The sequence below is a fragment of the Nuphar pumila genome, chromosome 8 (genome assembly GCF_984573655.1).
Source record: "Nuphar pumila chromosome 8, dmNupPumi1.hap1.1, whole genome shotgun sequence".
Classification (NCBI taxonomy): Eukaryota; Viridiplantae; Streptophyta; class Magnoliopsida; order Nymphaeales; family Nymphaeaceae; genus Nuphar; species Nuphar pumila.
This window is the reverse complement of record NC_143256.1, coordinates 89,387,228-89,531,406: the sequence shown is the minus strand read 5'-3', so window position 1 is coordinate 89,531,406 and position 144,179 is coordinate 89,387,228.

Genomic DNA, 144,179 nt, shown 5'->3' with positions numbered 1-144,179 from the left:
GTAATAAGCCAGGTCACGTAAGACATGATTGTCCTCTTCTAAAAAGAAGATCCAAAGTTGAGGAACCAAAGAAAAGGTTCTTTAAGAAAAAGGCTCTCCATGCTCAATGGGATGATTCAGAACCATCCACTAGTGAAGAGTCAAGTGATGATGAAGACGAAACTGCAAACATGTGTTTCATGGCAGAAGAAAGCTCTGTAAGTGAAACTTCTGACTTCTCCTTTGAAGAACTTCTAGATGCTTTTCAAGAACTATTTGAAGAATCTAGAAAAATGAGTCTCAAAAATAAAGTTTTAAAGTCTGAGAATTTAGAGCCTTTCCAGAAAAATGAAAAACTCATTATTGAAAATTCTGAGTTGAAAAAGAAAAAATTCATGCTTACTTCTGAAATCTCGTCTACTAGCTCCAAGACTAAAAATCTTCAAGTAGAAATTTCAGGATTAAAAGGTAAAACTGAAAACCTTATGAAAATGGTTTTCAAGTTTACCAAAAGAAAAGAGAACCTGGACAAACTCCTATCCTCTCAAAAAGTCTCTTTTACAAGAATGGCATTGGGTATTCTCATTTTAGTAAACCTTCTTGCATAAATCAAAAGACCATTTTTGTCAAAGGTACTGCTGAACCTAAACAGAAGTATTATAATTTCAACTTCATGTACTTCTCTAAGATTATAGATAAACCCAAATCAAAATGGATATGGATTTCAAAATCTAACTTTCAAATCAAAAAATTTTGTGTCAAGTAAAAGACCTTTAGAGCTTCTCCACCTAGATCTTTTTGGTTCTTCTAGGGTAGCTAGTCTCAATCATAATAGATATGCTTTTGTAATTGTTGATGATTACTCAAGATTCACTTGGGTAATATTTTTGAAATATAAAAGTGGCACATTTTGTGAATTTGAAATTTTATGCAAAAAATTATAAAATGAAAAATCCTCTACAATTGTTAAAATTCGTAGTGACCATGGAGGAGAATTTGATAATGATATTTTTATAAATTTTTGTAACTATTGCATGGTATCTCACATAACTTTGCCTTTCCTAGAGCTTCACCTCAAAATGGTGTAGTAGAAAGAAAGAATAGAACCCTTCAAGAATCTGCCAGAACTATACTTCAACATAACAATCTTGCTAAATATTTTTGGGCTGAAGTTGTTAATACTGCATGCTATATTTCAAATAAAGTACTTATTAGGCCTTTGTTGAATAAAACTCCCTATGAATTATTCTATGACATAACTCCAAGAATAGACTATTTTAAAGTCTTTGAGTGTAAATGCTTTATCCTGAACACAAAAGATAGCCTTGATAAATTTGATGCTAAATCTGCTGAAGGCATATTCCTAGGATATTTAAGTCATAGTAAAGCATATAGAGTTTCCAATAAGAGTACTAATACTATTGAAGAATCTATGCATGTCAGTTTTAATGAATCTATTGGTCAATCTGTTCATAATAATACTAATGATGATGACCTTGAAAGTACAGATTTTCTTTTAGATAATACAGTTGAATCTAATGAAGATCATCAAAAAACATTTTCTGAAATCAGAGATCATCCTCAAAAGCAGATTTTGGGAGACCTAACCAAGGGGGTTCAAACAAGAGTTCAGTTGGAATGTATTGCAAATATGGCTTTCCTTTCTCAACTTGAACCTAAGAAGATTGATGAAGCCATCTTAGACGAGTTTTGGATGCTAGCAATAACTAAAGAAATTAACCAGTTTCAAAGAAATGATGTGTGGGACCTTGTACCAAAACCAAAAGATCATCAAATCATTGAGATAAGATGGATCTTGAGAAACAAGCTGGATGAATCAGGTAATGTTGTAAGAAACAAAGCAAGGCTAGTGGCACAAGGATACAATCAAGAGGAAGGTATTGACTTTGATAAAACATTTGCTCTTGTTTCTAGACTTGAATCCATTAGAATGTTTTTGGCATATGCAAGTTTTATGGACTTTAAATTATATCAAATGGATGTCAAAAGTGCTTTTCTAAATGATTTTATAAATGAAGAAGTATATGTAAAACAACCTCCAGTTTTTGTAAATGAACAATTTCTTGATCATGTCTTCAAACTAAAATGTGCTTTATATGGATTAAAACAAGCACCTCGTGCTTGGTACGATAGACTTAAAACTTTTTTATTAAAAACTGGATTTTCTATAGGCAAAGCAGACTCAACTTTATTTATAAAAATAGTGGATGCTCATACCTTAATCGTTCAAATATATGTGGATGATATCATCTTTAGATCTATTAATAATGGTCTTTGTCAAGATTTTTCTAAGTCTATGCAGAAAGAATTTGAAATGAGTATGATGGGAGAACTCACCTACTTTCTTGGACTGCATATTAAGCAAACCAAGGATGGAGTGTTCATCAATCAATCAAAATATGCACATGAACTTCTAAAGAGGTTCAACATGAACTCAACTACCTCAAAGAATACACCTATGAGTATAGCCACTGCATTGGACAAAGATGAAGATGGTAAGACTGTAGATACAAAATTATTCAGAGGTATGATAGAATCACTACTATATTTAACTGCTAGCCATCCAGATATTATGTTCAGTATTTGCTTGTGTGCTAGATTTCAATCAAATCCAAAAGAATCACATCTTAAAGCTGTAAAAAGAATAATGAGATATCTAAAAGAAACTGTTGATTTTGGGTTATTTTATTCAAAATCATTCATATTTGATTTAATCTCATACAGTAATGTTGATTTTGCTGGTAGTAAATCTGATAGAAAAAGCACAAGTGGAACATGTCATTTGCTAGGGCACTCATTAGTTTTATGGTTTAGTAAGAAGCAAAATTATATATCTTTATCAACTACTGAAGTTGAATATATTGCTGCAAGCCTGACATGTACTCAAGTAATCTTGATGAAACAAACTCTAAAAGATTTTGGTTTAACATTCGAAAATTCAACTATTTTATGTGATAATACCAGTGTAATTAATCTATCTAAAAACCCCATTCTTCACTCACGTACAAAGCACATACAAATTCAACACCACTTTTTAAGAGAACAAGCTTTAAACAACATAATTAAACTTGAATTTGTACCCACTAATCTGCAATTAGCAGACACTTTCACTAAAGCTTTAAAACATGAAGACTTTATACAAATTAGAAGAGAATTAGGAATCTGTATACTAAGTGATTTATAAGTTGTAATTAACTTGTTTAAATTCACTTAATCTAATATGTGTCTAACAAGAACATAGTAAAACCATCGTACACGAGTTCACATTTTTTATATTAAACTATAATTTTACTATTGACTTCTTTTTCTTCACGATTTTTTTGGAATTCTTATTTAACCATATTTTATACTCTTATGATTATTTTATTGTATTCTATCTTGTCACCCATGTCACTCACTTTGGTTCATTCATGCATTGTGTCCTTTTAAAACCAATTTTTTTTTTTGTTTTTCTCGCCACTTTTGGTATCCTCTCTCAAAATATTATTTTTGATTTATTCTATTTTATGTCTCATCATTTTTACACACCATTTTTTTTAACTCATTCTCTTCACACTATTCAATGACATAATGTATGTCTAGTACAATATGTCTCTTTATAATTCACGTATACTCATATAATCTATAAATATTAAATCACTTTAATCATGACAAACTCTTTATGTCATTCATCTTATGTCACTCTTTAATCACTTTTGTCTTCTTCTCAAAACATCTCTCACATGAACTTAGCCTATCGTCTTTATGTTGCCTCAAATCAAATATATTGACCCATGTCTTGTATTTTAAATTTCCAACTTGTTATTTGTTTTATTAGGCCATTATTGAACATCCTCTTTTACGCCCAAAATTGAATCCTTCTTTATGTCTCATATCTAACATGACATGATGACATGACTTCAAAAACCCTGATTTTAAAGGTATAACCTTAATATTATGGGTATTTTGGTCATTTTGACCATAATTCCAAATTTCAAACTATTTATTATCAGATTTTCATGCATTTGCATCATTCAAATATCAATAAAGTATGAAAATCGGGTTTATATCCAGCTAAATCCAATAATTTCATGATATTATTGGAAAATCTTGGAAAAACCCACATATTTGAGCTAACCCCATTTCAAGCTTGGCAGGGACATTCAAAAGAAGAAGCTGGAATCTGCAATTTTCTTTCTTTCATTTTATTTAGTGATGTAATAATGTAACTTTGGAACAATATATTTACTTTTTCGCTTAGATTAAAATGCATATTATATAGTTTGAATTTATGCAATATCTTGATTATGTGATGCATGCATTTCTTTTGAAAATCACTGTGGATGAACATGAATGACACGTGCACCAACTCTTAGGGAGTTGAAGAACTCTGTGGAGTCCATATTTACGGTCCTAGTCGAAATATGAACGAGACCCAGATTCAGCATCTTTCTACTAGTCACACCGAGCCTACACTCTTAGGCTATCTTCCAAAATTCACTGCATATCTTCAATTTTTACAAAATATTTTAGAATTAACTAAGTAAATTACAAGCATATTTACGGCCATAGTCAAAATATATGGTAATATTACCTTAGTTTAATTTTAAAATTGCATATTTTTCTGAAAAGATATTTTCACAAAAAGACATTCATTCATTCAGGATAGTTTGCATCATGAAATCATATGATTTTCCTTTTTATAAATTCACAAAATTTCCATTTCCAAAAAATCGATTTCTCAAAGATATCCTGAAATCACTTTAAAATATGTTTTCTCAAGATTTGAATATCCCATTCTTAAAAGGAGTTTTCTAAGAATTCTCAACTATTTTTTAAAGTCTAAAATCGATTTTCAAATCCTTAAGGCTATACTTCTTGGAATTTCAATTTTCTAAGGTGTCATTTCCTTTCTCAAAAGAGCTTTCCTACGAATCTTCAATCATTTTACAAAGAAAATTTTCAAAGTTGGAGTTTTCTCTGACAAATGGTTCCTCTTCAAGTGTTTTCTCAAAAATTCTTTCTACTTTCCCAGGATTTTCATCCATTCATGATTTTCTCAAAATCTCTAGAAACTTCCTTAAGATTTTAAATCTTTTCATCAAGATTTTCTTGAGAAAATGATTTTCATCATTTGCCTTATAAACATTTTCCAACTCCAAAACATTTTCTAAGCATATATCATGTTTTTCAAACTGCATTTTACAAAATTCCATAGCACATGCCTGAATTCTCAGTGCATTTAGGATAGAACACAATCTCGATAATTTAGCTAAGTCAAGCACACATTTGGTCCTTGGTTCGATTACCCCTGTTAAAGGTGGCAGGAATGGTCGAACCTCGTACCGACAGGTCGAGTCCCATTCCATGAAATATTTCCCACAATTTCAAAACAGAGGCGAGTATTTTAAAACAATTTTCAAATTCTGGTCAAGTTTGACTCACGAGAGCGTTTCCCCTCTCTCTCGCAGGGAAGGAAAAAATTTTGCGACGATAACACAAACCCCTCTCAGATTTATTGTGCAAAATTCGAAGGTTCCATCATGGTTTCTTCATTTGAAGATTCTGCTTCTCATCCTCTTCAGGTTAAGGGTCAAGCCCGAACCTCGTTCTTCCATGAGGTATTTTTCGTCCCCTTCAGGTTAAGGGTCAAATCTGAATCTTGTTCTTCCACGAGGTATTTTTCGTCCCATCTAGGTTAAGGGCTAAGCCTGACCCTCATTCTGACGAGGTGAAATTTTCTTCTCTATTCTCTATTCCATACCTACCATAATCATTAGAACCAACTCTTTCATACCCAGTCAGATTCTTCTAACTGGGGCATTTTATAGCCTAAATTTGGTATATTTTTCTTTGCCACTAAGCTCGACTTTCAACCGGCTTAGTAGCAAAGATGGGCATCTGTAAACACCCCAAATTTTTACCCTTATTCACAAACACCTCCCTCCTGCCACGGGAACCCACTCTCTAAAGCCTTCAGGGAACCAGCTGGTCGATATTTGAGCCAGGGTTGTTCATAGCCCAAATTTTACTATAAATTTCAATACTTCATCCTACAATGAAGATTCAATCCTCATTTTGGCTCAATCTCAATTATCAGTTCTCATCCTCAGATGAGAATTTCCAATCCTTTGTGTCTCCTAGGGGTTCAGGATTCCAAGTCCCTCATTCAGAGTTTACATTTTATGTGTTATTGCATATCAATGCATGTATTTGGCATACCATCTCATATCATTTCATGGCATTGCATGCCATTGCATCTCATTTTTGAGATCTAGCACTCTTATTTTTTAAAATCTTTCAATCCAGATTCAATTTTTAAACTTTTCTTTCAAGATCGATTTCACAAACCTGGGTTTTAAATCAATATTTTCCATTTGTTAACCCCCAGAACCTTATTTTCTTTAGAAAAACAATCTAGATTTGTTTTAAAATCAATTTTTAACTGATTTCGATTCTCAGATGAGACCCAACTAGGTGGTGTCGCTTCTGGATTCCTTCATTTATCAAATTTCTCAAAATTTCAGAGTCCTACTCAGACCAAGACTGTCTTTTCATCTTTTTAAACCTTTTGAAGACTCTATTTTGATTTTAAACCAGATGTAATCATATCTCTTATCCACTTCTGTCATTTTGGCCAAAATCTCAGAGTCCCGGTCAGATTAGGACTCTTTTTCAGAGTTTTGGTCAAATCATGACTCTACTTTTCACTTCTATTTTTATCTTTTATACAAAAAAACCTTTCAAAATCTTTCATTTTGACCCAAAGTTTCAGACTTTTCAGTCAGATTAGGAGTCTTTTTCAGAGTTTTAGTCAGATTAGGACTCTATCTTTCGTTGTTGTTTTCACCTATTTTTGAGGAAATCTTCTAAAATCTTTCAAAAGAAGTCAAAAACTCAGAGTTTTAGTTGAACCAGGACTCTATTCAAAGAGTCCTAGTTGAATCAGAACTCTGACCCTGACTTTGAATTCTCATAAAACCAAAAATTCTCAGAAAACCAAAAATTCTCAAAGTTCTAGTCGAATAAGGACTCTTCCCTAGAGTCCTAGTCGGATCAGGACTCTGAACCTGAATTCAATTTCTATCCTACTTTCACCTGTTTTCTAAAATTCTCTCATTTGTTTTCTAGAAAACCCTAAATTGTAAGAGTTTTATTCAAATTAGGACTCTGTCCCAGAGTCCCAGTTGGATCAGGAATCTAATTCTAATTTCAGTTTTCACTTTGTTTTCATCTATTTTTGTAAAAAAACTTCTAAAAACTCCTTATTTGTTTAAAATTCTGAGAGTTTTAGTCGAATTAGGACTCTATCCCATAATCCCAATTAAATCAGGACTCTAATTCTGATTTCAGTTTTCATCTTGTTCTCACCTGTTTTTGCAAAAAGTTCTCAAAAGTTTATTGTCTTTTTTCATAAAAATAAAAATTTCTAGAGTTCTAGTCGAATTAGAAATCAGTCTGAGTCCTAATCAGATCAGGACTTTGTTCTGACTTCTGTTTTAACCCCCATTTTCACTCATTTTTAAAACCTTTTTGCCTGTTTTTCGAAAAAGTCCAATTTTGTAGAGTTTTAGTCAACTTAAGACTCTATTTCAAGAGTTTCAGTTATACTAGGACTCTGACTCTAACTTCGTTTTTCAGCTCATTTTATCAAATTTTGAGAAAACCTTTTTAAAATTCTTTTATTTATCTTTCAAAAGTCCCAAAAATCTAGAGTTTCAGTCCGATCAACACTCTGTCCCAAAGTTCCAATCCAGTTAGGACTCTATTCTGAATTTTGTTTCTACTTCCATTTTTATTCTCTTTACCGGTTTTTCAAACATTAGTCCATTTTTACAGAATTCTAGTTGATTCAGGACTCTATTTCAGAGTTTCGATTAAGTTAGGACTCTAACCCTGACTGCTTTTTCTAACTTATTCTCACTTATTTTGAGAAAATCTTTCAAAAACCTCTTAATTTAGCTTTTAAAAACCTAAATTTTAGAATTTTAGTTGGTTTAGGACTCTAGTCTAGGGTTTCAGTTCGCTTAGGACTCCATTTTTAACACTTCTGATTTTCATTCAGTGATTTTTACTCTGTTTTGAAACCATTCTTAGTTTTTATTCTAACTTTTTCAAAACCCTGATGTGGGGCCCACACAGTTGGCGCCACCTCTGGAAGAGTCCCAATCCATTTAGGACACTATTTGGTTTAGAACCTCGATTTTATTTTCAAACTTTCCTTCAAAAACTTTCCTTTTTAAAAATCCTTTATTTCAAAAAACCTGATTTCTAAATCAGTTTTCAACCTTCTTCAAGCGGGACCCACCCTACAGGGATGCAAAACCATAGTTTTCAATCTCATATCATTCATATCTCAAAAATACAAAAAAATTACTTAGCTTAGATGTTCTTTTGAAGTTTCTAAAAAAAAAACATTTTTAATCCTTTATTTTCAAAAATTTCAAAATTGTTTTCTAAGAAATCAAGTAGGGCCCACACTGGATGGAGTCACACTTGAAAGTTTTGGTTAATTTAGGATTAGTCAGTGTCCTAGCTAGATTAGAAGTCAACAGTGATTTTAAAACTTCATCTTTGCTTTTTAACAATTTTTAAAGCTTTTAAATTCGAGTTTTAAAAAAACCAAATGTGGGCCCGCCTAGGTGGCACCACATTTGGAATTTCTTTTTACTAATTAAGTTAATTAATTCAATTAGGGTTAGATAGAGTCCCATCTAGGCTAGAATTTTCCAAAAAATTGCGCCCCCTCCCCCCCCCCCCCCCATGTGCTTATCCAAACCCAATTAGGAAACTTTTTTTTTTCTTTCTAAAATAGCTTTCTAAAAAAACTATAAAAAGGGGCAAATAGGGGAGTCGACCCCTAGGCTTTCTCTCATTCTTTCTTGCTCTCTCTCTCTTCTCCAGCAGCTCTCTTTCCTCTATTGAAGCTGCAGCCCCAAGGTAAACTTCTTCCACATTATTTCACTAGTTTTATTAAATTTTTAATGTTTATTTAGTATATCTCACCATTATCGCCCCATGTGTATTGGATTGAAGCTTGGATTTCGTTCAAGAACCATGAAATCGATTCAAGAAGATGATCTAACACTGTTTTAGGATGTTTTCCATGATTTCAAGCCATTAAAATTGTTTATATTAATGTTTTTTATGTTTAAGCCAATAAAAAGAGGAGATTCGCCTGTTTAATGGGTCAAATCCCTCTTTCGAAAACTAAATCAAGTTCTAACCATGCTTTTCATGATTTTTTTTTTTATTTTATTTCACTGTATTAATGTTTATTTTATTCACTCAAGCATCAAATCCAAATTCATGACATTGTTTGCATATTTTTCTTATTTTTTTTTTAATGTTTAGATTAGGGTTTTTCAAGCTTTATCGCCAATATGTGATTTTCAATCCGGAGCATGCGAGAACAACGTTATTTCATGTGCATTTTTCTGTCAGAAAAATCTATTTTTTTAGGTTTGGTTCACGGATTTGTCAGTGACTTCCCACAAAAAAATTGAATTATTTTGGATTCTAGAACTCTGCCAAAAAAATAGAAAACTGAACCATGATTTTTAAACTGTGAAATCGCTATTGGGATTCGAGAACAACTTGCAGAGGCAATATATCTCTCGTCAAAGATTCGATTAATGATACTTAAGTTGCAGTGGTTTTTTCTTTATGTATAGTATTTATTGTATGTTTTTCATATTTTTTTGTATCTGTTTGCTATTTTTCCTTTGTCAGAAGGTAGAGTCAGTTTCTTAGAGCTCGTTACACCTTGTTTAAACCCTAGATCGAATTGTGTCAATCGTATCTCCCTAACCGAAGATCTGATCGATGATCCATAAATAGAAAAATCTTCCTATGTTTCTTCTGTTCACTTCTAAAATTTTATAAATTTTGAATGTGATTTGTTGTATTTCCCTGTACCCAAAACCGGATGCATGTATTTCAACTCGTTATATATTTGTTATAATTGATCGTATATTATCGGAATGATATCTCCCTAATCGGAGATGATTTTTCCAACCTGTAATAAGGAAAATCTTTGTTTTTATGTCTAGTATCTGTCTGTAAATTTTTATGAATTTTTATGGTGATTTGATCCCTAAATTGGGTTTGACACTGTGACAGGTATGTGCCCACAGGCAAAATCATGTACTTTTAGTGTTTTATTTAATTTTTGTGTTAAAATAATGTCAAAAATATATTTTTTTAAATGAAATTTAATTTTAGGGTTATCATAACTATCCATGTCAATTTTTGTTATTTTTTAAGTTCATTGGATATGTTATTTGATTAAATCATGAAAATAGGGTGCCCGCAGAATCCCGATTCGAGTAAAACACTTAAAAATTACTCTTTTTATGATATTTCAAATTTTATGCATTTTTTTCATATTTTTAGGGTTTGATCATGTTTATAATCATGTTAGGGTACTTCATACCCTATTTGGCTTTGATTTGAATCCATTTTAGCCCTAAATCCAAAGTTTTACCAAAATATTTTCTGAAAACTCTGATTTTAAGGCCATAGTCTTGTTTTTAGGGGTATTTTTATCATTTTTCTCCAAAATCCAAATTTCAAAGTTATTTATTTTTATTATTTCTTCAATTTTATATCATCTTTTATTATTTTTATCTCAGGGAGACATGAAAAAAGGCTTATATCCAGATAAATTCAATAATTTCTAGATATTATTGGATAAATCCAGAAAAGCCAACATATTTTTACTAACAATCTTTCTAGTTTTGCAGGGATATTCAAGACTGTATTTTCTTTTATTTCAATTCAATTGATGTAAAAATATAATTGTAACTTTGGAATATGAATTTACTTTTCTGCTTAGCTTAGGCTGCATTGCATATAGTTTATTCTTTTATAATATGATTCATGTGATGGATGATGATTCATGCATATTCAAACTCACCATGGTCTACACGAATGACACATGCACTAGCTTCTAAGGAGTTGATAAACTCGGTGGGCTTCGTATTTGTGGCCATAGTCAGAATACGAACGAAACCCAGATTAATCATCTTTTTCTAAGCCACAATCAACCTATACTCTTAGTCTATCTTAAAAAACCATTGCATATTTCAAGGTTTGTTAAAACATTTTTCTCCTTTTAGAATCAAATGGGTTATATTCAATCCATATCTGTGGCCATAGTCAGGGATATGAGGCGAATCTATTTCATGGATATTCTATAAGGCACATAAACTTCCTTTTTCAAATGATTTTCTTAAATTCTTCAGAAAATATCTTTCTCAAGAATTACATTCATGCATCATCTAGGTTAGTTTACATCATGAAAAGTTTTCATAGAGCCACACGCCCATCCTTTTGATGTATTTTCCAATTCCATCTCATAAAATCGATTTCCTCAAAAATCATTTGAATTTCTCCAGAATTCGATTTTCTCAGAAAGCTCCCCTTTTCTTCAAAAATTAATTTTTCTTTCTTCAAATTACTTTTCAAATCCTGATTCACGATTTTTCAATCATCTTCTTTTCCAAGTATTTTTCAAATATTTGAAGCATACATCATGTTTTCAATCCGCATTTTTCAGAAATCCATAGCACATGCCTGATTCTTTGTGCATTTAGGAATAGAACATCGATTTAGACAAGTTGAGCAAAGCAAAACACATGGTTGATCCTTGGTTCGATTACCCCTGGTTATGGTGCCAAGAACAGTTGAACCTCATACCGACAGGCGAGTCCTATTCTTTGAAATTATCCTGCATTTTAAAATGGAAGTGAGTTATTTTCAAAAACTTTTTCAAAGGTCAGTTTGACTTGCAAAAGTAAAATTTTGCAATGATAACACTCCATTAGCATAAACATTATACTTAGGTAGATGCATATGCATTTCTTCATAAGCATAAGCATTGCACTTAGGCAAATGCATATGCATTCTTTCATTAGCATAATCATCACACTTAGGTAGATGCATATGCATTTCTCATTTAGCATAAGGATTGCATTTAGGCATATGCATGCGCATTTCTTCATTTAGCATAAACATTGCACTTAGGTATATGCATGTGCATTTCTTCATTAGCATAAGCATTTGCACTTAGGCAAATACATATGCATTTCATTCATGCATTAGGCATTGCATCTTCATTAACATATGCATTTCCATTATAGCTTAGGCATAACCATATGCATATTAGTTTTAACATGGTATTTTCAATTCATTTTCTATATTTTGCATTTCTTTTGCCTTGTGTTATCTTGTGTTTACAAGAAAGCCTGGAAGATGCTGATTTCTTTTCTTAGATTAGGAATTTCAATGTTCAACTTCAATTGTAATAATTTTGTATTAATAAAAATTTCTATTTTTCTGTTTAGATTAGAATGTATGATCATATAGTTGCATTTTAAATTCTCGTAATTACTTATGGCATTTCATTTTACTTTATTTTTCAAAAAGCACTATGGGATAACATGAATGACACATGCACCATTCTAATAAGAGGTAAATAACCCTAAGTAAATGATTCACATTTATGGCCATAGTCAAAATGTGAACAATACTTGAGATTTTTATCTTTTATGGAATAAAATTTGACCTACACTAGGTCCTTTCTGAAAAACATCATATTTTCAAAAATGCATTTTTCTCTTTTATCAGAATTAAAACTAAAGATTAAATCAAGATATATTTGTGGCCATAGTCATGAATATATTCAAATTTAATCTTGCCTTAAATTCTATAAAAACACAAAAAATAATTTTATTCTTTCTTGGAATTTAAATGAAGATAAAGTTAAAATATATTTATGACCATAGTCATGAATATATTAAAATTTAATCTCATTTCAATTCTATTAAAGAATAAAATTTGCTTTTAAAATTCTATTTTTAAACAAATTCTTTCAATGCATTCATCATTTTACATCATTATTTGCCATCTTTGCAAATTATCTCAAATCATTCTCAAAATTCTAAGTGATTCTGAAATGAATATTCAGAAATACAGTCTTTCTAAGATTCAAAATCATTTTTTTAACTCCCTTTTACAAATGCAGATTTACCTTTTATTTCTTAATTCCACTCAACTTTAAATCTTATTTCAAATTTCAATCCTATTTCTGAACTTCACATTTCTAAATTTCATATTTTAACTTCGAATTTCATTTCAAATTCAAATGCTAAATTCAAAATTATTTATTTCTCTTCAAAATTCCAAAATTTTGAATTCTCATTTTTAAATTCAATTTTAAATTCTGAAGTTTATTTCAATTCTCAATTCAATTCTAAATCAAATGTTTAAAATTTATTTCAAAATCCTATCTTAAATTCCAAGTTCAATTTCAAATTTCAAATTTCAAATTTCAAATTTCAAATTTCAAATTTCAAATTTCAAATTTCAAATTTCAAATTTCAAATTTCAAATTTCAAATTTCAAATTTCAAATTTCAAATTTCAAATTTCAAATTTCAAATTTCAAATTTCAAATTTCAAATTTCAAATTTCAAATTTCAAATTCAATACCAATTCTAATTTCAAGTTCAAATTTAAATTTCAAAGTTCAATTATGATTTCAAAACTTAGAATTGATTTCTAATATTGATTTTCAATTCAAAATCAATTCAAATTTTATTTTCAGTAAATTTTAGATTTCTAAATTCTCAAACTCTGAATCCAATTTCCAAAATCCTCAATTGCAAGTTTTCAAAGTAGATTCCCTTTCAAAATTCAACCTTTCAAAAACCATTTTCTGAACTTTAAAGGACATTTCTAAAAGGATATTCCCAGTCCAATTTTCAAAATCTAATCCAGTTTCAAGTTTATCTTTCTTCAAAACTCAATCTTTCAGAATTTGTAACTTCGTTCTCAATCTCAAATCTATTTTCAAACTTGGATTCAAAGTTTAAAACAAGTTCAAATTCTGAATCACTTCTTCAAGGATATTTTCAAACTTATTTCAAAATCACTTGAAAAATCCAAATTTTTGAAATATTTTCAAAAGCATACATTAAAACACAAGCATGACTCTATGTGCATTTAGGATTTCAGAATAATCACTTAGACAAATTTAGGCAAAGCAAAATGCATAAATTCGATCCTTGGTTCAATTACCCCTGGTAAAGGTGTCAGGAATGGTTGAACCTTGTACTGATGAGTGAATCCCATCTCTCCATTTTTCCTGTAAAATTTCAAAACAAAGGTGAGTAAATTTCAAAACATATTTTTCAGAAGGTCAAGTGAGACCTTGTAAAGTGTTTCTTCTTCTTCCTCTTAAAAAAGAGGAAGAAAGGAAGAGGAAAAATTTTGCAACGATCACATTCTCCTTGTCATGGGAGTCATTTATCTATTTAGATACAATTAATGTGGTTTAGTTTCTCGATATATATAGGAAAGTAAAACAAATTACTTGTATATATATGCATTGCATTACAAACAAGCACACATCGCCTTTAATTACAAGTGTCACGTCTCACTAGCAGACATAGGCAGTGAAAACCTCACACACAAGTCCACTGACTCAAAACATAACTAGTTCCTAAAGACTGGGTTTCTTTTTTGACATAAACAACCTCAGATAGGCATGTCGATTGCCACATTGCCTTGGCTTGGGTGCAGTTGGAGTGTACTCAGGTGGTACTTTTGCCTGTCTATTCTGAGGCATGGCAGCATGATGGCTTAGAGAGTTTTAGATCAAAATTGGTGAGTATAAGGAGTTATATCCTTCATTTGGGTCGTTCAGGCTAGGTGTAGGTGTTTTCGGATGATAGCTCAACAAGCGATAGAATACAGTAGAGAAAAGCTAATCATTTCCTCCCAGACTCAATGATTCTACTGAGGTCGATGGGGTACTGTTACTCCACACACTAGAGTGATGGGGTCCACTAATGCGTGAGGTCTCATCTTTAAGACCAAGCAATGCCTATCGACCCATATCGATAGTATATTTTCTTTGACATTTGTTGGTGGAATACCCCTCTTTGCCATAAAACTGTCACTCCTGAATTTCGAACAAACATAGCCATTCAGAGTGTATGATACGTCATCGATAACAGTACCCTCACGAGTCGTGGGTTGCCATCTATACTTAATTTTTTTTTTATATAATCATAACTTAGAAACAATACTTACAGTGTGATATTGAGGATATGACGAATCTAAAACCAGGTTTCTCAAACTTAGGATCTGATACCAATTCTGTAACATCCTAGATTTCTAAAACAAAATTTAGAAAAGGTTTTTAGCAGTGGAAATAGACGATAATGAGTCATCGGTTCTAGAAAATATTGAGCAAGTCATATGTATATGGCCAAGCACTCATTGACCACTAAAGTATTCTATTTATGAAAATGAGTTATTTATTATGGACATTACTACTTAGAAAAGCAGTATTCTATAAAATTGGTTTTTTAAATGAAATGTTCAACATTGTCTTGAGAAACCTAGAAACTCGATGCCGCCTTGATCTAGATATCACATCACAGGTTCAGTACTTGTACCCCCATAAAATAGGGTTAGAACCATCGCTGGTCTAGTAAGAAAGCATACAAGTTTAAAACAAGTAAAAAGCTTGAAAATACAAGTAGCCTCTTAGAGCCACAATTCAAAACAATATAGCTCAAGTCTCTACGACTTAGAGAATAACACGAAAGCCTATTTAGAGCCACGGTTGGAACATCATAGCTTAAGTCTCCATGACTTGGCATATCAGTATTCCATGAATCCAAGCAAGAGCTCATCGATCTTATCTTAGCCATGTGGATACAACTTGGGTCATTTGCCCTATCGGTCCATCAGTGTACCGATATCAACACCTTTTACAAGGTTATGCATGAGTCATAATAAAAACACATATTCATTCATTCATCGTTGAACCTATAACCAATGCAATATTTTGATATTAACCATTCATCTCCTGGTATGTGAGAGAAGCATGACTTCGGCATCAATGCGATGTTCTAGGGGTTTATTATGCTATGTATTTTATATATCCCAGAGGCTTTATGACCCTGTCAATGGTGGGGAGACAATCAAAGCTCATGCCAAAAGACCCCTACCAGGCCAGTTTGGATACATCCTTCTACTGCAGTAGCGGGGTTAAATCCCTAAATCTTAAAAATAACCTGACCTCCAAACCTCCTGAGTGACGGGAGGTCCCTTGAACTCTTTGGTTCATAAATAATACAGGTCACTCGCGGTTGTACCATCACTGTCATGCCATGGTGAGCGTAAGTCCTGAAGGGATTCGATGTTATAATCTTTCTTATTAGAATGTCGAGTACTACTTGGGCAATCCAATGCATTCTACACCAAGAGAAATATGTACCCCAACTCCACTCAATATTTTGAAGCACGGGGCACCCGTGTGGTCCATGGACTACTGTTATGTTTTATTCATATGCATATAGGACCCCGCTCTTGACATTTATGGCATTCACGAGTGCTTCACTTCTTTCGGGTGGACAACCAACTCTGACATAATGACCTTTACGAGTCTTGTTATATAACAGTGTTTCACATGGGGCATGCATAGACAACGATCACTTTGGATCGACTGTTCGGTGTATGTAGCCGTAATGAGCACTAGCCTAATCAAGGCACAACGACTACTTTGGCGCATCAGCCCTTACGAGTATGGTGCCCTTGCAGGCAGAAGTGGAACGAGCCATTCAGACAGGGTTCCAACAACAGGGGCATCATTGTGCCATTCATACTAGCTCATGCAAGTATTTTGGTAGAAATTTTGGTAGCACTTTCTCTGTTTAACGAAGGAACCGTGGCAATCCTTTTTACTATGAAAAGTATCTTGTCAAAATTTTGGCATCACCTCCTCTGTTTGATGGAGAAAGCGCTATGCTCTTTTAAGCTCAGTGAACATCTTTTCAAAAAATTTGGCAACACTTTCTCTCTTTGACGGAGAAAGTGTTATACTTATTTGGGGATAGATGTGCACTATTGTGCATACTTTGCATCTACCATGGTTTATTGGAAACCTAGGCCATACGCATGTGACTTAGATGTTTACGTAAAAGCAGTTTTGCGTAAATAGCAAAACCTTTCCAATAGAGGTTTCTTTGCCAAACAACGTCTTGAACGAGGATGGGTACTTGGAATCACATTTGGTGATAGGTAATAGATCTCCATTTGTACACTCACTTATGCATAACTATATGTAGTAAAAGCAGAAGCCTGCGCACTAAATAGTGCATTGACAAATATAAAAGCATATGTAAGGTTCGACAAGTGAAACCAGACTAAATAACTTGTAGAAAGTAAATACATATATATTACGAAAAGCAGGATCCTTGGCATTGTTCGGTGCATGTAAACACCCCAAATTTTCCAAATTCCAAAAATTATCCTTTTTGACATTGGGTCCCACCTTTTGAGTTACTTAGAAGGGCAATTGTGTCAATTTCCAATCATTTCTCACTTCTTTGTTGAAGATCTAAAATCCAATTTCATTTTCTATATTGGACCCAATTTTGAATCCTGATCAAATATCCAAATCCAGTTCTGAACTCGATTTCCTTATTTTCAATTCAAAATCTAAAAATACAAAATCAATTTTCTGAATGGCTCATTTCATCTAGATCCAATATCCATTTGGATTCACTATTCTCTTTTCTCCAATTTGAGATCCAAACTTGAATGTTTTCTCAAAATCTTGGATCCAGATCCATTTTGAAACTCAGTGTTTGAAATTTAACCATGTATTTTCATAAAACTTTATTTCAAAAAATCCTTAAATTTCAAAGCAAATATTTTATAAAAGTCCCTCAAAACTTCATCTGAATCCTCTCCCTCGGATTTGTAAGTTTTTTTTTTCAAAAACATAAAAGAAAGATTTTTCAGAAAGTAGTTTTACCCTCTTATTGAAAACCCTTGTAAACAAAACCCTCTTTTTGGAATTTCTTTAAATCTTGAGGGACTCATTGTGAAAATTTTCTAACGGCTTCCTGTTATATAAACAACCATTAGGGAAGGCATCCAGCATCGAGCATCCATCGAGAGAGCATCATTCGAGTTTTTGGCAAGAGGCTCTCCTCTTCTCCCTTCTCCCTCTTCTCTTCCCCCTTCCCTCTTCTTTCTTCTTCTTTTTCCCTCTGGTGAAGAAGCTTGATCCACCATTGGGAGCAAGCATTCCTACCCTCTCAACTAATATACGGTGAGTATCATCCTTTTCCCTCTTTGTTTTTCCACTTTATTTTATGTTTCTTCTTTCTTTCTGAATTTTCATATCATAGGTCTCTACTCCTTCTCCATTGAAGCATAATATGCAACATCAATCTGTCTATAGTAGTATCAATGTGCATTTTGCAATAGAATTTTGACCCTCTTTTGGGTTACATTTCTTTCATTGTTGGTTTATGCATTTTGATTTTCTGCACCTGATGGCCTTCACCCGTATCATTCATTCATGGCATTCTCATTTTTCATTCTCTGCTACTCACTATTTAGCATTTGTTCTTATTGTCATTTCTCACTTTGCATTTTGTTTCCAACATTTTATTACAATTTTATGCATTTTCTCTTTAGTGTTAAGTTTGATATGCATTTCATATGATTGGTTTTTGTTTATCTCTGCCTTGAAAGCACGAAAGCAATAGAGATCAATCTGCTTCATAGGTGAATGCAACATTTGATGATATGAAATCAGATCATACAAGTGGTTGTGGTTTCTTTTGTTCAGATCTGCATTAAATAATAAAAAAATGAATCTAATAGGTCGTGAAATCTGAAGGATTTCACCCTAAAATTCTGTTGTGGGCATTTGTTTCCGCATCTGTATCCATTCATGCCTCCTCTCATCTCATTAGCATCAATCGATCTCCTACTGTGAATTCCAGCAAATGCATTCGATCTATAATAAAAATATTGGTTGTTTGCTGTGAAAGGTACCCTCATTGAGTTGCATGTACTCTGCACAGGGTCATCTTGTATCATGTGCTTTATTTCATCAATTAGCTCATTTGTTTATCATCGTCGTTCTTGTATCTTCATCACACATTAGTTAATCACATGTTTTTTGTTGTCTTACATTATTACATATCATCTTATTCTGCATTTCATTTCATAATTTGTGCATTTAATCGACATTCACATTGGTTTTATTCTTGTAATCTCATTGGAGAACAATTATAATCCGTTATCATTTTTGTTTTGGGGCTTTTGCTTATTCCTCTACACTAAGAACAAGACAAGGGAGGAGAGAAAAAAGCTAGCCTACTAGGTCAAGTGGTTTTGACCAAACTGGGCTCAGACTAGGCTAGGCAGGTCTAAGCTCACTGGTGGGCTTGGTTTAGTCTAGAACCAAGAGAGAGGAGAGAGGTGTAAGTGGCTAGAGAGAGAAAGAGTAGAGAGAGAGGGGGAGATGTTTTCTAAGAGGGGGTCACCTCTTATTTATAGGAAAATTTTTAGGTCTTCGATCCCCATGGGGTCTGGATCTAATCCAGATGCCCACTTGATTCAAGATCCAAACTTGGTGATAAAGCAATAAAAAGACTTCTATGTCCCTATGGGGCCCATCTCATGATTCCATGAGATATTTATATGGGGCCCACAAGATATTTTTAATGAGATATTTTTGTGGGGTCAACCAAATATTTTTATGGGGCTCGAATATTTTTGGGGTTTCACTGATATTTTTCATAAAAAATATAAATACACCATTTTCTCTTAATTTTGTCCAAGGAGGGAGTTATGGATCCCTAACTGTTTAAGCATGTATCTCTGAGGATATATACGCCCTAAGTATAATTGGCTCGTTGAATTTTACTTGTTTCGCATTTAGGGTTTTGTGATCGTTGCAAAAATTTTCTCCTTCTTTCTTCCTCCTTTTTAAGGGAAAAAGGAAGAGGAAGAGAAACTCTTTGCAAGGTCTCACTTGACCTTTTGAAAAAGATTGTGAAATTTACTCGTCTCTGTTTTGAAATTTTGTGAGAAAAATGGAGAGACGGGATTCGCTCATCGGTACGAGGTTCAACCATTCCTGGAGCCTGTACCAGGGATAATCGAACTAAGGATCGAATTCATGCCTTTGCTTTGCCTAAATTTGTCTAAGTGATTATTTAAAATCCTAAATGCACAGAGAATCATGCTTGTGTTGTGATGCATGCTTTTGAAAATATTTCTGAAATTTGGGTTTTCCAAGTGATTCTGAAATAGATTTGAAAATATCTTTTAGAAAAATGACTCTGAAGTTCAGAAATTGATTCTGAATTAGAAGGTTTGAAATTTTGAAAATGGACTTGAATTGAGAGTTTGAAATTTGAAGATTTTGAAAATGGACTCAAAGTTAAGAACTTTGAAATCTGGAATTGATTGAAAATTGAATTTGAGTTGATTTTGAATTGAGAATCAAACTTAGAAGTCGATTTTGAGATTTGAGATCAGAATTGAAATTCGAACTTGAACTTAAGATTGAAATTGAAATTAAAGTTTGGATTTGAAATAGGAATTTGAATTTGAAATGGAAATTGAAATTTACTTTGGATTTTGAAAATGATTTTAAAAATACTTGGAATTTGCAAATGATTTTGAATTTGAAATTGAAATTCAATTTCAAAAATAGTTTTTGAATTTAATTCTTAAAAATGAAAAAGAAATTTCAAAAATCACTTGGAATTTTGAAAAATGACTTGAAATAATTTGAAAAGATGGCAAATAATGATGCAAAATGATGAATATAATGAAAGAATTTGTTTAAAATTGGAATTTTGAAAGCAAATTTTATTCTTTAATAGAATTGAAATGAGATTAAATTTTAATATATTCATGACTATGGTCACAAATATATTTTAATTTAATCTTCATTTAAATTCCAAGAAAGAATAAAATAAATTTTTTTGCTTTTATAGAATTAAAGCAAGATTAAATTTCTATATATTCATGACTATGGCCACAAATATATCTAGATTTGATCTTTACTTTGAATTTCGATAAAAGAAGGAAAATCAATTTTTTGAAAATATGATGATTTTCAGAAAGGACCTAAGGTGTAGGTCAAATTTTATTCCATAAAAGATAAAAATCCTAAGTATTGTTCGCATTTTGACTATATCCATAAATGTGAATCATTTACTTAGGGTTATTTACCTCTTATTAGAATGATGCATGTGTCATTCGTGTTATCCCATAGTGCTTTTTGAAAAATAAAGTAAAATGAAATGCCACCAACAATTACGAGAATTTAAAATGCAACTATATGCTCATACATTCTATTCTAAACAGAAAAGTAGAAATTCTCATTAATATGAAATTATTACAATCTTAAGTTGAAATTGAATATTGAAATTCCCTAATCTATGAAAAGAAATCAAAGTCTTCTAGGTTTCTTTCAAACATAAGATAGCACAAGGCAATAGAAATACAAAGTACAAAAAGGAATTGAAAATATTATGTTAAAACCAACATACATATGATTATACCTATGCTTTGATGAAAATGCATATACATATGTGAAGGTGCAATGCTTATGCTAAATGAAGAAATGCACATGTATTTGCCTAAGTGCAATACTTATGCTTATGAGGAACTATATATGTATCTACCTAAGTATGATGTTTATGCTAAATGACGGAATGCATATGCACCTACCTAAATATAATGCTTATGCAAATGAAGGAATGCATATGCATCTACCTAAGTATGATGCTTATGCTAAATGAAGAAATGTATATGCATCTACCTAAGTATAATGCTTATGCTAAGGAAGGAATGCATATGCATCTACCTAAGTATGATGCTTATGCTAAATAAAGAAAAGCATATGCATCTACCTAAGTATAATACTTATGCTAACGAAGAAAAGCATATGCATCTACCTAAGTATGATGCCTATGCTGGTGAAGAATGCATACATATGTGCAAAAAGGGAAAGTGCATATGGCTTGCTAAAGTGGGGTTGCATATGCATATGCACAATAGGGATGCATTTGCAATGCTTATGCTAATAAAGAAATGAATAAAATGAAGTGTACAACAGAACATGGGCATGCTGTGAGTGCATGTGAAGCTACAACAAACTCATAGAAATGTGATGTTGTGAACTAACTAGTGTGTGGGATGGATTAACTAATAATATGCTAATATGCTAACTAATATTAAATGGATTAACTGACTAATGCACAATTTTATATAATCAAGGTTGGCATGCCTGTGGGTGTTCAAGAGGAAACTGACTGGAAAAGGGATGCCCATAGCAGCTCTCAGCAGTAGGCTTGAGTTGATCACAACAACTCTCTTGCTGAAACATTGATCCTTTTTACAGTATTTATAAGGCCAAGTAATGATTGCTGGACAACCCACTTTTCAAAGCATATATGGCAATAATCTTTTCAGTTGCATTGCCAAGTGTAATTATAGAGCTGCTACATGCGAATGTGGAATTGTAAGACTAGCATGCTGCTTATTTCAGAGTTATCTGCAGGAACTGAGTACTTCATTCACATACTATATCCGCTTGTTGTACGATTAGACAGTGAGCTACAATTGCCACCAGCATACTCCATTGTGATTTGCATTGGATTTTTCAGTCTTTAAGTTATCCAAATTCCTAAGAATAGGTAAGCTCATTTTCTGCTGATGCTAACATAATTCTTCATTTGGCTCATATTTACTACAATCTTCAACATCCTTATCTTTTCCATATAAATGTTCCTCAGAGTGTAGTTTAGTAGATAGGGTAAATTGAGAACCAAGGTACTTCCCTGGCACATCAACTTATGATACATTGCAAGAGCTTGCAATAAGTGATCTATTTAAGCCAAAACTCTGAGAAAATTGGGAAACTGAAGAGCATGGAACATGACACAGTGATGCGTGGCCAGACAAAGAGTGTGGAACTGGAGATGCAACAATTTATTTTTCTTGATGCTTATCAATCTCCAGATTTCTTAAGAGCACTGTATTGCCATTTGTCTTGGTGTCCTGCTTTAACAGATGGCTATGTGTGTTTTCAACATGGCCACCACTGGAATCAATTCTGATCCATTTACGAAAAGACTTAATCTTATTTGCAGACAATTTACCAGAATCAAAGTTTGGTTTGGATGATCCAATACTCAACAATGACCAGGGAAAAGGTGGCAGGCAGGCAATCAACAATATGCAGATGGTAAGTTGTGTAGGTAATACACTGAGGTGATGTACAGGTGATGGTATGCAGGATGTAAAGGTACAACTAAGCCTATCAGACGCTAATGGAGGTGCAGCTAAACCTATTAAGCGTTGATGAAGATGTAGTGGATGAAGGCCAGAGTCCGATTCTCATTCAGCAAAAAGGAGCAGATCGAAATTCTGTTTCACCTTGGTAAAGCATGTGCTTTCAGAAATTTGATTTTTGATTGATAGAGCATTGCTAAATGCAAAAGGATTTGCATAGGAAAATTGATTTCACAAATTGATTACAACAAATCGGGGTGGTTAAGGAAACAGGAGATTATAATGCGTGTATATTACAGTGTGATGAACATAGTGAGTGTGCACGCAGTGAATGTGCACACAGTGAGGTGAACTTTATGAGGGTGCACACGGTGAAGGTGTACACAGTGAGGTAAACTCCTTGGGTGTGCACACAATGAAGGTGCACATAGTGAGGTGAACTATCTCATGTGTTGGGTATCTAGTCTTGAGCCTGAGAACATAAATGGCTCACCTATAACCATCTAAAACCCACCTCAACATTAATGGCATTCTAAACTTGATTAAAATTTTGAGAAAAGCAAAATTAATACCATAGCATATAAGTGTCATGGTTTCAAACATCTATTTGTACCATTCATAAAGTCGACCAGAATCACTTGGAATTGTAAAGGGGAGGCATGTTTTCTGATAAAGCACATCAATGTCAAACAACTATGCTATGAATAAACTATGATATAATGGTAAGTTCAGGCTAAGCATCAACCAACGAAGCAAAGGGAAGAGATCTTCGTCAACTGGTTTGGTCATTGTGCAACATACCCCTTGTGACTTATCGCAACAAATAACCATCTATCTTGTTTCTTCTCAGCCTCACACTTGGGCATTATATAAGGCTCCACAAAAATCCTTAATTATAAAAATTAAATGTTGAAACACAGAGAACTGCACAACACTTATTTAGGTTCAATGTTCTTGAGAGCGCATATTTGCTCCTCACTCATGACAGACATCACGGTCACCACGAGGCCCTTGCCTTCATCGAATCCATCTTTGGTCTAGGCAAGGAGGGTCTCATCAGTTGGGAGTCTAAGATCATCCTTAATGTTTCCATTTTCCATCAAAAGACTCACAAAACCATCTTCAGAGATATCAATCAACTGATAATCAGTATGATTAATATGAGGGGCATCATAGTTGTGTGGATGTTGTGAAAGATGGAATGAAGAACACAAAATAGAAGAAACTGTGAAATATAATGCAGAGTAAAATGAGATGCAGTGACACAATGCAGTAAAATGCAACTAATATGAATGGTATGCCGGCAAAAGATGAAATGCACAGGGGATTGATTTACAAGGTTGCTATGGAATGCGTCAGGGACTTGCCGCCAAGCTGCGATACTCAAACAAACTTTGAATGCAGGTGTTATGCAATTAAGCATAGATGCAATTCAATGCTGCATATGCCAATTGCAGGATCAACTTGCTATGGACTAGATGAGAATGACAATGCAGCGATGAGAATCCAGGTTAGATGAAAATGGGAGTGAAAAATGTAGTGTGAAATGATGATCTAGTGTAAATGAAAGGAAATTATACTAGTGGAATGGAATTTTGATACAGATCTGAAGCTAAAGAGCTTGCAAATCTGATGCTAATGAGATGTAGGGATCGAAGAGCGGATCAATAGATTAAGATGATGCAAGGATTATCATGAAACAAAAGGAATGTAAAATAATAAAATAAGATGAAAATGCACAGATGCAGATGCTCAAGAATGCGATGCAGAGTAATGCGGTGCAAAGCAAGGTTGCATCAGATGCAATCGAGATGCAAAAGACCTAATGGATTAATGGCTAGATGGAATACAGATGAGGCAAGATGCACACAGTGATGCGAATGCAAAACATAACGAATTCACCAACTGAAATACACAGGTAGATAATGAAAGAAAGAACAAAAATATGATGAGTGTAAGAAAGAAATGCTAATATGTAGTGAACAAATGTTGCAGAGGATGAAATATGATATGCATGATGAGTGAATAATGATGAATGCTATCAGATACAGAGAATCACAATACATGAACTAACAACGAAAGAGATATAACAAAGAAAAGATCAACATCTTGTTGCAAAAATGAAAATTGATGCTGCTTATAGGCAGATCGGTGTTGCATATTATGCTTCAATGGAGAAGAAACAAAAATTGATGCTATGAAAAATCAAAAAGAAAGAAAGAAGAAAAAGATAAATTCCAAAACAAAGAGGGAGAGAGGATGGTTCTTACCGTAGCCACTTGTTGCAGATTCGAACTTCTTCACTAGATAAGAAAGAAAATAGTGAAAAAAAGGAAAAAAGAAAAAGAGAGGGGGAAAGGGAAGAAGGAAGAGGGAAAACGAGAAGAAAAAGGGGCAAGGAGAGGAGAGAGCAAAGGGAAAAGGAAAGAGGGAGAAGAGGAGAAGGGAGGCTCTGTAAACACCCCAAATTTTCCTCATCCATTCTCAGACAACCTTCCTCATGTGGATGCCAACCCTGGTATGTCAATGTAGGAGTCCAACCCCGAGTCTGTTTTAGAAAACTACCATTTTACCTACTTTTATTAGGAAAATTACCATTTTACCCCTAGGTCATCCCAGACCCCTGGTCAGTCAGAGTCAACTAAGCTCATTTGTGAACTCAGAACAGTTAGAATGTCAGTCATTTCTAGCTCACCTGAGCTCACGATGAGCAGACCATGTTCATTTCTGACCATTCCTACCAAAATGGGATCATTTCTTCATAAATGAACTCATTTCTCACTCAAATCTAAGCCAATTGTCTCCAAGTCAGTCATTCCCAGTCAATCATAGTCCTCTGAGTCTAGCTTGAACTCACCAGGAGTTCAAGTGCTCCAGTTTTAGTTCAAATCCACTTCCAAGTGTCTAGGATCCCATTTTAGCTCATTTCAGCTCATTTAGCTGAAATTGAGTTGAGTCTAGTTAGTTGAGCTAGTGTTCGAGCTTCAGTTTTACTTCATCTCAGTATTACTAATCTTTGTTTCAGCTCAAACCCAGTTTTGGTTTGTAACTCACTTCACTCTAGTGACCATTTCTCTAAAAATAGCAGTTTTTCTTGAAAATTTAGTCTAGGAGTTTAGTTGAGTTAGCGTCTTGTCAGTTCATTTGAGTTTTAAAACCCTAAAACCTAGCTCAATCTAGTTCATTTCAGTTTAATCCAGTTCAAACCTAAATTTTCAGTGTCACTCTAGCCTGGCAGAGACAAAAATCACTTCTTGAACCATTTTGCCAATTTTTATCAATTTTATCACTTTCTGAACTAGTACGACTGTCAATCGGGGTCCAATATCCAAATTTTTTCATTCAGGGTTAGCATTTTGCATGACATTTCATATCATTTCTCATCATTTTTCATCATTTCATGACATTTCATTACATTTCATTACATTTCATTTCATTTTCGAGATCAAGAACTCCAGTTTTGAAATTTTCAATCCAGATTTGAGCTTTAAAGTTTTCAAAAAATCAATTTCAAACCCTAGGTTTCTAAAATTGATATTTTTACCCCCAGGATTCTAAATTTGGAAATATTTTTCTGAGAAAACAATTTGGATTCTTTTCAAACTTGGTTTTTCAAATTCTAAATTGGATTTGATTCACAACGGGGTATAGAACTTCAAATTCTAAGCTCATTTTAAAAACTGCCAAAAATAGCCCATGTCGTCCAAAAATTTTCTGAGAGATCATTCTACCCCTCTGGATTTCAAAATGAATTTCAAAAATGAATGTGGATCCATTTCCAAGGTGGTGCCACACTTTGACAATTAGGCGCGCTTTATTATATGGTACAAAATGCTGGGCGGCCAAGAGACATCATATTCAAAAAATGAATGTATCTGAGATGCGTATGCTTCGATGGATGTGTGGAAATACAATAAAAGATAAGATTCGAAATGAGGAGATACGTAAGAAGGTAGGCATTGCATCTATTAAAAATAAGATGAGAGAAAATCGTTTACGGTGGTTTGGATATATTCGGCGAAGGCCTAATGATGCTCCAGTTAGAAGGATGGACAAATGGAAAAGTATATTAGTCAAAAGAGGTCGAGGTAGGCTGAAAAAGACTTGGATGGAGATGATAGGAAAGGATATGAATGATTTGAACCTCACCGAGGACATGGCATTGGATAGAAATGATTGGAGGAGAAAGATTCATGTGGAGGACCGAGAATGATTTTCTTTTTTGGTTCATATCGCCGACCCCAATTGTTTTGGGATGAAGGCGTAGTTGTTGTTGTTGTGTTTTATTTTTTTATTTTTTATTATTTCCACCTAATGAGAGGTGGTGGGACCCACAAGGAGGTCGACCAACCCTCTCCTCTCTTTCCTTTTCTTCTACCCCATTTTCTTTCCTTTCTCCTTTTGCCTCATCTTTTTCCTTTCCTTTCTTCTTCCCTTTTCTTTCTTTTTCTTCCTTTTCTTCTTCTTTCTTTCTTTCCTTTTCTTTTTCTTCCTTCTCTTTCCTCCCTCTCCTTTTCATTCACGTACAGCCCTATCTCCCTCTTCTTTTCCTCTTTCTTTCTTCCCTCCTTCCTTCTTTCTTTCCTTTTCTCCCTTCTTCCTTCTTTCCTTTCTTTTTTTCCCTTTCTTTCCTTCTTCTTTTCCCTCCTTCCTTCCTTTCCCTCTTTGGTCCAGCCCACACCATAAGGTGTGGACATTTCCAAATCCCAAGGGAGAACACATTCACGCATAACCCATCTTTACACTCACATTCTCTCAGCCCTAACACCCTATCTCTCTCCCAAGAACCATATACGGCTGCTACCTTGAACTTGGCTAACTCTCTCTCTCCCAAGGCATTCACACCCTCTCATTCAACCTTCTTTCCTCCACTACCACACCTCCATGGCTCCAGCTTGCTGCCCTCCTTGAGTCTTCCTTCAACAAGTGCAACATATCAACCAAGGCAACACCATCCTTTGCTGCAACCTTTCCACCACAACAACTTCACCATCTCCAGCTTCAACCACACGCCAAGCAGCCCCTTAGGTCTTCAAGTGTCCAGCCTCCATCTCCAACACGGTAGCTCCCTGTTGACGCTCATCCAAAGCCTTCACCTTCAGCACTTGGTAGACGCCCATCACCTTGGCAACCTCCTCTACAATCGGTCTAGCCATTGCCCAGCCTCCATCTTCCATTGACAGCAGCCCCTTTCAAGTGGCCTCCACCTCCGACAACTTCAAGCTTTGCAGCCACCACAAGAGCAACACCTTCAGCCTCTCAAGCCTTCCTACAACCTTGACGCATTCCCTTTTCAATCTTGAAGGAGCCCTTCTTCAGCCGATCCAAGGTAAATCCATGGATTCCACCATCTCACCGATCCCCCTTGTTATTTTTATTATGTATAGAAAGATGATTTTAATGTGAAGCCAGTTTAAAACTGGATCCACCTGGGTGAAAGGCTTCATTTATGAAAGTAAATAAACAAAAAAAAGTCTTTTACAAGGAGGCAATCAGATATGGTGATTCCCCCTTCCGTGGGTGAAGCCATCTGATCCAACAGCCAACATCAAAGTAAGGTTATGTCCCTGATTTTTTTTTATTATGTTTTATTAGCATCCTCATATAGATTCTATGTACCTCTTTTATTTAGATCCATTTTCTAGTTTGCAGTCATGTTATTCATTTAGCTTAATGATATTAATATCCAATGTTTTAGTTCATAGCTTTCTTTCATTTTTGCACGTAGTACCATTGTTATTTTATGTGCAAATTTTAATTCATAAATCTCAAAATTTTTAGGTTAATTAGGTTTGCTTGTTACTGATCCCCTACGCAAAACCTAGATCCATTTGAGTATATAACCCTAGCAAACAAATCAAACTCCAGATCGGGTTTTTAACCCTCTGGAAATTCCAGATTTCCCTTTAGCAAGGTTGTCGGTTTGAGATCTCCATCATGGGAGATTTGATTCATTCCCAAAAAAAATGATGTAAATCCCTGATAGAACCTATTATTTTCCAGTATTTTTTTGGACTTTTCAAAAAAGATTTAGTCTCTTCCAAAAATCAGATTTTCCAGCCCCCTGTGAAAATCTGGTGATATCTTTGTTAGGGTCTAGACCGACCCTAATCCTCTGTGGTACTCCAATCCTTGGGTCCAATGCCAAAACTATAAAAAAAGGAGTTGTTACTCATAAACTCCTGTACCATGTTCCAGAATTTCAGAATTTTTAGGGTTCGGATTCATATTTTTCTAGATTTTACAAATTTAATGGCTAAATCTCTGTTAATTCGATTTTATCAGAATTAGAGGTCTGATAAACGTTTGTGTCCATCCAATCCGTAGGTACATTACAGAAACAATCAAAAAAGAAATTGTTTCTCTGTGTGTCAGGTCATTCTTCCAAAATTTCAGAGGTTTTGGCCTCTGTTTACTATTTTTCCACAAATTTTTATAAAAACTTGTCAGTCTGCCCTAAATTCCAGAGTCGTCGGATTCTGATCCAACTTGTCAGAGCTGTAAAGCTCCGACCATAGGCCAAAACCAAAACCTATAAAAAGAAAAAATCTTTGCCTAACTGTCCTTTGTCACCCCATAAAATTTGGTGAATTTTTATGGTAGGTTAGTACTTCAAATTCAATTTTCATTAGGGCAAATCTAGATTTTTAGGCAAAAATCATGTAATTTAGGGTTTTTATTTGAATTTCCATATTGAAAAATACCAAAAATATTAATTTTTGAATTTCATTTTGTTATTAGGGTTAGTTTAGGTGTCCATGCCAAATTTGAGCCAATTCCAAGCTCATTTTCCTTTTATGTTAGTTAATTTTTAAAATCAAAAGTGAAATTCAAGCGAAATTCGGTATTCTTATGATATTTTCATATTTTTTGGGTTTTAACATGCATACCATCATCTCATATCATGATATATTTGATTTTCATGTCATTTACATGCATTTGAATTTCAAAATTTGCATTTTTACAAAATTTATTTCAGAAAACCCTGATTTCAAGGTCATACTCTTGCTATCAGGCGCATTTTGGTCATTTTGATCTCAATTTCGAATTTCCAAATTTTGATTTTCATATTTTCATCATACCATATCATCTTGTGTTTGATTTATTTTCATTTGAATTTCAAAATTTTCATTTTTACAAAATATCTTTCTGAAAAACCCTGATTTTAAGGCCATAGTCTTGCTATTAGGGGCATTTTGGTCATTTTGACCCCAATTTCGATTTTCTAAAGCTCATTTTCATATTTTCAATCCAATTTTGTCATTTATGTTTATATCAGGTAGGTATGAATTGGGTTTACGTTTGGATAATATCCAATAATTTCCTAATATTTTCGAATGAATCAAGATAAACCTACATTTTTGTGCTAACTTGTTTTCTGGTTTTCAAGGATTATTCAAGAAGAAGACTTTTATTTATTTTTCTTTATTCAATTCAATGTAATATCAAGTTGTAATAATTTGGAATAAGAGTTACATTTTCTGCATAGAATAGGACTGCATTGCATATAGTTTAATTCTGCAAATTTCAATATCTGATGTATGATTCATGCACATTTATTTCAAATCCACTATGGTTGACACAAATGGCACGTGCACGAGCTCTTAGGGAGTCAACAAACTTGGTGGAATTCGTATTTATGGCCATAGTTAGAATACGAAGGAAACCCAGATTTGTGATCTTCGTATTAACCCCAGATTTGTGATCTTCGTATTAGCCACATTCGGCCTACACTCTTAGGCTAATTTCAAAAATGCACTACATTTCTCAAAAATACAAAAATGCACTACAGTTCAGATCATCTTTGTCCAATCCAGTTATGCCGATATACCCGAACCGAAATTCGAGGTACGTGGCATATAATTTCAACTCCGGTTCTAAGGTAAGGTTTTCCAACATCCTTGAGCGCCTACCGATATACTTCGGACTGTGGCCCGCGGTACGTGGTAGGGGGGCGTTAACCCAAATAATTGGCCCAGTTGTGAGGCTCTGTCCCGAACTAGGGTTCTGGAAGAGAGCCCAGCAACGTGAAGACCGGGTAATGATAGGTAATTGGGGTTTTGAAAAATGATCACATGCAAGAAATAGATGGCTCTAAATCCTAGAGAGATAGACTTTTGAAAATCTTTGAAGAAGCATACATTGTTTGCATTCAGATCCTAAATTAAGGAGAGTTGTGTTTAGACCTAAGTCTATGTGAACATGAAAATATCTCCTCAATATAGTCCTACCAAACCATGCCTAAGCTATATGCAGTCAATGTCAGTTAGGTCAGAATCTAGGCTCCTAGGTTCGCATGATATCAAAAGTAAAAGAGTTGACATTTTGTGAACACAATTTCGATAATTGAACTAAGTCAAGCACAAATTTTTTTGGTCAGACAAGGACAGGTCCCATCACGGTCGCCAAACCTGTTATCGTCGCAAAATTTTTCCCGTCTTCCCTTCCTTGCGGAAGAGAGAGGAAAAATGCTTTTGCGATTCAAACTTGACCGGATTTTGGAAATTGTTTTGAAATACTCGCCTCCGTTTTGAAAATTGCGAGAAAATCCATGGGATGGGGCTCGACCTGTCGGTACGAGGTTCGACCGTTCCTGCCGCCTTTAACAGGGGTAATCGAACCAAGGACCAAAATTGTGCTTGACTTAGTGAAATTACCGAAATCGTGTTCTATCCTAAATGCACAGAGAATTCATGCATGTGCTATGAGAATTTTGGAAAATGTAAATTGGAAAATATGATGTATGCTTAGAAAATATTTGAAGTTGAAAAGTATTTCTCAGGAAAAAGATGGAAATCAATCTCTCAGGAAACTCAGGCGAAGAAGGTTTGAAAATCTCAGGAAAGTTTATAAAGACTTAGAAATTCTTGAAGAGATGAGAATTTCAAGAAAATCTTGAGAAAGTTTAGATGAGAATCTCGGGAAAATCTTGAGAAAGTTTATAAAGACTTAGAAAATGAGAATCTCAGGAAAATTTTGAGAAAGCTTAGAAAGACTTGGAAAAATGAGAATCTCAGGAAAATTTTGAGAAAATTTATAAAGACTTGGAAAAATGAGAATCTGAGGAAAATTTTGAGAAAATTTATAAAGACTTGGAAAACTATGAAGAATTAAGAATCTCAGGAAAATTTTGAGAAAATTTATAAAGACTTGGAAAACTATGAAGAAATAAGAATCTCAGGAAAATTTTGAGAAAGTTATAAAACTTGGAAAACTACGAAGAAATGATAATCTCGGGAAAATTTTCAGAAAGTTATAAAAACTTGGAAAACTATGAAGAAATGATAATTTCGGGAAAATGGAAGGAATTCTTGAGAAAAGATGAACTTTTTGAAACGGAAAATACTTATCGGGAAAACTCAGACTTTGAGAATTTTCTTAGGAAAATGAGGGAAAATCTATAGGAAAAATCATTGGAGAAGGAAATTCAGAACTTAGAAAATTGAAATCTTGGGAATCTTATCTTTGAAATATTTGAAAATCAGCTTTGATTCTGGAGAAAGATGAAAATTTCCTTTTGAAAAGAATCTCAAGAAAAATAACATTTTCAGGGGAAATCATTGGAAAACTTTGATTTTGGGAAAATCCAACTTCGAATATCATCATAGTTTCTTGAGAAATCGATTCCATGAAGTGAAAATCTTTTGAGAAAATCATGAGAAAAATGAATGATGCAGATGATTTGAATGAATGAAGGCACTTTGAACAGCTTTCTGAAAAATTTGTTGGAAAAATGTGGATTAAGCCAAAGTAAATCCTTCACATATTCTGACTGTGGCCATGAATATATTCAGGGTTTATTTGAATTAATTCACAATATTTTGAAAACATTGAAAATATGAGGTGCATTTTCAAGATAGCCTAAGAGTGTAGGCTCAATGTGACTGGTAGAGAGATGATGGATCTGGGTCTCGTCCATATTCCGACTAGGGCCGTAAATATGGACTCCACCGAGTCCATCAACTCCCTAAGAGTTGGTGCACGTGCCATTCGTGTTCATCCACAGTGAATTTGGAAAATTGTGATATATGCATCATAGAATCAGGATATTATTGAAATCAAACTATATGAGATGCAACCTAATCAAAACAGTAAAAGTAAATCTTATTCCAAATTTGATTATTACATCTCTGACATAAGTCAAAATAAATAAAATAAAAATACATAATGAAAAAGAATCAGCCTCCTCCAGATCTTCCTGCAAAAATGAGCATTAGTACAAGGAAACCAAGGAAATGGATATATATATAATATATACAACGAAGATATATATATATATATATATATATATATATATATATATATATATATATATATATATATCAAAATGCTAAAATTGATGCTAAATGATATGTAACAATGGAGAGGTATTTATATGAAAAATTAGATATATGGATGCTCATATATGGAAATAAGTGCACATGAAGGGATATATATATATATATATATATATATATATATATATATATATATATATATATATATATATACATATATACATATATACATATATATATATATATATATACATATATACGTAAACATATAGATAGATATACAAATATATTGATATATATATATATACCTATAATAAGAAAATATATACATTTAAGGGAAATTCTATATAATGGGTAAAATCAGAAAATACAGGTATAGCCAGTTTCTGTAGGCAATTTCACACAACCATACTTCTCAAATTATAATGCAATTTCCAGTAAAAATAGGTATGGAGCTTCCCTATATATCCATAATGAAGCACGCCAAAGATGCTTGGGAGATCACGATTGGATATAGAGATATCAGTTCATGAATATGGCCAAATATCAAGACTGCACACTTGCAGCAGAAAAGATGGGTAGATGCATGACATACAAAATATGCTGAAAATATGCTGCAGAAGCATTGTGAACTGGTTTCAAGGGTGTTATGAGAGTGTAAGGAGGATGAAAGAAGATGTACAAAGTGAAAGAAAAAAATGACTGAAACGAGAAGAAGATAAAGCAGAGTACACAATGTAAATCTACGAATAGCATTAAGATCTAGAATATGATAAAACTATCTAAAGAACTTATACTGTAGGTAAACAACTAACCAAACAACTAATGTACTGAAATCTGTAAATGCTAAGTCAATGATAACCTAATGAAGGGAAAGACTCTAATGAAAACACCCGTTACTTGATGCTAACATACTGATGCTATATGCAAATAATAAAGCACAACATAATGCATTATTAGAACAATGAAAAGCAAGTGAAAATCATATGAAACAAAGCTTGCATGAACATAATCAGAGAAACTTGTATGAAAAACTAACAGATTTACTACATTCATGTGCTGGATCAAAAACAACTAAAATCAATACAATATGCAGAAATTAAAATCAACACTTAGTAAACACAGCACACTATCTATCAATGTCCAATCATACATCAATATCACACAGAAATTTATTTGACAGTAGTGACTGGACTTATTGAACCAGATTCTTTCAGAAATCTGTATCAACCAATATTGATATAGCAATGATACGCAGGTATATCAAGGATGCAGAATCCTCTTATTGCAGGTAACTGAAAACCAGTCACAATAATCAAGAGTTGCAAAACAGAGACTTAGAAACTACAACAAATCATAATTGATCATTATAGGAAGCAACAGGAAATATGAATCTGTAAAACAAGGATTGAAATTCTTAAGAAATCTGATTCAATTGCAATGTAAAACAATACTTGTTATGGTAGAAAACATTAGATATAACAATCCAAAGATTTCAAACACAATCAAGCAAACAACGATGAATCAACATTTGAAATCAAACAAAACAAAAATTGCAATGATTAACAGGAAAATCAAAGAACGAAAAGATATAAACAGAAATTACAGGAAATGGAAACAAATGAAACAGGTAATTCAGGATATGTAGACTAATTCAATGAATAACAAACCACATTGATAGATGAACAAAATAAAAGATCGGTTTTCTGTTACCTTGTAATTCCCTTGTTCCCAACGACCTGCGGAGATCAAATGAAGATCGGTTTCTGCTGGTGGGTTGACAGAAATGGGGAAAACGGTGGTTGGGTCTTCTGCTGCTGAACTGAAACGGATGAAGGATGGCGCTGGTGGTCTGAAGATGATGACTTGTAGGCTGCAGAAGAAAGGGCAGCAACCCGTGAAAACACTGGATGGAGTTCACGCTGGATGGAATTTCCTCTGCTGGGCTGAAGGCAAGGTGGCAACGTTGGCTGGGCTCCTGTAGATAGGGTTTGAGAAGAAGACCCCCCCTTTGCAGCTTGTGGTGATGAACTCCTTTGCCTGTAGATAATGGACTCCCTGCGGTTGGGCTTGGAGGCAGATGGGAAGCGGCAGTTAGCAGCAAGGGAAGGGCGGTGCTGGTGGTGGAAGACCTCTGCGGTTGGGGCTGAAGAATGTTGATGCTGCTCCCTCACGCTTGAGAGCCCCCTCCTGCAAAAAAAAACCCCAAAAAAAATGAGATTTCAATCCCTTCCCCCCCTTGGTGAATGCTCCCTTTAATCCAAAACCCACGAAAACCTTTTTTTTCTCCTCTCTTAATCGGCCATCCTTCCCCTTTTTAAAACTCTCTGTCTTTTGAAAAAAAAACCGCAGCCTTGAGCTTTCGTTAGAAATTTTGAAATTTTTTTCAAATTGAAACTTAATGCTGCCGTTTTCAAAAGGGCGCAACTTGTGAATTTTCATTTCATTTACCTAAGTTTTAGGTAAAATGAAATTTATTTAATTTTTTATTTTTTTAGAAGTTCGGCTGTGCCATTTAAGGCTGCCTCCTTCTAAAAAAAAAAATTTATTTAAACAAATCAATAAAATAAAAAAAATGGATATTGAAATAAATGAGAGTTTTTATGGAAATGCCACCTCAATCCACTTTTAAAATCCTTTTGAAAATAAAGCTTTTTTTTGTTTTGTAAAATCTTTTATTTTCAAATGGGGTGCCACATGTGTTTGGGCCCGCTAACTAAACAAAATAAATAAATAAATATTGAGAAAAATCCGCAAATTGGTATGAACTTCGGGTGGGTCCCGCTTGTGAATAAACAACTTACCTGAGAGTCTGAGTATGATGCTAGTTCAAAGGCGGGTCCCGCTCCATTTATTTGAAAATACGAGATAAAACATTATTTATTTTCAAGAATTTGGAAAAAATGGGTTTTCAATGCAAAAATATATGGATAAATGTAAAAAATTTTGTAAAGAGATTTAAAATCTTTTGCAAAAAGCTTTGAGATAAAATCTTTAAAATCAATATCCAAATATCCAAATTGTTTTCTTGAGAAAATTTTTGTAATTCAAAGTCCTGGGGGTAAAATGGGAAAATTTGGTATTTTTGAATACCCAGGGTTTTAAAAATCAATTTGAAAAAGTTTAAAAATCAAATCTGGATTGACAATTTTGAAAATCAAGAGTTTTGGATCTCAACTAACATGTTATGCAGTGAAATGATGCAATGCTATGCAAAGACATGTTCTATGAAATGTCACTCTGAGCTCGGACTTGAAAATTTTAGCTTTTTGTCCAGAAAAAAGATTTTGAAATTTTGCCATTTGAAGATGTCTCTGAACCTAAATATGGAAATTTTGAGGCTCAAGAATGAAATTTTGGACTTTCTGCAAGGTTCAATCTTGAAAAATGACCATTTTGCCCTTCATGGGTTCTGGAGAACCGAAATGGGGTGATTGAGGGCAATGTTAGGGAGGTGAGTGAAAATTTGGGGTGTTTACAGATGCCCCTCTTTGCTACTAAGCCGGCTTATGGTCGAGCTTAGTGGCAAAGAAAAACACACCAAATTTGGGCTATATAAAAATGCCCCAGTTAGAAGGATCTGACTAGGTATGTAGAAAATTAGCCCGAAGAAGATGGTAGATATGAAATGGAGAAATGAAGAGGAGAAACTCACTCTGTGAGAGCGAAGTTCAGGTTTATGCCTTTAACCTGGATGGGACAGGAAATGATCCGTATGGAACGAAGCTTAGGTTTTGACCCTTAACCTGATTGGGGATTGAAATATCTCATAGAAATGAGACTCAGGTTTGTACCCTTATCCTGATCGGGCGGAAAAATGAAATACCTCTTTGAAGGAGGCTCAGGTTTGTACCCTTATCTTGATCGGGCGAAAAATGGAATACCTCTTTGGATGAGGCTCAGGTTTGTACCCTTATCCTGATCGGGCGGAAGATGAAATACCTCTTTGGATGAGGCTCAGGTTTATACCCTTATCCTGATTGGGCGGAAGATGGAATACCTCTTTGAATGAGGCTCAGGTTTATACCCTTATCCTGATTGGGCGGAAGATGGAATTTTGGAAGGTGAATAAGACAACTTTTCTTGAAGGTGAACGAGGCGATGAGAATGGAATTGTAAGAGGCAATTTTGGAAAATGATCAAGACGATCCGGTGAATTTTTCATCATCGTGAAATATGAATAAGGTAAGGAGTAAGACGACTCTTTCGACAATGTGAAAGATGGATATGGCAATCTTTTGACGAGAATAAGGTAACTCTTTCGGCAACGCGAAAGACAGACAAGGCAAACTCTTTTTAGAGAAGAGTAAGGCAACTCTTTTGACAACACAAAAGATGAATAAAGCAATTTTTCCAACGAAGAATAAGGCAACTCTTTCGGCAATGCGAAAGATGAACGCTGACGATCCAAAGGAACAAGGTGATTCTTTTGATAACGCGAAAGATGACAAAAGGCAATCCAAAGGAATAAGGCAATTCTTTCGACAACGCGAAAGATGATAAAGATAATCTAAAGGAATAAGGCGAGTCTTTCGACACCGTGAAAGATGATAAGGCAATCCAAAGGAGTAAGGCGATTCTTTCGACAACGCGAAAGATGATAAAGGTAATCCTTTTAGAGAGAAGGCTAATCTTTCAACAACGTGAAAGATGACAAAGGAAACTCTCTCGAAGGGGTCAAGATGCATCAATATGGACATCAAGCTTTCACTTAACGTCAGGATAGCTAGAAAATATTGTCAAAATGTTGAAAATTTTGTTGATTCAAAGTAATTGAAAATGATGCACATTGTTGCAAAGATATTCCTTGTTTTCTACCTGAAGCATTAACTCCAAACGAGATTCACTTCGTAGAATCAAGATTTAACATCCAAATTGCTTGCGATTGACCTTCTTCAAGGAGGTTATCAATCTCCTTGATATGAACAAGAAAGAGAATTTGATATTATGAAAGCAACTGATGAAAGAATATTGATAATAGAATTGCACAAATTTAAAGAAATTCTTGGCAAATTTTGGCAGTTTGATATCCTGGGAGCTTCTCTCATGATAATCTTTCTGCACTCTTTTGGCTCTTTTGAGTTTTTTGCTGCATTCTCCTTCATTTTGGAGATGTTCTGACTTTTTCTCTCTTTCTTTTTCCTCTCTCTTTTTTTTTTTTGGAAGGGTACGTCGCAAACTCCTTCAACTTGGAGATGTTTCGATCCTTCTTTGACGATATTGGCTCAGGGGTTTAGATGATAGCTAAAATTAAATATCTTTTAGGGATTGTCGGGAGGCTCATCGCATCTGCCTTCATCTTGACAGTACTTTGGACTTTCCCTGGAAAGATCCGTCACAAACTCCGTCATCTTGGAGATGTTTCGAATCTTCTTTGGCCCCGGGGTGTACTCGCCTAATTCGCCTTCATCTTGACGACAGGTGAGAGATCCCTTTTGTGGATATTTAATTGCAGCTTGAGGAGACAGGGCTTGGGTAAATGCTCTCTTTTTCTAGCGCTCAGGATATTTCCACTGCCTCGTTTTACAAGAATAATTTTTAAAGATGTGCCATTTGACTGAGATCAATATCAATCATCTATGACTTTTCAATAACATTGAATCTTCTTTTCTGGCCATATCAAGGATTTATCCTTCATCCTTTTGGTTGGCCAATAGAAAGAATTTGAATTCTGAATCTCTTTTCGCAAAAGCTTCACTCTTTTGGAAATAATGTTGAAGGTAAACTGAGGTAAAATTTGCGCAATAACATTTTGAAATCAACAGGTAATTGCCTGACAAATTGACATGTTCTTGAAATCCTTGGTGAAAGAGAGTATTTGAGGTCCGACTCAACACATCCGTGACGAAAATTCTCATCTCCTTTCCAAAGTAGACGACTATCAGTTCACTAGGAACAATATCAGTTCAATTAAGAACGACCATCGGTGGGAATAATATCAGTTCAATTAAGAACGACCATCGGTGCACATAGTGAGGTGAACTATCTCATGTGTTGGGTATCTAGTCTTGAGCCTGAGAACATAAATGGCTCACCTATAACCATCTAAAACCCACCTCAACATTAATGGCATTCTAAACTTGATTAAAATTTTGAGAAAAGCAAAATTAATACCATAGCATATAAGTGTCATGGTTTCAAACATCTATTTGTACCATTCATAAAGTCGACCAGAATCACTTGGAATTGTAAAGGGGAGGCATGTTTTCTGATAAAGCACATCAATGTCAAACAACTATGCTATGAATAAACTATGATATAATGGTAAGTTCAGGCTAAGCATCAACCAACGAAGCAAAGGGAAGAGATCTTCGTCAACTGGTTTGGTCATTGTGCAACATACCCCTTGTGACTTATCGCAACAAATAACCATCTATCTTGTTTCTTCTCAGCCTCACACTTGGGCATTATATAAGGCTCCACAAAAATCCTTAATTATAAAAATTAAATGTTGAAACACAGAGAACTGCACAACACTTATTTAGGTTCAATGTTCTTGAGAGCGCATATTTGCTCCTCACTCATGACAGACATCACGGTCACCACGAGGCCCTTGCCTTCATCGAATCCATCTTTGGTCTGGGCAAGGAGGGTCTCATCAGTTGGGAGTCTAAGATCATCCTTAATGTTTCCATTTTCCATCAAAAGACTCACAAAACCATCTTCAGAGATATCAATCAACTGATAATCAGTATGATTAATATGAGGGGCATCATAGTTGTGTGGATGTTGTGAAAGATGGAATGAAGAACACAAAATAGAAGAAACTGTGAAATATAATGCAGAGTAAAATGAGATGCAGTGACACAATGCAGTAAAATGCAACTAATATGAATGGTATGCCGGCAGAAGATGAAATGCACAGGGGATTGATTTACAAGGTTGCTATGGAATGCGTCAGGGACTTGCCGCCAAGCTGCGATACTCAAACAAACTTTGAATGCAGGTGTTATGCAATTAAGCATAGATGCAATTCAATGCTGCATATGCCAATTGCAGGATCAACTTGCTATGGACTAGATGAGAATGAGAATGCAGCGATGAGAATCTAGGTTAGATGAAAATGGGAGTGAAAAATGTAGTGTGAAATGATGATCTAGTGTAAATGAAAGGAAATTATACTAGTGGAATGGAATTTTGATACAGATTTGAAGCTAAAGAGCTTGCAAATCTGATGCTAATGAGATGTAGGGATCGAAGAGCGGATCAATAGATTAAGATGATGCAAGGATTATCATGAAACAAAAGGAATGTAAAATAATAAAATAAGATGAAAATGCACAGATGCAGATGCTCAAGAATGCGATGCAGAGTAATGCGGTGCAAAGCAAGGTTGCATCAGATGCAATCGAGATGCAAAAGGCCTAATGGATTAATGGCTAGATGGAATACAGATGAGGCAAGATGCACACAGTGATGCGAATGCAAAACATAACGAATTCACCAACTGAAATACACAGGTAGATAATGAAAGAAAGAACAAAAATATGATGAGTGTAAGAAAGAAATGCTAATATGTAGTGAACAAATGTTGCAGAGGATGAAATATGATATGCATGATGAGTGAATAATGATGAATGCTATCAGATACAGAGAATCACAATACATGAACTAACAACGAAAGAGATATAACAAAGAAAAGATCAACATCTTGTTGCAAAAATGAAAATTGATGCTGCTTATAGGCAGATCGGTGTTGCATATTATGCTTCAATGGAGAAGAAACAAAAATTGATGCTATGAAAAATCAAAAAGAAAGAAAGAAGAAAAAGATAAATTCCAAAACAAAGAGGGAGAGAGGATGGTTCTTACCGTAGCCACTTGTTGCAGATTCGAACTTCTTCACTAGATAAGAAAGAAAATAGTGAAAAAAAAGGAAAAAAGAAAAAGAGAGGGGGAAAGGGAAGAAGAAAGAGGGAAAACGAGAAGAAAAAGGGGCAAGGAGAGGAGAGAGCAAAGGGAAAAGGAAAGAGGGAGAAGAGGAGAAGGGAGGCTCTGTAAACACCCCAAATTTTCCTCATCCATTCTCAGACAACCTTCCTCATGTGGATGCCAACCCTGGTATGTCAATGTAGGAGTCCAACCCCGAGTCTGTTTTAGAAAACTACCATTTTACCTACTTTTATTAGGAAAATTACCATTTTACCCCTAGGTCATCCCAGACCCCTGGTCAGTCAGAGTCAACCAAGCTCATTTGTGAACTCAGAACAGTTAGAATGTCAGTCATTTCTAGCTCACCTGAGCTCACGATGAGCAGACCATGTTCATTTCTGACCATTCCTGCCAAAATGGGATCATTTCTTCATAAATGAACTCATTTCTCACTCAAATCTAAGCCAATTGTCTCCAAGTCAGTCATTCCCAGTCAATCATAGTCCTCTGAGTCTAGCTTGAACTCACCAGGAGTTCAAGTGCTCCAGTTTTAGTTCAAATCCACTTCCAAGTGTCTAGGATCCCATTTTAGCTCATTTCAGCTCATTTAGCTGAAATTGAGTTGAGTCTAGTTAGTTGAGCTAGTGTTCGAGCTTCAGTTTTACTTCATCTCAGTATTACTAATCTTTGTTTCAGCTCAAACCCAGTTTTGGTTTGTAACTCACTTCACTCTAGTGACCATTTCTCTAAAAATAGCAGTTTTTCTTGAAAATTTAGTCTAGGAGTTTAGTTGAGTTAGCGTCTTGTCAGTTCATTTGAGTTTTAAAACCCTAAAACCTAGCTCAATCTAGTTCATTTCAGTTTAATCCAGTTCAAACCTAAATTTTCAGTGTCACTCTACCCTGGCAGAGACAAAAATCACTTCTTGAACCATTTTGCCAATTTTTATCAATTTTATCACTTTCTGAACTAGTACGACTGTCAATCGGGGTCCAATATCCAAATTTTTTCATTCAGGGTTAGCATTTTGCATGACATTTCATATCATTTCTCATCATTTTTCATCATTTCATGACATTTCATTACATTTCATTTCATTTTCGAGATCAAGAACTCCAGTTTTGAAATTTTCAATCCAGATTTGAGCTTTAAAGTTTTCAAAAAATCAATTTCAAACCCTAGGTTTCTAAAATTGATATTTTTACCCCCAGGATTCTAAATTTGGAAATATTTTTCTGAGAAAACAATTTGGATTCTTTTCAAACTTGGTTTTTCAAATTCTAAATTGGATTTGATTCGCAACGGGGTATAGAACTTCAAATTCTAAGCTCATTTTAAAAACTGCCAAAAATAGCCCATGTCGTCCAAAATTTTTCTGAGAGATCATTCTACCCCTCTGGATTTCAAAAATGAATGTGGATCCATTTCCAAGGTGGTGCCACACTTTGACAATTAGGCGCGCTTTATTATATGGTACAAAATGCTGGGCGGCCAAGAGACATCATATTCAAAAAATGAATGTATCTGAGATGCGTATGCTTCGATGGATGTGTGGAAATACAATAAAAGATAAGATTCGAAATGAGGAGATACGTAAGAAGGTAGGCATTGCATCTATTAAAAATAAGATGAGAGAAAATCGTTTACGGTGGTTTGGATATATTCGGCGAAGGCCTAATGATGCTCCAGTTAGAAGGATGGACAAATGGAAAAGTATATTAGTCAAAAGAGGTCGAGGTAGGCTGAAAAAGACTTGGATGGAGATGATAGGAAAGGATATGAATGATTTGAACCTCACCGAGGACATGGCATTGGATAGAAATGATTGGAGGAGAAAGATTCATGTGGAGGACCGAGAATGATTTTCTTTTTTGGTTCATATCGCCGACCCCAATTGTTTTGGGATGAAGGCGTAGTTGTTGTTGTTGTGTTTTATTTTTTTATTTTTTATTATTTCCACCTAATGAGAGGTGGTGGGACCCACAAGGAGGTCGACCAACCCTCTCCTCTCTTTCCTTTTCTTCTACCCCATTTTCTTTCCTTTCTCCTTTTGCCTCCTCTTTTTCCTTTCCTTTCTTCTTCCCTTTTCTTTCTTTTTCTTCCTTTTCTTCTTCTTTCTTTCTTTCCTTTTCTTTTTCTTCCTTCTCTTTCCTCCCTCTCCTTTTCATTCACGTACAGCCCTATCTCCCTCTTCTTTTCCTCTTTCTTTCTTCCCTCCTTCCTTCTTTCTTTCCTTTTCTCCCTTCTTCCTTCTTTCCTTTCTTTTTTTCCCTTTCTTTCCTTCTTATTTTCCCTCCTTCCTTCCTTTCCCTCTTTGGTCCAGCCCACACCATAAGGTGTGGACATTTCCAAATCCCAAGGGAGAACACATTCACGCATAACCCATCTTTACACTCACATTCTCTCAGCCCTAACACCCTATCTCTCTCCCAAGAACCATATACGGCTGCTACCTTGAACTTGGCTAACTCTCTCTCTCCCAAGGCATTCACACCCTCTCATTCAACCTTCTTTCCTCCACTACCACACCTCCATGGCTCCAGCTTGCTGCCCTCCTTGAGTCTTCCTTCAACAAGTGCAACATATCAACCAAGGCAACACCATCCTTTGCTGCAACCTTTCCACCACAACAACTTCACCATCTCCAGCTTCAACCACACGCCAAGCAGCCCCTTAGGTCTTCAAGTGTCCAGCCTCCATCTCCAACACGGTAGCTCCCTGTTGACGCTCATCCAAAGCCTTCACCTTCAGCACTTGGTAGACGCCCATCACCTTGGCAACCTCCTCTACAATCGGTCTAGCCATTGCCCAGCCTCCATCTTCCATTGACAGCAGCCCCTTTCAAGTGGCCTCCACCTCCGACAACTTCAAGCTTTGCAGCCACCACAAGAGCAACACCTTCAGCCTCTCAAGCCTTCCTACAACCTTGACGCATTCCCTTTTCAATCTTGAAGGAGCCCTTCTTCAGCCGATCCAAGGTAAATCCATGGATTCCACCATCTCACCGATCCCCCTTGTTATTTTTATTATGTATAGAAAGATGATTTTAATGTGAAGCCAGTTTAAAACTGGATCCACCTGGGTGAAAGGCTTCATTTATGAAAGTAAATAAACAAAAAAAAGTCTTTTACAAGGAGGCAATCAGATATGGTGATTCCCCCTTCCGTGGGTGAAGCCATCTGATCCAACAGCCAACATCAAAGTAAGGTTATGTCCCTGATTTTTTTTTATTATGTTTTATTAGCATCCTCATATAGATTCTATGTACCTCTTTTATTTAGATCCATTTTCTAGTTTGCAGTCATGTTATTCATTTAGCTTAATGATATTAATATCCAATGTTTTAGTTCATAGCTTTCTTTCATTTTTGCACGTAGTACCATTGTTATTTTATGTGCAAATTTTAATTCATAAATCTCAAAAATTTTAGGTTAATTAGGTTTGCTTGTTACTGATCCCCTACGCAAAACCTAGATCCATTTGAGTATATAACCCTAGCAAACAAATCAAACTCCAGATCGGGTTTTTAACCCTCTGGAAATTCCAGATTTCCCTTTAGCAGGGTTGTCGGTTTGAGATCTCCATCATGGGAGATTTGATTCATTCCCAAAAAAAATGATGTAAATCCCTGATAGAACCTATTATTTTCCAGTATTTTTTTGGACTTTTCAAAAAAGATTTAGTCTCTTCCAAAAATCAGATTTTCCAGCCCCCTGTGAAAATCTGGTGATATCTTTGTTAGGGTCTAGACCGACCCTAATCCTCTGTGGTACTCCAATCCTTGGGTCCAATGCCAAAACTATAAAAAAAGGAGTTGTTACTCATAAACTCCTGTACCATGTTCCAGAATTTCAGAATTTTTAGGGTTCGGATTCATATTTTTCTAGATTTTACAAATTTAATGGCTAAATCTCTGTTAATTCGATTTTATCAGAATTAGAGGTCTGATAAACGTTTGTGTCCATCCAATCCGTAGGTACATTACAGAAACAATCAAAAAAGAAATTGTTTCTCTGTGTGTCAGGTCATTCTTCCAAAATTTCAGAGGTTTTGGCCTCTGTTTACTATTTTTCCACAAATTTTTATAAAAACTTGTCAGTCTGCCCTAAATTCCAGAGTCGTCGGATTCTGATCCAACTTGTCAGAGCTGTAAAGCTCCGACCATAGGCCAAAACCAAAACCTATAAAAAGAAAAAATCTTTGCCTAACTGTCCTTTGTCACCCCATAAAATTTGGTGAATTTTTATGGTAGGTTAGTACTTCAAATTCAATTTTCATTAGGGCAAATCTAGATTTTTAGGCAAAAATCATGTAATTTAGGGTTTTTATTTGAATTTCCATATTGAAAAATACCAAAAATATTAATTTTTGAATTTCATTTTGTTATTAGGGTTAGTTTAGGTGTCCATGCCAAATTTGAGCCAATTCCAAGCTCATTTTCCTTTTATGTTAGTTAATTTTTAAAATCAAAAGTGAAATTCAAGCGAAATTCGGTATTCTTATGATATTTTCATATTTTTTGGGTTTTAACATGCATACCATCATCTCATATCATGATATATTTGATTTTCATGTCATTTACATGCATTTGAATTTCAAAATTTGCATTTTTACAAAATTTATTTCAGAAAACCCTGATTTCAAGGTCATACTCTTGCTATCAGGCGCATTTTGGTCATTTTGATCTCAATTTCGAATTTCCAAATTTTGATTTTCATATTTTCATCATACCATATCATCTTGTGTTTGATTTATTTTCATTTGAATTTCAAAATTTGCATTTTTACAAAATATCTTTCTGAAAAACCCTGATTTTAAGGCCATAGTCTTGCTATTAGGGGCATTTTGGTCATTTTGACCCCAATTTCGATTTTCTAAAGCTCATTTTAATATTTTCAATCCAATTTTGTCATTTATGTTTATATCAGGTAGGTATGAATTGGGTTTACGTTTGGATAATATCCAATAATTTCCTAATATTTTCGAATGAATCAAGATAAACCTACATTTTTGTGCTAACTTGTTTTCTGGTTTTCAAGGATTATTCAAGAAGAAGACTTTTATTTATTTTTCTTTATTCAATTCAATGTAATATCAAGTTGTAATAATTTGGAATAAGAGTTACATTTTCTGCATAGAATAGGACTGCATTGCATATAGTTTAATTCTACAAATTTCAATATCTGATGTATGATTCATGCACATTTATTTCAAATCCACTATGGTTGACACAAATGGCACGTGCACGAGCTCTTAGGGAGTCAACAAACTTGGTGGAATTCGTATTTATGGCCATAGTTAGAATACGAAGGAAACCCAGATTTGTGATCTTCGTATTAGCCCCAGATTTGTGATCTTCGTATTAGCCACATTCGGCCTACACTCTTAGGCTAATTTCAAAAATGCACTACATTTCTCAAAAATACAAAAATGCACTACAGTTCAGATCATCTTTGTCCAATCCAGTTATGTCGATATACCCGAACCGAAATTCGAGGTACGTGGCATATAATTTCAACTCCGGTTCTAAGGTAAGGTTTTCCAACATCCTTGAGCGCCTACCGATATACTTCGGACTGTGGCCCGCGGTACGTGGTAGGGGGGCGTTAACCCAAATAATTGGCCCAGTTGTGAGGCTCTGTCCCGAACTAGGGTTCTGGAAGAGAGCCCAGCAACGTGAAGACCGGGTAATGATAGGTAATTGGGGTTTTGAAAAATGATCACATGCAAGAAATAGATGGCTCTAAATCCTAGAGAGATAGACTTTTGAAAATCTTTGAAGAAGCATACATTGTTTGCATTCAGATCCTAAATTAAGGAGAGTTGTGTTTAGACCTAAGTCTATGTGAACATGAAAATATCTCCTCAATATAGTCCTGCCAAACCATGCCTAAGCTATATGCAGTCAATGTCAGTTAGGTCAGAATCTAGGCTCCTAGGTTCGCATGATATCAAAAGTAAAAGAGTTGACATTTTGTGAACACAATTTCGATAATTGAACTAAGTCAAGCACAAATTTTTTTGGTCAGACAAGGACAGGTCCCATCACGGTCGCCAAACCTGTTATCGTCGCAAATTTTTTCCCGTCTTCCCTTCCTTGCGGAAGAGAGAGGAAAAATGCTTTTGCGATTCAAACTTGACCGGATTTTGGAAATTGTTTTGAAATACTCGCCTCCATTTTGAAAATTGCGAGAAAATCCATGGGATGGGGCTCGACCTGTCGGTACGAGGTTCGACCGTTCCTGCCGCCTTTAACAGGGGTAATCGAACCAAGGACCAAAATTGTGCTTGACTTAGTGAAATTACCGAAATCGTGTTCTATCCTAAATGCACAGAGAATTCATGCATGTGCTATGAGAATTTTGGAAAATGTAAATTGGAAAATATGATGTATGCTTAGAAAATATTTGAAGTTGAAAAGTATTTCTCAGGAAAAAGATGGAAATCAATCTCTCAGGAAACTCAGGCGAAGAAGGTTTGAAAATCTCAGGAAAGTTTATAAAGACTTAGAAATTCTTGAAGAGATGAGAATTTCAAGAAAATCTTGAGAAAGTTTAGATGAGAATCTCGGGAAAATCTTGAGAAAGTTTATAAAGACTTAGAAAATGAGAATCTCAGGAAAATTTTGAGAAAGCTTGGAAAGACTTGGAAAAATGAGAATCTCAGGAAAATTTTGAGAAAATTTATAAAGACTTGGAAAAATGAGAATCTGAGGAAAATTTTGAGAAAATTTATAAAGACTTGGAAAACTATGAAGAATTAAGAATCTCGGGAAAATTTTGAGAAAATTTATAAAGACTTGGAAAACTATGAAGAAATAAGAATCTCAGGAAAATTTTGAGAAAGTTATAAAACTTGGAAAACTACGAAGAAATGATAATCTCGGGAAAATTTTCAGAAAGTTATAAAAACTTGGAAAACTATGAAGAAATGATAATTTCGGGAAAATGGAAGGAATTCTTGAGAAAAGATGAACTTTTTGAAACGGAAAATACTTATCGGGAAAACTCAGACTTTGAGAATTTTCTTAGGAAAATGAGGGAAAATCTATAGGAAAAATCATTGGAGAAGGAAATTCAGAACTTAGAAAATTGAAATCTTGGGAATCTTATCTTTGAAATATTTGAAAATCAGCTTTGATTCTGGAGAAAGATGAAAATTTCCTTTTGAAAAGAATCTCAAGAAAAATAACATTTTCAGGGGAAATCATTGGAAAACTTTGATTTTGGGAAAATCCAACTTCGAATATCATCATAGTTTCTTGAGAAATCGATTCCATGAAGTGAAAATATTTTGAGAAAATCATGAGAAAAACGAATGATGCAGATGATTTGAATGAATGAAGGCACTTAGAACAGCTTTCTGAAAAATTTGTTGGAAAAATGTGGATTAAGCCAAAGTAAATCCTTCACATATTCTGACTGTGGCCATGAATATATTCAGGGTTTATTTGAATTAATTCACAATATTTTGAAAACATTGAAAATATGAGGTGCATTTTCAAGATAGCCTAAGAGTGTAGGCTCAATGTGACTGGTAGAGAGATGATGGATCTGGGTCTCGTCCATATTCCGACTAGGGCCGTAAATATGGACTCCACCGAGTCCATCAACTCCCTAAGAGTTGGTGCACGTGCCATTCGTGTTCATCCACAGTGAATTTGGAAAATTGTGATATATGCATCATAGAATCAGGATATTATTGAAATCAAACTATATGAGATGCAACCTAATCAAAACAGTAAAAGTAAATCTTATTCCAAATTTGATTATTACATCTCTGACATAAGTCAAAATAAATAAAATAAAAATACATAATGAAAAAGAATCAGCCTCCTCCAGATCTTCCTGCAAAAATGAGCATTAGTACAAGGAAACCAAGGAAATGGATATATATATAATATATACAACGAAGATATATATATATATATATATATATATATATATCAAAATGCTAAAATTGATGCTAAATGATATGTAACAATGGAGAGGTATTTATATGAAAAATTAGATATATGGATGCTCATATATGGAAATAAGTGCACATGAAGGGATATATATATATATATATATATATATATATATATATATATATATATATATATATATATATATATATATATATATATATACATATATACATATATACATATATATATATATATATACATATATACGTAAACATATAGATAGATATACAAATATATTGATATATATATATATACCTATAATAAGAAAATATATACATTTAAGGGAAATTCTATATAATGGGTAAAATCAGAAAATACAGGTATAGCCAGTTTCTGTAGGCAATTTCACACAACCATACTTCTCAAATTATAATGCAATTTCCAGTAAAAATAGGTATGGAGCTTCCCTATATATCCATAATGAAGCACGCCAAAGATGCTTGGGAGATCACGATTGGATATAGAGATATCAGTTCATGAATATGGCCAAATATCAAGACTGCACACTTGCAGCAGAAAAGATGGGTAGATGCATGACATACAAAATATGCTGAAAATATGCTGCAGAAGCATTGTGAACTGGTTTCAAGGGTGTTATGAGAGTGTAAGGAGGATGAAAGAAGATGTACAAAGTGAAAGAAAAAAATGACTGAAACGAGAAGAAGATAAAGCAGAGTACACAATGTAAATCTACGAATAGCATTAAGATCTAGAATATGATAAAACTATCTAAAGAACTTATACTGTAGGTAAACAACTAACCAAACAACTAATGTACTGAAATCTGTAAATGCTAAGTCAATGATAACCTAATGAAGGGAAAGACTCTAATGAAAACACCCGTTACTTGATGCTAACATACTGATGCTATATGCAAATAATAAAGCACAACATAATGCATTATTAGAACAATGAAAAGCAAGTGAAAATCATATGAAACAAAGCTTGCATGAACATAATCAGAGAAACTTGTATGAAAAACTAACAGATTTACTACATTCATGTGCTGGATCAAAAACAACTAAAATCAATACAATATGCAGAAATTAAAATCAACACTTAGTAAACACAGCACACTATCTATCAATGTCCAATCATACATCAATATCACACAGAAATTTATTTGACAGTAGTGACTGGACTTATTGAACCAGATTCTTTCAGAAATCTGTATCAACCAATATTGATATAGCAATGATACGCAGGTATATCAAGGATGCAGAATCCTCTTATTGCAGGTAACTGAAAACCAGTCACAATAATCAAGAGTTGCAAAACAGAGACTTAGAAACTACAACAAATCATAATTGATCATTATAGGAAGCAACAGGAAATATGAATCTGTAAAACAAGGATTGAAATTCTTAAGAAATCTGATTCAATTGCAATGTAAAACAATACTTGTTATGGTAGAAAACATTAGATATAACAATCCAAAGATTTCAAACACAATCAAGCAAACAACGATGAATCAACATTTGAAATCAAACAAAACAAAAATTGCAATGATTAACAGGAAAATCAAAGAACGAAAAGATATAAACAGAAATTACAGGAAATGGAAACAAATGAAACAGGTAATTCAGGATATGTAGACTAATTCAATGAATAACAAACCACATTGATAGATGAACAAAATAAAAGATCGGTTTTCTGTTACCTTGTAATTCCCTTGTTCCCAACGACCTGCGGAGATCAAATGAAGATCGGTTTCTGCTGGTGGGTTGACAGAAATGGGGAAAACGGTGGTTGGGTCTTCTGCTGCTGAACTGAAACGGATGAAGGATGGCGCTGGTGGTCTGAAGATGATGACTTGTAGGCTGCAGAAGAAAGGGCAGCAACCCGTGAAAACACTGGATGGAGTTCACGCTGGATGGAATTTCCTCTGCTGGGCTGAAGGCAAGGTGGCAACGTTGGCTGGGCTCCTGTAGATAGGGTTTGAGAAGAAGACCCCCCCTTTGCAGCTTGTGGTGATGAACGCCTTTGCCTGTAGATAATGGACTCCCTGCGGTTGGGCTTGGAGGCAGATGGGAAGCGGCAGTTAGCAGCAAGGGAAGGGCGGTGCTGGTGGTGGAAGACCTCTGCGGTTGGGGCTGAAGAATGTTGATGCTGCTCCCTCACGCTTGAGAGCCCCCTCCTGCAAAAAAAAAACCCCAAAAAAAACGAGATTTCAATCCCTTCCCCCCCTTGGTGAATGCTCCCTTTAATCCAAAACCCACGAAAACCTTTTTTTTCTCCTCTCTTAATCGGCCATCCTTCCCCTTTTTAAAACTCTCTGTCTTTTGAAAAAAAAACCGCAGCCTTGAGCTTTCGTTAGAAATTTTGAATTTTTTTTCAAATTGAAACTTAATGCTGCCGTTTTCAAAAGGGCGCAACTTGTGAATTTTCATTTCATTTACCTAAGTTTTAGGTAAAATGAAATTTATTTAATTTTTTATTTTTTTAGAAGTTCGGCTGTGCCATTTAAGGCTGCCTCCTTCTAAAAAAAAAAATTTATTTAAACAAATCAATAAAAAAAAAAAATGGATATTGAAATAAATGAGAGTTTTTATGGAAATGCCACCTCAATCCACTTTTAAAATCCTTTTGAAAATAAAGCTTTTTTTTGTTTTGTAAAATCTTTTATTTTCAAATGGGGTGCCACATGTGTTTGGGCCCGCTAACTAAACAAAATAAATAAATAAATATTGAGAAAAATCCGCAAATTGGTATGAACTTCGGGTGGGTCCCGCTTGTGAATAAACAACTTACCTGAGAGTCTGAGTATGATGCTAGTTCAAAGGCGGGTCCCGCTCCATTTATTTGAAAATACGAGATAAAACATTATTTATTTTCAAGAATTTGGAAAAATTGGGTTTTCAATGCAAAAATATATGGATAAATGTAAAAAATTTTGTAAAGAGATTTAAAATCTTTTGCAAAAAGCTTTGAGATAAAATCTTTAAAATCAATATCCAAATATCCAGATTGTTTTCTTGAGAAAATTTTTGTAATTCAAAGTCCTGGGGGTAAAATGGGAAAATTTGGTATTTTTGAATACCCAGGGTTTTAAAAATCAATTTGAAAAAGTTTAAAAATCAAATCTGGATTGACAATTTTGAAAATCAAGAGTTTTGGATCTCAACTAACATGTTATGCAGTGAAATGATGCAATGCTATGCAAAGACATGTTCTATGAAATGTCACTCTCAGCTCGGACTTGGAAATTTTAGCTTTTTGTCCAGAAAAAGGATTTTGAAATTTTGCCATTTGAAGATGTCTCTGAACCTAAATATGGAAATTTTGAGGCTCAAGAATGAAATTTTGGACTTTCTGCAAGGTTCAATCTTGAAAAATGACCATTTTGCCCTTCATGGGTTCTGGAGAACCGAAATGGGGTGATTGAGGGCAATGTTAGGGAGGTGAGTGAAAATTTGGGGTGTTTACAGATGCCCCTCTTTGCTACTAAGCCGGCTTATGGTCGAGCTTAGTGGCAAAGAAAAACACACCAAATTTGGGCTATATAAAAATGCCCCAGTTAGAAGGATCTGACTAGGTATGTAGAAAATTAGCCCGAAGAAGATGGTAGATATGAAATGGAGAAATGAAGAGGAGAAACTCACTCTGTGAGAGCGAAGTTCAGGTTTATGCCCTTAACCTGGATGGGACAGGAAATGATCCGTATGGAACGAAGCTTAGGTTTTGACCCTTAACCTGATTGGGGATTGAAATATCTCATAGAAATGAGACTCAGGTTTGTACCCTTATCCTGATCGGGCGGAAAAATGAAATACCTCTTTGAAGGAGGCTCAGGTTTGTACCCTTATCCTGATCGGGCGAAAAATGAAATACCTCTTTGGATGAGGCTCAGGTTTGTACCCTTATCCTGATCGGGCGGAAGATGGAATACCTCTTTGGATGAGGCTCAGGTTTATACCCTTATCCTGATTGGGCGGAAGATGGAATACCTCTTTGAATGAGGCTCAGGTTTATACCCTTATCCTGATTGGGCGGAAGATGGAATTTTGGAAGGTGAATAAGACAACTTTTCTTGAAGGTGAACGAGGCGATGAGAATGGAATTGTAAGAGGCAATTTTGGAAAATGATCATCATCGTGAAATATGAATAAGGTAAGGAGTAAGACGACTCTTTCGACAATGTGAAAGATGGATATGGCAATCTTTTGACGAGAATAAGGTAACTCTTTCGGCAACGCGAAAGACAGACAAGGCAAACTCTTTTTAGAGAAGAGTAAGGCAACTCTTTTGACAACGCAAAAGATGAATAAAGCAATTTTTCCAACGAAGAATAAGGCAACTCTTTCGGCAATGCGAAAGATGAACGCTGACGATCCAAAGGAACAAGGTGATTCTTTTGATAACGCGAAAGATGACAAAAGGCAATCCAAAGGAATAAGGCAATTCTTTCGACAACGCGAAAGATGATAAAGATAATCTAAAGGAATAAGGCGAGTCTTTCGACACCGTGAAAGATGATAAGGCAATCCAAAGGAGTAAGGCGATTCTTTCGACAACGCGAAAGATGATAAAGGTAATCCTTTTAGAGAGAAGGCTAATCTTTCAACAACGTGAAAGATGACAAAGGAAACTCTCTCGAAGGGGTCAAGATGCATCAATATGGACATCAAGCTTTCACTTAACGTCAGGATAGCTAGAAAATATTGTCAAAATGTTGAAAATTTTGTTGATTCAAAGTAATTGAAAATGATGCACATTGTTGCAAAGATATTCCTTGTTTTCTACCTGAAGCATTACCTCCAAACGAGATTCACTTCGTAGAATCAAGATTTAACATCCAAATTGCTTGCGATTGACCTTCTTCAAGGAGGTTATCAATCTCCTTGATATGAACAAGAAAGAGAATTTGATATTATGAAAGCAACTGATGAAAGAATATTGATAATAGAATTGCACAAATTTAAAGAAATTCTTGGCAAATTTTGGCAGTTTGATATCCTGGGAGCTTCTCTCATGATAATCTTTCTGCACTCTTTTGGCTCTTTTGAGTTTTTTGCTGCATTCTCCTTCATTTTGGAGATGTTCTGACTTTTTCTCTCTTTCTTTTTCCTCTCTCTCTTTTTTTTTTGGAAGGGTACGTCGCAAACTCCTTCAACTTGGAGATGTTTCGATCCTTCTTTGACGATATTGGCTCAGGGGTTTAGATGATAGCTAAAATTAAATATCTTTTAGGGATTGTCGGGAGGCTCATCGCATCTGCCTTCATCTTGACAGTACTTTGGACTTTCCCTGGAAAGATCCGTCACAAACTCCGTCATCTTGGAGATGTTTCGAATCTTCTTTGGCCCCGGGGTGTACTCGCCTAATTCGCCTTCATCTTGACGACAGGTGAGAGATCCCTTTTGTGGATATTTAATTGCAGCTTGAGGAGACAGGGCTTGGGTAAATGCTCTCTTTTTCTAGCGCTCAGGATATTTCCACTGCCTCGTTTTACAAGAATAATTTTTAAAGATGTGCCATTTGACTGAGATCAATATCAATCATCTATGACTTTTCAATAACATTGAATCTTCTTTTCTGGCCATATCAAGGATTTATCCTTCATCCTTTTGGTTGGCCAATAGAAAGAATTTGAATTCTGAATCTCTTTTCGCAAAAGCTTCACTCTTTTGGAAATAATGTTGAAGGTAAACTGAGGTAAAATTTGCGCAATAACATTTTGAAATCAACAGGTAATTGCCTGACAAATTGACATGTTCTTGAAATCCTTGGTGAAAGAGAGTATTTGAGGTCCGACTCAACACATCCGTGACGAAAATTCTCATCTCCTTTCCAAAGTAGACGACTATCAGTTCACTAGGAACAATATCAGTTCAATTAAGAACGACCATCGGTGGGAATAATATCAGTTCAATTAAGAACGACCATCGGTGCACATAGTGAGGTGAACTATCTCATGTGTTGGGTATCTAGTCTTGAGCCTGAGAACATAAATGGCTCACCTATAACCATCTAAAACCCACCTCAACATTAATGGCATTCTAAACTTGATTAAAATTTTGAGAAAAGCAAAATTAATACCATAGCATATAAGTGTCATGGTTTCAAACATCTATTTGTACCATTCATAAAGTCGACCAGAATCACTTGGAATTGTAAAGGGGAGGCATGTTTTCTGATAAAGCACATCAATGTCAAACAACTATGCTATGAATAAACTATGATATAATGGTAAGTTCAGGCTAAGCATCAACCAACGAAGCAAAGGGAAGAGATCTTCGTCAACTGGTTTGGTCATTGTGCAACATACCCCTTGTGACTTATCGCAACAAATAACCATCTATCTTGTTTCTTCTCAGCCTCACACTTGGGCATTATATAAGGCTCCACAAAAATCCTTAATTATAAAAATTAAATGTTGAAACACAGAGAACTGCACAACACTTATTTAGGTTCAATGTTCTTGAGAGCGCATATTTGCTCCTCACTCATGACAGACATCACGGTCACCACGAGGCCCTTGCCTTCATCGAATCCATCTTTGGTCTGGGCAAGGAGGGTCTCATCAGTTGGGAGTCTAAGATCATCCTTAATGTTTCCATTTTCCATCAAAAGACTCACAAAACCATCTTCAGAGATATCAATCAACTGATAATCAGTATGATTAATATGAGGGGCATCATAGTTGTGTGGATGTTGTGAAAGATGGAATGAAGAACACAAAATAGAAGAAACTGTGAAATATAATGCAGAGTAAAATGAGATGCAGTGACACAATGCAGTAAAATGCAACTAATATGAATGGTATGCCGGCAGAAGATGAAATGCACAGGGGATTGATTTACAAGGTTGCTATGGAATGCGTCAGGGACTTGCCGCCAAGCTGCGATACTCAAACAAACTTTGAATGCAGGTGTTATGCAATTAAGCATAGATGCAATTCAATGCTGCATATGCCAATTGCAGGATCAACTTGCTATGGACTAGATGAGAATGAGAATGCAGCGATGAGAATCCAGGTTAGATGAAAATGGGAGTGAAAAATGTAGTGTGAAATGATGATCTAGTGTAAATGAAAGGAAATTATACTAGTGGAATGGAATTTTGATACAGATCTGAAGCTAAAGAGCTTGCAAATCTGATGCTAATGAGATGTAGGGATCGAAGAGCGGATCAATAGATTAAGATGATGCAAGGATTATCATGAAACAAAAGGAATGTAAAATAATAAAATAAGATGAAAATGCACAGATGCAGATGCTCAAGAATGCGATGCAGAGTAATGCGGTGCAAAGCAAGGTTGCATCAGATGCAATCGAGATGCAAAAGACCTAATGGATTAATGGCTATATGGAATACAGATGAGGCAAGATGCACACAGTGATGCGAATGCAAAACATAACGAATTCACCAACTGAAATACACAGGTAGATAATGAAAGAAAGAACAAAAATATGATGAGTGTAAGAAAGAAATGCTAATATGTAGTGAACAAATGTTGCAGAGGATGAAATATGATATGCATGATGAGTGAATAATGATGAATGCTATCAGATACAGAGAATCACAATACATGAACTAACAACGAACGAGATATAACAAAGAAAAGATCAACATCTTGTTGCAAAAATGAAAATTGATGCTGCTTATAGGCAGATCGGTGTTGCATATTATGCTTCAATGGAGAAGAAACAAAAATTGATGCTATGAAAAATCAAAAAGAAAGAAAGAAGAAAAAGATAAATTCCAAAACAAAGAGGGAGAGAGGATGGTTCTTACCGTAGCCACTTGTTGCAGATTCGAACTTCTTCACTAGATAAGAAAGAAAATAGTGAAAAAAAAGGAAAAAAGAAAAAGAGAGGGGGAAAGGGAAGAAGGAAGAGGGAAAACGAGAAGAAAAAGGGGCAAGGAGAGGAGAGAGCAAAGGGAAAAGGAAAGAGGGAGAAGAGGAGAAGGGAGGCTCTGTAAACACCCCAAATTTTCCTCATCCATTCTCAGACAACCTTCCTCATGTGGATGCCAACCCTGGTATGTCAATGTAGGAGTCCAACCCCGAGTCTGTTTTAGAAAACTACCATTTTACCCACTTTTATTAGGAAAATTACCATTTTACCCCTAGGTCATCCCAGACCCCTGGTCAGTCAGAGTCAACCAAGCTCATTTGTGAACTCAGAACAGTTAGAATGTCAGTCATTTCTAGCTCACCTGAGCTCACGATGAGCAGACCATGTTCATTTCTGACCATTCCTGCCAAAATGGGATCATTTCTTCATAAATGAACTCATTTCTCACTCAAATCTAAGCCAATTGTCTCCAAGTCAGTCATTCCCAGTCAATCATAGTCCTCTGAGTCTAGCTTAAACTCACCAGGAGTTCAAGTGCTCCAGTTTTAGTTCAAATCCACTTCCAAGTGTCTACGATCCCATTTTAGCTCATTTCAGCTCATTTAGCTGAAATTGAGTTGAGTCTAGTTAGTTGAGCTAGTGTTCGAGCTTCAGTTTTACTTCATCTCAGTATTACTAATCTTTGTTTCAGCTCAAACCCAGTTTTGGTTTGTAACTCACTTCACTCTAGTGACCATTTCTCTAAAAATAGCAGTTTTTCTTGAAAATTTAGTCTAGGAGTTTAGTTGAGTTAGCGTCTTGTCAGTTCATTTGAGTTTTAAAACCCTAAAACCTAGCTCAATCTAGTTCATTTCAGTTTAATCCAGTTCAAACCTAAATTTTCAGTGTCACTCTAGCCTGGCAGAGACAAAAATCACTTCTTGAACCATTTTGCCAATTTTTATCAATTTTATCACTTTCTGAACTAGTACGACTGTCAATCGGGGTCCAATATCCAAATTTTTTCATTCAGGGTTAGCATTTTGCATGACATTTCATATCATTTCTCATCATTTTTCATCATTTCATGACATTTCATTACATTTCATTTCATTTTCGAGATCAAGAACTCCAGTTTTGAAATTTTCAATCCAGATTTGAGCTTTAAAGTTTTCAAAAAATCAATTTCAAACCCTAGGTTTCTAAAATTGATATTTTTACCCCCAGGATTCTAAATTTGGAAATATTTTTCTGAGAAAACAATTTGGATTCTTTTCAAATTTGGTTTTTCAAATTCTAAATTGGATTTGATTCGCAACGGGGTATAGAACTTCAAATTCTAAGCTCATTTTAAAAACTGCCAAAAATAGCCATGTCGTCCAAAATTTTTCTGAGAGATCATTCTACCCCTCTGGATTTCAAAATGAATTTCAAAAATGAATGTGGATCCATTTCCAAGGTGGTGCCACACTTTGACAATTAGGCGCGCTTTATTATATGGTACAAAATGCTGGGCGGCCAAGAGACATCATATTCAAAAAATGAATGTATCTGAGATGCGTATGCTTCGATGGATGTGTGGAAATACAATAAAAGATAAGATTCGAAATGAGGAGATACGTAAGAAGGTAGGCATTGCATCTATTAAAAATAAGATGAGAGAAAATCGTTTACGGTGGTTTGGATATATTCGGCGAAGGCCTAATGATGCTCCAGTTAGAAGGATGGACAAATGGAAAAGTATATTAGTCAAAAGAGGTCGAGGTAGGCTGAAAAAGACTTGGATGGAGATGATAGGAAAGGATATGAATGATTTGAACCTCACCGAGGACATGGCATTGGATAGAAATGATTGGAGGAGAAAGATTCATGTGGAGGACCGAGAATGATTTTCTTTTTTGGTTCATATCGCCGACCCCAATTGTTTTGGGATGAAGGCGTAGTTGTTGTTGTTGTGTTTTATTTTTTTATTTTTTATTATTTCCACCTAATGAGAGGTGGTGGGACCCACAAGGAGGTCGACCAACCCTCTCCTCTCTTTCCTTTTCTTCTACCCCATTTTCTTTCCTTTCTCCTTTTGCCTCCTCTTTTTCCTTTCCTTTCTTCTTCCCTTTTCTTTCTTTTTCTTCCTTTTCTTCTTCTTTCTTTCTTTCCTTTTCTTTTTCTTCCTTCTCTTTCCTCCCTCTCCTTTTCATTCACGTACAGCCCTATCTCCCTCTTCTTTTCCTCTTTCTTTCTTCCCTCCTTCCTTCTTTCTTTCCTTTTCTCCCTTCTTCCTTCTTTCCTTTCTTTTTTTCCCTTTCTTTCCTTCTTCTTTTCCCTCCTTCCTTCCTTTCCCTCTTTGGTCCAGCCCACACCATAAGGTGTGGACATTTCCAAATCCCAAGGGAGAACACATTCACGCATAACCCATCTTTACACTCACATTCTCTCAGCCCTAACACCCTATCTCTCTCCCAAGAACCATATACGGCTGCTACCTTGAACTTGGCTAACTCTCTCTCTCCCAAGGCATTCACACCCTCTCATTCAACCTTCTTTCCTCCACTACCACACCTCCATGGCTCCAGCTTGCTGCCCTCCTTGAGTCTTCCTTCAACAAGTGCAACATATCAACCAAGGCAACACCATCCTTTGCTGCAACCTTTCCACCACAACAACTTCACCATCTCCAGCTTCAACCACACGCCAAGCAGCCCCTTAGGTCTTCAAGTGTCCAGCCTCCATCTCCAACACGGTAGCTCCCTGTTGACGCTCATCCAAAGCCTTCACCTTCAGCACTTGGTAGACGCCCATCACCTTGGCAACCTCCTCTACAATCGGTCTAGCCATTGCCCAGCCTCCATCTTCCATTGACAGCAGCCCCTTTCAAGTGGCCTCCACCTCCGACAACTTCAAGCTTTGCAGCCACCACAAGAGCAACACCTTCAGCCTCTCAAGCCTTCCTACAACCTTGACGCATTCCCTTTTCAATCTTGAAGGAGCCCTTCTTCAGCCGATCCAAGGTAAATCCATGGATTCCACCATCTCACCGATCCCCCTTGTTATTTTTATTATGTATAGAAAGATGATTTTAATGTGAAGCCAGTTTAAAACTGGATCCACCTGGGTGAAAGGCTTCATTTATGAAAGTAAATAAACAAAAAAAAGTCTTTTACAAGGAGGCAATCAGATATGGTGATTCCCCCTTCCGTGGGTGAAGCCATCTGATCCAACAGCCAACATCAAAGTAAGGTTATGTCCCTGATTTTTTTTTATTATGTTTTATTAGCATCCTCATATAGATTCTATGTACCTCTTTTATTTAGATCCATTTTCTAGTTTGCAGTCATGTTATTCATTTAGCTTAATGATATTAATATCCAATGTTTTAGTTCATAGCTTTCTTTCATTTTTGCACGTAGTACCATTGTTATTTTATGTGCAAATTTTAATTCATAAATCTCAAAAATTTTAGGTTAATTAGGTTTGCTTGTTACTGATCCCCTACGCAAAACCTAGATCCATTTGAGTATATAACCCTAGCAAACAAATCAAACTCCAGATCGGGTTTTTAACCCTCTGGAAATTCCAGATTTCCCTTTAGCAGGGTTGTCGGTTTGAGATCTCCATCATGGGAGATTTGATTCATTCCCAAAAAAAATGATGTAAATCCCTGATAGAACCTATTATTTTCCAGTATTTTTTTGGACTTTTCAAAAAAGATTTAGTCTCTTCCAAAAATCAGATTTTCCAGCCCCCTGTGAAAATCTGGTGATATCTTTGTTAGGGTCTAGACCGACCCTAATCCTCTGTGGTACTCCAATCCTTGGGTCCAATGCCAAAACTATAAAAAAAGGAGTTGTTACTCATAAACTCCTGTACCATGTTCCAGAATTTCAGAATTTTTAGGGTTCGGATTCATATTTTTCTAGATTTTACAAATTTAATGGCTAAATCTCTGTTAATTCGATTTTATCAGAATTAGAGGTCTGATAAACGTTTGTGTCCATCCAATCCGTAGGTACATTACAGAAACAATCAAAAAAGAAATTGTTTCTCTGTGTGTCAGGTCATTCTTCCAAAATTTCAGAGGTTTTGGCCTCTGTTTACTATTTTTCCACAAATTTTTATAAAAACTTGTCAGTCTGCCCTAAATTCCAGAGTCGTCGGATTCTGATCCAACTTGTCAGAGCTGTAAAGCTCCGACCATAGGCCAAAACCAAAACCTATAAAAAGAAAAAATCTTTGCCTAACTGTCCTTTGTCACCCCATAAAATTTGGTGAATTTTTATGGTAGGTTAGTACTTCAAATTCAATTTTCATTAGGGCAAATCTAGATTTTTAGGCAAAAATCATGTAATTTAGGGTTTTTATTTGAATTTCCATATTGAAAAATACCAAAAATATTAATTTTTGAATTTCATTTTGTTATTAGGGTTAGTTTAGGTGTCCATGCCAAATTTGAGCCAATTCCAAGCTCATTTTCCTTTTATGTTAGTTAATTTTTAAAATCAAAAGTGAAATTCAAGCGAAATTCGGTATTCTTATGATATTTTCATATTTTTTGGGTTTTAACATGCATACCATCATCTCATATCATGATATATTTGATTTTCATGTCATTTACATGCATTTGAATTTCAAAATTTGCATTTTTACAAAATTTATTTCAGAAAACCCTGATTTCAAGGTCATACTCTTGCTATCAGGCGCATTTTGGTCATTTTGATCTCAATTTCGAATTTCCAAATTTTGATTTTCATATTTTCATCATACCATATCATCTTGTGTTTGATTTATTTTCATTTGAATTTCAAAATTTGCATTTTTACAAAATATCTTTCTGAAAAACCCTGATTTTAAGGCCATAGTCTTGCTATTAGGGGCATTTTGGTCATTTTGACCCCAATTTCGATTTTCTAAAGCTCATTTTCATATTTTCAATCCAATTTTGTCATTTATGTTTATATCAGGTAGGTATGAATTGGGTTTACGTTTGGATAATATCCAATAATTTCCTAATATTTTCGAATGAATCAAGATAAACCTACATTTTTGTGCTAACTTGTTTTCTGGTTTTCAAGGATTATTCAAGAAGAAGACTTTTATTTATTTTTCTTTATTCAATTCAATGTAATATCAAGTTGTAATAATTTGGAATAAGAGTTACATTTTCTGCATAGAATAGGACTGCATTGCATATAGTTTAATTCTGCAAATTTCAATATCTGATGTATGATTCATGCACATTTATTTCAAATCCACTATGGTTGACACAAATGGCACGTGCACGAGCTCTTAGGGAGTCAACAAACTTGGTGGAATTCGTATTTATGGCCATAGTTAGAATACGAAGGAAACCCAGATTTGTGATCTTCGTATTAGCCCCAGATTTGTGATCTTCGTATTAGCCACATTCGGCCTACACTCTTAGGCTAATTTCAAAAATGCACTACATTTCTCAAAAATACAAAAATGCACTACAGTTCAGATCATCTTTGTCCAATCCAGTTATGCCGATATACCCGAACCGAAATTCGAGGTACGTGGCATATAATTTCAACTCCGGTTCTAAGGTAAGGTTTTCCAACATCCTTGAGCGCCTACCGATATACTTCGGACTGTGGCCCGCGGTACGTGGTAGGGGGGCGTTAACCCAAATAATTGGCCCAGTTGTGAGGCTCTGTCCCGAACTAGGGTTCTGGAAGAGAGCCCAGCAACGTGAAGACCGGGTAATGATAGGTAATTGGGGTTTTGAAAAATGATCACATGCAAGAAATAGATGGCTCTAAATCCTAGAGAGATAGACTTTTGAAAATCTTTGAAGAAGCATACATTGTTTGCATTCAGATACTAAATTAAGGAGAGTTGTGTTTAGACCTAAGTCTATGTGAACATGAAAATATCTCCTCAATATAGTCCTACCAAACCATGCCTAAGCTATATGCAGTCAATGTCAGTTAGGTCAGAATCTAGGCTCCTAGGTTCGCATGATATCAAAAGTAAAAGAGTTGACATTTTGTGAACACAATTTCGATAATTGAACTAAGTCAAGCACAAATTTTTTTGGTCAGACAAGGACAGGTCCCATCACGGTCGCCAAACCTGTTATCGTCGCAAAATTTTTCCCGTCTTCCCTTCCTTGCGGAAGAGAGAGGAAAAATGCTTTTGCGATTCAAACTTGACCGGATTTTGGAAATTGTTTTGAAATACTCGCCTCCGTTTTGAAAATTGCGAGAAAATCCATGGGATGGGGCTCGACCTGTCGGTACGAGGTTCGACCGTTCCTGTCGCCTTTAACAGGGGTAATCGAACCAAGGACCAAAATTGTGCTTGACTTAGTGAAATTACCGAAATCGTGTTCTATCCTAAATGCACAGAGAATTCATGCATGTGCTATGAGAATTTTGGAAAATGTAAATTGGAAAATATGATGTATGCTTAGAAAATATTTGAAGTTGAAAAGTATTTCTCAGGAAAAAGATGGAAATCAATCTCTCAGGAAACTCAGGCGAAGAAGGTTTGAAAATCTCAGGAAAGTTTATAAAGACTTAGAAATTCTTGAAGAGATGAGAATTTCAAGAAAATCTTAAGAAAGTTTAGATGAGAATCTCGGGAAAATCTTGAGAAAGTTTATAAAGACTTAGAAAATGAGAATCTCAGGAAAATTTTGAGAAAGCTTAGAAAGACTTGGAAAAATGAGAATCTCAGGAAAATTTTGAGAAAATTTATAAAGACTTGGAAAAATGAGAATCTGAGGAAAATTTTGAGAAAATTTATAAAGACTTGGAAAACTATGAAGAATTAAGAATCTCAGGAAAATTTTGAGAAAATTTATAAAGACTTGGAAAACTATGAAGAAATAAGAATCTCAGGAAAATTTTGAGAAAGTTATAAAACTTGGAAAACTACGAAGAAATGATAATCTCAGGAAAATTTTCAGAAAGTTATAAAAACTTGGAAAACTATGAAGAAATGATAATTTCGGGAAAATGGAAGGAATTCTTGAGAAAAGATGAACTTTTTGAAACGGAAAATACTTATCGGGAAAACTCAGACTTTGAGAATTTTCTTAGGAAAATGAGGGAAAATCTATAGGAAAAATCATTGGAGAAGGAAATTCAGAACTTAGAAAATTGAAATCTTGGGAATCTTATCTTTGAAATATTTGAAAATCAGCTTTGATTCTGGAGAAAGATGAAAATTTCCTTTTGAAAAGAATCTCAAGAAAAATAACATTTTCAGGGGAAATCATTGGAAAACTTTGATTTTGGGAAAATCCAACTTCGAATATCATCATAGTTTCTTGAGAAATCGATTCCATGAAGTGAAAATATTTTGAGAAAATCATGAGAAAAATGAATGATGCAGATGATTTGAATGAATGAAGGCACTTAGAACAGCTTTCTGAAAAATTTGTTGGAAAAATGTGGATTAAGCCAAAGTAAATCCTTCACATATTCTGACTGTGGCCATGAATATATTCAGGGTTTATTTGAATTAATTCACAATATTTTGAAAACATTGAAAATATGAGGTGCATTTTCAAGATAGCCTAAGAGTGTAGGCTCAATGTGACTGGTAGAGAGATGATGGATCTGGGTCTCGTCCATATTCCGACTAGGGCCGTAAATATGGACTCCACCGAGTCCATCAACTCCCTAAGAGTTGGTGCACGTGCCATTCGTGTTCATCCACAGTGAATTTGGAAAATTGTGATATATGCATCATAGAATCAGGATATTATTGAAATCAAACTATATGAGATGCAACCTAATCAAAACAGTAAAAGTAAATCTTATTCCAAATTTGATTATTACATCTCTGACATAAGTCAAAATAAATAAAATAAAAATACATAATGAAAAAGAATCAGCCTCCTCCAGATCTTCCTGCAAAAATGAGCATTAGTACAAGGAAACCAAGGAAATGGATATATATATAATATATACAACGAAGATATATATATATATATATATATATATATATATCAAAATGCTAAAATTGATGCTAAATGATATGTAACAATGGAGAGGTATTTATATGAAAAATTAGATATATGGATGCTCATATATGGAAATAAGTGCACATGAAGGGATATATATATATATATATATATATATATATATATATATATATATATATATATATATATATATATATATATACATATATACATATATACATATATATATATATATACATATATACGTAAACATATAGATAGATATACAAATATATTGATATATATATATATATATATATACCTATAATAAGAAAATATATACATTTAAGGGAAATTCTATATAATGGGTAAAATCAGAAAATACAGGTATAGCCAGTTTCTGTAGGCAATTTCACACAACCATACTTCTCAAATTATAATGCAATTTCCAGTAAAAATAGGTATGGAGCTTCCCTATATATCCATAATGAAGCACGCCAAAGATGCTTGGGAGATCACGATTGGATATAGAGATATCAGTTCATGAATATGGCCAAATATCAAGACTGCACACTTGCAGCAGAAAAGATGGGTAGATGCATGACATACAAAATATGCTGAAAATATGCTGCAGAAGCATTGTGAACTGGTTTCAAGGGTGTTATGAGAGTGTAAGGAGGATGAAAGAAGATGTACAAAGTGAAAGAAAAAAATGACTGAAACGAGAAGAAGATAAAGCAGAGTACACAATGTAAATCTACGAATAGCATTAAGATCTAGAATATGATAAAACTATCTAAAGAACTTATACTGTAGGTAAACAACTAACCAAACAACTAATGTACTGAAATCTGTAAATGCTAAGTCAATGATAACCTAATGAAGGGAAAGACTCTAATGAAAACACCCGTTACTTGATGCTAACATACTGATGCTATATGCAAATAATAAAGCACAACATAATGCATTATTAGAACAATGAAAAGCAAGTGAAAATCATATGAAACAAAGCTTGCATGAACATAATCAGAGAAACTTGTATGAAAAACTAACAGATTTACTACATTCATGTGCTGGATCAAAAACAACTAAAATCAATACAATATGCAGAAATTAAAATCAACACTTAGTAAACACAGCACACTATCTATCAATGTCCAATCATACATCAATATCACACAGAAATTTATTTGACAGTAGTGACTGGACTTATTGAACCAGATTCTTTCAGAAATCTGTATCAACCAATATTGATATAGCAATGATACGCAGGTATATCAAGGATGCAGAATCCTCTTATTGCAGGTAACTGAAAACCAGTCACAATAATCAAGAGTTGCAAAACAGAGACTTAGAAACTACAACAAATCATAATTGATCATTATAGGAAGCAACAGGAAATATGAATCTGTAAAACAAGGATTGAAATTCTTAAGAAATCTGATTCAATTGCAATGTAAAACAATACTTGTTATGGTAGAAAACATTAGATATAACAATCCAAAGATTTCAAACACAATCAAGCAAACAACGATGAATCAACATTTGAAATCAAACAAAACAAAAATTGCAATGATTAACAGGAAAATCAAAGAACGAAAAGATATAAACAGAAATTACAGGAAATGGAAACAAATGAAACAGGTAATTCAGGATATGTAGACTAATTCAATGAATAACAAACCACATTGATAGATGAACAAAATAAAAGATCGGTTTTCTGTTACCTTGTAATTCCCTTGTTCCCAACGACCTGCGGAGATCAAATGAAGATCGGTTTCTGCTGGTGGGTTGACAGAAATGGGGAAAACGGTGGTTGGGTCTCCTGCTGCTGAACTGAAACGGATGAAGGATGGCGCTGGTGGTCTGAAGATGATGACTTGTAGGCTGCAGAAGAAAGGGCAGCAACCCGTGAAAACACTGGATGGAGTTCACGCTGGATGGAATTTCCTCTGCTGGGCTGAAGGCAAGGTGGCAACGTTGGCTGGGCTCCTGTAGATAGGGTTTGAGAAGAAGACCCCCCCTTTGCAGCTTGTGGTGATGAACTCCTTTGCCTGTAGATAATGGACTCCCTGCGGTTGGGCTTGGAGGCAGATGGGAAGCGGCAGTTAGCAGCAAGGGAAGGGCGGTGCTGGTGGTGGAAGACCTCTGCGGTTGGGGCTGAAGAATGTTGATGCTACTCCCTCACGCTTGAGCGCCCCCTCCTGCAAAAAAAAAAAACCCAAAAAAAAATGAGATTTCAATCCCTTCCCCCCCTTGGTGAATGCTCCCTTTAATCCAAAACCCACGAAAACCTTTTTTTTCTCCTCTCTCAATTGGCCATCCTTCCCCTTTTTAAAACTCTCTGTCTTTTGAAAAAAAAAACGCAGCCTTGAGCTTCCGTTAGAAATTTTGAAATTTTTTTCAAATTGAAACTTAATGCTGCCGTTTTCAAAAGGGCGCAACTTGTGAATTTTCAAAATTTTCATTTCATTTACCTAAGTTTTAGGTAAAATGAAATTTATTTAATTTTTTATTTTTTTGGAAGTTCGGCTGTGCCATTTAAGGCTGCCTCTTTCTAAAAATTTTTTTTATTTAAACAAATCAATAAAATAAAAAAAATAGATATTGAAATAAATGAGAGCTTTTATGGAAATGCCACCTCAATCCACTTTTAAAATCCTTTTGAAAATAAAGCTTTTTTTTGTTTTGTAAAATCTTTTATTTTCAAATGGGGTGCCACATGTGTTTGGGCCCGCTAACTAAACAAAATAAATAAATAAATATTGAGAAAAATTCGCAAATTGGTATGAACTTCGGGTGGGTCCCGCTTGAGAATAAACAACTTACCTGAGAGTCTGAGTATGATGCTAGTTCAAAGGCGGGTCTCGCTCCATTTATTTGAAAATACGAGATAAAACATTATTTATTTTCAAGAATTTGGAAAAATTGGGTTTTCAATGCAAAAATATATGGATAAATGTAAAAAAATTTGTAAAGAGATTTAAAATCTTTTGCAAAAAGCTTTGAGATAAAATCTTTAAAATCAATATCCAAATATCCAGATTGTTTTCTTGAGAAAATTTTTGTAATTCAAAGTCCTGGGGGTAAAATGGGAAAATTTGGTAATTTTGAATACCCAGGGTTTTAAAAATCAAATTGAAAAAGTTTAAAAATCAAATCTGGATTGACAATTTTGAAAATCAAGAGTTCTGGATCTCAACTGACATGCTATGCAGTGAAATGATGCAATGCTATGCAAAGACATGTTCTATGAAATGTCACTCTGAGCTCGGACTTGGAAATTTTAGCTTTTTGTCCAGAAAAAGGATTTTGAAATTTTGCCATTTGAAGATGTCTCTGAACCTAAATATGGAAATTTTGAGGCTCAAGAATGAAATTTTGGACTTTCTGCAAGGTTCAATCTTGAAAAATGACCATTTTGCCCTTCATGGGTTCTGGAGAACCGAAATGGGGTGATTGAGGGCAATGTTAGGGAGGTGAGTGAAAATTTGGGGTGTTTACAAGGCTCGAGGGATGCTAATGAATCATAAAGCTTGGTGGTCGAGAGCCTTCTCCTGCGTTGTTTGTTATATAGGAGGAGACCGTTACAACAATTTTCAAAATGGTCCCTCAATTTTTCAAAAAAAATCGGAAAGAAGGTTTTATTTTCAAAGTTTTTCAAAAGCTCAAGGTTTATTTTCTGAAATTTTGCCCCCTTTGCATTTTTTTTGAAAGAAGGCCTAAAATATAAGAGAAATGTGGGGAAATTAAGAGATGAGATCCAGATGAGGGTTTTGAAAAATTTATGAAAATATTAAATGTGAAATTTTAAGGATTTTATGAAATAACATAGTTAAATTTTAAAAATCGAGTTTTAAAATGGATCTAGATACGAGGTCTTGAGCAAAATATCGAGTTTGTATCTCAAATTGAGGAAACAAGAAATGAGAGGAATAGATCCAAATGGAGATTGGATCTGGGTGAAATACCTGATCCCATACAGAAAATTGATTTTGGATTTTAGATTTGGATTGAAAATAGGAGATCTGGACTCATAATTGGATTTGGATATCTGATCTGGATCCAAGATTGGGTCAAATATAAAAAATAAAATTGGATTTTGGATCTTCAACAAGGAAGTGAATTCGAGAACTAACTAGAAATTGACTCAATTGCTCAAAAGATGGGGGCCAGGGGCAACAAGAAAATTTTGAAATTTTGAAAATTTTGGGTGTTCACATGTTCATATGATAGTTTTACATAAAATACCTCTTAGTTTTATTCAGAATTTTCTCTGAAAAATTATGGGTCTTACAATATAACTATGAAGATTTTAAATCCTACTGATACGTTAGCAACATAACTCCTTATATAACTATGCCTTATACATCACAACAAATATTGTAACAAAGAGAAAAAATATGACCCTATTGTATATGATTAGATTCATGTTGACCCATGCAAACCTTTCTACAAAATTTTGAGGAAAAGCTATAAGCATTGTCATGTATATTCTCAATAGGGTCTCATTTAAGTTATTAGAGCTAATACCATATGAGTTATAGACTAGCCGAAAGTCAGATCTTACTCATCTATAAAAGTGAGGTCACCAACACATTGTTAATTCCTATCAATTGAGGGATAAGCTAGATAATAAAACTATCAGATATATTTTTATGGGGTCCCAAAAGCATCAAAAGGTTATAGACTGTATTATTTTATAGAAGGTAAAGAAGTCAAATTTTTAGAAGAAAAATAATATGGTTTTAATCCTAAGGAAGATTATGTCCCTCTTGATATTTTGAGTGACTCAAGGTACCAATTTGAGAACCCAATTCATTTAGTGAACATCAAGATCCAGTTGTGAATGTCAAGCAATCTCCATAACCTGTAGTTGGTCAGAAAAGAACCAGAGTTTCTCTATCTTATTTAGATTATTGTTATTTGTATTTAAGTGAAGAATTATGTTATTCCATGGACATGATGAAATATTAGATAATTTGAGTTTTCATGATTTTATTGCCTTAAATGAATCCAAAGAATGAATAAAGGTAATAAAAGATAAGTTGGACTCTATAGAAAGAAATAGAGTCTGTAGATTATCTTCGGTTAGGGAGATATTGTTCCAACAATATGGGTTCAATTTCGACAATTATATAACGAATTGAAATAAGTACATTTGGTTTTGGGTACAAGAAAATATAACAAATTACATTAAAAAATTATGCACTTTTAGAAATAAACAAAAGATACATAGAGGAAGATTTTTCGTTTTACAAATCATCAATCGGATCTTTGATTAGGGAGATACGATCAACACAAGTTGATCTAGGGTTTAAACAAGGTGTAACGAGCTCTGAGAAACTGACTCTACCTTATGACAGAGAAAAAATAGCAGACAGATGCATAAAAATATGAAAAAATATAGTAAATACTAGACATCAATACAAAACCACTTCAACTTACGGATTGTCAATCGAATCTCTAACGAAAGAGATATTGCCTTTGCAAGTTGTTCTTGAATCCCAATAGCGATTTCAAGGTTTGAAAAATAAGGTTCCGTTTTCTTTTTTTTGACAGAGTTCCAAAACCCAAAATAATCCAATTTTGTTGCAAGAAATCACTGATAAACCAGTGAACCAACCCTAAAAAAACTAGATTTTTCTGACAGACAAACACACATAAAATAATGTTTTTCTCGCGTGCTTCGGATTGAAAATCACATATTAGCGATAAAGCTTGAAAAACCCTAATCTAAATATGGAAAAAAAAGAAAAATATGCAAATAATATCACAAATTGAGATTTGATGCTTGAGTGAAAAAAATAAACATTAATACCGTGAAATAAAATAAAAAAATCAGGGAAAGCATGGTTAGAACTTGATTTAGCCTTCGAAAGAGGGATTTGACCCATTAAACGGGCGAATCTCATATTTTATTTGGCAAAAACATAAAAAATAACAATTTAAATGATTTCAACAGGTTAGAATCATGAAAAACACCATTAAACAATATTGGATCACTTTTTGAATTGATTTTACGGTTCTTGAACAAAATCTAAGCTTGAATCCAACACACAAGGGGCGATAATGGTGATATCTATAAAATAAACATTAAAAATTAATAAAACTAGTGAAATAATATGGAAGAAGTTTACCTTGGGGATGCAGCTTCAATGGAGGAAGGAGAAGGTGCTGGGAGGAGAGAGAGGCAGCAAGAAAGGGAGAGAGAAAGCATAGGGGTCGACCTCACTATTTGCCCCTATTTATAGTTTTTTTTTTAAAAACCTAATTTAGAAAAAAATTTAGGTTAATTAAAACTTTCCTAAAATGACTACACGAGGGGGGAATTTTTTTGGAGAATTCTCGCCTAGGTGGGACTCTATCTAACCCTAATTGACTTAATTAACTTAATTAATAAAAAGAAATTCCAAATGTGGCACCACCTAGGAGGGCCCACATTTGGTTTTTAAAACTCGAATTTAAAAGCTTTAAAAATTGTTAAAAAGCAAAGATGAAGTTTTAAAATCACTTTTGACTCTTCTAACCTAGCTAGGACACTGACTAATCCTAAACTAACCAAAACTTTCAAGTGTGATGCCACCCAGTGTAGGCCCCACTTGATTTTTCAGAAAACGAATTTGAAAATTTGAAAATAAAGGGTTAAAAATGATTTTTTTCTCAGAAACTTCAAAAGAAAATCTAAACTAAGTAAATTTTTTTTTTGTATTTTTGAGATATAAATGATATGAGATTGAAAATTAGGGTTTTGCATCCCTGCAGGGTGGTCCCGCTTGAAGAAGGTTGAAAACTGATTTGGAAATTAGGTTTTTGAAATGAAGGATTTTAAAAAGGAAAATTTTGAAGGAAAGTTTGAAAATAAAATCGGGGTTCTAAACCAAATAGAGTCCTAAATGGATTGGGACTCTTTCAGAGGCGGCATCAACTGTGTGGGCCCCACATCAGGGTTTTGAAAAAGTGGAAATAAAGGCTGAAAATAGTTTTTAAGCAGAGTTGATCACCAGATAAGAATCAAAGGTTTTAAAATAGATTCCTGACCCGATTAGAACTCTGGGACAGAGTCCTAAAAATTTAAAACTCTTCATTTTTGAGGTTTTTGAAAGAAAACAAAGAGGTTTTGAAAGATCTTTTTAGAAATTGACACAAATGAACAAAATACAAGACTAGAGTTAGAGTCCTAATCCAATTGGAACTCTAGCATAGAGTACTAAATCAACTGGGACTCTGGGATAAAATCATAGAACTTTAAAATTTGGTTTCTAAAAAGATAAATGAAGATGTTTTTGAAAGATTTTCTCAAAAATGAAGTCAAGGTTAGAGTCCTAACTCAACCAAAACTCTGAAATAGAGTCATGAATCAATTGGGACTCTGCAAAATGGACTATGTTAAAAAAAAAAAAAGTTAAGAGAATGAAAATGGAAGTAGAAATAGAAATCAGAATGGAGTCCTAACCGGATTAGGACTCTGAGACAGAGTCTTGATTGGACTGAAACTCTAGATTTTTGGCATTTTTTAAGGATACATAAAAGAATTTTTAAAGTTTTTCTCAGAATTTGATAAAATGAGCTGAAAAACGAAGTTAGAATCAGAGTCCTAGTTTAACTGAAACTCTTGAAATAGAGTCTTAAGCTGACTAAAACTCTATAAAATTGAATTTTTTTCGAAAACAAGTGAAAAGGTTTTAAAAACAGGTAAGAATGGAAGTTAAAACAAAGATCAGAACAGAGTCCTGATCCGATCAGGACTCTAAGATAGAGTCCTAATTCGACTGAAACTCTAAAAATATTGATTTTTCTAAAAACAGATAAGAAGATTTTGAGAGCTTTTCGCGAAAGCAGGTGAAAACAAGATAAAAACTGAAATCAAAACTAGAGTCCTGATCCAATTGAGACTCTGGGACAGAGTCCAAATTCGACTAAAACTCCTAAAACTTTGAACAAACAAGAAGGTTTTAGAAACTTTTCATAAAAACTAATGAAAACAGGGTGAAAACTGAAATCAGAATTAGAGTCCTGATCCAACTAGGACTCTAGGGAAGAGTCCTAATTCAACTGAAACTCTTAAAATTTAGGGTTTTCTTTAAAAACCAATGAAAGGGTTTTTAGAAAATAGGTGAAAATAAGATAGAAATTGGAGTAAGGTTCAGAGTCCTGATCCGACTAGGACTCTAGGAAAGAGTCCTAATTTGACTAGAACTCCAAGATTTTTTGGTTTTCTGAGAAGCAAATGATGAGATTTTAAAAAAGGACTTTTGAAAACAAGTGAAAATGAAATAAAAAAATGAAATAAGGATAGAGTTTTGATTCGATTAGAACTCTAGGCAGAGTCCTAGTGTAACTAAAACTCTAAAATTTTGGCCAAAATGAAAGGTTTTGAAAGGTTTTCTCGAAAAGAGATAAAAATTAGAAGTGAAAAGTAGAGTCCTGATCTGACTGAAACTCTAGAAAAGAATCCTAATCCGACTGAGACTCTGAGATTTTGGCCAAAATGACAGAAATGGACAAGGGCTAAGACTACCTTTGATTTAAAACCAAAATAGAATTTTAAAAAAGGTTTAAAAAGTAAAAAGATAAAGTCTTGATCCAACTTGGACTCTGAAATTTTGAGAAATTTGATAAATGAAGGAATCCAGAAGTGACACCACCTAGCTGGGTCTCATCTGAGGATCAAAATCGGTTAAAAACAAATCTAAATTGTTTTATAAAGGAAATATTTTAAAATAAAAGAATATAAGATCCTGGGGGTTAACAAATAAAAAATATCGATTCAAAACCTAGGTTTGTGAAATCGATCTTAAAAAGAAGGTTTTAAAACTTGAATCTGGATTAGAAAATTTGGAAAATTAGAGTGTTGGATCTCGAAAATGACATGCAATGCCATATAATGCGATGAAATGCAATGAAATGCCATAAAATGATAAGAAATGGCATGCAATGATATGCAAATTGCAAATCCTGCATGAGGGATTTGAAGTTCCGGACCCCTGGCAGAGATACAGATTTGGACTTTTCTGTATGGAGGTAAGAATTGATGATTGAAATCGAGCCAAAATAGATATTAAATCTTGATTGCAAGATGAAGTGTTGGAATTTGGTGCAAAATTTGGGCTTTGAATAACCTTGGCTCGGGTGTCGACCCATTGGTTTCCTAAATGATTTAGAGAGTGAATGTCGGTGGCAGGAGGAAAGGTGTTTGTGAATGAAGATGGAAAATTTGGGGTGTTTACAGATGCCCCTCTTTGCTACTAAGCTAGTTGAAAGTTGAGCTTAGTGGCAAAGAAAAACACACCAAATTTAAAAAAAAATGCTCCAGTTAGAAGAATCTGACTGGGCTTGAAAGAATTTGCTCTGGTGATAATGATAAATATGACATGGAGAATGTAGAAGAAAATTCACCTCATCAAAATGAGGCTTAGCCCTTAACCTGGATGGGACGAAAAATACCTCATAGAAGAACGAGGTTCAGGCTTGACCCTTAACCTGAAGAGGACGAAAAATGCCTTGTGGAAGAACGAGGTTCAGGCTTGACCCTTAACCTGAAGGGGGCGAAAAATACCTTGTCGAAGAACGAGGTTCAGGCTTGACCCTTAACCTTAAGGGGACGAAAAACACCTCATGGAAGAATGAGGCTCAGGCTTGACCCTTAACCTGAAGGGGACGACGAAGTTCTTAAAAAGAGAAACCATGATGAAACCTTTGAATTTTGCACAATAAATCCGAGAGGGGTTTGTAAAAAGAAGAAAATGGGGTTCCCTAAAACTTGAAAAGAGATTGATCTTGGGCATCTCATTGCAGAGGCTAAATGACTTTTAAAACAGATGACCTTTTGCAGAAACAATTCAGGTTTAACCCTTACCCTGAACGGGAATGGTCTATAGTGGGACAGTTGGGAACATAGGGAAGTGTGCGAATCTGAGAGCCCAAAAGCTTAGATTAAAACAAGAAGGAAAGAATCTTGAAAACTCCTGTTATCAAGTCTTAAAAAGGGATAAAAACAACGCTAGAATATATCAAAATGGACATCAAGCTCTCACTTTATGTCAGGATAACTTGAAAATATTGTCAATATAATAAAAATTGTAGTTGATTGAAAATAATTGAAATGTAAGCACATTTGTTTGAAAGATATTCCCTCTTCTACCTAGAGTATTACCTCCAACTAGGTGTTAACTCCGTAGAATCCAGAATCAAAATCAAATTTATTGTTGTTGAGTTTCTTCAAGGAAGCTATCCATTTCTTTGATATGAAAAGAAACAAATTTGTTCTCAGTATCATAAAAGTGATTTATGTATGGATATTGATAAAAGAATTTCATATAAGTAAAAAAGATTCTCTGCAGTTTTGGCAGTTTGATATCTAGGGTTTACCCATGATGATCTTTTTGCACTCTTTTTGAGACATAGGAATTGAGATTTCTTGGGATTTTGCGAGAATTTCATCACATCAGCCTTCAATTTGGTGATATTCTAATTTTCCCTAGAAGGATGCGTCACAAGCTCCTTTAACTTAGAGATGATCCGAGTCTTCTTTGGTCCCAGGAAGTACATTGATAATGTTGTCTCTTTAATTGAAATCTCTTGATAATCTTTTGCGCTCTTTTGAGACATGAAAAGTGAGTTTCTTGGGATTGGGTGAGAATCGCATCACATCAACCTTCAACTTAACAGTGTTTTAATTTTCTCTAGAAGGACACATCACAAGCTCCTTCAACTTGGAGATGTTTCGCATCTTCTTCATTCCCGAGAATTAAATTGATAAAATGGTCGCTTTGGTTGAAAATCTCTTTATGATAACAACAATTAAATATCTTTTAGGGATTGTCGGGAGGTTCATCACACCGGCCTTCAACTTGACGATGATTTAAACTTTCCCTGGAATGACACATCACAAGCGCCTTAAACTTGAAGATGATCTGAGTCTTCTTTGGCCCCAGGGGTCTAGCTCATCCATCAGTCTTCAACTTGACAATGATTGAGAGGTCCCTTTTGCAGATAGTTGATTGTAGCTTGATTAATTGAAGAGATATAAAATTGAGAGGATTCTTTTCATCACCTAGGATATTTCCACTGCCTTATTGCCAGAAAAATAGTCTTTAAAAATATGTCATAGCTATGATCAATATCAATTGACTTATGGTTTTTCAACATCATTGAATTTTCCTTTGTAGGTCATATTGAGGATTTTTCTTCGTCCTTTTAGTTGACCAACAGAAAAAGCTTAAATTTTTTTCTTTATTCACAAAAGTCTTATCCTTTTGGAAGAAATACTGAAGGTAATATGAGGTATGATTTTGTGCAATAAAATTTTTGAGATTAATAACAGTTTTTTATGACAAATTGGCAAAATATTCTGAAATCCTTGGTGAAAGAAATCACTTGAGGTCTAAATGACACATCAGTGGCTAGATTCTCCCCTCCATTTCTCAAAGGAGAGCTTTGTCTTTTTGGAAGGAATGCTGAAGATATCTGAGGTAAAAATTTGTGCAATAAAGATTTTGAAATCAATAAGTATTTAATGACAAATTGACAAAATGTTCTTGAAATCCATAGTGAAAGAAATTGCTTGAGGTCCAATTGACAATATCAGTTCAATGAAGAACAACTATCAGTTCACTGAGAACACGATCGGTTCAATGAAGAACAACTATCAATTCACTGGGAACACTACCAGTTCAACGAAAAACAACTATCAGTTCACCGAGAACACTATCAGTTCAACGAAGAACAACTATCAGTTCACTGGGAACATTGCCAGTTCAACTAAGAACAACTATTAGTTCACTGGCAACACTATCAGTTCAACTAAGAACGATTATCAGTTCACTGAGAACACTATCAGTTCAACTAAGAACGACTATCAGTTCACTGAGAACACTATTAGTTCAACTAAGAACGACTGTCAGTTCAATTAAGAATGACTATCAGTTCATTAGGAACACTATCAGTTCAACTAAGAACGACTATCAGTTCACTGGAAACACTATCAGTTCAACTAGGAACGAGTATCAGTTCACTGTGAACACTATCAGTTCAACTAGGAACGACTATCAGTTCACTGGGAACACTATCAGTTCAACTAAGAACGACTATCAGTTCATTGGAAACACTATCAGTTCAATGAGGAATAACTATTCGAGAAGGAGATTGATTCAACTGGTTGGTTGAATGGACCATCATAGTTAGTTGTATGTGGTCTGATTTTCAGGATTAACCCCTTATCTTGAACGGGGAGTTCAGGTTTATCCCTTAACCTGAAGGGAGAATGAATAAAGATTTGAGGAGAATTTCGAGGAAGTTATGGAAAATGATTCAGGTTTATCCATTAACCTGAGCGGGAATAAGTTTGATGTAAATGCAAATTGATGCAGATGAATGCAATTGAATGCCAATGTATGCAAAATGATGTAAATGGGTGCACATGCGTGCAAAATGAGAGACTTGTTTGATTCTGCCTGCATATAGGACATTTTGAAGTAAAACAAATTTTCAAGAAAATGCCCCAATGTGACTAGGGAGTAAGATGTTGGATGAAACGATAAGTAGTTGATATTTGACGAAAGCTCTCTGAAGGTAACAAGGTGAAAACTGACAATGAGCTTCTTAATTGATTCGGGAAGCCTTTTGCAAAAAAGGAATATAAAAGATGGCGCTAAGCCATGAGAAAAAATGATAAATTTATTAATGCATTGAAGAGGGAAATAACAAATTGATAAGAGATCGGGGGCTGCATTGTCCCTTTAAAATGACAAAAAGGACAAAATGATTGATGTGACATAGCCTTGGCTTTAAAAATTTCTTAGAAAAACTTGATCAGGATTATCGACTGGTGTCTTCCTCATCTTGAATAAGGAGATTCTTGTTGATGCAATCTTGGATGATGTTCTTTAGGACGAAACAATTCTCGGTATCATACCCTGCTGCCGGATGAAAATTTCAGAACTTCTCTTTGAATCTGCCCATGATTGCTTGGGGATCAGCTGCTTTAGGAAAACATATCACATCTCTTGTGAGCATCTATTCCAGAATACTCTCGAGTGTCTGGTCTAGAGGGGTGAACTTTCGATTAATACTTCAATCCTTGTGCTTTGATTTTTCTTGATCTTTCTCTTTATGCTGAGGACTAGATTGAAGAGTCTTATCATTGTTGGACAACTTTCCTTTTTGGCCCCTGGATCCCTCTGAATTGTTATCATGATTTTTCTTGTTGCCTTTGCTATCATTGACAGAAAGTTTGAAGTGAGCCTTTTTCTTCTGCTCTTTCTGATTGTTGCTCTTGGTAAAGATGAAGCCCTCATAAACTCCATTTTCCATGCTTAGCTCGAGCCTTTCGGCTTGTTCTGTCAGTTCGATGAAAGTCCTTGGTGGTGCGGTGGAAATAAGACCTCTCAAGGGTTGCAAAAATTTGTTTAAAATCAGCGACAATGCATGTCCCTCTGATATTGGGTCTCTCATCTTATTGCAAGCTGACCTCCATCGGTGAATAAAGTCTCTAGCCTTCTCATTTTCTTTTTGCTTGAGGTCGCAAAGATGATGAAGAGTTGGAAGTGCCTTGGTATTGAACAGGAATCGTTCAATGAACAGATTCACCACCTTGTCAAACTATTTCAGATCGATGGGATTTATATGCTCTGAATACCATTTTGCAGCTTTTCCCTCTAGGCTGCAAGGGAAACAAAGGAAAAGAGCTGGATTGTCTCCCTTGAATCTTGCACACTCGACAAAAAAACATGATTAGATGTGCTTTCGAATCACTAGAACCATCGAACTTGATAAACTTTCTGGGGAGATTGTCAAGACTGTCATCTTCGTCCAAACCATCATAGAAGTCTTCGCTCGTGAAGACTTTCTTGCCCTTATCGTGGGCCTGCAGATCCTTGACATTGTGGTTGGTCAGAGTCATCGACAGATTGATCCTTGAACTTGTCGGCCGACCCCTGTCCCTGAGTTGATTTGTGAAATGCCTGTTGGGTCTCAAATTCTTCATTGGTATCACCCACCGATTCTGATTAATCAGATATATCCTCATGTTGGATACACTTCTAAGATATCTTCACTTGCTTTTTCAGTATCCGGCCCTTGACCTTCTTCTTGGTAGACATCTTTTCTGAGTTGGCTCTAGCCTGTTCGCTCATCATCTTTTTCATCATTTTTTGAAAGAGGGCGTACATCTTAGGATCGACATCATCATTGTCCTGTCGGCCCTGACCCTTGGAAGATCATTGAAATGACATCTCTTGCTCAGACTCGGAAGAGTGATTGCTATGCTAAATAGAGGCAGTCTTTTTACTAGACCTTGTCAGCACCATGAAGAATTGTAAATGCTCTCTGCAGGGCAAAACTGAGGGTTAGGTTCTGAGAGATGATTTTGAATAAGAAGAAAATATTTTTTGGGAATTTGGTAGATAATTGGAAAGATATCCCATTACATGGGATTGAGTCATCGCTGGAATTACGATAATTGCATTGCCATTCTTTGCAAAATAAACAATTGGAAATGTGCCTTGTTACCTAGGCGAGGTCGTCAAACCATGATGGTATGAAAATTGAAGGAATTTTAACAAAGAAAAACATGATTTTATCAATAAAAAACTTGACAAAGAGGAGGGGGACAAACAATTTTCCACCACTTCTGATAATCAGCAGACACTCGAGGACCTAAAAAAAGTGTAAGAGTAACAAAGGAATCCCAGCCATATCTGGCAGAATGGTATGCTCCAGATCATTGCGCTGTTGTGAGATCAAACTCTGGCATGATTCTTGATAGTAGTTGAGCTTCTACGCACTTCTGTCTCTGAGAAAATTGTCTGACACATCGCTCTGGATGGTAATAGGTGCAGAAGAATCGGCCAAGTAACTTGAACCGCTTGCCATATGCATAAGTGTATATGGGAGGTGATTCCTGACGATCAAAGTAATCCCATACGACTTCTTCCTCTTGGAGGTTATTGATCAAGACTCAATATCGTGCAATTGGAAGAAGCTCTTTGCCATTGTACTTGAATGAGCTGGCTCTGGTGGGCACATGCTGGAGGAATTAGGACTGTAATGCGTAGGTGCACTCTTCAACTAAAATTGATTCTCTAAGCGTAAAGCATGTCAACCCTCGATATAGAAAAGCAAGTGCGACCATAGCTATCGAGAGGCGGCTGGTCTGTCGACTTCCCTACCTTCGCAAAAGCTAAACTATCCTGATATTCACATAATTCTATCCGTCTGGAAAGAAGGTCAGTCCCACAATGCATAAAACCATTACATGCTGGATTCTTTCTCGAGCTGTTTTGGATAATGAGCTGACTTCTGCGAATGTCCCATACTGTCGGTAGATCTCGAGCAAATCTATATATACATTTTCATCTACCTCGATTAGTGGCCAAGAATTATGTCCTGTCATGCGGGGTAAGGCCTCTCGGGGATCCAGACCCTTGACATTGATTAGGAAATATTGCTCCAATGGATCTCCACGCTGACTGGCCGGCTTGGGTAATCCCATGATCTCTGAAAATTCATCCATCAGTAGGGTCATCTCTCCCCATGGGAACCAGACGGTACAAGTGTGCAAATTCCACCACTCTGCCTGTGCATGGATCAAGTTGCCATTGATTGTCTGCTTTCCCACTGCTGGTGTCAGTTCTAATCCGCAATCGCTCAGATGGTCCAGAAACGTATGAGAGAAGATTTTGAGACAAGAATAATACCACTGGAGAATGAAGGATCTAGTGCTAAGAGCTTGATGCTCAGGAAGACCTTGCCACACCTCGTAAGAGATGTGGCCCTCAGGAAAGACAGAATCAAGCTGACTGGATGCCATTGGACTGAAAAATGAAGGAAAAATCAGGACTAGACTTGGAAAAATACATAATTTTTGAAAATTGCAGGCAGGATAAAAATAAAGCTAGAAATTCAAGATTCAGAGGAACGAAAGAATGAAAAATCACGAGGAGTTTTGAGAAAAAGTAGATAATTTGAGAAAAATCTTCCCGGGTTTTGAGAAAAAAGAGATATTTCACAAAAGATGAAAAATCAGGTATTTTGTAAATCGTCTAATATTTTAGAAAAAATGGGGAAAATATGAGAAAGTAAAGGGAAAATTATTACAATACATTCAATCACATCTTGCACAAACAATTATGCACATACAACTTTCTCTAACAAGCTGACTCTAAATGCATCAATTTTGAAATAGCCGTAGGACCCTAATTCTGATTCTAGGCTAAGATCAGTTGTGTCCAATCATGCTATGCCGATATACTCAAGCCGAAACCCGAAGTACGTGGCATAAAAATTCATCCTCGGTTCTAGGTTTGTGTTTTTCCAACATCCTTGAGTGCCTGCCGATATACGTTGGACTATGACCCTTGGTACGTGGCAGGGGGGCGTCAGCACAAATAAGTGGCGCAGTTGTGAGGCTTTATCCCGAACTATGTTTCTGGAAGAAAGCCCAACAACGTGAAGACCGGGTTGAAATAGGTGAGGTGGTTTTTTGAAATATGAGCACATGCAAACAAACAGAGGGCTCTAAAACCTAAAGAGATAGAGATTTTTGAAAATTTCGAAGAAGCAAACATTGTTTACATACAAATCCCAGATTAAGGAGGGTTATATTAGACCTAAGTCTATATGAGCATGAAAATTTCCTCATCAATATTCTCCTACCAAACCATACCTAGTCTATATGCAATCCATGTCAGCTGAGTTCAAGTCTAGGCTCTTAGGTTCACATGATATCAGAAAGTAAAAGCTGACATTTTTTAGAACACGGTTTTGATAATTGAGCTAAGCCAAGGCATATGATTGATCAGACGAAGACAGGTCGCCAAACCTATTATCATCACAAAAATTTTCCCTCCCTGTGTGAGAGAGAGAAACGATTCTGCGAGTCAAACTTGACTAAAGTTTTGAAAAATGGTTTTTGAAAATTACTCACCTCCGTTTTTGAAATTTGTGGGAAAATTTCGTAGAATGGGACTCGCCTGTCAATACGAGGTTCAATCGGTCTTGATGCCTTTACCAGAGGTAATTAAACCAAGGATCAATGTGTGCTTTAACTAGGCTCAAGTATCCAAATTATGCTCTTTTTCCTAAATGCACAGAGAATCAGGCATGTGCTATGCAATTTTTGAAAAGATGCATATTTTGAGAAATATGATGTTTGCTTTTGATATTTGGGAAATACTTGGATAAGATATTCATTGGAAAATAACTTTTGAATAGAAAATGGATTCTCAGGACAATTGGAACCATGATAAAATCGATTTTTGAGATTTGGATTGCTTTTTGAAATAAAAATTGATTTCTAAAGAGGATTTGAGAATTCTGAGAAAACCAGTTGTAGAGATAATTCAAAGATTTTGAGAAAATCAATTTATGAAAACTTTGGATTTTGAAATTTGAGGATGTTAGAGCATTGGAAAAATCATGATTTGAACTAGGAAAATGCTTGAAATATCATTTGAAAAATTAAAGTTTTTGAGAAAATCAATTTCTGAGAAAGACTTAGAAAATTTTGAGAAAATCGATTTCTTTGAATTGAAATAAAAAGCATATGATTGTTTGAAATATTTTCATGATGCAAATTGAATGAAATGAATGAATGAATATGGATTTGAAAGTTATTTTTTGAGGAATTGGAGAAAATCCTTTTAAAACTTTGAGAAATGCAGTGCATTTTGAAGTTAGCCTAAGAGTGTAGGCTGAATGTGGCTAATACGAAGATGACAAATCTGGGTCTCATTTGTATTCTGACTATGGCCATAAATACGAATTCTACCGAGTTTGTCAACTCCTTAAGAGCTTGTGCATGTGCCATTCATGTCAACCATAGTGAATTTGGAAAAATGTGCATGAATCATACATCAGATATTGGAATTACGAAAGCAAACTATATGCAATGCAATCCTATTCTAAGCAGAAAATGTAAATCTTATTCCAAATATTACATCTGATATTTACATTGAATTGAAATAAAAGAAAAATAAATGAAATCTACTTCTTTAATATCCCTGCAAAACTATAAAATAAGTTAGCATAAAAATGTAGGTTTATCTGGATTTATTCGACAATATCGGGAAATTATCGGATTTTGCCCAGATATAAACCCTGATTCATACCTTTCTGATATAAATATAAGAAATAAATGATGAAAATGGATTCAAAACATGAAAATAAGATTTGAAAATTCAAAAACTGGGATAAAAATGACCAAAATGCCCCTGATAGCAAGACTATGGCCTTGAAATCAGGGTTTTCAGAAGGATATTTTATAAAAAATGAGATTTTGAAATTCAAATGAAAATAAAATCAAACACAAGATGATATGATATGATTGTATGTATAAAAATATAAAAAATATAAGTTTGGAAATTCAAAATTGAGGTAAAAATGACTAAAATGCTCTTGATAACAAGACTATGGCCTTGAAATTAGGGTTTTCAGAAAGGAATTTTATAAAAATGAGATTCTTGAAATTCCAATGAATAAAAATGAGATTGAAATCAAACATAATATGATATAAAATGATTATATGCATGCTAAAACCCTAAAAATGAAAAAATATCACAAAACATTGAATTTCGCATGATTTTTGCTTTTATTTTGGCAATTTAACTAACACACATGGTAAATGAATTCTAAATTTTACCAAATTTGGCATGGACACCTATGTTAACCCTAATAACATAATGGAATCCTAAAACTAAATTTTTTTGGCATTTTTTAATATGGAAATTTATTAAAAATCCTAGAAAATCATGATTTTTGCTTTTTAGTTTATATTTGCCCTAATTACAACCTAATTTCGAATAGTAACTTACCATGAAAATGCACCAAAATTTATGGGCGGATAGAGGACAGTTGGGCAAGGATTTTTTCCTTTTACAAATTTAGGATTTGACCTATGGTCGGAGAATTACAACTCCGACAAGTTGGATCAAAATCCGGTGAGTTTGAGATTGAAGGCAAACTGATAGGTTTTCACAAAAACTAAAGGACAAATAGCAAACCATAGCCAAAAGATCTGAAATTTTAGGAGGATCTCTCAGACAAAAATAGTAACAATTCGTCTTTTTACTATTTTGGCATCTAACTTATGGTTACAGAAGACACATCGAGCTAAGAGGCCCCTAATTCTGATGAAATTGAACTCACAAGTAATTGATAGGTAAACTTGTAAAATCTAGGAAAATTCAAAATCTAGATCCTAAAACCCTGAAATTCTGGTAAATAACAGAGTATGTTATGAGTAACAATTCCTATTTTGAAAGTTAAAGCATTCGACCTACGGATTGAGAAGCCACAATGTATTAAGGTCGGTCTAGACCCTGACAAGCCTGTAACAGGCATAACCTACTCTGAAATTCCACTAGAGGGGGGGTGAATAGTGAAATATGATAGAGATCGAGAAAATAAAATAATTAAGCAATAAGGCACAACACATAAAACACAGAATATATACTGGTTCGGTCAGTATCCAGACCTACATCCAGTCCCCAAGCAAACCACTTGAGCTTTCCACTATAACATCCGAGTCACCGGATAAATAGTACAACACCCTCTTCCTCAGAGGTCTTCTTCTCTCAACAGAGAAGGGGCACACCCTCTTCCACAGAGGTCTTCTTCTCACACCAGAGAAGGACAACACCCTCTTTCACAGAGGTCTTCTTCTCTCAACAGAGAAGGGCAACACCCTCTTTCTCAGAGGTCTACTTCTTTCAACAAAGAAGGAATACAGTGAATAACAGAGTTACAATACTTCCTATAGAACCTTCAGAATGATATGAATGCACGAATGAAGGATTCTCAGAATGTTCTGTTTGTCACTCAGAGGATACTCTTTGTCAAAGAGCTGGACTTGACTTTTTCTCTTTTCTTTCTTTTTTTTTCTCTTTCTTTTTCAAGGCTCTCTTTTCAAATATCGAATAGGAATTTTTCTCGTTGTAAGCTCACACGTCTATTCCATTCCATTGTTTGAATAGTTTATTTGAGTGTGTTTATATAGCTTTTAAAAAGTAGTCGTTACATTTTGGAATTGTAACTTTTTGAAATGTGAAATGTTATGTCATTTCAAAAACATCTTTTAGAGAAGTTCGAGAATGCCTTTTTCCATAAAAGTGAAATAGAGGGTACACTAGTCGTTGTAATATTTTAGGTAATACATATTTTATGTAAAAAGTCTATTTCTTACAATAGTACATTGAACGTTGGGTTGTAGTTTTGTCTTTATTCTAATTAATGATTTGAGGTACATTAGTACTTTTTTGCTTTAAATGAGTGTAAGTACTATGAGTGCTTTGAGATATTTATTTGTACATAGTCATGTCAAGTGTTTTCTTTATGTTGTGTTTTTTAAAGTCTCCAGAGAGAATGAGGACCAAAAGAAGGTTGACATTCTTTGAGAAGGATTTTAACAAGGATTTGTTACAGGAGGTATTTAATGCTTTGTAAAGAGAATGATGACTTCAAGTAAGTCGACATTCTATGGTTTTGTAAAAAAGGTAACTAGAGTCCTTTCAAAACATATTTTATTTGTTTTTCTTTTGTGTAGCCGATTTATGTTTTTGTCTTCTTCTTGTATTAGAAATATTTCTTTAAAGAAGGTAACTAGAGTCTTTTCAAAAACATATTATATTTGTTTTCTCCATGTAGCCGATTTTATGTTTTTGTCTTCTTCTTGTATTAGAAATATTTCTTTAAAGAAGGTAACTAGAGTCTTTTCAAAAACATATTATATTTGTTTTCTCCATGTAGCCGATTTTATGTTTTTGTCTTTTTCCTACATTCCTTTTTTTCATGTTGTCTTGTATATAGTATAAGGTACAATTATTACATGACAAAATGTCTTTTTCATAAAAGGTTGTAAGAAGGTACAATTATTACATGACAAAATATCTTTTTCATAAAGGGTTGTAAGAAGGTACAATTATTAGTTTTCAAAAATGAGCTTTTTGAAACTATCGTATACTTTGATGATATAGTGTTTATGAATGAGTATGTAATATGCAATATGCAAGTTCCTGAAGGTTCTGTTACATATGACTCTAAAGAAGAAAGAAGTCTTCTACTTGAGGTAGCCGATCTCTTCATTTGAACTTGAGGAATGCATGGCTCATCAAGCTTTTTCTTTAAGGAGTATGATTGCACCATATTTGTACTTGAACAGGAAGTCTCCATCCTTATTGGGTGAGATATCCTTGCATCAAATACTCGTTAGATTCATGGCAAAACATATTCAGTCATAATATAACATTTTTCAAGAGGACATATTATCATATCATATAAAATCAAATGAGACAGTGTATCATATTATGTGACATCAAAACAGAGTTTCTCAACATTCTCCCCCTTTTTGATGATGACAAAATATGCTCCCCTGTCAAAAAGACATTATGCATAGAAATAATAATATGATAAAAAATTTGAAAAATGTTTTAAAGAGAGTATTTCTCCAATAATGGAGACAGGTTTTCTCCCCTTTGTCATGGACAAAAAGGAAGGGATCAAAGTAAGAGAGTTATTACAGACCAAATATTACAGTCCAAAAGTAATTAAAAGTTATTACAGACAAAAAAAAATGAGTTTATCTCGAAGGTGGAGGAGGTGAATGTGTTCGGTCGGCACGATTCCGCTTGCGAGTCTGCTACAACAGGGCTTGATTACGAAGGATTCGATCCTGAGAGTGCTCGATATCCATCATAGCAGAAAAGTAATTGAAGGAGGATGTTGGATCTGCTTCATCAGAGCCGTGCATGTGCAGGGACCTTAGATTGAAGATGGTACCATCTTGGACTTGCGAGCGACGGAGGATGACTTCGTTGTGAAGTGGTACTTGGAAGTATTTGAGAATGGGAGTTATAAAACACTCATAAAGAAGAGGCTCGAATTTGTGATACCGAATAAAAAGGTCGAAAAGAATGGATGACCAATTTATCAGAAGAGAAGAAAAGATTGCGTAGATAAGAAGAGAGATTTTTCGAGGAACTAATCCCTGGCGGGGAAGCTTGGGATAGATGTTGTGGAGAAGAATCTGGGCAAGTAGCTGAGCATGAGGTTGGAGATTCCTCATGTGCCACGGAAGTTGGTAGAAGTTGGTGCAGAGAAGCATTTTTCGAAGTACCGATCGTTCGATTGGTACTATGGTGTTAAGGTCGGTACCGGTGGAAGGTAGGTTTAGAATTCTACCTAGGTCGGAAGCATCGAAAATCATCAGCTGTCCACGGACTTTGCTGGTGATTGAGGTCTGTTCATGATCAGTAGAGAAGTTGGTATAAAACAGTCGAACTAGTTCGGGATAATAGGCAGCTGTGGATGAAGATCCTAGTAGAGGTTTGAGTTCAGGGAGATAGGTGTCTAAGTCAAAGAGCATGAAGTCGTCAAAGTTAACCAATTTACCTTCATGAATGGGGCGAGTGCATAGTAAGTTGTAAGTGTGAAACAAGTCTGGATACCTTAGATCTGCTGCGGTAATCACATTGTTGGAGGAGGAAGAGGCCATTGCAAGAGTTTGTAAAAAAAAAGAACTAAGGAGAGCGAGTTTGAAGTGGGTAATAGTTTGTAGGAGAATTGATAGATACAAGTGAAATTGGTATGGGATGAACCAATCCATTAAATAGAAGGAAAATAATTTTGATAGGTTTTTGAATGACATTGGAAGTGAGTGATTTTTAGAATTTAGTCAAATAAGGAAATCCGTGAGAGGTAAGTTAAGAGGCTTGTGAATGACAAATCAAATCAAGTTTGGAGGATAGTGTATTATATTGGAGAAGAAGTCAAGGAGGACATGGTTTTGAATTATTCTTTTATATAAGAAAGAATTATCATGTGAGATTTTTATCGAATTGTGAGTTTGTGTCATGTATGGAGTGACTTGATGTGAGATAAAGTCAAAAGAGTGAATTTTTCTATGGTTTTTAAAGATTTTCGAGAGATGCGGTGAAATAATGGCCTAATAAAAACAAATATCTTTTTATAAGATGTTTCTGCTTTATGGAGAGTATTCGTGAAGAATGTGTTTGGAATAAGACAAATAAAGATGTGTGAGTGACATAAGATGAAGTTTTTTTGAGGACAAGTTTTTACTGAATCTTGATTGGAGAGAAAGATATACAATATAAAAAAGGTCATGATTGCTAAAGACGATAAATGATTGTACATAGCCTATGATATAGTAGATGATATAGTAAAAATTTACGTGAAATGTAGCAAATTTTTGATAGGTTTAGAGAAGTATATTAATAGGTCAAAGAAAGAGATATATCATTTGAATATGAGGAATATACTATTTTGTTGGAGATCGGCTAGCCTATCGTGAGAGAGAGGAGTGATAATAAAAAAAATTTCGATTAGACATAAAGTTGTTTTGAGAGAAACAAAGAGAAACTCGTGAAGAGAGAGAGAGAAAAAGTGAGAAATGATGGCCTACTAAAACAAGAAACAAGTGGGTGTTATAATGCATGGGTTGAAGTGTAGAAGATTGTTATTCGTATGAGGGGTTTTCACAAGAGGACAAAAGGTGATGAAAGGATGTTATGAGATGAGTGATATGAAAGAGTGTCATAATTACTTATATTTAAAGAAGGTAGTACTCATGGGTATGTGTGGAGGAGGATAGGACAAAGTGTGATTATTAATGTGTACTTGAAAGGTGACAAAATGAAAGACATAAAGAATGTGTTGTTATTCATAGAAGTTTTGGTTTGAGGAACAAGGTTTTTGGAGGAATTCGATTGAAGGAGTTCATAGTTTCTTTAGGAAAATAGTAAAGAAGTCAAAGTTATGAATGGAGATTCAAATCGTATGTGTGAGAGAGAGAAAAGTAACTAAAGTAACTATATAGTAAAGAGAAAGTCAAGTTATGAGAAACAATAATTATGAAAGTGATGTGAAAGATGTTGTGACAAGAGGTAGAATGTACTTTGACATGAAGTTTCAACTTTTAAGGCAATGTGTGGTATTCGAGACCCTTAGAGATGATTCTTTTGTAAAAATAAAATAAAAAATTGAAAAATGAAGACACGAAATTTTTTTAAAGTTCTTTTATTATCCTTATTAAGATGAATTTAGTAAATATTATGAACTCGAGTGAACTCAATATTTTAGTTTTATATATCATTCAATTTACATATACCTAGTTCTCTTCTTATTCTTATAAAATCTTCATTTTTTAAAGGTTTAGTAAAGATGTCTGCTAGTTGTTTATCTGTGGGTATAAATTCTAGTTTAATTATATTATTTAAGACTTGTTCTCTTAGAAAGTGATGTCTAATTTGAATGTGTTTAGTTCGTGAATGTAAAACAGGATTTTTGGAAAGGTTAATAGCACTTGTGTTATCACAAAAAATAGTTGTATTTTCGAATTTTAAACCAAAATCTTTCAAAGTTTGTTTTATCCAGATGACTTGTGTACAGGCTAGGCTAGCAGCAATGTATTCGGCTTCAGTAGTTGATAAGGATACACAATTTTGTTTCTTACTCAACCATGATACTAGTGAGTGCCCTAGCATGTGACATGTTCCACTTGTGCTTTTTCTGTCAGATTTACTTCCAGCAAAGTCAGCATCGCTGTATGAGATTAGATCAAATGTAGAGGATTTTGAATAGAATAATCCAAAATCAACTGTCTTTTAAATATCTCATTATTCTTTTTACAGCTTTAAGATGCGATTCTTTTGGATTTGACTGAAATCTAGCACACAAGCAAACACTAAACATAATATCTGGACGGCTAGCAGTTAAAATAAAGAAGTGATCCTATCATACCTCGGTATACCTTTGTATCAACAGACTTACCATCTTCATCTTTGTCCAATACAGTAGTAGTGCTCATAGGAGTAGATTTTGAAGCAGTTGAGTTCATGTTGAACCTCTTCAGAAGTTCACGAGCATACTTAGATTTATTGATGAAAACTCCATCCTTGGTTTGCTTAATATGCAGTCCAAGAAAGTAGGTGAGTTCTCCCATCATACTTATTTCGAATTCCTTCTGCATGGACTTAGAAAAATCTTCACAAAGAGTGCTGTTAGAAGATCCAAAGATGATGTCGTCGACATATATTTGAACAATAAGGGTATGATTATTCACTACTTTAACAAATAATGTAGAATCTACTTTGCCAACAGAAAAACCAGTTTTTAATAGAAAGGTTTTGAGTCTATCATACCAAGCACGAGGTGTTTGTTTTAAACCATATAAAGCACGTTTGAGTTTAAAAACATGATCTGGGTATTGTTCATTTTCAAATCCTGGAGGTTGTTTTACATAAACTTCTTCATTTATAAAACCATTTAAGAAAGCACTTTTCACATCCATTTGATATAATTTGAAATCCATATAGCTTGCATATGCTAAGAGCATTCTAATAGATTCAAGTCTAGCAACAGGAGCAAATGTTTCATCAAAATCAATACCTTCCTCATGGTTGTATCCTGGAGCTACTAGTCTGGCCTTGTTTCTTATAACATTACCTGTTTCGTCTAGCTTGTTTCTAAAGATCCATCTTGTCCCAATGATTGGATGATCCTTTGGTCTAGGTACAAGATCCCAAACATCATTTTTTTGGAATTGATTCAGTTCTTCAGTCATGGCTAGCATCCAGAACTCATCAATGATGGCTTCATCAATCTTCTTTGGTTCAAGTTGAGAAATGAATGCCATGTTTGCAATCCGTTCTAGCTGAGCTCTAGTTTGAACCCCTTTTGTTAGTTCTCCCAAAATCTGCTTTTGAGGATGATCTTTGATATCGACAAAGGTTCTTTGATGATCATCTTCATTAGACTTAGTTGTGTTATCTAAAAGTAAATCTGTACTTTCAACATCATCATCATTAGTTTGTATATGAACAGATTGATCAATAGATTCACAAAAACTAACATGCATAGATTCTTCAATAGTATTATGACTCTTATTGAAAACTCTGTATGCTTTACTATGACTTGAATATCCTAAGAATATGCCTTCAACGGATTTTGCATCAAATTTATCCAGGCTATCTTTTGTGTTTAGAATAAAGCATTTACATCCAAAGACTTTGAAATAGTCTATTCTTGGAGTTCTGTCATAGAATAGTTCATAGGGAGTTTTATTTAATAAGGGTCTAATGAGAACTCTATTTGTTATGTAGCATGCAGTATTAACAGCTTCTGCCCAAAAAGATTTTGCAAGATTATTGTGTTGGAACATAGTCCTGGCAGATTCCTGAAGGGTTCTATTCTTTCTTTCTACTACACCATTTTGAGGTGCAGCTCTAGGAAAGGCAAAGTTATGAGAAATACCATGCAAGTTACAAAATTTTTCAAAAAGATCATTTTCAAATTCTCCTCCATGGTCACTACGGATTTTAACAATAGAACAAGATTTTTCGTTTTGTAATTTTTTACATAAGATTTCAAATTGACAAAACGTGTCACTTTTGTTTTTCAAAAATATTACCCAAGTAAATCTTGAGTAGTCATCTACAATAACAAAAACGTATTTATTATGATTATGACTAGCTACTCTAGAAGGACCAAAAAGATCCAGGTGGAGAAGCTCTAAAGGTTTTTTACTTGAAATGATATTTTTTGATTTGAAAGATGATTTTGATAATTTTCCTAATTGACATGCATCACAAAAGTAATCCTTTTTAAAAGAAATTTTGGGTAACCTACGTACTAACTTATTTTTAGCTAATTTAGACATGTACTTAGAATTTACATGACCCATTCTCAAGTGTCATAAATGTTGAGAGTCATTATTAGCTATAAGACAATGTTCTGTGATGTTTTCTAGGTATAGTTCATATATATTATTCTTTCTTATACCTTTTAAGATGATGTTTTCATTGGTGTCTGCTATGAGGCATGCATCATGATTAAAGCTAACATTATAACCTGTGTCACACATTTGAGTGATACTTAGTAGGTTATGTTTTAATCCTTTAACAAGGAGAACATCTTTGATAAGAGGTTTATCTATGTTACCAATATTTCCAATACCAATTATCAAACCTTTGTTGTTATCACCAAAGGTGACGGTTCCTCCTTCTTTATGATGAAGAACAGCAAAAAGGTCTGGATGTCCTGTCATGTGCTTTGAACATCCACTATCTAGTATCCATCTGTTCTTCTTCTTTGGAGCCTGCAAAATATTAAGTAAATCTCCTTTTTGGTACCCAATCGGGTCCTTTTTTGTTAGACTTTGGAACCCATATCCATTTGGATTTGGGTTTGTCTATATCTTTAGAGGAGTTAAAAAGATTATCATTATAATACTCCTTATTTGGTTCATATGAAATTTTCATAAACGTGGTCTTTTGATTCATACAAGAAGGCTTTTTGAAATGAGAGTAGCCAATACCATTCTTGTAAAAAGAGACTTTCTGAGAGGATAAGAGTTTATCCAAGTTCTCTTTACCTTTAGTAAACTTGAAAACCATTTTCATGAGGTTCTCAGTTTTACTTTTTAGCTCTGAAATTTCTACTTGCAGATTTTTAGTTTTGGAGCTAGTAGAAGAAATTTCAGACATAAGCATAAGATTTTTCTTTTTCAACTCAGAATTTTTACTACTGAGTTTTTCATTCTCTTGGAAAAGCTTTAGATTTTCAGATTTTAAATCTTTATTTTTGAAACTCAATTTTCTAGATTCTTCAAATAGTTCTTGAAAAGCATCTAGAAGTTCTTCAAAGGAAAAATCAGAGATTTCACTTACCGAACTTTCGTTTGCCATGAAGCACATATTTGCAGTTTCAGCTTCATCATCACTTGACTCTTCACTAGTGGATGGTTCTGAATCATTCCATTGAGCATGCAGAGCCTTTTTCTTGAAGAACCTCTTCTTTGGTTCCTCAGTCTTGGACTTTCTTTTGAGAAGGGGACAATCACGTCTTAAGTGGCCTGGCTTATTACACTGAAAGCACATGGGATCTTCTTTAGGATCTTTTCTTTCCTTGTGCCTGTTTGGAAGCCGGTTCCTTCTCATGAAGCGCTGAAATTTTCTGGTAAGTAGCGCAATTTTTTATTCTTTATCTGAGTCTTCATTCTCAGATAGGGCTGGAAAAGCTATAGTTTTCTTTACTCATTGCTCTTCTTCCCTTCTTTCTTTCATGTGGACTTCATAGGTCATAAGATTGCCTATTAAGTCGTCCAAAGTAAGCTTAGATAAATCTTGAGCTTCTTCAATAGCAGTAGTCTTTTTCTCCCAATCAGTTGTGAGAGATCTCAAGATTTTCTTCACCTTTTCAGTCTGGGAATATGTTACACCCAGAGATTTCAGATCGTTGGTGAATCTGGTAAACATCTCTGTGATGGGTTCATCTTTGTTCAATTTGAACAACTCATATTTTCTAACAATAGATAAAATTTTGGCTTCTTTCACTTTGTTGGTTCCTTCATGAATCACTTCCAAAGAATGCCAAATATCATATGCAGATTCACATATAGATATTCTATTGAATTCGTTTTGATCAATGGCACAATATAAGGCATTCATAGCCTTTGCATTTAGGTTTGCCATTTTCTTTTCTTCATCAGACCATAAGCTATAGTCTGCGGATGGAGATGTGTATGGATGCTCAACAATTTTTCACACAACAAAATCTATGGATTTGAGAAATATAGCCATTCTGCACTTCCAGTATCCATAGTTGGAGCCATTGAAGAAAGGTGGACGAGATGCGTGTTGACCTTCAATATCATGAGCATAGGAGGTAGATGCCATTTGTGCTGGAAGACTTGTTACGTCGAAACCAGCAAACCTGCTCTGATACCAAATGAAATTCCACTAGAGGGGGGGTGAATAGTGAAATATGATAGAGATCGAGAAAATAAAATAATTAAGCAATAAGGCACAACACATAAAACACAAAATATATACTGGTTCGGTCAGTATCCAGACCTACATCCAGTCCCCAAGCAAACCACTTGAGCTTTCCACTATAACATCCGAGTCACCGGATAAATACTACAACACCCTCTTCCTCAGAGGTCTTCTTCTCTCAACAGAGAAGGGGCACACCCTCTTCCACAAAGGTCTTCTTCTCACACCAGAGAAGGACAACACCCTCTTTCACAGAGGTCTTCTTCTCTCAACAGAGAAGGGCAACACCCTCTTTCTCAGAGGTCTACTTCTTTCAACAAAGAAGGAATACAGTGAATAACAGAGTTACAATACTTCCTATAGAACCTTCAGAATGATATAAATGCACGAATGAAGGATTCTCAGAATGTTCTGTTTGTCACTCAGAGGATACTCTTTGTCAAAGAGCTAGACTTGACTTTTTCTCTTTTCTTTCTTTTCTTTTTCTCTTTCTTTTTCAAGGCACTCTTTTCAAATATCGAATAGGAATTTTTCTCGTTGTAAGCTCACACGTCTATTCCATTCCATTGTTTGAATAGTTTATTTGAGTGTGTTTATATAGCTTTTAAAAAGTAGTCGTTACATTTTGGAATTGTAACTTTTTGAAATGTGAAATGTTATGTCATTTCAAAAACATCTTTTAGAGAAGTTCGAGAATGCCTTTTTCCATAAAAGTGAAATAGAGGGTACACTAGTCGTTGTAATATTTTAGGTAATACATATTTTATGTAAAAAGTCTATTTCTTACAATAGTACATTGAACATTGGGTTGTAGTTTTGTCTTTATTCTAATTAATGATTTGAGGTACATTAGTACTTCTTTGCTTTAAATGAGTGTAAGTACTATGAGTGCTTTGAGATATTTATTTGTACATAGTCATGTCAAGTGTTTTCTTTATGTTGTGTTTTTTAAAGTCTCCAGAGAGAATGAGGACCAAAAGAAGGTCGACATTCTTTGAGAAGGATTTTAACAAGGATTTGTTACAGGAGGTATTTAATGCTTTGTAAAGAGAATGATGACTTCAAGTAAGTCGACATTCTATGGTTTTGTAAAAAAGGTAACTAGAGTCCTTTCAAAACATATTTTATTTGTTTTTCTTTTGTGTAGCCGATTTATGTTTTTGTCTTCTTCTTGTATTAGAAATATTTCTTTAAAGAAGGTAACTAGAGTCTTTTCAAAAACATATTATATTTGTTTTCTCCATGTAGTCGATTTTATGTTTTTGTCTTCTTCTTGTATTAGAAATATTTCTTTAAAGAAGGTAACTAGAGTCTTTTCAAAAACATATTATATTTGTTTTCTCCATGTAGCAAATTTTTAGTTTTTGTTTTTTTCCTACATTCCTTTTTTTCATGTTGTCTTGTATATAGTATAAGGTACAATTATTACATGACAAAATGTCTTTTTCATAAAAGGTTGTAAGAAGGTACAATTATTACACGACAAAATATCTTTTTCATAAAGGGTTGTAAGAAGGTACAATTATTAGTTTTCAAAAAGGAGCTTTTTGAAACTATCGTATACTTTGATGATATAGTGTTTATGAATGAGTATGTAATATGCAATATGCAAGTTCCTGAAGGTTCTGTTACATATGACTCTAAAGAAGAAGTCTTCTACTTGAGGTAGCCGATCTCTTCATTTGAACTTTAGGAATGCATGGCTCATCAAGCTTTTTCTTCAAGGAGTATGATTGCACCATATTTGTACTTGAACAGGAAGTCTCCATCCTTATTGGGTGAGATATCCTTGCATCAAATACTCGTTAGATTCATGGCAAAACATATTCAATCATAATATAACATTTTTCAAGAGGACATATTATCATATCATATAAAATCAAATGAGACAGTGTATCATATTATGTGACATCAAAACAGAGTTTCTCAACATACTCGACTGTAAAACCTGAATTTTGAGAGATAGTAACCCTTATCATAAAAATCCCATAAAATACAGTAAAATAGTAGATCTAATCATGAATCTACTTTATTTTTTAGAGGGTGAATTGAATCTCCCATGGGGGAGATCTCGAATTAACAAGTCTGCTACAGGGGGGATCTAGTGCTTCCATAGGGTTAAAAACCCAATTCAGTGTTTGATTTTTCAGATGGGGTCACAAAACCTGAATTGATTCAAATTTCTTGCAGGAAATTGATAACAAGCAACTCTAATTAGTCATAAAATTTTTGAAAATTACATATGAAAACTTGCACATGAAATAACGATGGTACTATGCTCATAAATCAAAAGCTAAACACAAGCTATATTACATGAACAAAATAATTAAGGAATGATAAAATGAGCCTAAGTGCAACTACAAAAATGTAAAACCTACATCAAATTGATAAAAAAAAAGAAGAAAAGAAATACCCATGGAGGCTTGACATTGGTTTGATGTTAGCTTTTAATGAGAGGAGATTCGATCCATCCATCGGATGGATCCCTTTTCGTACATAGCTTTAACATAAAAGATAGAATCTCTCTTTTTTTTTTTTGCAATGTAAACCCAGTTCTACACTGGTTTTTCATATTGGATTTATCAAGAGTAAAAGATGAAACAGGTTTTTACCTTGGGGAGCTTGGCTTGAACCGATCGAAGGAGGAGCGGAGACAGTTGCGCCAAGGGGAGTCTCCTTGTGTATGTTGGAGATTGAAGATGGAGGTTGTGGTGAAGTTGTTGCTACTTGGACTCGTCTTGAAGAAGCTAGAGGTGGGCTGAAGGTGATGAAGCAAGATGTTTGTGCCGGCCATGGTAGCACTACAGTGGTGGTCACCACAGTTGGAGGTGGCTAGAGGTAGGCACTGGCTGGAGGTGTGCTGCTGCCTTGGTGTGGAGATTGTAGCAGTAGCTGGAGAGGAGCTGGACCTGCTAGGCATCAAAAGGGAGTGAGAAACCTGAGGCAATGGAGGGCCGCAAGCTGGAACAATGGAGGGCTGCAAGGAGGAGCAAGAGAGGGAGAGAGAGAGAGAAGTAGAGAGGTGAAAGGAGAATGAGAGAGAGGTGGAGTTCTAGGCGTGAATGGGAATTGGAATTAGGGCTAAGAGGGAGTCCACCGTATGATAGATAGGGAATTGGAAAGAAGGAGAAACAATAAAAAGGGAGGAGGAAAGGAAAAAAGGAAAGAAAGAGGAAGAAAGAAAGAAAGAGAATGAGGAAAGGAAAAAGGAAAGAAGGAAGAAAGAAAAAAGGGGAGGAAGGAAAGAAAAAAAGAAGAGGAAGGAAGGGCTGGCGTCAAGGAGGAGAGAGGAAAGGGAGAAGGAAGAAAAGAAAAGAAAGGGAAGGAAGAAGAAATAGAAAGAAAAAAGGAGAAGAAAGGAAGGAAAAAGAGTAGGAAAAAGAAGAGAAAGGAAAGAAAAAGAGAGAAGAAGAATGGACAGAAAATGGAGAGGAAGAGGAGAGAGAGGGGGTCGACCACCTTGGTGGGCCCCACTCTCCTAGGCCAAAATAATAAAAATAAACAAAAAGAAAATAGAGAAAAGAAGACTATATTTTTTTATTTTTGAAAACTCAGAACGTGGCGCCATCTTGGGAATGGGCCCACGTATTATTTTGAATTTTATTTTGAAAACTAAAGGGGGTAGAATGGTTTCAAAGAAAAAATTTTGGATGAAATGAGCTATTTTTGGCAATTTTGAAATAAAGCTTAAAATATGAAATTCTATACCCCTTTGTAGAGTAAATCCAGTTTGAAAGTTTGAAAATTGAGTTTGAAAAAGAATCCAGATTATTTTCTCGAGAAAATATTTCCAAATTTAGAGTCTTGGGGGTAAAAATGTTCATTTTAAAAACCCAGGGCTTGAAATTGATTTTAAAAAGCTTTAAAACTCGAATCTAGATTGGAATTTTCAAAATTGGAGTTTTGGATCTCGAAAATGAAATGAAATGACATGAAATAATGAGAAATGATATGAAATGCCATGCGAAATGCTAACCCTAGATGAAGAATTTTATGTATTAGACCCCAATTGGCAGTTATACCAGTTTAAACAGTGATAATTTTGACATAAATGATCAAAATGGTTCAAGAAATGGTTTTTGTCCCTGCCAAGCCAAGAGTGACACTAAAAATTAAGGTTTTAGTTGTTTTAAACTGGAATGAACTGGATTGAGTTGGGTTTTAGAACTCAAATGGACTGACAAGACATTGACTCAACTAAACTCCTAGACTGAATTATCAAGAAATACTGCCATTCTTAGAGAAATGGTCACTGGAGTGAAGTGAGCTATAGACAAGAACTGGGTTTGAGCTGGGACAAAGGTTAGTAATACTGAGATGAACTAAAACTGGAGCTCAAATACTAGCTCAACTGATTGAATTTAGCTTAATTCCAGCTAAAATGAGCTGAAATAGGCTAAAGTGAACTCCTAGACACTGAGAAATGGATTTGAACTGAAATTGGAGCACTTGAACTTCTGGTGAGCTCAAGCTAGACTCAGAGAAATATGATTGACTAAGAATGGCTGACTCAGAGACAATTGGCTTGGATTGGACTAGAAATGAGCTCATTTCTTAAGAAATGATCCCATTTTGGCAGGAATGACCAGAAATGAACATGACCTGCTCACTGTGAGCTCAAGTGAGCTAGAAATGATTGACGTTCTAGCTGCTCTGAGCTTGAAAATGAGCTCGGTTGACTCTGACTGACAGGGTTCTAGGATGACCTAGGGGTAAAATGATAATTTTTCTATTAAAAGGGGGTAAAAGGGTAATTTTCTAAGATAGACTCGGGGTTGGGTTCCTATACTAACCTACCAGGGTTGACATTTGCATGAGGGGTGTGTCCGAGAATGGATGAGGAAAATTTGGGGCGTTTACAGATGCCCCTCTTTGCTACTAAGTCGGTTTAGGGCCGAGCTTAGTGGCAAAGAAAAACACACCAAATTTGGGATGTATAAAAAAACACACCAAATTTGGGGCGTTTACAGATGCCCCTCTTTGCTCCTAGAAGGATCTGACTGTTTTGAAGAAATTAGCCCTGATGAAAATGGTAGGTATGAAATGAAGAATGACGAAGAAGGATTCACTTCATAGAAGTGAGGTTCAGGTTTTTCCCTTAATTTGGATGGGACGAAAAATACCTCATGTAGAAACGAGGGGTCACAAAGAAGACAATGAATTTGGTTTTCCTTAAAAGCTTTAGAAAAGGGAGTGATTTTGGGCGTCCCATGACTGAGACTGAATAGCTTTTGAAAATGACATTTTGCAGAGAATGATTCAGGTTTAGCCCTTATCCTGAAAGGGAGATGAAATACCTCATCAGAATGAGGCTTACGTTTAACCCTTAACCTGATCGGGAAATGAAATATCTCATCAGAATAAGGCTCAAGTTTAAACCCTTAACCTGATCGGAAAATGAAATACCTCATCAGAATGAGGCTCAGGTTTAACCCTTAACCTGATCGGGAAATAAAAATGATGGGATCCTTGACTGAAGAAACCATGATGGAACCTTTAGATTTCTCACAATAAATCAGATAAGGGTTTTGCAAAAGGATGAAAATGGGGGTCCCTAAAGTTTGAAAAGGGATTGATTTTGGGCGTCTCATTGCTCAGATTGAATAACTTTTGAAATTGATGACCTTTTGCAAGAAAATGATTAGTGGCTCAACCTCGAATCGAAATGGAACTGTCTATGGCAGGATAGTGGGAACACAGGAAAGTGTGTGAATCTGAGAGCCCAGACGCTCAGATTATAACAAGAAGGGAAGGAATCTTGAAAACTCCTGTTATCAAGTCCTAATAAGGGATGACAAATGATGCTAGGATATGTCAAAGCGGACATCAAGCTCTCACTTCAAGCCAAGATAGCTAGAAAATATTATCAAAATATTGAAAATTGTTGTTGATTCAAAATAATTGAAAATGATGCACATTGGTGTGAAAATATTCTCTTATCTTACTTGAAGTCTTACCTCTAATTGGGCTTAGCTCTGTAGAATCAAGATTCAAATTCGAATTGCTTGCCATTGGCTTTCTTCGAGGGAGCTATCAATTTCCCTGATATGAACAGAAAAGAAAGTATTCTTAATATTGTGAAAGTAATTGGTGAAAGAATAATGATAATAGAATTTTACAAAATTAAAGAAGATTCTTTGCATATTTGGCAGTTTGATATCCTGAGATTTTTCTCATGATGATCTTTTTGCACTCTTTTTTGACTTTTGTAAGACATTGAGCTTTCTTGGGTTTTTGGCAAGAAGTTGATTACATCATCCTTCATTTTGGAGATGTCCTGACTTTTCTTTTTCTGGGAAGGGTACGTCACAAACTCCTTCAACTTGGAGAGGCTTCGATCCTTCTTCTTCTTTTTTTTAGAAGGGTACATCACAAACTCCTTCAACTTGGAGATGTTCCGAGCTTTCTTTGTCTCAGGAATTATACTGACGGTATTGTCTCATTGGTTGAAAGTCTTTTGATGATAGTGGAAATCAAATATCTTTTAGGGTTTGTCAGAAGATTCATCGCATTCACCTTTAACTTGACGATGCTTTGAACTTTCCCCGGAAGGATCCGTCACATACTCCTTCAACTTGGAGATGTTTCGAGTCTTGTTTGCCCCCAGGGATCTGACTCGTCCACCGTCTTCAACTTGACGATATTTGAGAGATCCATTTTGCAGATATGTAATTACAACTTTGATATTTATTGAAGAGATATTGAGATTGAGTGAATTTTTCTTTATCGCCCAGGATATTTTCACTGTCTTATTACCACAAGAATGGTCTTTAAAAATGTGCAATTGACTACGATCAATATCAATCACTTATGGCTTTGCAACAACATTGAATTTTCTTTGTCGGCCATATCAAGGATTTATTCTTCATCCTTTTGGTTGGCCAAGAGAAAGATTTTGAATTTTGAATCTCTCTTTGTAAAAGCTTTGTCCTTTTGGAAGGAATGCTGAAGGTATCTGAGGTAAAGATTTATGCAATAAAGATTTTGAAATCAACAAGTATTTGATGACAAATTGACAAAATGTTCTTGAAATCCTTGGAGAAAGAAATTGCTTGAGGTCAAATTGACAATATCAGTTCAAAAAAGAACAACTATCAATTCACTAGGAACACGATCGGTTCAATAAAGAACAACTATCAGTTCACAGGGAACACTATCAGTTCAACGAAGAACAACTATTAGTTCACCGAGAACACTATCAATTCAACTGGAAACAACTATCAGTTCATTGGGAACACTGCCAGTTCAACTAAGAACGGCTATTAGTTCACTGGGAACACTATCAGTTCAACTAAGAATGATTATCAGTTCATTGGGAACACTATAAGTTCAACTAGGAATGATTATCAGTTCATTGGGAACACTATCAGTTCAACTAAGAACGACTATCAGTTCACTGAAAACACTATCAGCTCAACTAAGAACGACTATCAGTTCACTGGGAACACTATCGGTTCAACTAAGAATGACTATTAGTTCAACTAAGAATGACTATCAGTTCACTGAGAACACTATGAGTTCAACTAAGAATGACTATCAGTTCACTGGGAACACTATCAGTTCAACTAGGAATGACTATCAGTTCACTGGGAACACTATCAGTTCAACTATCAGTTCACTGGAAACACTATCAGTTCAACTAGGAACGACTATCAGTTCACTGGAAACACTATCAGTTCGAACAACTATCAGTTCACTGGGAACACTATCAGTTCAATGAGGAATAACGGTTTGAGAAGGAGATTGATTCAACTGGTTGGTTGAATGGACCATCATAGTTAGTTGTATGTAATCAGATTTTCAGGATTAACCCCTTATCCTGAATGGGGAGTTCAGGTTTATCCCTTAACCTGAAGGGGGAATGAATAAAGATTTGAGGACAATTTTGAGGAAGTCATGAAAAATGATTGAGGTTTATCCCTTAACCTGAGCGGGAATAAGTTTGATGTAAATGCAAATTGATGCAAATGAATGCAGATGAATGTAATTGAATGCCAATGTATGCAAAATGATGTAAATGGGTTCACATGCGTGCAAAATGAGAGATTTGTTTGATCCTGTCTGCATACAGGACATTTTGAAGTAAAACAAATTTTCAAGAAAATGCCCCAGTGTGACTGGGGAGTAAGATGTTGGATGAAAGGATATGTAGTTGATATTTGACAAAAGCTCTCTGAAGGTAACAAGGTGAAAACTGACAATGAGCTTTTTAATTGATTCGGGAAGCCTTTGGAAAAAAGAGGAATATAAAAGATGGTGCCAAGCCATGAGAAAAATTGATAAATTTATTAATGCATTGAAGAGGGAAATAACAGATTGATAAGAGATCTGGGGCTGCATTGTACCTTCAAAATGACAAAAAGGACAAAATGATAGAAGTGACATAGCCTTGACATTAAAAATTTCTTAGAAAAACTTGATCAGGATGATCGACTGGTGTCTTCCTCATCTTCAATAAGGAGATTCTTGTTGATGCAATCTTGAATGATGTTCTTTAGGATGAAACAATTCTCGGTATCATACCCTGCTACCCGATGAAATTTTCAGAACTTCTCTTTGAATCTGCCCATGATTGCTTGGGGATCAGCTGCTTTAGGCAAACAGACCATATCTCTTGTGAGCATGTATTCCAGAATACTCTCGAGTGTCTGGTCTAGAGGGGTGAACTTTCGATCAGTACTCCAATCCTTGCGCTTTGATTTTTCTTGATATTTCTCTTTATGTTGAGGACTAGATTGAAGAGGCTTATCATTGTTGGACAACTTTCCTTTTTTTCCCTTGGATCCCTTTGAATTGTTATCACGATTTTTCTTGTTGCCTTTGCTATCATTGACAGAATGTGTGAAGTGAGCCTTTTTCTTCTGCTCATTCTGATTGTTGCTCCTCGTAAAGATGAAGCCCTCATAAACTCTATTTTTCTATGCTTAGCTCGAGCCATTTGGCTTGTCTTGTCGATTCGATGAAAGTCCTTCGCGGTGTGGTGGAAATAAGACCTCTGAGGGGTTGCAAATTTTTTTTTAAAATCAGTGACAATGCATGCCCCTCATCTTATTGCAAGCTGACCTCCATCGGTGAATAAAGTCTCTGGCCTTCTCATTTTCTTTTTGCTTGAGGTCGCAGAGATGATTAAGAGTTGGAAGTGCCTCAGTATTGAACAAGAATCGTTCGATGAACAGATTCACCACCTTGTCAAACTATTTCAGCTCGATGGGATTTATATGCTCTGAATACCATTTTGCAGTTTTTCCTTCCAAGCTGCAAGGGAAACAAAGGAAAAGAGCCCAATTGTCTCACTTGAATCTTGCACACTCGACAAAAAACATGGCCAGATGTGCCTTCGGATCACCAAAACCATCGAACTTGATAAACTTTCTGGGGAGATTGTCAAGTCTATCATCCCCGTCCAAACTATCATAGAAGTCTTCGCTCGTGAAGACTTTTTTTCCCTTGTCGTAGGCTTGCAGATCCTTGACCATTTTGACCATATCTCTGAGTTGTGGTTGGTCAGAGTCATCGACAGATTGATCCTTGAACTTGTGGGCTGACCCCTATCCCTGAGTTGATTTGTGAAATGCCTGCTGGGTCTCAAATTCTTCATCGGTATCACCCACCGATTTTGATTTATCAGATGTATCCTCATGTTGGATACGCTTCTTAGATATCTTCACTTGCTTTTTCAGTATCCGGCCCTTGATCTTCTTCTTGGTAGACATCTTTTCTAAACTGGCTCCAACCTGTTCGCTCATCATCTTTTTTATCATTTTTTGAAAGAGGGCGTACATCTTAGGATCAACATCATCATTGTCCTGTCAACCCTGACCCTTGGAAGATCGTTGAGATGACATCTCTTGCTCAGACTCGAAAGAGTGATTGCTATGCTAAATAGGGGCAGTCTTTTTACCGGACCTTGTCAGCACCATGAAGAATTGTAAATGCTCTCTGAAGGGCAAAACTGAAGGTTAGGTTTTGAGAGATGATTTGGAATGAGAAGAAAATATTTGTTGGGAATTTGGTAGATAATTGGAAAGATATCCCATTACTTGGGATTGAGTCATCGCTGAAATTACGATAATTGCGTTGCCATTTTTTGCAAAATAAACAACTGGAAATGTGCCTTGTTACCTGGGCGAGGTCGTCAAACCATGATAGTATGAAAATTAAAGGAATTTTAATGAAGAAAAACATGATTTTATCAATAAAAAACTTGACAAAGAGGAGGGGGACACATTTTTCCACCACTCCTGATAATCAGCAGACACTCGAGGACCTGAAAAAAGTGTAAGAGTAACAAAGGAATCCTAGCCATATCTGGCAGAATGGTATGCTTCAGAGCATTGCGTTGTTGTGAGATCGAACTCAGGCATGATTCTTGATAGTAGTCGAGCTTCTACGCACTTCTGCCTCTGAGAAAATTGTCTGACACATCGCTCTGGATGGTAATAGGTGTAGAAGAATCAGCCAAGTAGCTTGAACCGCTTGCCATATGTATAAGTGTATATCGGAGGTGATTCCTGACAATCAAAGTAATCCCATACGAGTTCTTCCTCTTGGAGGTTATTGATCAAGACTCAGTATCGTGCAACTGGAAGAAGTTCTTTGCCATTGTACTTGAATGAGCTGGCTCTGGTGGGCACATGCTGGAGGAACCAGGATTGTAATGCGTAGGTGCACTCTATGACTAAAATTGATTCTCTAAGCGTGAAGTGGGTCAACCCTCGGTATAGAAAAGCAAGCGCGACCATAGCTATTGAGAGGTGGCTGGTCTGTCGACTTCCCCACCTTTGCAGAAGCTGAACTATCCTGATATCCACATAATTCTATCCGTCTGGAAAGAAGGCCAGTCCCACAGTGCATAAAACCATTGCATGCTGAATTCTTTCTCGAGTTGTTCTGGATAATGAGCTGACTTCTGCGAATGTCTGATACTATCGATAGATCTCGAGCAAATCTACATATTCATTTCCATCTACCTCGATCAATGGCCAAGATTTATGTCCTGTCATGCGGGCTAAGGCATCTCGGGGATCTTGACCATTGACATTTGGTTGCACTTTTGTAATGATATTTTTAAACAACATTTTTCAATGAAATACATGGGAAAATCGTCAACCAAAGATATAAAACCGACTTTCCACCGAAGTGGCGAGTACGGGTCGAATCCACAGGGAACGAGAACATTCTGAATTAATTCCAAAATAACACTTTATTAATAAAAACAAAGTTTACAACTATGTCAATGTTTACAAGTTACATTAAATAACATTCTAACTATAAAAATAAACTACAATAGACGGCTAAGTCTTCAGCAGGTCTCCAGGGGCATTTCTGTCTTTTCACGTCAAGTGCAGTCGCACATCACAATTGAATTGCATCTGTTAACCTGTCCTAACTTAACAACCTACATAATAAAAACAAAAAGTCAGTAACTAAATCAAGAATTCATCTAGATTACATCTACACTATTTCTAAACTATTTCTAAATTAAACTACAGTTAATTTAAATATATAAAACTAAAATTATACTATCTAAGTGAACTAACTAAGCTAAGCAACTGTAGTTACTATAAATACTGTTAATATACTAACTACTATGTTAGAAAACAGTAAAACTACACGAAATCAGACAAATGGTTAAAAGACGGTTTTGTCCCTACAGAAGGCAAAAATGGATTCTGACAGCTTTTCGCAAAATGACTGTTTGAGGGGTCAAACAAATTCCAAATTTAGTCAAATCACTTCTATTCTGTAAAATACAGATCAAAGAAGCTGACTCATTTTACAGAAGTGAAAAATACGTTCTGGATCTCCAGAACGAAGCGTTTCAAAATCAGGATAAATTGAGAAATCGCAGGACCCGAAATTTGAAAATCAGAAAAAGCTGTTTTCATAATACGCTTAAAAACCAAACCAAATCAACTCGTATCGAGCTGAAATTTGGTCTGCAGACAGTTAACACACCAATGTGGAGAATAGAAAAATAATATCCAGAAAACTCACGAAAAATCCACATGAACTAGCTAGTGCACGATCGTGTAAAAATTAGGGTTTTAGTTCAGTGCACTATTCATCTCTTTGAATCCATAAATGACATTTGGACATTGAACCACGTACAAAAACAGTCCTAACTGACCCTAACCTACTGTTAAACTACAGCAAACAATAATAATTAAATTAAGTTATAAAATCTAAGAAAGACCCTTACCTAAACTCACTAATACTCTAAATAAGATACCAAAATAAATATAAACTCTAATTAAACCTAATATATAACATCTAATATCACTAACTAAATTAACTATCTATTCTAATATTAATTCTAACTTACGGTTAGGCTCACTAAGCTAATAACTAACTAGGTTAGTTATTTAGGGTTAACTAATTAACTACGGTTAGACACTAACTATTGTTAACCTAATAACTAGGGTTAGTCGATTAACTATAGTTAGTTAGGGCTAACTAAGGGAAATTAGGGTTACATAGGGTTTAGTTAAACTAACTACGGTTAGTACCTAAGGTTAGCTAAGGTCGACTAAGGGTAAACAATTAATTATGGTTAGATACCTATAGTTAATCTAACTAGGGTTAGTAGGGGCCGGTTAAGAATAACTAAGGGTTTGACTAAGCTAGGGGTGACTAGGGTATAGATTTAACTAAGGGGCGATTGGGATAAGTAGGGTTAACTAAGGTCAAATGAGGTTAAGTATGGTTGACTAGGGTTTAGCTAACTACGGTTATTAACTAACTAGGGTTAGATAAGGTCGGTTAGACTAGGGTCGGTTAGGTTTACTTAACTAGGGTTAGTCTAGGTGGCGGTTTACAAGGGTTGATTAGGGTTAACTAAGGGTATTACTATAATAATTAATGGTTAGTTCCTAAAAACACTAAATTTAATCTAAATTAATTACTACATTAAATATACACTACAATTAGAATCTACCTAATTAGACCTACACGAATTTACAAACCTAATTTAATTCAATAACTTACTCTAATTAAATACACACGATTTTCTAAAATCTAATTTTAATGCTACATGACTAATTTAAGTAACACCTAATTAAGACTAAGTCAATCTAAGCAATACTAAAGAGGGCTTTAAAAATAGCAATCCACGAATTTGGTATGAAATCTCTCCTCTCATTATTGCATTAATTGCATTAATTGCACTTAGGAAAGTGTTCAACTTCAAAAACCGTCCAGCCTCTTTTTCATTAAAATCATTAATTCCTCTTTGAAAACCTTTCCCAAAAACACTCTATACGATTTTGGCAAGATTTAAAAGAGCATATAGCATTAAATCCCTTTTTTATTGAAAATCTTTCTCAAAGCACCAAACACGTTTTTGGATTAGCTGTAAATGCTCATTTCAAATTTCCAATCTTTTCCAAAAACGTGTAGCCATATGTAGCATAACCTTTGGAATTCCAAACTTTGAAAAAGTAACTCATTTAGAGCTGGGTTAGGCAATAGAAATTTCCTTAAATGTAATCCATGAATTTGAATGAAGATTATCTCTCTTCTTAATTGCCTTAATTGCACATTGAGAAAGATCACCTTCCAAAATCGTCCAGCCTCTTTTGAAATCCGTTTTCCTTGGTTCACTCAAAACATTAACTCCCTTTTTAGAAATCCTTCCCAAAGCATCACTCACAATTTTTGTGGGTTGCTTTAAATGAGCATTTGGAGTTTCAAAACTTCCACAAAGTTCGTGTAAATGCTTTTGGAAGGAATTTTGGAATTCCAAAGAATTTCCAAAAGTCGTGAAACCTCTTTAAAAGAACCTTTGGAACCCCAAAGGGTTTCCTTGTTGGAAAAATACATCATTTAAAACTGGACTAGGAATTAGAGATTTCCTTAAATGCAATTCACGATTTTAGAGGGGTTGGTCTTCTACCAAAATCGTTTTCTAGTCTAAAATACCACTTTGCTCTTGACTAAAATACAAACTAAATAAACAACTAATCTATACTAAGGTTAATCTAGCTAAGTTACACTATATATGAATTACTACAAGGGTAGAAAAGACTTACTAAAAATCGAGAACATAGCTATCTAATTTAGGTTCTATACGAAAATTAAAAATACTATTTTAACCAAACGAAATTCAAGACAATAATCATGCTACTTATGCCTAAATCTAACACTAACTACAGCAAAGATTAGACTAACAACATATTATATCAATATATTGCACGAAATGAAAAATTAACAAGCTACTACATGCATATACAAACTAAGTAAACTGAAAATGAATTGCATCTATTTTACCATATACACAAAATCGACTTTACATGAATTACTAATAAAACCTAATGACAATACACCTAACTAATGGAATTTATTACCTTGCTGGACCTCTAATGGCCGCCCTACCTATGGGGAAGATGACTACACTAACGCAAAAACAAAATGTCTAATTGAACTACTAACACGATGATAAGCACAACTTTACAATCGACTAAACTATGAACAAAACCGAAATTCATAAAATAAACTTCTACATGATTAAAAATCTAATAAAAACCTAACAATAATTGACAAACTAAAATTAAAATAGCAAACAAAAACAAATTACAAACTGCTGGACGTCCTACCTAAAAACCGGAAAAACTACACTCGACTAGACAATTTTAGCAAAATCTAAAAATACACAAAACATGAAATCATCTAGACACTTGTCCTAAGGTACTAAACTCGAACAAAACAAGAACCATAAGACTTAGAACAACTGAAAAATGCAGACATATAGAAATCTCATTTCAAACACACGCACACACCCAAAACATGCCTAAAAACTCCCAACGTTGGATTATAAACATCATTTTCACTAACACAAAACCTAAACACACTACGTGCTGGCTTTTGCACGCACACAAGCTATACTATGGCTGACAAAAATACAGAAAAACACCCAACACATTACACACGCACATGATAGCTTTTAACTAGAAGCAATGGGTGAGAAGAAGACCTACCTCTTGGGCCGATCCGAAGAATGGGGGGATGAAGAGAAGAGCGGACTTTGCTTGACTCCATGCCACGAGGAACCTCATTGATGCTGTCTAACATCTCTTTGCTGTACTTTTACAGGGATCCACAGGTGCTGGTGTTCCGGGATGAGGAAGAAGAAGAAGAAGTGGTGAAGATGCGTAGAGGGCCGTACGGGGGTAGAGACGACCGGCCATTGAGAAGTAGACTATACCCCTACCATGGATAGAACACTCCAATGCTGCAAATACCTGCAAAAGACAACCTCAATGATTAGTTTCAGCAGGGGGAGAAGAAAGACAAGATGTGAAAAGAAAAGAATGGAAGAAGGGGGTGGCGTCTCCATTGAAGATGGCCTCCATGGATGAGGAACAAGGTGGATGAGAGGGGCGGCTTGGGAGAAGATGGAGTTGAGCTAGAATTGTGCCCCTAGGGAACGAAAATCAAGACAAAGACAGGTGGAATGGGCACCCCCTCTCCCTTTTGACGATTTGGCTACTTTTGGCTATTTTACAAAAACAGGATTAAAATAAAAATATTTGTTGGGCGCCTCTTTCTGCAGGGGGTTTTTAGAAAATGTTTTTACAAAACTTAAGTGGGCTGGAGCTGGGTTAAATCCATGTAATTTGGTCTAGATCCAAAGTCCAAATGGGCGTCTGGATCCAAATCTCTCAAATCGAATCCGATATTTGACCCGTTACACTGTAAATGCCATAATTCCTTCAAATTAACTCCGATTTTGATGAAATTTGAACCAGAGCTCCCTAACATCATTATGCACCTAAGTGTATGCTTTAAACCTATAGATGATGCATTTATGCAGTGCAAATATATTAATAAAATGTGATATTTATGCATCATCAAATACCCCCATGCTAGAATAATTGCTAGTCCCTAGCAATACACTCTACCATGCAATGAAAATATAGACTACCCATTTAACATGAACGCTCTTATTAAATAAAATAAAAAATACTAAATAAATAAAAAAACTAACTCACTTTCGTAGGAATCACGGTTGCATTTAGCACATGCAACAAGCCCTTTAAACCCCTGGGTTACCCCAGTGGACGAGTAAGGTCTCATGAGGGTTTGCAGAGATGCTACCCACAAACATCAAAATCATGCATGAATAATTTTTCAGAAATAATAGGCAATTAAGAATTTATTGCAAACAAATATTTCATGTATTCTACATTTTCAAAACAAATTCAGAAATTTCTATGCCACCATAGTAAAAATAATTTTTCTTTCACTTCTCTAAACTTGTAATTATTTATGAATCTTTTTCAGAAAATCAAGTATTATCATGTTTTACTCATTTATCCTCACCTGTATATTTTCTGCACAGTAATTCAATAATTATTCTAAGCAATGAAATTCTACTCATTTAGCTCATTCTTTTTCTTTTGATATTCTATTTTTCATTCTTTTTCAATCTTCTAAATTGAGCACTATTTCGAATATCAAGTCTCATGACCCGTGTAGCGAGCTTTGGGTCAGTGACTCCCAAGCCGGCCGGCCTTAGGGCACTAGATACAAAGTATCCCTCAGACTTAATTGCTCGAGTCACTAAACCTTCAATTCTAATAGTTACGTATAGTTTTCCTCTCATCACGTGCAATGTCTCTATCTCTTAGGCTTTCTATGCAGTCCATGTAACAAGCTTTCAAACCGGTGGCTCCTAAATCAGCTGGCTTTAGGGCACCAGGTGTAAAACACCCTTCAGATTCTACTTACTCGAACTACAAAGGCCACAGATATCGATTGGATAAGAGAATGATCTCCTTCGTTATCCATTTCGTAAGAGACTCAAACATTTCAACTCGTGTCTGAGTTCTACTACTTGGATTCACGAAGAAATCAACTAAAAGTAGCTCTATTCTATTAAGCTCATTTTTCAAAAACATAATTCAATTGCTCATTTTTCTCATAAAACACACTGTGCATACTTATACTTAAGTGAATCAAAACTTTCTAACATATCAAATAATATCTTTTCTTTAACTATTTCATAAGAAACTACTCTATTTAAATCAGATAAGAAAAAAAATTTCACATGGGGCTTACAATTTTCTAACTTGTCAGATCATGCAGATAAACAATCATAAATTCTACAACTTATTCTTAAAAGACCTACTTTTATGAGTTTCAAGAAAACAGACATAAAGAAAAAAATTTAAAATTTGTGCATCTAAACCATCCCCTCATGCTTGAATCACACTGTCCCTAGTGGCATACAGAATAGTGCAAATATGCAATGCAGATGCACACTATAGAACAATAAAATGAATAAGGAGGAAGGATTGATACAACCTGGCATACTCAAACTTCTGAAGTTGTCGATTGACTGGACTCTACACTACCACTATGCATGTACAAATGCATAGTTTTCTGCTCATTTGGTCAATGTTCTAATCTTGAAGGCTTCTTCATATTCGATTACTTGAACTCATACATTGATGGATCGAATGTTCATACATGTAAACAATGCAATTCAAATGAAATCAAAATAAAATTCAAAATAAAATACATGACTACTAATTACTTTATTTTAATTTACATATGATACATCATAAACTACAGTTAATAATTTAAGAACACTAATACATAAAACAACTAGACTATGTTAGACTTACTCTATCAATGCAATTAATAACCTAAATCTAGATCTAAATCAGTAAAACACTAAACAAAATAGCAGCTAACCTATGTTAAAATTAAACTATGAAGATTAAGTTAATCTAAATCAGCAAGTTAACAACTATTCTATTTTAAACTATGTTAAACTAATCTAATTAAACTATGCAACTATGTTAACAATGTTAAACTAAGTTAATTACTCTATGAAATAAGAGATAAGCTATTCTAAATCAGAAAATCAGCAAATATAGGAATTCACAACTATTTTATCTAAGACTCACATGTTTAATAAATCATTGAAGCATGAAATTCAGTGAATCTTTAAGAAAAACAGCAAATGAACCCTATATTTTTCTAACAATGTTAATTCTACAAACTAAAATGATTAAATAAACTAAGCTAAACTAAACACATATATTAATAAAATGATATCTCAGAAATATTCATAATATATCGCCGTTCCCCGGCAACGACGCCAAAATTTGGTTGCACTTTTGTAATGATATTTTTAAACAACATTTTTCAATGAAATACATGGGAAAATCGTCAACCAAAGATATAAAACCGACTCTCCACCGAAGTGGCGAGTACGGGTCGAATCCACAGGGAACGGGAACATTCTGAATTAATTCCAAAATAACACTTTATTAATAAAAACAAAGTTTACAACTATGTCAATGTTTACAAGTTACATTAAATAACATTCTAACTATGAAAATAAACTACAATAGACGGCTAAGTCTTCAGCAGGTCTCCAGGGGCATTTCTGTCTTTTCACGTCAAGTGCAGTCGCACATCACAATTGAATTGCATCTATTAAACTGTTCTAACTTAACAAGCTACATAATAAAAACAAAAAGTCAGTAACTAAATCAAGAATTCATCTAGATTACATCTACACTATTTCTAAACTATTTCTAAATTAAACTACAGTTAGTTTAAATATATAAAACTAAAATTATACTATCTAAGTGAACTAACTAAGCTAAGCAACTGTAGTTACTCTAAATACTGTTAATATACTAACTACTATGTTAGAAAACAGTAAAACTACACGAAATCAGACAAATGGTTAAAAGACGGTTTTGTCGCTACAAAAGGCAAAAATGGATTCTGATAGCTTTTCGCAAAACAACTGTTTGAGGGGTCAAACAAATTCCAAATTTAGTCAAATCACTTCTATTCTGTAAAATACAGATCGAAGAAGCTGACTCATTTTACAGAAGTGAAAAATACGTTCTGGATCTCCAGAACGAAGTGTTTCAAAATCAGGATAAATTGAGAAATCGCAGGACCCGAAATTTCAAAATCAGAAAAAGCTGTTTTCATAATACGCTTAAAAACCAGACCAAATCAACTCGGATCGAGCTGAAATTTGGTCTGCAGACATTTAACACACCAATGTGGAGAATAGAAAAATAATATCCAGAAAACTCACGAAAAATCCACATGAACTAGCTAGTGCACGATCGTGTAAAAATTAGGGTTTTAGTTCAGTGCACTATTCATCTCCTTGAATCCATAAATGACATTTGGACATTGAACCACGTACAAAAAAAGTCCTAACTGACCCTAACCTACTGTTAAACTACAGCAAACAATAATAATTAAATTAAGTTATAAAATCTAAGAAAGACCCTTACCTAAACTCACTAATACTCTAAATAAGATACCTAAATAAATATAAACTCTAATTAAACCTAATATATAACATCTAATATCACTAACTAAATTAACTATCTATTCTAATATTAATTCTAACTTACGGTTAGGCTCACTAAGCTAATAACTAACTAGGTTAGTTATTTAGGGTTAACTAATTAACTAGGGTTAGACACTAACTATTGTTAACCTAATAACTAGGGTTAGTCGATTAACTATAGTTAGTTAGGGCTAACTAAGGGAAATTAGGGTTACATAGGGTTTAGTTAAACTAACTACGGTTAGTACCTAAGGTTAGCTAAGGTCGACTAAGGGTAAACAATTAATTATGGTTAGATACCTATAGTTAATCTAACTAGGGTTAGTAGGGGCCGGTTAAGAATAACTAAGGGTTTGACTAAGCTAGGGGTGACTAGGGTATAGATTTAACTAAGGGGCGATTGGGATAAGTAGGGTTAACTAAGGTCAAATGAGGTTAAGTATGGTTGACTAGGGTTTAGCTAACTACGGTTATTAACTAACTAGGGTTAGATAAGGTCGGTTAGACTAGGGTCGGTTAGGTTTACTTAACTAGGGTTAGTCTAGGTGGCGGTTTACAAGGGTTGATTAGGGTTAACTAAGGGTATTACTATAATAATTAATGGTTAGTTCCTAAAAACACTAAATTTAATCTAAATTAATTACTACATTAAATATACACTACAATTAGAATCTACCTAATTAGACCTACACGAATTTACAAACCTAATTTAATTCAATAACTTACTCTAATTAAATACACACGATTTTCTAAAATCTAATTTTAATGCTACATGACTAATTTAAGTAACACCTAATTAAGACTAAGTCAATCTAAGCAATACTAAAGAGGGCTTTAAAAATAGCAATCCACGAATTTGGTATGAAACCTCTCCTCTCATTATTGCATTAATTGCACTTAGGAAAGTGTTCAACTTCAAAAACCGTCCAGCCTCTTTTTCATTAAAATCATTAATTCCTTTTTGAAAACCTTTCCCAAAAACACTCTATACGATTTTGGCAAGATTTAAAAGAGCATATAGCATTAAATCCCTTTTTTATTGAAAATCTTTCTCAAAGCACCAAACACGTTTTTGGATTAGCTGTAAATGCTCATTTCAAATTTCCAATCTTTTCCAAAAACGTGTAGCCATATGTAGCATAACCTTTGGAATTCCAAACTTTGAAAAAGTAACTCATTTAGAGCTGGGTTAGGCAATAGAAATTTCCTTAAATGTAATCCATGAATTTGAATGAAGATTATCTCTCTTCTTAATTGCACATTGAGAAAGATCACCTTCAAAAATCGTCCAGCCTCTTTTGAAATCTGTTTTCCTTGGTTCACTCAAAACATTAACTCCCTTTTTAGAAATCCTTCCCAAAGCATCACTCACGATTTTTGTGGGTTGCTTTAAATGAGCATTTGGAGTTTCAAAACTTCCACAAAATTCGTGTAAATGCTTTTGGAAGGAATTTTGGAATTCCAAAGAGTTTCCAAAAGTCGTGAAACCTCTTTAAAAGAACCTTTGGAATCCCAAAGGGTTTCCTTGTTGGAAAAATACATCATTTAAAACTGGACTAGGAATTAGAGATTTTCTTAAATGCAATTCACGATTTTAGAGGGGTTGGTCTTCTACCAAAATCGTTTTCTAGTCTAAAATACCACTTTGCCCTTGACTAAAATACAAACTAAATAAACAACTAATCTATACTAAGGTTAATCTAGCTAAGTTACACTATATATGAATTACTACAAGGGTAGAAAAGACTTACTAAAAATTGAGAACATAGCTATCTAATTTAGGTTCTATACGAAAATTAAAAATACTATTTTAACCAAACGAAATTCAAGACAATAATCATGCCACTTATGCCTAAATCTAACACTAACTACATCAAAGATTAGACTAACAACATATTATATCAATATATTGCACAAAATGAAAAATTAACAAGCTACTACATGCATATACAAACTAAGTAAACTGAAAATGAATTGCATCTATTTTACCATATACACAAAATCGACTTTACATGAATTACTAATAAAACCTAATGACAATACACCTAACTAATGGAATTTATTACCTTGCTGGACCTCTAATGGCCGCCCTACCTATGGGGAAGATGACTACACTAACGCAAAAACAAAATGTCTAATTGAACTACTAACACGATGATAAGCACAACTTTACAATCGACTAAACTATGAACAAAACCGAAATTCATAAAATAAACTTCTACACGATTAAAAATCTAATAAAAACCTAACAATAATTGACAAACTAAAATTAAAATAGCAAACAAAAACAAATTACAAACTGCTGGACGTCCTACCTAAAAACCGGAAAAACTACACTCGACTAGACAATTTTAGCAAAATCTAAAAATACACAAAACATGAAATCATCTAGACACTTGTCCTAAGGTACTAAACTCGAACAAAACAAGAACCATAAGACTTAGAACAACTGAAAAATGCAGACATATAGAAATCTCATTTCAAACACACGCACACACCCAAAACATGCCTAAAAACTCCCAACGTTGGATTATAAACATCATTTTCACTAACACAAAACCTAAACACACTACGTGCTGGCTTTTGCACGCACACAAGCTATACTATGGCTGACAAAAATACAGAAAAACACCCAACACATTACACACGCACATGATAGCTTTTAACTAGAAGCAATGGGTGAGAAGAAGACCTACCTCTTGGGCCGATCCGAAGAATGGGGGGATGAAGAGAAGAGCGGACTTTGCTTGACTCCATGCCACGAGGAACCTCATTAATGCTGTCTAACATCTCTTTGCTGTACTTTTGCAGGGATCCACAGGTGGTGGTGTTCCGGGATGAGGAAGAAGAAGAAGAAGTGGTGAAGATGCGTAGAGGGCCGTACGGGGGTAGAGACGACCGGCCATGGAGAAGTAGACTGCACCCCTACCATGGCTAGAACACTCCAATGCTGCAAATACCTACAAAAGACAACCTCAATGATTAGTTTCAGCAGGGGGAGAAGAAAGACAAGATGTGAAAAGAAAAGAATCGAAGAAGGGGGTGGCATCTCCATTGAAGATGGCCTCCATGGATGAGGAAGAAGGTGGATGAGAGGGGCGGCTTGGGAGAAGATGGAGTTGAGCTAGAATCGTGCCCCTAGGGCATGAAAATCAGGACAAAGACAGGTGGAATGGGCGCCCCCTCTCCCTTTTGACGATTTGGCTACTTTTGGCTATTTTACAAAAACAGGATTAAAATAAAAATATTTGCTGGGCGCCTCTTTCTGCAGGGGGTTTTTAGAAAATGTTTTTACAAAACTTAAGTGGGCTGGAGCTGGGTTAAATCCATGTAATTTGGTCCAGATCCAAAGTCCAAATGGGCGTCTGGATCCAAATCTCTCAAATCGGATCCGATATTTGAGCCGTTACACTGTAAATGCCATAATTCCTTCTAATTAACTCCGATTTTGATGAAATTTGAACCAGAGCTCCCTAACATCATTATGCACCTAAGTGTATGCTTTAAACCTATAGATGATGCATTTATGCAGTGAAAATGTATTAATAAAATGTGATATTTATGCATCATCAACATTGATTAGGAACTGCTGCTCCAATGGATCTCCAGGCTGACTGGCCTGGCCGGCTTGGGTAATCCCATGATCTCTGAAAATTCATCCATCAGTAGGGTCATCTCTCCCCATGGGAACCAGAAGGTACAAGTGCGCAAATTCCGCCACTCTGCCAGTGCATGGATCAAGTTGTCATTGATTGTCTGCTTTCCCACTGCTGATGTCAGTTCTAATCCGCAATCGCTCAAATGAAAGGGAAACGTATGAGAGAAGATTTTGAGCAAAGAATAATACCATTGGGGAATGAAGGATCTAGTGCTAAGAGTTTGATGCTCAAGAAGACCTTGCCGCACCTCGTAAGAGATGTGGACTTGAGGAAAGACAGAATCGTGCTGACTCGATGCCATTGGACTGGAAAATGAAGGAAAAATCAGGACTAGACTTGGAAAAATACATAATTTTTGAAAATTGCAGACAGGATAAAAATGAAGCTGGAAATTCAAGATTCAGAGGAACGAAAGAATGAAAATCACCAGAAGTTTTGGGAAAAAGTAGATAATTTGAGAAAAATCCTCCTGGGTTTTGAGAAAAAAGAGATATTTCACAAAAAGATGAAAAATGAGGTATTTTGGAAATCGTCCAATATTTTAGAAAAAATGGGAAAAATATGAGAAAGTAAAGGGAAAATTATTACAATACACTCAATCACATCTTGCACAAACAATTATGCACATACAACATTTCTTAAGAAGCTGACTCTAAATGCATCAATTTTGAAATAGTCGTAGGACCCTAATCCTGACTCTAGGCTTAGATCAGTTGTGTCCAATCATGCTATGCCGATATACTCGAGCCGAAACCCGAAGTACGTGGCATAAAAATTCATCCTCGGTTCTAGGTTTGCATTTTTCCAACATCCTTGAGTGCCTACCGATATACGTTGGACTATGGCCCTTGGTACGTGGCAGGGGGGCATCAGCACAAATAAGTGGCACAGTTGTGAGGCTTTCTCCCAAACTATGTTTCTGGAAGAAAGCCCAACAACGTGAAGACCGGGTAGAAATAGGTGAGGTAGTTTTTTGAAATATGAGCACATGCAAACAAACAAAGGGCTCTAAAACCTAAAGAGATAGATATTTTTGAAAATTTTGAAGAAGCAAACATTGTTTACATACAAATCCTAGATTGAGGAGGGTTATATTAGACCTAAGTCTATATGAGCATGAAAATTTCCTCCTCAATATGCTCCTACCAAACCATACCTAGTCTATATGCAATCCATGTCAGCTGAGTTCAAGTCTAGGCTCTTAGGTTCACATGATATCAGAAAGTAAAAGTTGGCATTTTGTAGAACACGATTTTGATAATTGAGCTAAGCCAAGGCATACGATTGATCACACGAAGACAGGTCCCATCACAGTCGCCAAACCTATTATCATCACAAAAATTTTTCCTCCCTGTGTGAGAGAGAGAAACGATTCTGCGAGTCAAACTCGACTAAAGTTTTGAAAATTGGTTTTTGAAAATTACTCACCTCCGTTTTTGAAATTTGTGGGAAAATTTCATAGAATGGGACTCGCCTGTCGGTACGAGGTTCAATCGGTCTTGATGCCTTTACCAGAGGTAATTAAACCAAGGATCAATGTGTGCTTTAACTAGGCTCAAGTATCCAAATCATGCTCTTTTTCCTAAATGCACAGAGAATCAAGCATGTGCTATGCAATTTTTGAAAAGATGCATATTTTGAGAAATATGATGTTTGCTTTTGATATTTGGGAAATACTTGGATAAGATATTCATTGGAAAATAACTTTTGAATAGAAAATGGATTCTCAGGACAATTGAAACCATGATAAAATTGATTTTTGAGATTTTGGATTGGTTTTTGAAATGAAAATTGATTTTTAAAGAGGATTTGAGAATTCTGGGAAAACCAGCTTTTAGAGATAATTCAAAGATTTTGAGAAAATTGATTTCTGAAAACTTTGGATTTTGAAATTTGAGGATGTTAGAACATTGGAAAAATCATGATTTGAACTGGGAAAATGCTTGAAATAGCATTTGAAAACTCAAAGTTTTTGAGAAAATCATTTTTTGAGAAAGACTTAGAAAATTTTGAGAAAATCGATTTCTCTGAATTGAAATAAAAAGCATATGATTGTTTGAAATATTTTCATGATGCAAATTGAATGAAATGAATGAATGAATATGTATTTGAAAGATATTTTCTGAGGAATTGGAGAAAATCCTTTTGTATTTTTGAGAAATGCAGTGCATTTTGAAGTTAGCCTCAGAGTGTAGGCTGAATGTGGCTAATATGAAGATGACAAATCTGGGTCTCGTTTGTATTTTGACTATGGTTATAAATATGAATTCCACCGAGTTTGTCAACTCCCTAAGAGCCTGTTGTGATCATCGCAAAATTTTTCCTCTTGTATCTTGTGGTTTTTCTCTCTCTTCCTTCTCTTTTTCCTTTCTGACCTCTATTTCTCCCTTTTGAGGGGAGAAATGAAAAGACAGAAAAAAAGAGAGAAGGTAAAAGAAAAGAAAGAGAGAAGAGGAACTCTTTTGCGGGGTCTCACTTGACCTTGATTTGAAAATATTTAGGAAAATTACTTGCCTCCGTTTTGAAATATTGCGGGAAAATGAAGAGACGGGATTCGCTTGTCAGTACAAGATTCGACCGTTCCTGGCGCCTTTACCAGGGGTAATCGAACCAAGGATCGAATTTATGCCTTTTTGCTTTGCCTAAATATTATCTAAGGATTTATCCTAAGTCTAAATGCATAAAGAATCATGCTTGTGCAATGCAAGGATGTATGCTATTTTAAAAGACGTTTTTGAAAATTCCCAAGTGTTCTGATATGAACTTGATAAATAAAGTGAAGAAATGGTTTCTCAAGGGTAAGATCCAACTTAGAACTTAAGATAGATCAGAGAAATTCTAAGTTTTTGGAATAATCAAAGTTGGAAAAATAAATTTTGATTTGAAAAGAATGATTGGAAGATGAGTGAAAAAAAAATGAAATTTCAAAGTCAGAAATGGGCTTTGAATTAGAATCGATTTTCAAGGATCGATTTTGAATCCAATATCAAAATAGAAACTTGAATTTAGACTTGAGAAATAATTTTGAAATTGGCTTTGAGAATAGGAGGTGAAATTAGATTTGAAATGAAATTTTAATCTAACATCTGAGATGGAACTGGATCTGAAATTTGAGATCCGAGATAGGGTTGGGTCCGGGTTCTGGAATTCTAAGTGGGATTGGATCCGAAGTCTAAGATCCGAGATAAATTTTAATTCTGAATCATAAGTGGAATTGGATCAGAAGTCTAAGATCTGAGATGAAGTTGGATCTGAAATCTGGATCCTAAAGGAGAGTTGGATTCTGGACCCTGAAATGGACTATGGATCTGAAGTCTGAGATCCAAGGTTGGATTGGTTTTTGGATCCTAAAATGGATTTTGGATCTGAAGATCTGAGATCCAAGGTGGCATTAGGATCTGGATCCTAGAATGGAGATTGGATCTGAAGTCTGAGATCCAAAAGTGGAGATTATACCTGGAAGTCTGGATCCAAGTTGGGATTAGGATCTAACTTTGGATTTTGGATTATGAAAGTCCAAATGGGGCTTTAGGAGATGGATCTGGGTTTTGAAAACCCAAATTGAATTTAAAATTTAGGAAGGGTTAAGTTTTGAGATTCAGAATCAATCTCAAACTTTTGTTTTGAATTTGAAAATGGGAAAAGTAAACTTGATTTTGAAATTGAACTTTTGAAGTTTTGGATTTTGATCCAGAAATTAGAATTTGAATATAAAATGATTTTTTTTTTTAAATTCCAAAGTTAAATTGGACTTTGAAATTGAATTTTTGAATCTCGGGAAATAGAGTTGAATTTGAATCCATAAATAAGGTTTGATCTGAGAAATAAAGGAAAAAGAATCACTTGGAATTTTTGAAAAGGGAATTATGAAAATATGATGCAATTCTATCCTAGATGATGAATGAAAAATAATTTTGAAATTGGATTTTGAAAATCATATTTCATTCTTCAAATGAATGTAAATAAGATTAATGATAAAATACACTCCTGACTATGGTCATTGAATGTATCATATAATAATCACATCTAAATTCAAATGAAGAATAAAATACATCCTTTTATGCTTTTATAGATTTTAAAATGAAATTAATTCTCAATATATCCTAACTATGGCCAATGATATATATGTATTGAATCAATTTTAGACTAAACTTTGATAAAAGAGGAAAATATTTAAAGAAGATATGATGAATTTTGAAAATGATCCAGTGGGGATCTAGTGCTATTTCATAAAAGATGAAAATTTTAAGTCTTGTTCACACCCTGACTATGGCCATTGATGTAAATCGTCAACTTAGGATTAATCACCTTTTACGAAACGGTGCACGTGCCATTCGTGTTTCACCATAGTGAGATTTTGAAAAATAAAGGTAAAAAGCATGAAAACAAGCAATTTATGACTTTTATAATGCTCATTCATTCTATCTAAAAGCTGGAAATGTAAATTCTCATTAAGATCTAACTATTACAACACACAAAGTTGAATTTACATTTCCAAGTAATGACCTTTTCCATATATTCCCCTGCAAAAATATTTGGTTAGTATGAAAAGGGAAGAGAATTTACATACATTGCAGGGATTTCACAGATGCCGATGAAAAGAAAAAAAATGCTCATATGCCAAGATATTTAAAATCTAAAAGTATGGAAAGACGAAGATGATGATATATATATCTATGTGCATATATACATGCGTGTATGTATATATATGTAGATCTGTATACATATGTATATATATATATATGAATATACATATATATAGGTATATAAAAGGGATAGTGAATGTGAAGGAAATGAACCTTAAATGGGATGGATATATAAAAGGTGATGACATATATGAGAGTATGTAATGCTTATGAATGACCACTGACCCATATTTGAAATATGTGGACAAACTGACTTCTCAATCTTGAATGTAAATCGACTTCAATGAATTGAAATCCCTTAGCAGTTCGGCTTCTCAAACTGATATGCCATAGCACAACAGCCTGGTAAGCCGTCTCCAGTAGCAACCGAACATTTTACGTCCATATTACTCAAATAAATTCAGGGATACTGCCTAGTTGTGTTTCCATTGCTGATTTGGTGAAATATAACAGTTTATCCAGCGAATCAAGGTGATCGCGCACAATGAAGCAAACTTTATGTAAAATCGAATCAGTGATCTTCCTTTCTTGATAGCAATGAATCACCAAACCTTTTTCTTGATAATATCAACTCAATTATAGTAAAACGACCTTCACCAAAGAGCCACTATGGTGACTGGAGGTTCAAACAGCAAATGATTATATACAGGCAGTGTGTAGGAAACACAGGAAACAAAACACCTAATCGCATAGCAGAATATATTGCAATTTGCTGGAAATAGAGATATACCTGGTGACAATGTGCAGGAAATGTAGATATTGTGCAGCAGTGCTGACAGTGAACCACACATAAGTGGAGACACAAAGACATTATATAGGGGATATTGCTGGTGAATGACATAGGGGTTGCCTGCTGGTAACAGCAGGATGCTGTCTTGAGACACCTACAGCAGGTAGTAGGATGCGGTGGCAGCAATGTTCGGTTAAGCGTAAATGCAAAGAAATCAGACAATAAAGTGTAAGGGGATGATGATGATATATTGAAGGTGAGAAAGTGGGTGAATAGTGATGATATAAGCTAGCAATTAAGTGTTCATGCTAAAAAAAAATGAAGTTATGAAGGTGGCTGGAGACGTGTATAGTGTCTATAGCAAGTGGGAGTTTTGCTGCCATATGATAACAACAGTAACCTATGTTAGGGTTGTCAAGGTGTTGACATAAGCATACACAGGGGAGGCTAATTGTGAGGCTAAGGTGGAAAGGTGGGTCGTAAAGAATGGATCAATATACATAGGATTATGACCCTCATGGCACAAATGGTAAAACTGAATATTGACCTGTTTGAACTAACTCAGATTTTCACCCCACGATCCTGGTAACATCTGTCACGAGTCTCTAAGACTGCTGAATGACCTGTACAAAGGCTCCCTCCAATGCTTGCTCATGCCCAACCACATGACTTCCTAACCACAAGTTCACCTTCCCGTAGACCTTACATCATTTGACGACTCTCCATCCATACCAAATATACAGGGCCACCATTCAGGGAGAACAAATTGGATGAATTAAATAGGTCAGAGCCCATTAACTGAACTCATTTCTTTATCACCTTCTGAGTGCCGCCATCGATCTCAAATTTCTAGAAAATATGCTGGAATGAGATGAGTGCCTCAAAACTCTATGTAGGGGATCTGACTACTCATGGTCAAGATTTTGCAGAGAATAAACTGGTAAGCTTTGAAACATTACGATCGCAAGGCAAGAGAAAGTTGTGAGCAACCCAGTGAAACATATATAGAGCAAGTTACTTTCGGGCCAGCCATGCTAAATATAGATGAAATGAATGGTTTTAGTAGCATGTGAGTGAGTAAGAAATTCTGCAAAATCCAGAAAATTCTGGTTCCAGAATAAAAATAATCTTAGTTTCATTGACATACCTATTAATGCCGCTTCCACTCTGCGAATACCAGACCGCAATGATATTTGTACTTTGCAGAGTTTTGTGAAGGATGGGATTCCCCTCCTTTTTTTTTCGTGGAACTCCTCTACTGTTGATAGCTGGACCTCCTTGGAGAAAGGAGCAACGCCCTTTGGTAGGGGAGGGTCAACTTTTTCCTTCAATCGATCGAGAAAGGTATGCAGGAACAGAAGTGATGAATGGATGATGAAGCTTTTTTTCCTCCTTTCTCCCCACCCCTTCCTCTGTTCCCGTTCTTATAGAGGAGGAAGAATCATCCGGAAGGTGGAGGTTAGAGATCTACGGATGATCCGTGAAGGATGAAGCAAATGGAGGAAGTTGGAGATGAAGGGTGGATGAGAAGAGGTTGTCTGGTGACGAAGGGTTGAGGAAGGAAGGTCGCACATGGGGGGGATTTGCCATGGAGGATTCGGGCGATGGAGGGAGAAGGCCAGAGAGAGGGTTCGAGAGGATTCTCGAAAGAGAGACAAAGAGAAGAAGCCCGTCTTCTTTTTACAAAGGGTCTTCACCGCAACCCTAAAAAAAAAGATTCAAAGGGGGCCCCTTTTTTTCAGGTTTTTACGAAGAGGGGGCTCCCTATCAAATTTTGCAAAAAGGGTGTTTTCATAAAACTTGATTTTCAAAAAGAAGTTTTTAGAAAGAGGACGCTTTCAAAAAGGATGTTTTTTAAAACTATTTTTTTCTTTTCTATATTTTTATTTTTTTTGTTCTTTTCTTCATTTTCTATATATTTTTTTGATATTTTTGAAATAAAATCCTAAAATTTACAAGAAAATAAAGATTTAAAACTAATTTTTTTGTATTTTTGAGAAATATTTACAAAAGAGGGTTTTTAAGGCTATTTTGGAAAAAAAATGGGCTTGGACTCAAGTTTTGAGAAAATATTCGAGTTTTAAACCTTGAATCGAGGAATATAACATGATGGATCCAAACGGATACCGGATGAACTTGTCTGAGCTTTTCAAAAGTTATTTTGGTAATTTTAAGAATTTATTTTAGAAATTGGATAACGAAGCTCAGATTTAAATCTTTTATCTGGATCCGGATATGAAATTGAGTCAGATATGTAAAATGAATTTAATTTCAACAGAGTTTGAGAAACAAAATGGAATTTAGATTTAAATCTGACTCAATTACCCAAAAAATGGGGGCAAAATGGCAAAAAGGGAATATTTACAATCATTTTGAAAAATTTGGGGTGTTCACAGATGCCCCTCTTTGCTACTAAGCCGGTTGAAAGCCGACCTTAGTGGCAAAGAAACACTCCAAATTTTGAAAAATGACCTAGTCAGCAAATCTTAATTGGGTGTGGAAGAATTTATTCTGAAAACATGGCTTTTCAGCCCTAAAACCTTATCCTGAATGGTTCTGGGGGGATGAAATCCTCGAAAACAATATGGCTGAAAAAAATGAGAAAATCGTGATAGGACTTTGGGTAAAGGTCCCAAAATGGTAAAAAATAAGAGTTTTGATCAAGTCTCGTAGATGTTAGTAGATGTTATGTGTAGGAGAAAGATTGATATTTTATGTCTTCAAGAGACCAAATGGGTAGGTGAGAAAGCTAAAGTGATAGAACCTTGGGGATATAAGATTTGGTATACAGGAATAAATAGGAATAGGAATGGAGTAGGGATTGTTATGAGTCGTCAGTTTATAGATAATGTAGTTGAGGTCCGTAGGAAGGGTGATAGAATTTTACTTATTAAATTAGTATTAGGTACGGATATTATTAATATTATTAGTGTTTATGCACCTCAAGTAGGTTTAGATGATTCCATTAAGCATCAATTTTGGGAAGATTTAGATGGAGTAGTACAAGAGACATCTTATGGAGAAAAGCTTTTCATCGGGGGTGACCTTAATGGACATGTAGGCATTAGTAGGGATGGATTTGAGAATATCCATGGAGGCTATGGTATAGGAGAAAGAAATGAAAGTGGAGAAAGGATTTTAGATTTTTGTTTGTCCTATGATATGATCTTAGCAAACACTTGGTTTAGGAAGAGGGAGTCTCACCTAGTAACATTTAAAAGTGGGGTTAATACGAGTCAGATAGATTTTTTCCTACTTAGAAAGAGAGATAGGGGTTGTTGCATCGATTGTAAGGTTATACCAGGAGAAAGTGTAGCTACACAACATAGAGTCTTAATTTTAGATCTTAGAATTAGACAATGCCGCAAAAGGGATAGACATAGGATAGATCCTAGAATTAAGTGGTGGGCACTGAAAGGAGCTAAACAAGGAATGTTTGTAGAGCAGGTAGTTAAGGAAGTTGATTGGTGTCTCGAGGAGGATTCAGAATCAATGTGGAATAAGATAGCGGGTGGTATGAGAAAAGTAGCTAAGGAGGTATTGGGTGAGTCTAAAGGCGGTGCACCACTAGGTAAGGATACATCATGGTGGAACGAGGATGTCAAATTAGCTATTAAGGTTAAAAGAGAGTGTTATAGAAATCTAAGTAAGAGTCGTGATAATGAGAATTTGGAGAAGTATATGATAGCAAAGAAGGAAGCTAAAAAAGTTGTTCGAAACGCGAGGGCTAAGGTATATAAGGAGGTTTATGACAAGTTGGATACCAAAGAAGGCGAGAAGGATATTTATAGGCTTGCAAAGATGAGAGATAGGAAATCGAAGGATTTGGGTATGGTTAGATGTATCAAAGATGAAACGCAAAGGGTTTTAGTCAAAGATGAGGAGATTAAGGAGAGATGGAAAGATTATTTTGATAAGCTATTTAATGATAGTCATGCTCAAGATCTTGGAGACTTCTCCATTCCTTTTCATGAGATAAATCGTGACTTCATGCGCAAGATTCAAAAGAAAGAAATTGCAGAGGCTTTGAAGAAAATGAAATCAAGAAGGGCAGTTGGCCCAGATGGTATACCTATCGAGGCTTGGAAATGCTTGGGAGAGAAAGGTTTAGAATGGTTGACAAATCTTTTTAACTTGATTTGGCGAACAAATAAGATGCCTAATGAGTGGAGGAAGAGTACTTTGGTGCCTTTATATAAGAATAAGGGTGATATACAAGATTGCACAAACTATCGTGGTATAAAACTCATGAGTCATACTATGAAACTTTGGGAGAGGGTGATTGAGTCTAGGTTGAGGAAGGTTGTCATGATATCGGAGAATCAATTTGGTTTTATGCCTGGAAGATCAACTATGGAAGCTATACATCTTCTTAGACAACTTATTGAAAGATATAGAGAGAGGAACAAAGATTTGCATATGGTTTTTATTGATTTAGAGAAGGCATACGATAGAGTACCTAGGGACGTTCTCTGGTGGACAATGATGAAGAAAGGTGTTTCTCTCAAGTACATTAGTATAATTAAAGATATGTATGAAGGAGTAGTAACCAATGTCCGCACTTGTGGAGGGGTGACAACCAATTTTCCGATAACGGTTGGGTTACATCAAGGATTTGCTTTAAGCCCTTTCCTATTTGCGATAGTGATGGATGAGCTTACGAGATCAATTCAAGAAAATGTACCGTGGTGTATGTTGTTTGCTGATGATATTGTTTTGATTAATGAGTCTAGAGCTGGGGTTAATGCTAAGTTAGAATTATGGAGACAGACATTGGAAGCTAGAGGTTTTAAGTTGAGTAAGAGTAAGACTGAATATATGGAATGTCGGTTTAGTAAGCAACGAAGTAGTGATGGGAGTGTAGTGAAGCTTGGTGAGCAAGATATACCGGTGAATGATTATTTCAAATATTTGGGATCCATCATTCAAAAGTATGGAGAAATTGATGGAGATGTAAATCATAGGATAAAGGTTGGGTGGATGAAATGGAAAAGTGCTACTGGAGTGCTGTGCGATCGTAGAATGCCATTGCGGTTGAAGGGAAAGTTTTATAGGACGACTATTAGACCCGCTTTACTATATGGTACGGAATGTTGGGCTGCCAAGAGAAATCATATTAAAAAAATGAGTGTAGCTGAGATGCGGATGCTTAGATGGATGTGTGGAAATACAATAAAAGATAAGACTCGGAACGAAGAGATACGTAAGAAGGTAGGTGTTGCACCCATTGAAAATAAGATGCGAGAGAATCGTTTACGGTGGTTTGGACATATTCGGCGAAGGCCTAATGATGCTCCAGTTAGAAGGTTGGAGAAATGCGAAAATATATTAGTTAAAAGAGGTCGGGGTAGGCCTAGGAAGACTTGGATGGAGATGATAGGAAAGGATATGAATGCTTTGAACCTCACCGAGGACATGGCGTTGGATAGAAATGATTGGAGGAAAAGGATTCATGTGGAAGACCCAAAATGAATTTCTTTTTTGGTTCATATCGCTGACCCCAATTGTTTTGGGATGAAGGCGTAGTTGTTGTTGTTGTTGTTGTTGTTTGATCAAGTCTCGTGGGTCAGACAAGATTAGTCTTTTGGAATGACTCAGGTTTAGCCTTTAACCTGGATGGGACAAAGATATATCAAGATGAATTGGATGGGGAAAGGAATATAAGTGGACCTCGATGGGACATTTTTGAGAGAAATGCCTTGTGAGATGAAACTCAAGTATGATCCTTTCCTGGATGGGTGTTGTAAACACCCCAAATTTTCACTCACCTTCTTGACATCACCCTCAATCGACACATTTCAGTTCTCCGGAAGCAATAAAGGGCAAAATGGTCATTTTCTGAGATTGAACCTTGCAGAAAGTCTAAAATTTCATTCTTGAACCTCAAAATTTCTATATTTAGGTTCAGAGACATCTTCAAACTGCAAATCTTCAAAATCTTTTTCTGGACAAAAAGTTAGAATTTCCAAGTCCGAGCTCAGAGTGATATTTCATAGAACATGTCTTTGCATAGCATTGCATCATTTCACTGCACAACATGTCATTTTGAGATCCAGAACTCATGATTTTCAAAATTGTCAATCCAGATTTGATTTTTAAACTTTGCAAAATAGATTTCAAAACCCTGGGTTTTCAAAATTGCCAATCTTTCCCATTTTACCCCCAGGACTTTGAATTACAAAAGTTTTTCTCAAGGAAAACAATCTGGATATTTGGATATTGATTTTAAAGATTTTATCTCAAAACTTTTTGCAAAAAGATTTTAAATCTCTTTACAAAATTTTTTACATTTACTTTATCCATATTTTTGCTCTGAAGAACCAATTTTTCCAAATTCTTGAAAATAAACAAAGTTTTATCTCGTGTTATAAAAATTCCAAAAAAAAAAAAAAGTTTATTTCTTCTGTCTTTATTTTCAAATAAATGGAGCGGGATTCACCCGGAGTTCGTACCAATTTGCAAATTTTTCTTTTTAATTTCTCAATATTTATTTATTTTTAGTTAGTGGGCCCACACACATGTGGCACCCCAATTGAAAATAAAAGACTTGCAAAAACAAAACAAAACTTTATTTTCAAAAGGATTTTAAAAGTGGACTGAGATGGCATTTCCATAAAAGCCTCTCATTTATTTCACTATTCATTTTTTTTTTCTTTTATCAATTTGCTTACCTAAAAATTTAAAAGGAAACAGCCCAAACGGCGCCACAGCCATACTTTCAAAAATTTTCATCTTACCTAAAACTTAGGTAAATGAAACACATTTTTTTGAAAAAAACATATAGAGGCGCCCTTTTGAAAACGACTACCTTTAATTCTACAGTTTCAAAAAATTTTCAAAAAGGAGGTAACGGAACCTCATGAATGGGGGGCTGCGTTTTTCTTCAAAGGAGCTGAAAGTTTTTTTTAAAAAGGGAAGGCTATTGATTCAAGGAGAAGGGGGGGAACTTGAGGTGCTTATCGCAGGATTGTTTCACAAAAGAGGGAAATCATTTTCCTACAGCCAAAAGAGGGGGAAACAATTGAATTGGCTTTTTCGGTTGTGCAGGGGTCATCCTCTCAAGCGTGAGGCAGCCCAGCTGCTTCACCTGGCCTTCAACTCAATAGCAGGGAGTCCATCATCTTCAGCCCACCCGCTGAACGTCCAAGAGGCTGCTGCATATCCTTCACGTTACCTTCAGCCAACTGCCGCCCATCTACCTTCAGCCCAGCTGCAGGGAGTTCGTCATCTGCAGGCTCAAGGGGTCCATCACTACAAGCTGCAAAGGGGGGTCTTCTTCTCAAACGTGAGGCTGCCCATCCATCCTCATTTCAGCCCAGTCGCAGCTCTAGCCAGCGTTTGCAGTCCATTTCCTTCAACCCATCCAGCTGCTGCCCCTTCTTCAGTCCACCAACCAGAGATCCAGCAGTCTCTGCATCTTCTTCAGCATACCAGCCGCAGGAGAGCCAGCTGCATCACCATCCTTCGCCCTTCTTCAGTACACTAGCCGTAGAGGATCCAGCAGATCCATTAGAGTAGAAATCCCCAAAACGCTGGCAGCAAGCACACCATCCAGAAGGAGCGTTCCTTTCTTCCAGCCTCTATCGAATCAAGGCGGTGATAACAGTCAACATTGAATTTACCCATGATACAATCTCTGTAAAAGTCCATAAGTGAGACCCCATTTGAATTTTTTTTATTCTTATTCACGTATGACATTTCTGGTGTCATAACTTTTCTTTGGAGCTTATTATTTTCATGCTTTTTTACTGGTTTTCTACAGGATTTCTGTTTGATATCATCATAATTTAACCCTCCTGCATATTCAATATCTGCAATTTACTTACAGCATATCCATCATTGTTAGTTTATTAATTTTCTGTAGGCCTGGGTATGTTAATCTATACCTTCTTTAGATTATGTATAAATGCATTCTATGTACTGCTGCCTATGTATCAAGTGGCATGTTTTCCTGTAAATCCTGTTATTTACTATTGATATGTCTCTCTAGCCTTCTTAAAACCAAGGTACCATGCTATCTGTTCAACCTTATAGACATGAAAACCTATGAAGCATATCTGTAAAAAGTATTGCTTATGGGCTGTTATGTCATAACATTTATTGTGAATATGGGTCAACTCCAAGCTGTGCCTTGATCACTTAGGCATGAAGTTGTTTTCCCTGTTCAAGTGCAGCTTGGCTAGCGTAAGTTTTTAGCAAACTAGAGAAGATGAATTCATTAGGAGCAATACCGCGCCTCCGCAAGTCAAGGCAAACATCCACAGTTTTCTCAATTCCATCATTTTCAGCAAACCCAGCAATTAGTTTTGCAGGAAATAAATATTGGGCAGCTACACATTTGAGTGATGTCCAGTAGTCAGTTAAATGTCTACAGCAGACTTTCTTAGCACGCGTCATCGGCTCCATTTCCATCACACCAAACCTCTTCCCCAGCACCCTTCATATTTACCTTCTCACACTAACCCCCAGTCATCACTCCCGTTTGCAATTGCTGTAGTTAGTAAACAGGGTATAAAGAGAAGATCCAGTTATTTCTTTTATAGCAATACAAATGTATGCTGGAGTTTCAGTTGCACATATGGTTAGCAATATAGGAAGCTCTTATATTGCTAACCACATCAAAACACTTTATGGAGACCCATTTTCAGTTGGACCATCCTCTACAGTCACCTACATCCTCCATGGCAACTCAATTGTTATGCATTTACCCACTTTTTCTGCTGCAGGTACCCAGTCTTGATAATTGGCCATGTTCATGTATTAATATTTTAATATCCATTCAGGCTTTATGGACCATCTTTTGCATACTTTGTTATGGATATATAGGGAAGCTCCATACCCAATTCTATTGCAAAATATGTTATAATTTGGGAATTACGGCTTCGTGAAATCCCCTACAGAAACTGTATATACCTGTATTTCCTGATTTTACCCATTATATGGAATTTCATTAACATGTATATTTTCTCATTATATGTATATATATATATCTATATATATATGTATATCTACCTATATGTATATGTATATATATATATATACATATATATACTTATATATATATATCCCTTCACGTGCACTTATTTCCATATATGAGCATCCATGTATCTATTTTCTCATATAAATATACCTCCATTGTTACATGTCATTTAGCACCAATTTTAGCATTTTGATATATATATATATATATCTGTTGTATATATTATATATATACCCATTTTCTTGGTTATCTAGTGCTAACTCTCATTTGCAGGAAAATCTGGAGGAAGCTGATTCTTTTTCATTATGTATTTTTATTTTGACTTATGTCAGAGATGTAATAATCAAATTTGGAATAATATTTATTTTTACTGCTTAGATTAGGCTGCATCTCATATAGTTTGATTTCAGTAATATCCTGATGTTATGATTCATATATCTCATTTTGCAAAATCACCATGGATATACACGAATGACACGTGCACCAACTCTTAGAGAGTTGATGAACTTGGTGGAATCCATATTTACGGCCCTAGTCGGAATATGGACGAGACCCAGATCCATCATCTCTCTACCAGTCACATTGATCATACACTCTTAGGCTATCTTAAAAATGCACATCATATTTCTAAATTTTCAAAATTTTGTGAATTAACTCAAGTAAACTCTGAACATATTCATGGCCACAGTCAGAATATGTGAAGGATTTACTTTGGCTTAATCCACATTTTTTCAACCAATTTTTCAGAAATCTTTTCAAAGTGCATTCATTCATTCAAATCATCTACATCATCTGTTTTTCTCATAATTTTCTCAAGAGATTTTCACTTTATGGAATCGATTTCTCAAGAAAATATGAAGATTTTTGAAGTTGGATTTTACAAATCAAAGTTTTCCCGTGATTTTCCCTGAAACTGTTATTTTCTTAAGATCCATTTCAAAAAGGAATTTCTCATCTTTCTCAAGAATCAAAGTTGATTTTCAGACATTTCAAAGACAAGATTCTCAGGATTTCAATTTCCTAAGTTTTGAATTTCCTTCTCCAAAGAATTTTCCTATAAATTTTCCATCATTTTCCTAAGAAAATTCTCAAAGTCCGAGTTTTCCCAACAAGTGTTTTCCTTTTCAAATGTTCATCTTTTCTCAAGAATTCCTTCCATTTTTCCCGAGATTCTCATCTCTTCATGGTTTTCCAAGTCTTTATAAACTTTCTTAAATTTTTCCTGAGATTCTCATTTCTTCATGGTTTTCTAAATCTTTATAAACTTTCTCGAGATTTCAAATCTTCTTCGTCTGAGATTCCTGAGAGATTGATTTCCATCTTTTCATGAAAAATTTTCAACTCCAAATATTTCCTAAGCATACATCATATTTTTCAACTTGCATTTTATAAAATTGCATAGCACATGCCTGAATTCTCTGTGCATTTAGGATAGAATACAATTTCGATAATTTTACTAAGTCAAGCACAATTTTGGTCCTTGGTTCGATTACCCCTGTTAAAGGCGGCAAGAATGGTCGAACCTCGTACCGACAGGTCGAGCCCCATCCCATGGATTTTCTCGCAATTTTCAAAATGGAGGCGAGTATTTCAAAACAATTTCCAAAATCCGGCCAAGTTTGAATCGCGAAAGCATTTCCCTCTCTCTTCCGCAAGGAAGGGAAGACGGGAAAAATTTTGCGACGAAAACAGGTGTGCAGAGCATGGATTCCTTTGTGGGGAAAAACCATGACGGGACTGAAAGGATTACCTCATCGAAACGAGGCTCAGATTTAACCCAAACCTGAACGAAAGATACCTCGCGGAACGAGGTTTAGGCTTCACCCTTAACCTGAAAGGGGATTACCATACAGAATCCTTGGATGAGAAAGTCGTGATGGGACAACGAAATGCATCGCCAAAGCAAGATTCGAGTTTAACCCTTGACCTGAGTGGGGGAATCACACGAAGTTCTCAAATGAAGAAACCGTGGTGGGACTAGAAAGGATATCCAGTCGAAACGAGACTTAGGTTTAACCCTAACCTGAATGGAAAGATACCTCATGGAGCGAGGTTCAGGCTTAACCCTTAACCTGAAAGGGGCGACCATACGGAATCCTCGGCTGAAGAAACCATGATGGGACCTTTGGAATTTTGGACGAACAAATTCAAAAGGGGTTTGCAAGAAGAGAAAAACAAGGGATTCCCTAAAGCCTGGAAAGGAGATGATCTGGGGCGTCTCATTGCTGAGACTAAATCAGCTTTCTAAAGACAGACGACCTCTTGCAGAAGGTACATGTTTGACCCTTAACCTGAGTGGATACAGGTTTCTCGCGGAGCGAGGAAGCTGTGATGGGACCTCTAGACTTTGCACAACAAGTCTGAGAGGGGTTTGCAAAATAATGAAAATGGGGGTCCCTAAAGCTTGAAAAGGGGTTGTTCTTGGGCGCCTCATTGCTGAGATTGAAAATAGCTTTTGACAATAACAGACCTTTTGCAAAAAGTTCAGGTTTAACCTTTATCCTGAGCGGGAACTGTCTATGGTGGGACAGTGGGGAATACAGGGAAGTGTGCAGATCCGAGAGCACTCAGATCAGACGGAAGGAAAAGGACTTTTCAGTCCTAACGAGGGATGACATCAGGATACATCAAGACGAACATCAAGTTCACACTTCATGTTGGGATAACGAGAAAATATTGCCAATAAGATGCCAAAAAATTGTAGTTGATTCAAAATGATTGAATTGTGCATATATGTGTGAAAATATCACCTCTTTCTATCTAGAGTATTAACTCCAATTGGGCCAACTCCGTAGAATCAAACTCAAATTTGTTGTTGTTGAGTTTCTTTGAGGAAGACATTAATTTTCTTGATATGAAAAGAGAGAAAATATTCTTAGCTTCATAAAAGCAATTGAGTGAAAAGATATTGATAAAAGAATTTCACGTAGATAAAGATGATTACTGATAGTTTCAGGCAGTTTGATATCCTGGGTGTTTTCCCATGATGATCTTTTGCACTCTTTTAAATCATGAAGCTTCCTTGGGTTCTTTTACATCATCTTTTATTTTGGAGATGTCCCAACTTTTCTCTCTTTTTCGGGGAAGGGTACGTCACAAACTCCTTTATCTTGGAGGTGCTCCGATCCTTCGTTTTCTTTCTCAGGAATTAGGTTTGTCGATACAGGTTCATTGGTCAAAATTCTCCAGATGATAGCAGAAATCAAATATCTTTTAGGGTCTGTCGGGAGGCTCATCACAGTCGCCTTCATCTTGACGGTGCTCTGAACGTTCCTTGGAAGGATTCCTCACAAACTCCTTCATCTTGGAGATGATCCAAATCTTCTTTGGCCTCGGGGGTCTAGCTCGCATATTTGTCTTCATCTTGACAACAATTGAAAGATCTCTTTTGCGGATATTTGATTGCAGCTTGAGTGACTGAGGAGATATGGATTGGGTAGGTTCTTTTTTACTGCCCAGAATATTTCCACTGTCTTACTGTCAAAAGAATGATCTTTAAGTATGTGCCATAGCTATGATCAATATCAGTTTACTTATAACTTTTCAACATCATTGAATTTTTCCTTTGCTGGTCATATCGAAGATCTTTCTTCATCCTCTTGGTTGACCAACAGAAAAGCTTGAATTTAATTCTTATTTCGCAAAAGTCTTGTCCTTTTGAAGATAATACTAAAGGTATTTCGAGGTAATTCTTTGTGTAATGAAAGCTTTGAGATGAACAATGGTTTTTGATAGCAAATTGGCAAAGTATTCTAGAAATCCTTAATGAAAGAAATTACTTGATATTGAATCGACACGTCCGTGACAAAATTCTCCTCTCTTTTTTCCCAAAAAGAGAGACTCAGGCTTAGCCCTTACCTGAATGGGAAGTTGAAAATACTCCTCTATTCCCCAAAGAGGAGGTGTTTGCAAAACGGAACTTTCAAAGAGAAATTAAGTTTTCGTCAAAACTCTTTATCTCTAGGCTTCTCTTATGGAAAGGTGGCCGAAAAACAAAGTTGAGAAAGTATCGCAGAGGAACGAGTCCATCACACTCTCCCTAGAAGAGGGTCCTCCGTGAAGGGGTTGGCTAAAGATGAGAAAAAAATGGAGGTCACAAAAAGAAACGAGCTTCCGTCAAAGCTCTCCCTGGAAAAAGGGTTCTTTTGTGTAAAGTTGGTTGTTGTTTTGCAAACTGTTCGCAAAGAAAATGAGTCCCTTCAAACTCTCCTTGAAAGAGAGTTCTTGCGAACAAAAGATGACTGCATGCGAAAGGAACGAGCTCCCTCGAACTCTCTCTAAAGAGGGTCCTTTGCAAAAGAAAAAGATTGATTTTTGATAAAATGATAACCCGAAGGTTGAAATTGAGAATTTAGAGCTTGAATTGTGATGAACGATTAGTAAAAGACTGAACCATGGAGGGCTAACTTGATCAGTCAGCCAAACACTAGCACGAGAGCTAGATGTACCAGTACGAGCACTAGATTTGAAGATGTACTAGTATGAGCACTGGATTTAAAAAAAACACACCAGCATGAGCACTGGATTTCGAAAAATGTCCCAGTACGAGCGTTGGGTTTCGAAAAGTGCATACCAGTACGAGCGCTGGTTCTTCAAAACTGCACCAGTACGAGCACTGGATTTTCAAAATGCACCAGTACGAACACTGGGCTTTCCCACAGAGAATTAAGAAAAAGACCGACATTCGAAGATATTTAAGAATTAAGTGAGAATGGTTGTCAGTTGTTTCAGGATTATCCCATATCCTGAAGGGGAAATTCAGGTTTGTCCCTTAACCTGAAAGGGAAAGGCAGGGAGAATTTAGGTCCAATACGAGCATTGGATCAACAAGGAGAATTCGAGTCGGAACTCGAGAAAATAAGAATATACAAAAGTGAAAAATCTGAGTCGGAACCCGGTTTTTCAAAATAAAAGAAAATGTGAGAATCGAGCTTGAGAACTCGAATTCTCGACGCAACGAATGGTTCCAACACGAGCATTGGATCCAAAAAGAAGTCTGAGTTGGAACTCGAAGCTTCCGAAATAAGAATATACAAAAGAGAAAATCCGAGTCGGAACCCGGTTTTTCAAAAATAAAAGAATGAATGAGAATCGAGTTTGAGAACTTGAACTCTCGATGCAGTGATTGATCTAACACGAGCATTGGATCCAAAAGGAAATCTGAGTCGGAACCCGGAACTTCAGAAATAAGAATATACAAAAGGAAAAATCTGAGTCGGAACCCGGCTTTTCAAAAATAGAAGAAATGAATGAGAATCGAGTTTGAGAAATTGAATTCTTGATGTAGCAATTGGTTCCAACACGAGCATTGGATCCAAAAGGAGGTCCCAGTTGGAACTCGAAGCTTCTGAAATGAGAATATACAAAAGGAAAAAATCCGAGTCGGAACCCGGTTTTTCAAAAATAGAATAATGACTGAGAATCGAGTTTGAGAACTCAAATTCTCGACGCAGCAATTGGTCCAATGTGAACATTGGGACCAAAAGGAAGTCTGAGTCGGAACCCGAAACTTCAAACGAAAGATAAAAGGGGAAAACTTGAGTCGGAACTCGGATCTTCCAAAAATAAAAATAAAATGAAAAAAAAACCTGAGTCGGAACTTAGACGGGAGGGAAATAACTCCTACCCAAAAGTCGGATTTCAGAAGGATTGACAAAAAGCATGAATGGATTTCGACGATGAGGATGAGGAACTTATTCAAGATCCTCGGCCCAAGATGGCCTGAGATTTGAATTTTATTTAGGATGGTTTTTAGGATTTGTCCCCTATCTCGAAGAGAATTTGACAAAGTCTAAAAAGATTGATAGAAATTGATAAAGGATAAAAGGATTGATAAAAGGAATAAATTAATAAAATTGACAATAAAGATTTAGTAGAAATTGACAGAAATTTGAGAAAAAATGATGATAGAAGAATTTAGAATTATCCCCTGTCTTGAAAGAAAATAAAGGGGCCTCGCGGGATGAGGCTTAGGTTTTATCCCTTAATCTGAAAGGGAAATACCCCATTGAAATGAGGCATCAGGTTTATCCCTTAACCTAAAAGGTTTTAACGAATAAGAAAATACCTCATTGAAAAGAGGCATCAGGTTTATCCCTTAACCTGAAAGGGTTTAACGAATAAGAAAATACCTCATTGAAAAGAGGTATCAGGTTTATCCCTTAACCTGAAAGGGTTTTATAAATATTTGATAAAATCTTGATAAAAAATGATAAAATTGATGAAAACTTGATTAAATTGAAAAAAAATGAAATGAATGCAATTAGTAAAGATAACAAGATTAACCAAAAGTTGATAAGATTTTTAGAAAAAGATTCGTCTGATCTTGCCTGCATATGATGAAGGAAGATAAGTATAGATCAAAAATAAAATGCTCCAGTATTAGGGAGAAAAATGTGAGAATTCAATAGAAGATTATTGCTTTATTGAAAGAGACTTTTTGAAGAGTACAAAGGCTAGAATGAACAATTTAAGTGTAGAATCTCTTCAAATGTAAAGCGTTGATAGGATCTGGCAGTTCCACCCCATCTGTGTTGATCAGACAATAGGAATTGCGAGGCAACGCTTCCTTGACTACATAAGGGCCTTCCCAATTGGGTGACCACTTGTCCCATGGCCGATGCTTGAGATGAGTTGTTGATCTGAGCACAAGATCATTGACTCAAAATCTTCTTTCAATAACTTATTTGACATAGTGTCGAGCTATCCTCTGACGATAGGCCTGAGCGTGTTCTGCTGCGTTGAGCCTTTACTCGTCTAACAGATTTAGCTGTACCAACCTCTGCTGCTGATACGGATCAAGCGGGAGCTCAATGAGCGACACAAACTTGAGGGCGGGCTTCTGAACATGGAAAGGTAACACTACCTCGGTCCCGTAGACAAGCTCTGAAGGAGTAGCATTGGTTGGAGTCCGAATGGTGGTTCGGTACACCTAGAGTGCATCATGCATCTTCTCGTGCCAATCACGGCTCGTCTCCATAGTTCTTTCTAGAATGCGGATCAAAATTTTGTTGGTGGCCTCTGCCTCGCCATTCCCTTAAGGATAATAAGGAGCTGAGAAGTGATGATGAATCCTAAACTTCGAGCAGAAGGTCTTCATCCTTTCATTCTTGAAGTGGCTGCCATTGTCTGACACAATATCATGTGGGATGCCAAAGCGGCAAAGAAGATTCTTATGAATGAAAGAAACCACATGTCGACCTTCCACTGTCCGCCGGGTTACAACTTCGACCCATTTGGTGAAGTATTCTATAGCTGCGAGGAAATATCGGTGGTCATTAGAAGCTGAAGGAGTAATCGGACCCACTACGTCGAAGGCCAACATCGAAAAAGGCCAGGGAGAAACCACAGACTACAAATATGCAGCTGGCGCATGAATGGAAGGTGCGTGCATTTGGCACTTGATGCACTTCCTTACAAAATGGTGACAATCCTGCTGCATGGTTTTCCAATAATACCCTGCTCGGATAATCTGCTTGACGAGTGTTTGGTAGTCGACGTGACCACCATAAATTCCCTCGTGTGCCTCTCGGACAACTTCCATGGATTCATCCTTATCTAAGCATTTGGCATACTCAGAACTGAATCCACGACGATAAAGAATATTGGCAAGGATGAAATAACGGGCTGACATGCGCTAAATCGCACGTTGCTCCTTTCTTGGCATTTTCGATGGAAATTCACCAATTTCAATAAAGTTTTTGATGTCCTGGTACCAAGGCTTCTCTTTCTGAGCGGCTTGGTTCACTTGTTCAGCTGGAATGTAGGCAGGTTGATCAAGTCTGTCAATCTCAAAGGAACGACAGGATTCACTATCTTTGAAAGACAAAATGGAGCCTAGACAGGCTAGGCCATCGGCTATGTGATTGTATTCCCTTTTGACATGGTTGAGCCGAAATTCCTCAAAGTTGCCTATGAGAGCTGAGGAAATCTTCTGATAAGGAATCAACTTTGACTCCTTTACTTGCCATTCTGCATTAACTTGGCTGACAACAAGTAACGAATCGCCAAAGGCATGTACTCTCTTGACATTGAAGTCTTGCAAAATTTTGAGTCCTTGTATTAGAGCTTCATACTCGGCCATGTTGTGAGTACATTGGAAGTTGAGCTTGAGAGAATAAGGGATCATTTCCTTTTCGGAAGTGATCAACAAGATCCCAATCCCTATGCCGGACATATTTCTAGCTCCATCAAAGAACAAAGTCTACACTGGAGATTCTTGAATATTACAGATGCGATCATCGGGAAAATTGTCTTCCGCCTTGATCTCTTCTGTCAATGGGAAATCTGCCAACTGATCTGCAATGGACTGACCCTTGACTGACTTCTGAGAAACATATTCCAAATTGTACTACATCAGGAGGACTTGCCATTTCGCAGTCCGTCCAGTAAAAAAAAAGTTGCTCAAGGATATACTTGAGAGGATTAAGCCTTGACAGAATTTTGATTTATGATGCCAGCAGATAATGCCTCAGCTTTTGACACATCCATATCAAGGCTAGACACATCTTTTCCATCTGAGAATATCTTTTCTCATAGTCAATGAAAGTCTTGCTGATGTAGTAGATGGCGTGCTCTATCTAGCTGTCTTTCTTGTACTGCGCAAGAAATCCGCCACAAGCATTTTGATTGACAAAAATATACAAGAGAAGTGGCTTCCCCAGTTCCGGTGGCTTCAAAACCGGTGGATTGAGGAGATATTGCTTGATGCGTTCAAATGATAGCTGACATTCCGGTCCCCACTCAAATTTCACTTTTTTTCTCAATAAGTGATTGAAGGGCTCGCATCTCATGGCCAAATTTGAGACAAAGCGCTGAATGGACTGAATGCGACCTTGAAGGCTTCGCAGTTCTTTGAGATTGGTGGGAGGTGACATATCAATGATCGCCTTTGCTTTGGCAGGATTCACCTCTATGCCTTTCTTGCTGATTATATAGCCTAGCAGTTTGCCTGACTCTACCCTGAAGACACACTTCTGCGGATTGAGCCTCAGCTTGTAGAGAATAAGTCTTTCGAAGACTTGGCCGAGAGCATCGAGATGATCCTCTTTTTCTTGTGACTTGACCAGGATGTCATCTACATAAGCATCCATGTTTTTATGCATTTGGTCATGGAAAATAACTGCCATTGCTCTTTGATAGGTTGCCTCAGCATTTTTTAGCCCAAACGGCATGACTCTGTAGCAAAATGTGCCCCAAGGCGTGGTAAAGGAAGTTTTAGATTGGTCGCGAGTGACCAATTTGATCTGATTGTAACCTGAATATCCATCCATAAAGGAAAACAAGGCATGGCCTGTCGTGCTATCGATCAAAAGATTGATGTTGGGGAGTGGATAATCATCCTTTGGGGTGGCCTTGTTCAGATCTCTGAAATCAATACAAATCCGGACTTTGCCATTCTTTTTGGGAACTGCTACGATGTTCGCTAACCAATCTGGATAATCGATAGTCCGGATGAATCCTGCTTTTAGCAACTCCTCAAGTCCTTCTTTAACTTGTGGTGCCACTCGGGGATCCATTTTTCTCAATTTTTGCTTGATTGGCTTGCAGTCTGGCTCCAGCACGAGTCGATGCTCAACCAACTTAGGATCTAAGCCTGGCATATCCTCATAAGTCCAAGCAAAGACTTCTTGATGCTGTTTGAGAAAATAGACGAGCCTTTCGTTCTCATCTGAACTTAAGCTGGAGCCAATTTTGAGGATTTTCGGATCATCTTTTGAACCGATGTTGACATTCTCTGTCGGATCTTGAACCAATGGCGATGATTCGTCCTGTTTCTGAATACTGGTAATTCTTGAATCGCTGAATCGAACTCTGTTAACTCTTCGATCTGCCCCGTTATCTTGCTGATTTCTGCCCCTGCCTTTGCTCTGTAGATTCTGGCTGGTTTGGATTTATTTTGAGAAAAGTTGTTATTGATAACGAGCCTTTTGAGCGATTTAGGAGCCATGATTCTGGTAATCCTGAAAGCGCAAAAAAGGTTTTTTGAGAAAAGGTAAGATATTTAAAAATAGCCTTTTGTACAAAAATAGAGAACGACAATATAGACAAGGATATAAGCGAAGAATTTGGTGTACACCAAGATGAGAAATAGGAAATCAAAATTTCATTGATTGAAATATTCTTGATATTTATATATGCTTTGTTTGAAGGAAATAAGGAAAATTGGGGCGGATATTTGCCCTTACAAGATGACACTAAAAAGGAAAGAGAAAGCAGAAAACACTGGCATTGTCTTCATTGTGCTCCTTTGATGAAGGTAGTGCGCTTGTCGGATGACTGTTTTGAAAAACCCAAGCCTGTGCCCTAAATATGTCGAGCGGGGACGATTGGCTCTAGAATGCCATCTTCATTTCTACCCAGGCCTCTGAAGGGCTGATAATCGTGCTTCATTAGAAGATCAAACCCTTTCTTAGTTTTCAAGAACTGAGGGAAAAGAGGGTGATCTTTGAATGAAGTGCAATCAAGATGCCCGCCTAACTTGAAGAAGCAAGGTCCCTGCCACTATGTCACTGCTGCCACATTTTCTGTCGGTTGGACTCCTTTCAATTTTAGCATGTCCAAGCTTTCACTCAAACTGATTTCATCGACTTCTCGAATGCTTGGGATGTCGGCAGTGAAAGTAGGATGAGGAATCATCGGTTGTGGGAGTCGCTCTTTCGGTTCCTCTCCTAGGACTGTGGTGATCATGCCTCCCTTCGACCATTTGATACATTGGTGCAAGGTTGAAGGAACAACATTGGCATTGTGGATCCAAGTGCGCCCCAGAAGAAGGTTGTATGTAGGCGGCACATTGACCACATGAAATAACACAGTATGAACCGAGTAGTTGATGAAAATTTTGAGAAAAATCTTCCCTGTGGTTGTCTGCCCGTGGTTGTCAAAACCATAGATCGTGATCGGATCTGGGGTATACACTTCTTCCTTCAGACCCAAAGCCTTGGCCGTCATCTCCGGACAGATGTTTAGGCTGCTGCCTCCGTCAACTAACACATGAGGGACTGTCATGCCCCTGGTCCGCACCACTATGTATAAGGCATTGTTATGGAAAGAATGAAGCTTTGGCAGATCCTCATCAGAAATGTAATTGGTGCATTTGTCATGGCCTGATTGACGATTTGAGCCATATCCTGCAGTGTTGTGCTAGTGTAAACACCCCAAATTTTCACCCTCATCCAGTGTTTGCATTTCATATATCATCGCAATATCATTTCATCCATTTGACATGCCATTTCATTGCATTGCATGACATTGCATGTCATTACATCTCATTTTCGAGATCCAGCACTCCTGTTTTCAAAATATCTAATCCAGATGCGGGTTTTAAAACTTTTCTTTCAAAATCAATTTTAAAACCTGGGTTTTTAATCAACATTCTGTCATTTGTCAACCCCCAGGATCTTACATTTTGAAGTGTTTTTCTCAGAAAACAATTTGGATTTGTTTTAAACTCCATTTTCAACCGATTTCAATTCTCAGATGAGACCCATTCAGGTGGCGTTGCTTTTGGATTCCTTTACTTGTCAAAATCTCAAAAATCTTAGAGTCCTAGTTGGATCAGGACTCTTTTTCCAGAGTCCAGTCGGATCAGAACTCTACCTTTTACTACCTTTTCTACTTGTTTTGGAGAAAACCTTTCAAAATCTTCCGTTCTGGCCAAAATCCTAGAGTCTTAGTTGGATTAGGACTCTTCTTCAAGAATCCTAGTCGGATTAGGACTCTTCTTTAGAGTTTCAGTCGGATTAGGACTTTGTCTTTTGTCACTATTTTTACCTATTTTTAACCAAATCTTTTAAAATTAATTAAAAATTCAGAGTTTTAGTTGAATCAGGATATTGTTTGAAGAGTCCTAGTTGGATCAGGACTCTGATCCTGATTCCAATTTTGAGAGAATCTTTAAAAAATCTTTCCATCTATCAAAACTATTACACTTTTATCAAAGAATTTCAAAATTCTGGGATTTTATTCCAAAGTCCTAATAGAATCAGGACTCTGCCCAAGAGTCCTGATCGAATCAGGACTCTATCCAAAATTGGTTTTTATACTTCATTTTCACTGGTTTTTAAAAGCTTTGCCTAAATTTCATCATTTTTTTTATCAGAAAACCAAAATTCTTAGAGTTCTGATTGAATCAGGACTCTTTCTTAGAGTCCTAATCAGATCAGGACTCTGAACCAAAACTTCAATTTCATCCTGTTTTTAACTGTTTTTTTTTTAATTCTCTCATTTGTTTTCTCAAAAAATCCAAAAATCTGAGAGTCCTAGTTCAATCAGGACTCTGTCCTCAGAGTCTCAGTTGAATCAGAACTCTAGTTTATTTCAATATTTGTTATTGTTTTCATTGTTTTGATTGTTTTCACAAGTTCTTTCATCTGTTTTTCAGAAAAATACCAAAAAAAATCTAGAGTTTTAGAACTATCAGGAATCTGTCCCGGAGTCCTAATCGAGTCAAGAGTCTGTTTTAAAGTTTTTTTTTACTTCCATTGTCATTTATTTCCATTTGTTTTAAAAAATTAGGACATTTTATAAAATTCTAGTTGATTTAGAACTCTATTTCAGAGTTTCGGTTGAATTAGGACTCTAACCATGACTGCATTTTCTGCCTTATTTTACCATTTTTTTTATAAAATCTTTCAAAAACTCCTTCATTTGGCTTTTAAAATCTAAAATCTCAGAGACCTAAAAATTCAGGACTCTAGCCCAGAGTTCCAGTTCGCTTAGAACTCTATTTTCAAAACTTTGAATTTCAACTGTTGATTTTAACCCTTTTTTAAAGCCATTTTTAGTATTTATTTCAAGTTTTTCAAAACATCGATGTGGGGCCCCCTCAGTTGGCGCTATATCTTGATGAGTTTTGACTCAGTCAAGACTCTGTATCATTTCAAACATTTCAATCTCAAAGTCTAGTTTTGAATCTCTTTTGAAAAACCTCTCATTTTCAAGTTTTAAAATCATTTTTGAAAATTCAAGTGGGGCCCACTCAGGGTGACGCCACATTTGAAGAAGTCAAGGTTAGACTAGGGTTAGTCATTGTCCTAGTTAGGCTAGGGGTTTAGAGGAGTCAAAAGCAATTTTAAAAATCCATTTTATTTATGTTTTAAACCATTG